General features: G+C 39.7%; 1 protein-coding gene across 2 annotated transcripts; it reads left to right on the top strand.

Annotated features, from left to right (window-relative positions):
• Nucleotides 1–39,111: 39,111 nt before the first annotated feature.
• LOC122565054 (mesoderm induction early response protein 2-like) lies at nt 39,112–129,437 on the top strand. 2 transcript variants are annotated; one of them, XM_087976015.1, is made up of 14 exons: nt 39,125–39,256; nt 41,494–41,537; nt 57,947–58,034; nt 64,843–64,964; nt 72,261–72,395; nt 76,701–76,824; nt 86,149–86,237; nt 87,204–87,276; nt 107,587–107,738; nt 108,753–108,834; nt 109,238–109,332; nt 114,266–114,393; nt 116,386–116,516; nt 118,537–129,437. In XM_087976015.1, exons 2-14 carry the CDS (start codon nt 41,499–41,501, stop codon nt 119,004–119,006), a joined length of 1,728 nt encoding a protein of 575 aa, XP_087832141.1. In that variant the 5' UTR covers nt 39,125–39,256; nt 41,494–41,498; the 3' UTR covers nt 119,007–129,437. The 2 variants fall into 2 exon arrangements, with proteins under 2 accessions (XP_087832142.1, XP_087832141.1); XM_087976016.1 differs by lacking the exon at nt 41,494–41,537 and having other exon boundaries at nt 39,112–39,256.
• The last annotated feature ends 14,742 nt before the right edge of the window (nt 129,438–144,179 follow it).

The raw sequence follows: 144,179 nt of genomic DNA, 5'->3' as shown, positions 1-144,179 counted from the left end.
TCTCGATGTCGGACCTGTAAGAATCAATAAGAAGTATGGTCTCTTTTCATTTGAAATTTCTAATTTGAAAGAAATGAAAGAGGTCCCTACCGGGCAATTCATATTTCCGAGCCAACTGGTCAAACGGCATCAATATGTCCATTTTGAACAAATCACCCAGGCAAGACACGCCCCTAGTGTGCATAGTTTAAACCCAGAGTCCATCATCCCTGGCTGAAAGCCCGGCATACCAACTATCGGTGCCAAAAATGAGGTTTTGGCAATATTGCCCTCACCCTGACACATTGCCCTCCATGCCTTGACAGTGTTGATGGCTACTGGGCTATGGCAATATTCCTTAACTGTTCTCAGTTTGTCTAAGAACAGTAGGCTAATAAGGGGGCATCTTGCCTGAAATGCTTTGATGTCCAACTAAAGTGAGTGAGGGTCCCAACTGTTCAGTCTTCGAAATATTTGCTTAATAAAAAGCAGAGGAAGCATTCGCAAAGGATACAACAGACAGGGCAGAATGTTTATTTTAATGAGGGCTATACAACCTAACCAAGAGATAGGAAGTACCTCCCATCTACGAAGGTCCTGCTTGATTCTGTTGAATAAATGGGCAAAATTGGCTTTAAATAGCCAATCAAAAATGCGAGTAATAAATATACCTAAGTAGAGAAAGCCCTCCTGCAACCATCTAAAGAGGAACCGAGATCCGCCCTCAGGGTCAGGCACTCTCAGGAGACCACCCATGGGTATGGCCTCTGACTTCGCAAAACTGATCTTATAACCTGAGAAGCCACCAAATAAATTGATGCATTGTATCAGATGTGGCACTGAGACTGCTGAGACTGCTGAGAAGACAAGAACATCATCCCGATACAGCACGATCTTATGTGACTTTGTCCCCACTTCTGGAGTGGTATATTGGGATCCCTGCGTATTGCCTCTGCCTGCAGTTCGATCACCAATGTGAAAAGCATTGTTGACTGTCCCTAGAAACATTAAAAATACTTAACTGTACACCATTGGTGAGGACCACAGCAAGAGGATCACTATCCAAAACCTCCACCTACCTGATGAAGCCAAAGGTTCAAAGTATGAAAAAGATATGGCCAATTGACCCTGTCAAATTCATTTTCCGCATCTAAGGAGATCACCAACCCCTGTAGCAATCACTGTTGACATACTTGGATCATGATAAGTAATCTCCTGACATTATCTGTCGATCTGCGACCTTTTATGAACACCTTCTAGTCCTCCTTAATGATGGAGGGCAGTACAGTTTCTCGCCTTAATGCCAGAATCTTAGATAAGATTTTGAAGTCAACATTCAGGAGTGAAATGGGCCTATAGGAAGCACAGACCTCTGCCTACCCTTTTCTAAGAATGAGAAAGAAGTTTGCCTGTCTTATAGATGGTGGGAGGAGACCACAACAATGTGAGTCGTTAAACATACTAAGCAGCAGATCTGACAAAATACTTATAAATTCCTTATAGAGCTCACTGGGGAGCCCATCAGGACCTGGTGCCTTTCCATTCTGGAGCTGCCTCATGCATCTCTTGCTCTGTCAATATTGCATTGAGGAGAGAATCTTGTTCAGGGGTCACTCCCAGAAGGTCCAAATTCTTTAAAAAAGACTCCATCCTAACCTGCCCACTCTCACAGCTTTCAGATTGGTATAATTCAGAGTAAAATTTCCGGAATGCTGCATTAATCCTTTTAGAATCGTAGGTTAAATTTCCAGTGTCCTCTCTGATTGAGGTAATGGCTTGGGGGTTGTGCTGGGCCACTCCTTTTCCTACCAAGGTACGCTAGGTACTTGCCTGGCTTACCCCCATGCTTAAACAGCCTTTGATTTGCAAATGTTAGCTCCCTCTTGGCAATCCATGTGAGGATGGAGTTCAGCGTAGACTGAAGTGCCGTGATCCTCTGCAGTTTAAGCAGCGAGGGCCTGTCAAAGTTAGTCTTTTCAGCTACTTTCAGATTCATCCCGAGTAAGTGTTGCTGCTCACCCATCTGCTGCTTCTTACTGGCTGAATAGGAAATAACCAAACCCCTTGCTTAGGCTTTAGCTGTTTCCCAAAGAATGGATGTGCTAGTGGCTGAGCCTGAATTAATATCTGAGAAAGCCCTGAACTCAGTAGAAAAGAATTCAATAAACTTGCTATCCTTGAGGAAGAAGGGGTCCAGTCTCCAGTGCTTTGAGCCTACCACAGTACCCTTACTCTTAACCATTAAATACACGGGACCGTGATCGGAAATAGTGGTATTGCCAATTGTACATGATGCCACCGAGCCCAGATGTGTTGCGGGGTCAGAAAAAGATCAATCCTGGTCACACTGTACTTTTAAGGCACATCTACTACGATATTTGCCTTGAGTTGAATTTCAATGCAACTCAGCACTTTGACTAACACGTTTCTGTCCTTTCAATTCTAGTTACTCCAAGATTAAGACTTAACAAAGATAAGGTTGCTTAATGTAAATATAACCCCATTATTTTTGAAGAGAGAGAGAGTGAGAATAGAGAATCACAGTTCTCAGTTTGATGTGGACGTGCCGGTGTTGGACTGGGGTGGACAAAGTTAAAAATCACATACCATCAGGTTATAGTCCAACAGATTTATTTGGAAGTACAAGCTTTCAGAGCACTGCTCCTTTGTTAGGTAACTAGTAGGGCAGAATCATAGGACACAAAATGTTTGGTGAAAGACTAAAGTGTCATAGAACTGATGTGGTGTATTGAACAAAGCTAGGTTGCTGTTAAGTCTTTAATCACTTGGAATAGGTGACATCAGTAATATGGAAAATATTAGAATTTACTTTAAAAGATGTAATGACTGAGAAGAGAATGGTAAAATTGGGCAGAGTGACTATGGATTCATAAAAGGGAAAGCATATTTGATGAACTTGGAGTTTTTTTGACTATGTTACTTGTCGCAAGAATAAAGGAGAACCAGTGGATATGATGTAATTGGATTTTCAGAAGGCTTTTGATGAGGAGAATAACACACTAGTATGGATTGAGAACTGATTAACAGACAGAAACTAGCAAATAGGAATAAATATATCATTCTCAGAATGGCATACTGTTACAAGTGGGGTATAGCAAGGATATGTACTGGATTCACACTGTTCACAATCTTTATAAATACTTGTTATGTGGAGACAAATTGTAATAATTCCACAATTGCTGATGCCACAAACCTGGGTGAGAATACAATTTGTGAAGAGGATATAAAAAAACTTTAAGGGGACTTGGACAGGATAAGTAAATGGGCATAAACGTGGTAGATGGAATATAGTGTGAAGAAGTATAATGTTATCCACTTTGGGGGGAAAAAAACAAAAGCAAGACAACATCTTTAATTGTGAGAGGTCAAGAAATGTTGGTGTCCAAAGGGATCTTGGCCTTCTTGTTCTAACCTGCAATCTTCTTCCTGACCTCTCCGCCCCACTCCACTCCGGCCTATCACCCTCACCTTGACCTCCTTCCACCTATCGCATTTCCAACGCCCCTCCCCCAAGTCCCTCCTCCCTACCTTTTATCTTAGCCTGATGGACACACTTTCCTCATTCCTGAAGAAGGGCTTATGCCCGAAATGTCGATTCTCCTGCTCCTTGGATGCTGCCTGACCTGCTGCGCTTTTCCAGCAACACATTTTCTGCTCTGATCTCCAGCATCTGCAGTCCTCACTTTCTCCTCCTTCTTGTTCATGAGTCATTAAAAGCCAGTTGTTAAGTATAGTTAGCTATTAGGAAGGCAAATAGTATGTTTGCCTATGTCACAAGGGGATTTGAGTACAGAATTAAAGATGTCTGCTGCAATTGTATACAGCCTTGGTAAGACCACACCTGAAGTGTTGAGCAAAAAAAACAAAGAACTGCTGGAAATCAGAAACAAAAGCAGAAATTGCTGGAAAGAACTCAGCAGGCCTGGCAGCATCTGTGGAGAGAAAACAGAGTGACTGAAGAAGGGTCACTTGACTCATAAAGTTAATTCTGATTTCTCTCCACAGATGATGCTAAAACTGCTGAGTTTTTTTTAGCAATTTCTGGTTTTGTTTCTGCAGTATTGTGAATTGTTTTAGTCTCTACATCTAAGGAAGGAAATGCTTGCTAAAGAGGGACTGCAATTGAGGTTTATCAGACTAAACTCTGAGATGGCACAATTGCCGGATGACGAGAAATTGAGGAGACTCAGGCTATATTTTCTGGAGATTTAAAGAAAGAGAGGTGGTCTCATTGAAACTTGCACAATTCTTACAAGGTAGAACAGGGTGAATGGTGAAGCTGGAACCAAAGACATAGGTAAGTAGATTTTCTGACTGGTAAGCAAAAAGTTTGAAACAGGGCTCAGAGCTATATTAATGTCTCTCTTCTCACATCATCCAGCACTTAATCCCTTCAATCCTCCTTGAACTCTTGTTGAAAGGTGTAGTGCTTTGGTGTATTAGTCACAAGAAGCATCATTTACATAATGGAACAGTCTCCATTTGCCTGGATAAGCACCTCTCCAACAACACTCAAGTAGCTTGACACCATCCAAGACAATGCATTTATTTGATTGGCATCACATCCACCACCATCAACATTCACTTCTTTCACCACCGATGCACAAAGCAGCAGTATGTACCATCCACAAGGTGCACTGCAACAGCTCACATTGGATCTTCCAACAGTACCTTTCTAACCTGTGACTTTTACTAGCCAGAAGGGCAGTAAATACAGAGAAACACCATCAGCTGCAAGTTCCCCTGCAAGCCAGACAACATTCTGACTTGGAAATATAATTCCCTCATTGACACTGGGTCAAAATTCTGCAACTTCCTTCCCAATAACATTGTAGGTGTTCCAATGCTCCGAGGACTGCAGCGGTTCAATTAGGCAGTTCACCACCACCGTCTCCAGTGCAATTAGGGATGGACAATGTGTGCTAGCCCAGCCGGCAACACATACATTCCCTTAAACATTTTTTTTTAAAATTAAGCACAATTTCCTTCCATGACAACATTAATAAACTGGATGGAATTTTACAACAATCATTTCATAGTCACCATTACTGAGACTAGTTTTTAATTCCAAATTTGATTGAGATTCCACCAGCTGCCGTAATAAGATTTGAACCCATGTCCCCAGAGCATTAGCTTACAGCCGAAGGGATATTCATTCAGTGATTTTACCACTGCAACATCATATCCCACAGTTGATGGAAGATAAAAGTCGGGTATATTTTATCAATGTTTGCTGTTAGCAAGTGACACTTTATTTAACAGGGCATATCAGCAAATCAAGTAAAGAGCAGGGGGGTTTCAAATTCAGGCAATTTACCCAGATTTGCAACTTAACTTGCACTAGAGAGTATATTACACACATAGGCTAACAGTCCTGGGGGTAGTTCTTGATTTTATACATAATTTAAGAATGGTGATTTTGAATCTGTATTTTACAGCCCTCTTGATTTTTACTGGAAATCTCATGTTTTGCACTATGGTACAAACGTAAGATTATTCAACTCTCCCCTCCCAAGAACTGCCATTGCAAGTCTTCTCCCTCCAAGTGTCAGAGCTACACAAGAGCTACATTTAGTATTGTTCATGCATCCTCTGAGTGATTTGTTTCATTGTCTTTCTGCCATTAATTTTCCCTTTGTTTGTTAAACCATGAAAGCTCACAATCCTATGGGAACCAGGTACCTTCTGACATCTCACTCAAACATGTATGAATCTAAGGTGTAAATCACAGCAGATAATTCAGCTCTCTGATCAACACTTGCCTGGCATTCACACCTTCCCAGAATAAATCACTGAGCAGCAAACTTTGAAAGCATGTTTCTCAAACTAGTTCACCTACTGAGGTGGTCAACTGAGATCAACTATCTCAAACCAGAGGGGAATTAAATCTTGACTTCTCTAGACTCCAGGTTGCAACTTCTTTATTAAAAGTAATCTTATCTGTGGAACTTTTCACATTTCAATGACTGGCATATATTACTGCACATAAGGATAGAACGCCAATCTGGAATGCTCATGTAGAAAAGCTAATGCATTGGTGCTTAGCAATTGAGCACTGTATTTTTAGGTATCATCAATTAATTTAATTCAAATTGGTTGACATTTATCTAAAAGTAGCAGAATGAGGAATTAAGTAGAAACTCATTACACTATCGTAAACAAATTGTGGAAATTCACTAATTCTGGAAAGAGTTCGCACTAATTTGTTTTGAAACATTGAAAACACCAATGATAATAAATCCAAAGTTGGATTTTAGCAGACTTAGACAAACTCTCCAACACTCTGTAGCCATAATCCAAGCTTTCAGGTAATGGTGGAAGGCAGTGCAGTTCATGTAATAATGTTTAAATGCACGTAAACAAGACTTTTATTAGAAGCAGGAGTTATGGACAATGCCAGACCACACAAAACATTCTTAAGCAGACAGCCCCAAACCATAACTTTGGAATTTTTGTTTCGGTAAGTGTGCGGTGAAAGTTACCCGGAGTAAGATAGCTAGGTTGACTACCAGGGTTTAAAACAGACAAAAATTTATTCTCAAAATTGCATAATGAAACACAAAGAACAGAATAAAGAATCCCTACAGAACTCAGCCTATCCAACTAGATTTAATTAAGCTGTTCTGAATATAAACAACAGTTCCAATAAGCAAAATCTGTTTAAAAATCCAGTATAAATTGAACACATGCTTACAGGTTGAAGTTGAAGGGCATAAAATAGAAAGAGAGTTCCCACACAGTTCTCTGTTGAATCCCTCACCAGATTGGACTGAACTAAACTGCTCTACTCAGCTCAGCTAGAGAGCTGCCCACTCCCCTTTCATTATACAGGTCACTTCTAAAACATGACCACTTTGGCCTGAAGTCTCATCTGTTTACATATAAACAAAATCCTTTTCATCTCTGTACTAAACCAGACTGATTGGAGCCTGGCCCAGTTTATTGCCCCTCTGAAAAAAATCAAGTACAGAGTGTCCTTGAGCCAAGGAACAGCTTTAAAAAAAAGGGACTAGCTTTGTGACACCTCCCTCCTTTAAAAATATTAACCATCAATACTAAAAGATGGCTTCATTTTTAATCCTTCAAAATCTGGTTAGTAGTCTCAACACACATATCCACTGTACTAACTATAAACATGCAAATATGCACAACCACATGTGAATTCAGGCCATGGTACACCCACCAGCAAACGCTTCTGTATCTCATTCAAGTCTAGATAACACATCGGCAATCATGGTTTTACGACCTGCCACATGTACAATTGTCAAATTGAATGGCTGCAACAGCAAGCTCCATCTAAACAGTCTGGCATTTTTGTCCTTACATTTTTCCACAAATGTCAATGGGTTATGATCAGTGTATGTACAATTGTCTCAGATGCACTGCTAGCAATATAAACACTGAAATATTGTAATGCCGACACCAGGCTTAAAGTCTCTTTCTCCACCGTTGAATATTTCTTTTGATAAGCGTTCAACTTCCTGCAAAAATACTCAATGGATCTTTCTATTCCCTCATCATCCTTCTGCAGGAGAACCACGCCACATCATTGGCATCGATAGCCATCTTGAAAGGCTTCATGTAATCCAGTGTGGTTAATACTGGGGCAGTGGGAGTGGTTAACACAGTTTTAAGACTGTCAAATGCCTTTTGACAGTCCGCTGTCCACTGGAACTTCTTGCCCTTTTTTAACAAATTAGTGAGCGGAGCAGCCAAACTGCTAAAGTTTGGCATAAACTTTCAGTAAATCACTCAATCCCAGAAACCGTAGTACTGCTTTTTCCATCGATGGTGTGAGAAATTCCCCAATTACTTTGATTTTTGCACCTTGTACAGCATTTGTCCATGTTCGATAACATGGCCCAGCAAGGTAACTTGGGTTTTGACAAATTCACTTTTAGCTAGGTTTGCCACCAAGCCTGCCTTCCTAAGTTGATTAATGCTGTAAATATTCCTTCCATGAGTGACTAAAAATATACACTACACAGTTGGGTAATCCAGCAATGATCTTATTGGTCAGTCTCTGAAATGCAGCTGGAGCATTTTTCATACCGAATGGCATGACTTTGAACTGATATAGTCCATTTGGCATTACGAAAGCTGAAATTGTCTTTGCTCTCTCTGACAGAGGTAGTTGCCAGTAGCCTCTGAGCAAATCCAACTTAGAAATGTAAGTTGCTTATATCACATTTTTGACACAGGCCTCCAACCATGGAATTGGGTATGCATCAGTCTTTGTAATGGTGTTGACTTTGCGATAGTCCATACATAACCGTTGGGTACCATCTGACTTTGGCACCATGATTATGGGTGAGCTCCGGTCACTGTAACTCACTTTAATTATGCCATCTTGGAGCATGCACTCTATCTCCTTCTGAACCTGTGCCAACTTTAGAGGGTTATGCCTATAAGGATGTTGCTTAATTAGAACAGCATCTCCTATTTCTACATCATGCACAATTAGGCTAGTACATCCAAGTTTATTTCCGCATATCTCCCCATGTGATAGTAATAACTCTTTCAGGTCATTTCAATTTTTTTGTGGAAGGTAACTCAATGAGTTATCCCAATTTTTGACAACTCCCTCATTGTCCAGTTTGATTTGAGGAATGTCCGATTCAGAATCCTCTGAACTTGGTTCTTCCTTCTGTGCTGTAATCATTAACACCTTCTCCTCTTGCTTTCCTTCCCTAACAAAATACCTTTTGAGCATATTCACATGACACACTCTGTGAGATCTGTTCCTGTCTGGAGTCCTTATCAAGTAGTTCACCTCACACAATTTCTTCTCAATTTGATAAGGTCCACTAAACCTTGCTTTTAAAGGCGGACTTGTCACTGGAAGCAACACTAGTACCTTATCCTTAATTGCAAAATTGTGAATTTGTAATTTCTTATTCGTTTCCTGTTTCATTGTATGCTGTTATACTTTTAAATGCTGTCTAGCCAACTCTCCAGCTCTATTTAAATTGTTCTGTAAAATTTGACACATCTTCCAAATGGGTGGCCTCTGAATTCTGACTTGTTAATTTCTCTTAATCAATTTTAACAGTCCTCTTACTTCATGCCCAAAAATTAATTCAAATTGATTGAATTTGATTCATTCAGTACATATCTGATCGCAAAAAGTACAAACGGAGCTCCCTTATCCCAATCACCTGGATAATACTGACCATGAGCCCTCAACATGGTCTTTAATATTTGATGCCATCTCTCTAGCACTCTTGCGATTCTGGATGGTATGCTATAGATTTCAATTGCTTCATTCCCAAGTTATCAATAACCTCCTTGAATAGTTTGGATGTGAAATTTGATCCTTGATCTGACTGGATCTCTGTTGGTAGTCCGTATCTAGTAAAACTTTTAAGTAATTCTTCTACAACCCTTTTAGCTATGATGTTACGTAATGGGATTGCCTCTGGAAATCTAGTCGACACATCTATTATTGTTAATAAATACTTATTTCCACTTTTTGTTTGAGGTAGGGAACCTACGTAATCAATCAAGACTCTTGTGAAAGGTTTTTCAAATGCTGGAATAGGTATTAAAGGTACAAGTTTTATTATTGCCTATGGTTTTCTGATTAGCTGATATGTATGACACGTCTGGCAAAATTCAATTACATCTTTGTGTAGTCCAGGCCAGTAAAACCGTCTTTGTATTTTAGCCTGTATTTTCCTCACCCCTAAATGACCTCTAAGTGGTCGCTCATGCGCCACTCGCACCACCTCCTTTCTATACCCTACTGGCAAAACAATTTGATGAATCTCTGCCCATTTCTCATCTGCTTGAATGTTTAATGGTTTCCATTTCCTCATTAACACATCATAAGCAATAACACTGGAATGCATTCACTTAATTTCTCAGTAATTGCCTTTCGATATAATTGTTTTAACTCCTCATCTTTCTGTTGTAATTCAATCAGCTTAGCAGAGCTAAACATACTTGCATGTTTACCTATTTGCTCCTTCTCTGTGCCACTTATCTGATCAAAAAAAGTTTCAGATAACACTATGTCAGCTTCCTTATCTGTGCCTTTTGATCTCTCCTGCTTCAGCTTGTGTCTCTGTAATCTCGTGATCGCACAATCTGGGAAAATTCCTGGATAAGCATCCTTCATTTCTTCAGCTGCCTGCGTCTCCACTAGCTTTTCAACTAGAGTAGGCAACACGCCTACCAGTGAATCAGCTATATAATTTGCAAGGACAAATTGTATTCCTGGAGCTGGGAGTTTGTCCACAAATTCTCAACTCTTCTCTGGACTCTCTAGCCTCACTTTAAATAATTGAGCACTTTTTGTCTCACCATGAATTCCTGTTACCAGTACATTTTCTGGCAACAGTCCCTCAGGAGTGCATATCTCCTCATCCTTCAGCATTATAGACTGAGAGGATCCTCTTTACCTGCTATTCCTGGCCTATGTGAATAAACTTTACCCTTGCATATACTTCCTCCTTAACCAACCTCTGATCATCTTGTACACTATGAGGCAGTTGTCTAACTTCCCTTGTGCTTTTTGTTACTAGTTTTGTTACTAGTCCAACGAAACTTCCAGGCTTGTCTGATTTTCCTACATCTGGTTTTGTCCAAGCCCATCAACATTGTGAATTTGGGTGGCCCACTTTATTACGATGAAAACAATGGAGCTTTTTAATTTCTTTGTCTCCCTTAAGGGTTTCTCTTTTACTCTGAGGTAAGTTGTCCTTATGACTTTCACTGAGGTTTACCTTTCCCTTTCAATGTCAGGATTTCTCTTTGCCCCATGGCCTGAAATTGATTCTAGAAGCCAAACTGAGTTTTATGGACCAGCTCATAATCATCAGCCACTTCAGCTGCTAAACTTGCTGTTTTAACTCTCCACATAAGTTTGCACTACTTCCTCACTAAGCCTACTCTCAGCCTTTGTCTCCATCCTTTTAAGCTGACTTTCCCTTTTAAGTGTCAGTTTTTGAAGTTCAAACACTCTCTTTTTCTCTCTGTTCTGCTTTTAATCGTAATTCAAACTGTTTCATTTCTGCTGCCTTTTTCTTATCTCTCACCCACAACTCAAGCTGCTTCATTTGCAATTGAGTTCTTGCCATCTCTATAGATTCTGAGGATTTCTCCAGCAAGTTTAAATGCTGAACTACTGCTGTAATTATCTCTCCTTTCCTCACAGAAGCAGATAGTTTCAATTCCAGCTTCTCTGCTAATTATTGCAACTTGGTCTTATTCACTTTTTGCAAAACTTCTAAAGTCACCACATCCACATCGAGAAAACTTTTGGTGACTGAAAGAGCCATTACTATCCCAAGCTTTGTCTACCCACCCAAACCAACACCTGGAACAAAGACACTAGCACCTACTACTCGCTGTTTAAAATCCCGCAAAGAGCCCCCAATATGTTATGGACTAGGCCAGACCAGTCAAAACATTCTTATACAGACAGCCCCAGACCACAACTTTGCAATTTGTTTTATTAACTATGCGGTGAAAGTTACCCAGAGTAAGATAGCTACGTTGACTACCGGGGTTTAAAACAGACAAAGATTTATTCACAAAATTACATAATGAAACGCAAAGAACAGAATAAAGAACCCCTACAGAACTCAACCTATCCAACTAGACTTAATCAAGCTGTTCTGAATATAAACAATAAGCAAACTCCCTTTAAAAACTTGTACAAGTGGAACACAAGCTTACAGGTTGAAGTTGAAGGGCAGAAAATAGAAAGAGAATTCCCACACAGCTCCCTGTTCAACCCCTCACCAGGTCAGACTGAACTAAACTGCTCAGCTCAGCTAGCGAGCTGACCGCTCCCCTTTCGTTATACAGGTCACTTCTAAAACATGACTACTTTGGCCTGAAGTCTCATCTGTTTACATATAAATAAAAAGCCTTTCAAAATCCTTTTCAACTTTGTACCAAACCAGATTGATCAGAGCCTGGTCTGATTTATTGCCTCTCTGAAAAATAATCAAGGACAGAGTTTCCTTGAGCCAAGGAACAGCTTTCTTTAAAAAAAGGGACTAGCTTTGTGACACAGGCAATACAAGATTTGCCCATCCCTTGGAAGCTACATCAGTGAATGAAGAACATAGTTGGTGATTAATTCATAAAATACTAAGTCCAGATTTTGGGGAAACATCCATGTTTTTGGAAGAAGATTCTTACTCTTTCTCATCAGTACGTGCTAATCTTCTGAACTGAAAATGAATGTTAATTCCAGCTCTTCTTAATATATATTGCTTCCTGTGCATTTGATTGAAAAGACTAATAATGTTACACAACATTACAATGTAAGGTTAATTATCTGCAAATTTTACGCTGCTAGTCTAAGAGCTTCATTGCACTGTTACATGGATGTTATCAACTCCACTATTCTTTCTTTACAATAACTTATTTATCGATGCACTTCATTCAGTCTAAGACCTCATGACCTTTTTTAATAGATACTCACAAGGGAATTAATTACCTATTATGTTTTGTGCAGCACTGCAATGATTATGGAATGAAAGATGTGTACCTAAGAATAATAATAATCATGAACATTTACAAGGCACAAGTCAAGTGTGTGATGGAATATTCTCCACTTTCCTGGATGAATGCAGTAGCAAGAAGCTTGATACCAAAAGACAGAAAATCAGGATTAATAGATTTTAGCTCTGTAAAGATGTAACTAGTGGAGATCCACAAGATTCCATTCTAAGGTATCATCTGTTTACTATCTATATTAATATCCTGGAGAGGGAGCAGAATGTAACGTATCCAAATTAAATGCAGTTCAAAAGAGATTCACGAGGCTAATTCATTGGATGAAGGGTTGAGTTATCAAGAATAGCAAAACATGTTGGGCCTTTATTCATTAGAAACAAATAAGATTCTGATGATGGGTCCTACCGAAACATTGACTCTCCTGCTCTTCTGATGCTGCTTGACCTGCTGTGCTTTCTTCAGCACCACATTTTATCCACTCTTATTTGCCAGTGTCTGCCGTCCTCATTGTCTTCAACTTAACAGGGTACACACTGAGAAGATTTTTCCACTCATGGGGAATCTCAGAACAGAGGACACAGTTACAGAATAAGAGGGACACATTAAATGAGATGTGAAGGAATTACTTCTCCCAGTGGGTAGTGAATTTCTAGAATTTTCTACCCCAGAGTGTTTTGGAGGCTAGATCACTGCAAGTATGGAAGAGGAGCTAGATTTTTGAAATATTGGAAAATTGAGAACTATGCTGAGCTGCATGAAAGAACAATTGAGGTCTGGGGCAAATCAACCATGATTAATTAAATGAAGGGACAGGCTTGAGGGGCTGAATGATCCACCTTCCTTTTTATTAAGGAGATGTGAGTGTCGTAGGCTGGCCAGCATTTATTGCTCATCCGTAGTTGTCATTTGGAAGGTGGAGATGAGCTGCCTTCTTGGAACTCTGCAGTCCGTCCATCATAGGTAAACCATAACACCCTGGAGAGGGAGATCCTGTTCATGCTTATATTTATTATATTTTTAAAACTCACACAAAACCACTATCACACTCATTGCTAGAACTTTCAGACCCAACTAATTAACAGAAACTGCTACAGCCCTGATCATTTTTATCTGGCAAAATTGTTTTAGTGCACATTTTTCATCAAAACTGAAACTGCCTCACATTGATGAAATCTGTGCAAAATAATTCTCATTTACGTTAGATTAGATTCCCTACAATATGGAAACAGGTCATTCAACCCAACAAACACACACCAACCCTCTGAAGAGTAACCACCCAGACTCATTCCCTTACCCTATATTTACCCCTGACTAATGCACCTAACACTACAGGCAATTTAGCATGGCCAATTCACCTGACCAGCACATCTTTGGATTGTGACATAAACTGGAGCACCCAGAGGAAACCCATGCAGAAACAGGGAGAATGTGCAAACTCCACACAAACAGTCACCCAAGGCTAGAATCAAACCCAGGTCCCTGGCATTGTGAGGCAACAGTGCTAACCACTGAGCCACCGTGCTGCCCTGAGCAGATGGTATAACATATCCATGAGGAAGATTCATACTACCATGACTTTGTTGTGACTGTAACATAAATGCAGCTGGTGCAAAATAAACTTTTGCAAAGGGCCATCTATCCTGTTGGTTCATTGTTAATGTTAAATTTAAATGATGAGCAGAGCTTCATTCTGCTTAGGCGGAGACCTTCTCATTATATAGTGGAATAAATCAATGTTATGAACTTCATACCACTCTAAGGACAAAATATCAGTTTCAGATCAATGCTTGTGGAATATCTGTCCCTTGTTTATATTCCTGTGAAATGTAAACCAATATGATACAACACATGGCTGAATCTTGTCTATTATCAAAGCAGAAGTGCAAATTAATCCTGAGAAAGAATGTTTCTTGTACCATCCAGCCACTTCTGTGGATTATATTTCAATCTCACTGCGTTAGCTTTGGTAACATACTTGTTTCTGAGTTCAAAGGTCATGGGACAATGTCCCACCCCAGCCACTTAAGTAAATAACACAATCTGACATCCAACGTTATGAGGAAAGAGATCTGTACTGGTGCAAGTGTTGCTTTTCAGGTGATGTGTTAACTTCATAGTCTCTCAGATATTGTATATTGCGCTATCAATTACTTGTGGTTGGGGTAAAGTGATGTCACTAATCTATCCTAATAAAGTTTTTTTATTCACTTGTGAGACATAGGCATCACTGACTGCTACATATTTATTGTCTGTCCCTAGTTACCGTTGAGAAGGTGGTGGTGAGCTACCTTCTTGAACTGCCTCAACAACTTCTCCTTCGAATCCTCCCACTTCCTTCAGATCAAACAGGTAGCCATGGGCACCCGTATAGGGATCACCTATGCCTGTCTCTTTGGATACATGGAACAGTCCATCTTCCATAGTTACACTGGCACCATCCCCACCTTTTCTTCCACTACAATGATAACTGTATCGGCGCCACCTCATGCTCCCATGAGCAGGTTGAAGAGTTCATCAACTTCACGAGCACCCTAACCTTAAGTTCATGTGGACCATCTTGGATACCTCCCTCCCCTTCCTGGACCTCTCTGCCTCCATCTCTGGCAACCAACGCAACATGGGCATCTACCTGAAACCCAACAAATCTTGGACTCCATCTCCTCCCACCCCCCCTACAGGAAAAACACTATCCCTTACTCCCAGTTCCTCTGCTTCCACCGTATCTGTTTCCAGGAGGAGCAATTCCACTCTAGGATATCCCAAATGGCCTCCTATTTCAAGGAACGCAATGTCCCCACCCACATGATCAACAATGCCCTCCAGTGCATCTCCTTAATTTCCCGCACCTTCGCCCTTGAACCCCACCCTTCCAATTTCAACAAGGATAGAATTCCCCTGTCCTCACCTTTCACCCAACTAATCTTGGATACTGCATATTCGTGTCCACCATTTCCGCCACCTATAATCAGACCCCACCACCAGAGATATATTTTCCTCCCCATCCCTATCTGCATTCCACAGAGACCATTCCCTCTGCGTCGCCCTCAGTAGGTCCACAACCCCCACCAACCCACCCTCCACTCTCGGCATCTTCCCTTGCTGCTACAAGAGGTGTAAAACCTGTGCCCACACCGCTCCCCTCACCTCTGTCCAAGGCCCCAAAGGATCCTTCCACATCCAGCAGAGATTTTCCTGCACATCCAAACACCTCATCTAAAATGTCCATTGCCTCCAATGTGATCTCCGCAACATTGGACAGGCAGGACGCCAACTTGCAGAACATTTCAGGGAACATCTCTGGGAAACATGCACCAAACAACTCCACCACCCTGTGGCCAACCACTTCAACTCCCCTCCTACTCCGCCAATGACATGCAAGTTCCGGGCCTCCTCCACTGCCAAATCCAAGCTACCCAACAACTGGAGGAAGAATGCCTTATCTTCCGCCTTAGGACCCTCCAACCACACGGTATCAATGTCTACTTCACCAGTAACCTTATCTCCCCTCCTCCCATCTCATCCCAGATTCAACCCTCCAACTTGGCACTGCCCTCTTGACCTGTTCTACCTGTCTATCTTCCTATCCGCTCCACCCTTCTTTCTGACCTATCACTATCACTCTCCACCTTCATCTACCTATCGCCTTCCCAGCTACCTTCCCCCCACCCCCACCCTCGTATTTGTCTCTCAGCCCCCTTCCCCTCCCCCCATCATTCCTGATGAAGGGTTTATGCCCGAAACACTGACTCTTCTGTTCCTTGGATGCTGCCTGACCTGCTGTGCCTTTCCAGCACCAAACAGATCTCCAGCATCTGCAGTCCTCACTTTCTGTCTTCTTGAACTGCCTGTAGTCCAAGTGCTGTAGATAGCAATGGTAATTAGCAATTAGCTAATTAGCAATGGTAGATGATTTCCTGAAGGATTAAGATAATTTACTAATCACCAAGAACAAGCTTGGCAGTGCCCAGATCCAAAATACTGGTGGCGCCTGTAGTATTATTAGAATGCATATTTAATGATATGATGCTCAAACCCTAACATCAACATTCATTTTATATCGAGATTCTGAGAAGACCTTTACCTTGCCTGCAATCCCAAGCCTTGTAGGTGTTCAAGCCAAGGATGAACTTATAGCTCAGCAAGATACGCTCTCTGTGGACCCTCTAACCTCAACCACCTTGAGGTCACTTGCCCATAACTCCAAAGCCAACAGGCTGCACCATAGGGCAGATTCCTTTTATCCTAAACTGTGGCACCTAGACATAGTGAGAGGGAAAGGAAAAAGAAAGTCTTATGAGGGCATAAAGGTGGCATGAATGAAAGTTCATTATAGATACATTATCATGTTTGTTAATACATGTTCATTTTCCATCGTCACCTGTAAGTGAACAGCATTTTAACTGAAACTACAATAATTAAGGTAAAGAGTCCAGCCAGTCTCTGCACTCCACAATTTCTCACCCTTTCTGAGCAATACCTGTACTTTGCACAATGCCCATACCAACATGGCACATTGTTAGGACTGAATGAGACTGCAGTGGATATTATGAAGACTTCCATTTTATTTTAACCTTAACTTTTATTAACCCACTCCTCAGTCCAAGTAACCAGCCAAACCTTCACATTCCTTCCTTCCTTCCTGTCTTTGTCAAACCCATTAGTTTTGATTTTCCTCATGTTCTCAACCAGCCTGTTTACTGAACTGATCATCTTCCACGTCACTCCCTGAGTCCCTGATAGCTTTGTTATGCCTAGGCACTGTAACTTCCCTGTTGAAGCCATGGTGATGGTGATCATTGATGAACTCCGTCTTGCTGAACCCCTTGCTCTATTTTTCCTATCCTTATGTTTTCAGTTGCCCTCGTCTCCACAATTATTTCTCCACCTGCACCCTGCTCCAATCCCCACAACAGATTTACCCAGTATCTTCATCACAGCAATGATAAATATCATTACATTTCAGTGAATGGACCCACTGGACTAACTATGGATCACTTCCTGACTGACTGATGAGTGACCAACCCCTGACTGATCTCTGTAGAGCTACCTAACTGATCTATCACTAATTACCAAGCTGATTGCACTCGCCCTGCAGGAATGGCCACACCTCACTCCCAAAATACAATAATGCTGACCCTCAGACAGGACAGCTTAAGTGTCCTTCAAGCCAACTGATTATCTAGGCTGAGATTGGATGGTATCCTTGAGTTGTGTAAGAATCTCCTGTCTGAAATACTCCCCATAGACTTGACTGGAGACTACTTCCCTTAGATTTTGAGACATGTGGTGTGTTTGCTGCACAAGCAGCTGGCTCATGCTGTAGGTGTGATATTAGCACAACACAGTGCTGTGCAGCAACATGTTCACCCTGTTGACTGATTACTACTGACAGTAATGACAAGCTGCCTGACTTCATGTCTGTGTTAAAAGGCAAGGCAAGACAGAAGGACTGTGAGCCTGTAAATTCTAAACAAAGCAGTAAAATCCAAAAAGACAAGGCAAGGAAGAGATACTGTGAGCATCCAAGTAGGTACAAGGTAAATGAGTGTCAAGAGAGGAAGCTAAGAGCCCTGAGGTACATTCTGCTCCAATATGTGAGATGGGTGCCAGTCCCTGCATGTAAAGTGGTCAGGCAGCAACGTTTCTATGCAAGGTGTCAGCGCACTCCATAGTGTAGAATTGAAGTGGAGGACTGGATTCTAATTGAGTTGAACATAAGTCATGATGATCTGATGGAGCTAGTGTATGTCATTTAGGGATTAGTGGAATTCCTCAGTCCTGCCTTTTAGGGTGGAATGATTCGTGTGATGCACAATCTGGTGCTTAACACTGTGGTAACAGAATGCTCAATACTCCTACTGCACCTGTACATAACAGGTAATATTATCAAGATTCAATGCTGCAAGCTTCCTTTTTGCAATGGCACCTGAGTAATGACTTTGTGAAGAAAGCATAAATTATAATTCTACTCACTTCATAATTGTTTAAAATTCATACTCTATATGCCTTTTATCAGTTGAAATTTAATATAGTTGCAAAGTTTGATATTAAAGGATGATTTCACTTGAAAGAAACTTTCAAAGAGAAAAATGTTTTAGCAGATTTCTCTTCTTAAAAATAGAGATTTGAAATTTGCACCTGGAGGGGACTGACTGTTATAAGTAGAGTATCAACAACTTAATTCAGAAAGAATATTCAAGCTTTTGTTCCAAAGGAGTAAGGTGACTAGGTAATAGATGCATATGAAAAATTTAAAATATGGATATAAAAATTAATGTGCTATGATGTGTTATTAGTTCATAGTTGAGACAATATTAGCCTAATGTGTACAACTGATAATACAAACAAGTAAATGCTGAAGCACATCTGAATGACATTTCTCCATCCATTAGCAGAAACATTAACCAATTGAAAGTAATGTTTGTATTAAAATAGCAGATTTACAAAAGTCATATGAAGATGCTTAGCATTTATCCATTAAAACTGCCAATAATTTTTATTGTCATTCTCAGTAAAAATGAGCAGTTGTTTGTTTCAGCTACAGAATGTTCTTCTGTTAATTACAGCCTTTAAATTATATTATTCCAGACATATAATTGTGTGTTGCAATTGAGAGTATAATTATTGGTTGGATACAGGTAATATTCAGGTACTGTAATTGTGAATACATATTGGACAATTGATGAGTCAGGCTATATTCAGCTAACCAGACCTTGCAGAACCAAAGAATTGTCGAACGTTTTGGAGATTGTAATTATTACTTATCTGGAGGTTCTGTATTATTGACGTTCCCATCCATGTTAGCTCATTTATGTGGAATGGGTTGAACAGCCAGGTAAATTTTTATCAACAAAAACTTCTGGAAATGCTTTGGTTGCTCCATTGAATCAAATCTTAAATATTACAACATGATAGCATTATCTAGAGAGATTCAATCTAGTATTGAAATTGTTAAACTGAATCAAATCTCAAACATTACAAATTTGATAGCATTCTCTAGAAAGATTCAACCTAGCAGTAAAGTTGTTAAACAACAGGTGTTACAAATATTCCAAATTTGTCATTCCATACAGTATAATTTAATTTCCAAAAACATATCTTATTTACAAGGCCTTCATATCACTCAGAACAGTATGTACATTGTGAGATGAATGGTATGTGACTTATGTACATTAATATCAGTTTTTCTCGTGTTTGGATTTCAAACTAGTGTCATGTGGGTGTTGGTCTATTATTGTGTCGGGGTTTAAAAACAAATTAGAGAGAGAGAGAGAGAGAGATGCTTTTAATTGTGGGCGGCACGGTGGCACAGTGGTTAGCACTGCTGCCTCACAGCGCCAGAGACCCGGGTTCAATTCCCGCCTCAGGCGACTGACTGCGGAGTTTGCACGTTCTCCCCGTGTCTGCGTGGGTTTCCTCCGGGTGCTCCGGTTTCCTCCCACCATCCAAAGATGTGCAGGGTCAGGTGAATTGGCCATACTAAAATGCCTGTAGTGTTAGGTAAGGGGTAAATGTAGGGGAATGGGTGGGTTTCGCTTCGGCGGGTCGGTGTGGACTTGTTGGGCCAAAGGGCCTGTTTCCACACTGTAATCTAATCTAATTGTCATTTCTACCATATATAGCTGATACAGTAAAAATGAGATAGCGGTCCGTTAGGACCGAGAGTATTATATGGACAGCACAAACTACACAGTTGTACACGGCCTAATATGTATAAGAAGTGCAAAATACATAAGTTACAGTGTAACAGAAGAATGATGGATAATAGACATTTTTCTAGCAGCAATACGAAAGAATTTCGGATGGGAAAGAGTCCAATTATACAGTGTTAAGGAGACTGATGGCTTGGGGGAAGAAACTATTGCACAGACTGGCCGTGAGAGACCGTATGTTCCAGTATCTTCTACCAGATGGCAGGAGGGAGAAGCGTTTGAGTGAGGGGTGTGTGGGGTCTCCCACAATGCTCTTAGCCTTTCGGATGCAGCATGTGGAGTACATGTCTGTAATGGTGTGAAGAGAGACACTGATGATCTTCTTAGCTGTCCTCACTATCCGTTATATGGTCTTACGATCTGAGACGAAACGAGCCAGTGGTGCTGCAGCTCAGGGTACTCTCAATGCACCCTCTATAGAATGTGGTGAGGATTGGGTGTGGGAGGTGGACTTTCCTCGGCCTGCACAGAGAGACTTTGCTGGGCTTTCTTGGCTATGGAGCTGGTACTGAGGGTCCAGGAGAGATCCTCTGCCAGGTGTACGCCAAGAAATTTGGTGCTTTCCTCAATTTTCACAGGGGAGCCGTCAATGTCCAGCAGAGAGTGGTCGCTCTGTACCCAACTGAAGTCAACAACCATCTCTTTTGTCTTGTGCATGTTCAGAGACAGATTGTTGGCTCTGCAGCAGTCCGTTAGCATCTCCTCTCTGTATGCTGACTCGTTGTCCCTAATGATGAGACCCACTATAGTCATATCATTAGTGAATTTGATGATGTGATTTGACATGTGCATTACTTCACAGTCGTGTGTCAGCAGAGTGAACAGCAGTGTAAGTCTTTCCAGATACATGACTTTAAAGTCAGTATGTGACAAACAAAGCAGGTGACTGCAGGGACCCTTGAAGTATGAATGGAAGGTTATTTATACTTTGGGGTTTTACAACTGGAGAGAGAAAACATGAAGCCTTTAGCTGTAACAGAGAAGGATGAGCAAGTTTTTTTCATTTAGGGTTCAGTTTGATGGAGATATGACTGGGATCAAAAACAAATATTGTTGCACCTAGATAAAGAGATTGTTCAGGGCAGTTAAGGAAATATGTTAATGCAGTGAAAGAGCTTGTGAACTTCTACATCAGCATGCTTGGTTAAAATGCTTCAGATCTTTCAAAGCTGAGAAAGTACAAGCTTTCAGTTGTGCATGTTTTCAAGGGAAAAGGCAACATGTCTCACAAGACAGGAACTGAAAAGAAGCAATTAAGATACACCTGAAGATTGTAAAATTTCTTTGATTTTGATTAACTGGCAAGAGGTGGTATCGGAATATAGATAGGATTTTGTGTAGCCATGAATTTCAAAATCTTTCAAGTTATCTTAGATATAATAATGTGGATTATTTGTGTGTGCGCGCAATTGTAAAACAAGCATGTTTTATTGTTCAAACCAACTCTGCAGCCTTATATGCATACTTTTCAGTGAAAGACCACCATGTTACGTTAAAAGAATGAAAGGTATGATCAACCAAAACAGATTTAATTCTCGGATCTGATTTGTCTAATAGCGATGTCGGGTGGGATCATAAAAATTGCATGATTTTATTAACATGCATGATGAAAATGTGGGATATGACATTTTGTAGTGGGTTAGTCAGAACAAATGGAAAATTTTAACCTTCAAAAAAAAGAGGTCAGTTAGTGTTGGGTGAGATAAAATGTTAAAAATCTTTTACTTAATCCATCCTGCCTCCAATCTGCCTACTTCCAGATTTAATGGAGGTGAGACGGGACAAACAGCCATCCTGTTTTCAGAAGGTGGATTGGGTAGACATTATAATGAGGCTGGTCATAAAAGCTCTTCATAGCATGCTTTCCTTTATTGGTCAGAGTATTGAGTACAGGAGTTGGGAGGTCATGTTGCAACTGTACAGGACATTGGTTAGGCCACTTTTGGAATATTGCATGCAATTCTGGTCTCCTTCCTATCGGAAAGATGTTGTGAAACTTGAAAGGGTTCAGTAAAGATTTACAAGGATGTTGCCAGGGTTGGAGGATCTGAGCTGCAGGGAGAGGCTGAACAGGCTGGGACTGTTTTCCCTGGAACATCAGAGGCTGAGGGGTGACCTTATAGAGATTTACAAAATTATGAGGGGCATAGATAGGATAAATAGACAAAGTCTTTTCCCTGGGGTCGGGGAGTCCAGAACTAGAGGGCATAGGTTTAGGGTGAGAGGGGAAAGATATAAAAGAGACCTAAGGGGCAACTTTTTCACGCAGAGGGTGGTGCGTGTATGGAATGAGCTGCCAGAGGATGTGGTGGAGGCTGGTACAATTACAAAATTTAAGAGGCATTTGGATGGGTATATGAATAGGAAGGGTTTGGAGGGATATGGGCTGGGTGCTGGCATGTGGGACTAGATTGGGTTGGGATATCTGGTAGACCTGGACGGGTTGGACCGAAGGGTCTGTTTCCATGCTGTACATCTCTATGACTCTATGACACTGCCTACAAGTGTCAAAAGGGGAAGAAAGATTTCCCTTTCCACTTACCACACCATATGAGTGATTTGAACTTTATCCTACACAACAAATTTCAGGTCAGGATCATAAAACAATCAAAATGTAAAATGATTGAGCTGAAAAATAACAATGTAAAGAGACCCTTGTAGGAGCGGTTTCTAGGCCCTTTAATAGTAACCACCTTGGAGGACATGGTCGATAGCAAGAAATAATCAGAGCTTTTGAGAAATACACTGGTGATTTGAATCTGGGTATAAATTGGATGAATCAGATTGGTGAATATAACTATAGCCTGGACGATGAGTTAATGGGGAGTCTTTTTAGGACATTTTCTTACAGCAGTACGTTCCAGAGCCAGAGAGTAGGCTATTCCTAGATCTGTTATTGTGCAAAGAGACAGGATTAATTAATTACCTCACATAGCAAAGGTACTCTAAGTAGCAGTCACCATAATATAGACCCTATACCATATTCAGGATGAGGGACCTGATATGTTGGCACTTGATCCAGTGCTTTCACACTGGTTGGAGCACTCACTCCTGAAGGTGCTTACTCCTACAGTTAGACATGCAAACAAATGCTGGCCAAAATAAATTTGTTGGGAAATAGTCACCCGATGTCTTGGTATGGTCGCAGAATAAGTGCACAGAAATATTTTCCTTTGGGAAAAATAATGCATTTCCACTTTTAAAGAATTGTTTAGAGTTAAATGATAGCATTGCAAAAGCAAAATACTTTACAAGACAGACTTTCTGTGGAATGAGTTCTGTTGTTAAAAAGAATGCATTGTTGATTTCTTCTGGGAAATAAACCTGTTTGGAGCTGTAGCAACTTCAGTTCAGCTCATGAGATACTGTAGATGTTACCTATATTTTTGTATGTCCTTGGAGTTTGGCTTTTCATAGCAATTGCATTGGGGCTAGCTAAACCTCTCGTTCATCAGCAACAACAGTTTATTGTCAGAATTTAAGTGATGTTTCAATGTGTGTGTGAATCATCTAAGAAATTAATAAAAAATTAACAACTGTGCAAAGACTCTCATTCAAGGATAAATAATTCCTCTCAATCTTTGTTATACAGTGAAAAACTACATTCATTAATCGCATGTTCTCAGCAGGGAGAAACCCTTAAGAGGGACGATGTGTCATATAAGCCTATTATTCTGTGGGACCAACTTTCCGCACTGTCTCTCAAGTGTAAATACAGATCGTGAACAATGGATCAATGAATTTTCCTAACATTTTCCTCAATGAACAAGCAGTAGAATTTGTTTAGTGAATCTCAAGATAAAATGTCTGTTTAAAGGGATCCAGCATAATACAACTGAAACTTTATTTAGCAGAAGGTCATTTTAAGTTGTATTTTTTTCAATTTCCTGAATCAACTAACCTATTCTCTCTTAGGCCATTTCCCCTTAAAACTACAAAGCCTAAAAATTGGTGAGTTTACATAATAGTAATTTTAAAAAAATAAAATTCTACAATATATCATTTGTTACGAATCTATTCTAGAATGGGCAGAAAGTTAGAAGCTGCTCCTAATTGAAGGTTACTGAAGCATCTGGAAGAGATAAGGAGAGAATACTACCATTTGGTAGTGAGAAAAAAAGGTCAGGTGTGTGAGCATTGGAGATGAGAACTGTTGGATTACAATAACTGGAAAAAGGGTTCTGGAATCTTGGAAAATTGGGGATGACGTGAGAATGGGATGGAAGCATTGGTGTAGAAGATTGTTTGTGTGTTTAATTACAACATTGACACTGGGTGGGGCGTTGTACAGTCTAGTGCAATATGCCTGTGCAGGTGGTGATTCTGGAAATTATAATATTGTGTTCAAAGCGCCTATTGAGGCTTGTGGCAGCAGGAATCACAGTGTAACCTGTGACAGAGACATAGCTTGGGGCAATTTAACGGGAGGCAAGTATAATTATGGGGAATATAAGTATAGTAGGAAAGTTTGACAGGCAAGTATGCAGGACAGAAGAGATAGATAGATAAAAATAGTGCTACAGGAAATAAGTGTGACCTTTACAAGAAATGTATGTGAGGCATGTAATGTTTCACATAAGAGTTAGGTAACTAATTATAATGGAATGTTAAAAGTCAGACATATTTTTAAGAAGAATCATATCAAGCTCAAAACATTAGCGCTGTTACTCCATTGACTGGCTGGGTTTCATCAGAATTTTCTGGTTTTATTTCAGTTTTTGATCATCCACAGTATTTTGTTTTTATATTTTCAAGAACTTTTATTGTTGACAGCTAGCTATCTCCATTAAATGTTTTAATGTTACATGTGTTTCAAAATCATGTACAGAAAGCAGCACATGCAAGCGAATTGTCAGATGCTATCCAAATTTTGCTATGCATTTCCATAGGTTTCAAAACTGATCAGTTCTTCTTTAAGAATTGCTTGGTTTGCACTGGCACATCTTCTATTTCCCTGTTGACTACATGCATCTTTAATTTCTAACTTGAGATCACACATTCCTTACATTCTTTTGTATGATGTCAGGACTGTTTTTGACATTAGTTTAAGATTCATATCTTGGTCATTCACACCCGACTGCTACAACTTTATTTGGTGTATTTAACACGAATTAATTGAATTCACATTCTCTGATTTTGGACTTTCCAATTTGCTTTTCTTTATGTGACATTTTCTTCAAAAACAATGAAAAGTCTAGAAGGTCATTCATGGTTCTTGTTATGGAGGCGAAAGTGAGGATTGCAGATGCTGGAGATCAGAGGCGAGAGTATGCTGCTGGAAAGAGACAACCGATCAGGCAACATCCAAGGAGCAGGAGAATCAGGAGCAGGAGATTCTCTTACTCCTCAGATGCTGCTTGACCTGCTGTGTCTTTCCAGCACCACGCTCTCGACAATGGTTCTTATTATGCATAGTTTCAGTTTACAAACCAGTGGTCTTTTGATAGGACTCTATAATAACAATAACAGCCTTGTTCAAAGTATATGTTTCATGTATAAAGTTGCTGTTACATGTCCCATAAGTAAATCAAACACAAGAAATGCTGCCATATAAACCAACAGTCTGTTAGGTGGAAACCATGTTGTTAAGGAAGTGTTGTATCTACAAATTATAAATGACATTTTACAGTAATAAGGTTAAGCAAGTCCTGAAGTTCAGGGGCATCTTCAAACAGATTTCTGTATGCAAAATCCTCATTCAATATTGCATTCTCCTCACCACCCTCCCATCCTCATCTAAAGTGGATTGTGGTGAAATATATTCACATAATACTTTAGGGGAGGCAATAACCTAGTGGTATTATCACTGCACAGTTAATCCAGAGACCTGCATAATGTTCTGGGACCTGAGTTTGAATCCTGCCATGACAGATGGTGGAATGTCAATTAAATAAGAATCTGGAATTAAGAGTCTCCTGATGACCATGAGTTCATTGTTGATTGTTGGGAAAACTCATCTGGTTCATTAACGTCCTTTAGAGAAGGACATGGTCTGGCTTACATGTGACTCCAAATCCACAGCAATGTGGTTGATTCTTAAATGCCCCTGCCGTCTGGGCAATTAGGGATGGGCAATAAGTGCTGACCCAGCCAGCAATGCCCACATTGTGCAAATGAATAAAGGGAAAAAAAAATCATGACATGTTTATTTCATTTTATTCACTTTAAAGTGCACTTTGTTCATGGGAAAATTTAATGGTTTTTTTATCCCTGTTTATCAAATGATGTCAACAATGAATATTTTTAGAAAATTGTATCAGTTAAATTTGCATTGCTGTCATATGGCTTGCAGCAATGGTAGCTTAATTGATATTGTATTTAAGTTCTAAAAATACCCATACTTGATGCTGGACAAAAATATCTTGTTCATGAACCTTGCCAATGTTGTTCCAGCAGAAAATTCATCTTGAATTGTATTTACGTAATGCTTTGTCAAAGGTATAATTTATATGAAGATAAATATCCATTCTGGGATCTAACACAATAGCCAGGAGTATATCTGGTTATCCTGGTGTAATGTTCATGGTATCTCTGTGTAACTAAATTCACCATAGTCCTACTGAATCATAGGCTGTTCCGTCTTTAGATAGTGACAACTGGTGGTGGTTTAACCTGAGGGTTACCACACCTCAGGCGAGGAGTGAGGTTAAGGAGGTGGTACCTTCATGGCAACCTCAGCTGGTATAGGAATTGAATCTGCACTGTTGGTGCTAATCTGCATTGCAAACCAACTGTCCAGCCAATTGAACTAACCATGCTGAATATCTCTGCGTAGAGAATAATTAATAATCTATATAAAGGCCAAAAGCTGTTGAAGTTAGATCATTCGTTGTCTCTTTGGACTTCTTGTACATCTAATGTTTTGTTTACCTAATTTTATTGTTTTATCCTTCTGCATAAAGCAAGTAGATTGCCTATATAAAAATGGTACAATGATTAAACAGCATCTGCAAGGCAACAGTAGTAATAGAGAAGACCTTGTCTCCAATTTAAGAATAGTTATTAAACTAACTTTGATGACCACTTTTGTAGGTGTGATGCAAGTGCTGAAGGATGCTCAAATATATACATCATGTATAGAAAGACTGGCAATTTCCACCAGTTCTACAATGCTGAACAAAATGGATACACTTGAGTAAGCTAAACAAGATAATTTTGGTTTCAGGACTTCATGTGACTGTGCAGATGAAGACACTTACAATGTGGTACTTGTAGGCCAACATGCCCCCTTTATTCTAGGCACTAGATCGATACCGAGATGTGTGAGAACACATGTAAACTATCCAAATTGGATTGGTTCGATTGATACCTGATTCATTGCTCTTTGTAGCACAGTACAAATTTTGTATGCCATCAAGGTTCTGTATAGTTACTGTCAGCTGATCAGGCAGTCTCCTGCCAATGGAGTAGGCCTGTCTCAGTCGGCAATCATCTTGCTATCACTTTCCTTTGTCTTTGTGGTATTTTTGTCTCATTAGTTTCTTCTCCAAGTCACATCTTTCCCAGTTGGGAGATCTTATACAGTATAGTGTTTTGTTACATCATCGCATCCTTATTTTATCAACCTAAATATTTGTCATCCCAGAGGTTTCTTGTGTCTGCACTTGGTGGTACGGGGATCCTCAAGGCCATGGCAACAAATCAACCCAATGATACAGTTAATCAGTGCATTTAATTAATTATCTCAGGACTCAGTAGCATAATCATTTATGAATTGACCCAGTAACACAGTTATTCACTGTGCAGATAGGCCCAGCATTCAGCATTACGTATCTGCTTACATATCAAAGCTCCACTGGAAATTTGATGAAGCCAATGGATTTATGGTCAGTTTTGCATAATCTTTACATTTGCTTAATCCAATAGCATCCTACACACTCAGCCTAAGGACAGGGAGATATTGGAATCTTTGGAATGTATTCAGTTTAACCAATCTTATAAGAACACAACATCTGAAAAATGTAAATAATATACTAGTATTATTTTGGGACTTTGGATTTAAAATAGACAGAGATGGTTTTTGGGCAGTTCTGTGAAGGCATTTTTCAAAGCAGGTCATAAAGTCATTTGAAACCATGACCTAAGTACATCAATTCCAAGAAAGAAGATGACTGCAGTTAAGTACTTGGAAGAATCTCTGTAATGTTGATGGATCAAGTGTTTATACTGTTGCATTTATAACAGAATAAACACATTAAGGCAATTAGTTTTGAATAACTTCTGAACTAAAAGTTAAAGGTTTTCGTTTAGAAGAACCTGCATTTAAGTTCAGAAGAGAACAGTTTTTCTTCCAGCTGAAGAACCAAGCTTTTCATTTCATTTCAGGGGAATTAGTCTAGTGTTTCTAGTATGCGAAGTTTCCAAGCCAGAATAGTTCAAATAGAAGTCATCAAGTGAAGAGATTTAGGCCATGAGAACTGTTTCAGGTTCATGCCAGCAGACTCAGAAATACCACGTAGAAAATGGTGTCAGGGATCACAGATAAAGTACCTGGAAAGCATCAGTTAACTACAGATTTAGAAATTTGAGACAGGATTAAGTCTCTGTGACAGATAGTGTTTGAAAAGTTTGAAACGTTGTTTTGGTTTTTGTGTCAAGATGCTACTGTCTTCTATTTTAATATATATCTAAAACTTAGCTTTATTTTCTGTTTTTGTGAAATGGGCATATGTTCTGTTGTTAAGGAACATCTGCAATCTCACGTGCTTATGTCTCACTGACTAATCACTGTGACAAACAACTGCAAAAAATAAATATATGATCGATAAAGGCATGTTCATTCTGGGATTTGACTTGTTCAGTATTACCAGCAGCTGAGATCATGAGATACATATGAATAAAGGGAGCCCCTGACTTACAAACGCCAAACTTGTGAACACTCAAACTTACGAACATGATCTCACTCAGGGATGTATTAATATTAATTTTGATGGTCTGGCATATGATCACTTCGTCATACCTATAAACGGCTACTTTATATTGTCCTGCAATGTATTCCAACCTGCATTCAATACACACAGACTCAAGAATGGAACCCATTTGCAGGTCAGGGACAGCATGCAATTTTTAGACAATACATTTTTAAATACATTATGCTGCTGAGAAAAAATGTGACTTTGAACCTGCTTGCTAAAGTGCTTCAACACTGGAGATTTTCTTGTGCGATTTCTGGGCTTATATTGAACTAATTGATCGGGATAGTTTGCAGCTATTAGTCTATTGTGCAAACAAGAATGGCAGAACATGAAGTAAATAGACTTTGGTCTTTATTTGTCTCGCAATTCCTATGTTCCTTTGAGACATATGTAATGTATTACAATTAGTTGCAGTACAGAGTTAAAAAGTCTGCCAGGATTCCCTCAACTAATCTCTATCCAGTGAGCCCTACTGGAAAATTATGTATATGAGTTTCAATTAAAGACAGGATTAGTTTCCACTGTAATTACCTATTAGTTGAAAATCTTGGCAATAATCATTGCACAGACTCCTGCATAAAGAAAAGTTACTTGCAGGAAGAAAGGTGAGGGATTTTCTTTCTAAATTTAATATGGCTAATTGAAGTTTGTTTCCAAAATACAATGCAGAGAATTCTAATGCAGGGGAGCTTATTTTTCAAGGAATGCACAAAGGCTATTGGTTTAACTGATCTTAAATTACTATCTTAAATTTAATTCTTTATTCAGCTATTTTAACCTACTCAAGTTTGTATTTCAGTCTGTTTCTCAGCTGAAATAATTTTTAAATCTGTAACAATAAGATAACACTGAAATACTTCACAATTATTATTTATTTAAAGTTGTTCAATGGAAATCAGGAATTAAAGATATGAATTTTAATTTGAGACATGATTTGAAAGAGGATGGGATGCACAAACTCAACAACTTCCATAGTTAAGTGTTACATGTTTGAATGTGTGTGAGAAACCCCCTTAAGCAAAGCGAAGTGTCAATTTCACTGCATTAATCATTAAATTAGACCAATATTAACATGGCTTTTGTAATGGAATTATATCTTCATGCATTTCATGGAACTCACCAGTGAAATCGTGGTGAGAACACAGTGGCTATTGCGTGAACTGAAAACATCATCGGGAAATATGACAGTAACTACAGAAACATCCCAGTTGATATTTTTGTCTGTATGAAGGATTTTGTTTCACAGTACTGTTGTAGGGAAATTTCTTTCACAACTTCAGGCGTTACTTTTGCAACTGTGGATATGTTTGTTCACTACTTTGGAGTTGTGGTCTATCAGATCAGCCTGCATGTTCCATATGCTGCCTGACTTTGCACTTCAAATGAGGGCTAAGGAAATTGAGCATCTGTAGCATTAGCAGTAGGAGCAGCACCAGCCTGAAACTAATAACTGCTTCATAAGAGGAGGGATCATACAATTGCTTGCAGGATGATATTCCCCAATGTAGAGTTTATAACCAGAGAATAAACTTCATCTGCAAGCTGAAATATTAGTGTCGCAGGAGACTCAGGATCTTATATAAAATGGTTACAGGCATTGGTGGTCGACTGGAAAAAAATTCTGCTTCTAATAGAGCTGTTGGCCACATTTCCAATGTCTGTCAAAGTCACCACAACTCTCAATTTCTTTATCTCTAGCACCTTCCTGGCTATGCTGGAGACATTTGCAGGATATTGCAGTAAATAATCCTAAAATAGTTTATTTGCCAGAGCAGACCATCATATTATCTTTGGTACTGATGTTATCAATCAGCTTTCACTTGGTCTTGATTCTGTATGGAATCCCTCTGTTGCAGAGTATCATCATCTGCTACAAATGGCAATTAAGATAACCCAGATCACCCAGGAGTCTTTATCAACCACAAAGGTTCATAACCCTGGAGCAGCCTTCTGATGATGTCATGGAGCTCTACTTCCATGAACATGTAGAGTACAGATTAGACAGAGTTTTTTTTAGATTCCCTACAGTGTGGAAACAGGCCCTTCAGCCCAACAAGTCCACACCGACCCTCCAAAGAGCAACCCACCCAGACCCGTTCCCCTGCATTCACTCCTGACTAATACACCTAATACTACGGGCACATCTTTGAACTGTGGGAGGAAACCAGAGCACTGGGAGGAAACCCACGCAGACATGGGGAGAACTCCACACAGACAGTTTCCCAAGGCAGGAATTGAACCCAGGTCCCTGGCGCTGTGAGGCAGTAGTGCTAACCACTGAGCCACCATGCCGCCCCAAATCTAAGCTAGACTATTCTACACTAGTTGTGAATTTTAGGAAATCTTAAGAGCACCTAGATATGTCTACATGAAAAAGATAGATTAGTCCTTAGCTAATATAGTTATGATCATAATCATACAATCCCTACAGAGTGGAAACAGGCCATTCGGCCCAACAAGTCCACACCAACCCTCCATAGTGTATCCCACCCATTCACCTACCACTCTACATTTCCCATGAGTAATGCAATATTAAATCAGAGGTAGATATATCTATGATTACCATATAGAGCAGTACTTACTAATAATATAAAATAAAGTGTTACTTTGAAATCAAAGTCTGAAGATAGTTCTTGACTTTACCTTCTCCATGTCCAGCTTGTTTTGAACCCAAATTCATAGTGTGGCATCAAATTGAATGATAAATGTTGGTGATAGTGATAGGATATGCTGAAAGAAAATTGTGGAAACACTGAAGAACGAGACACAGACCTGAGATCATCTGGAAAAAAGAATCAAAACATTTTTTTCTTTGAAATTGTTGATACAGCTTTCAGAGCAGCTGGCTGCCAAAAAAGGCACACAGGTAAACAGTTACTGTGAAGGGAACATCTCTAAACAGAAAACTCTGCAGAATAAACCATCATCACTCAATAAGTCTCAAAAGTCTTTGAGTCAACAATAGGAGAAAATAACTTTTAAAAGAAAGTAGTGAAAATGATAAAAACTTCTAAATCTGCATTGCATACCTGGGAAACAAGGTTTACTCCTGTACACCCACAGCAGATTCAATCAGTTTGATAAAATGTCTTAGTTTTCACCTGAAAAACTAGGAGGAGCATAGTTAAGATATATAACAGTGAGTTGAAAAATATCTGAATGATTTACTTGATGATAAAATTAACAACAGCAAGTTAAGGTAGTGATTCAGTAAAAGGATATTGTTTTTTATTGTAGGTACTGGTTTAAGGAAAATCTAATGAAAAATGGGGAAAAAAGAATTGGGAATAAGAACAAGCTTTTGCAATTTGAAGTATCAGAGCTAACAGTATAAATGAGTGAATGAAATCTTTATTATTTCAACAAGTTATGGAACAAGTTCAGCTATTCAGCAATTACTGTTAATTTTTCTTCAATGAAAATGCCGCAAATTGGATAAAAGAAACAAGTGTAAATCTTATCACATTTTGTTGAAGGTAGGAACAAAATACCCAGATGTGGCAAAAAAAGGCTCAAATGACATCATGGCAGCCCTCTTTGATACAGTCAAAAAATCATTGAATCTTATCGCGTGAAACAATTTTTAAGAAGTTCTACCTCTGGATCTTTGGGAAATCCTTCAGCCAACTTGAAAAATGAATTTATCTTTCATTTATCTCTCTGAAAGTGTTGTAACTGAGAAGGGAATTAGATGGAAAACAGCATTTAGAATAGCAGAAGCTTTACAGCTTTTACCACAAGATGTGGTTGTGATACAGTGGCAATCAAATGGGCTGCTTCACTGTGGATGTTGTTAAGATTCCTGAGTGCTGGTGGAGTTATATTCATCCAGATAACTTGGGAGTATTCCAAAACACTGCTGACTTGAACCTTGTAGATGGTGGAGAGGTATTGAAATGACAGGAGGTGAATTACTTCCTTCAGAATTCTTAGTCTCTGATGTGGCCTTGTAGCCACATTATTTATAAGCTAGTTCAGTTCAGAATCTGGTCAGTAGTAACTTCCAGGATGTTGACAGTAGGAGATTCAGTAATGATACCACTAATGAATGCCTAGATGGTTAGGTTCTGTCTTGTTTGAGATGGTCATTGCCTGGCACTTGTGAGTTGCAAAGTGAATCGACACATATAAATTCTGGATGTTGCCTAGATCTTAGGCTGTAGGTGCTGGAGATTCAGAGTCAAAATGTATGCTGGAAAAGCACAGCAGGTCATGCAGCATCCAAGGAGCAGGGAGAGTCGGCATTTTGGCCATAAGCCCTTCATCAGGACATTCCTGAAGAAGGGCTTATGCCTGAAACATTGACTTTCCTGCTCCTCAGATGCTGCCTGACCTACTATGTTTTTCCAGTGCCACACTTTTCAACTCTGTTGTCTAGAATTTCCTGCATAAGGACACAGGATGCATTTAGCAATTGAGGAGTTGTGAATGGTGGTGAATGTTGTGCCATGATCAGCAAAAACCTCAGGTTTGATGTTATGATGGTCATTGACAAAGCAGCTGAAGATGGCTGGGCTTAGGGTGTTATCCTGAGGAACTCCTGCAGTGCTATCTTGGAACCACAACAAACTTCCTTTGTGGATGTAAGTTTGCTTGCTGAGTTGGAATTTTCATTTTCAGATGTTTGACCATGATACTAGGTAACATCATCCGTGAGCCTCCGGTAAAGCACTGGTTTTATGACCTGCTTTCTATTTATGTGCTTAGGTTTCCTTGGGTTGGTGATGTCATTTCCTTCAGTGATATCACTTCCTGTTCTTTTTCTCTGTGGTTGATACATGGGGTCCAAGTCAATGTGTTTGTTGATAGAGGTCCAGTTGGATAACCGGGGTCCAACCAGAACTCTATCAACAAACAAATCAACTTGCACCCTATTTACCATCCTCTGAGAAAAGGAACAAGAAATGACATCACCACAGGAAATAACATCACCTACCCAAGGAAACCTAAACATGTAAAGAGAAAGTGGGTCATAACATCAGTGCTTCACTGGTAGCTCACTGATGATGTTACCTAGTATGGTGGCAAAACGTCTGAAAACGAACCTTCCAGCTCAGCGAGTAAACTTACATTCAGAACCTCAACCTGAGCTACAAATCTTCTCAAAACTCATGAACTTGCTTCGTGCAATTGGAGAGTTTTCCCTTTGATTCCCATTGAACTTAATTTTGTTAGTGATCTTTGATGCCATTCTTGGTCGAATGTTGTCTTAATGGTAAGGGTAGTCACTCTCACCTCATCTCTGGAATTAAGCCTTTTGTTGGTATTTGGGCCAAGGATGTAATAATGTCAGAAGCTGAGTGGCTCTGCTGGAACCCAATTTGAGTGTCAGGTTATTGCTGAGCAAGTACTAATAGCACTATCTGTTTTGTTACGAAACATAGGAAGTTCATCAGTATATGTCTGAGAGACATCTCATGGTATTATCTCTGTATCATAGCAGTAAAATACTTCTTGGGAGACAAACATACACCATAGTAGCAGTGGTGGCTATCTGTAAAAGACTCCACTATCTCGATGTAGATATTTGGAAAACTATTTGAAAGCTAGCTTTGGGACCATGAGAAATAGGAGTGGAGATAAGGTCATTCGGCCCATCGAGTCCGCTCCGATTCAATGGCTGATGGACATTTCAATGCCACTTAGCCGCACTCTCCCCACATCTCTTAATTCCTTGACAATAGAGAATTCAGTCAAAGACAGAATTCCTCATTAGAAACACTGTTATAGGTGTTTAAATGCTGTAGGCATTTATAATCAAGAAAACAGAGCTAATTTATTTTTGGTGAGAACATGTTTTCAACATGGAGAAATTTTTAAAAATTGCCTGAATTAAAACAAATAAAAAAAGCAGACATTTACTCATGAACTGAGACATAAGGCTAGTGCATTCTAGTACAGAAAGCTGGAAGGCAAGAATGCTTTGTTCCTGACATTTGATATTGAAGTAACAATTTCTCAAACACAGTAACATAGTCTTTGCTGTGACAAAAAGATTTGTTTTAATTTGCACTAACATAAAATCAGGGATGCACAGCTTAAGATGCATAGTGCGATGTTAAGGTGAAAACGTGAATAGTATGGATAATTATGGAATTATGAATTATGATTATAGATTAGGAATTCAGTGGCACCCTTACTGAATTACAACTGTTGATATAATGTATCCAGCTCTAATTTGCAGACCATATGTTAGATGATCCCAAAAAAGAGCTCCACTAACCTTTCCTTTAATTGGCAAAGAGGGGCTTTGCAAAATTAACACATCCAGTCTTTCCATGGATTGTCATAAAGATCCAGAAAATATCTGGATTGGTTTTGATGAGTAGCACTAAGTAACTTCAGAACTCACAGACTCTGCACCATATCATACAAATGACAACTCCATGAGGCTATTGACCAGTTTATTAGATAATGTCACAAAGAAGGACACATGCATGATTTTTAAAAGAAGAACTATTAGAGAGGCTCTTTGAGATACTCATCACTCTTACATTGATCAAAGCCTTTAGGAAGGATCTTTTGGGCAAGAAGGCGGCCCACACCATTGATGCATTACTTGAGAATGGACATAAGTGCAAAGCCATAGTGGTATATTAATAACAATTACATGCTTTAGGTGCATAAACATTATTGTTATGATTAGCAAAGCTCATCAAATCAACAAAGTATGTAATAGATAGATATTTGCACCAATGCACAAAGCTGTCCAGTTTTCTTGATATCTGTAAAGCACAAGGCACCAAAGGACATTAGCACACAAAAACAGATAATTTAATTCCATAGCTCGAGCTAGATCACTGAACAAAACATAGGTGATCAACAAGACTGTACATCACCACAACACTGGCAAAAAAAAGTACTAAGAAGGTTACCCAGGCAAAGGTTACATTTCAGAAGATGAGCAGGTTTTCCATTTTGTTAATGTCATACATCATGTCACTGGTAAAAGGTGATTAGAAGCTTATACAAGATGTCCTGAAAAAGCAGAATAATACACACTTAAAGAAACTGTTGCGGTCAATTGATAGCTGGGGGTCCAGAAATACTGTTTATTAGAATGCCATCCAAAGGTACAGCAAATATTCAAAAAGACTAATGGAATTCTGGCTTTTATATCTAGATGACTAGAATATAGTGGGTGGCACAGTGGTTAGCATTGCAGCTTCACAGCGCCAGGGACCTGGGTTTGATTCCAGCCTCAGGTGACTCTGTGTAGAGTTTGCACATTCTCCCCATGTCTGCGTAGGTTTCTTCCAGGTGCTCCAGTTTTCTCCCACAATCCAAAGATGTGCAGGTTAGGTGAATTGCACATGGTATGGTGTTAGGTGCATTAGTGAAAAAATAGAGAAAAAAGCGAATGAATCTCGGGTGGGTTACTCTTTGGAGGGTTGGTGCGGACTTGCTGAGCCGAATGGCCCGTTTCCACACTGTAGGGATTCTAAGTTCTAAGAAAACAAGAGGGTAGAAGTTATGTCACATTCATACAAAGTCTTGGTTCTATCGCAACTGGAAAAGTTTGAGCAGTTGTAGGCACCATACCTTGGAAAGGGTATGCTGTGTATATTATAAAATGTTAGAAAGGCAAACTTTCCCTTCCATGTTCTTAATCTGTCTGCAGCCTGCAGTCTCACCATGCCTCTCCATGGTCATCCAGCCAGGTGGGACAGCTCTCAACTGGATCCATTCCCAACAAATTTTACATTGAACAGTGGCTTCTTTCTGGTGTCCTTGAAAGATCTATCCTTGAGCACATCCTATTTACACTGAAGGTGTAAACCTTCAGTGATATCATCCAAAACCACAACAGTAGTCTTGACATGTACTCTATCAACACCCAGGCCTTCCTTACTACCAAATCTAATGACTCCTCCACTGTTGGTAAATTGTCCAACCCTTAAACTGGCATCCAGTACTGGATTGGCCAAAAGTCTCTCCAATTAATTATTGGGAAGACTGAAGCCATTGTTGCTGCTTTTCTGTCCAAACTGCACTTCCAAGATATCAAATCCTCAGCTGGTGACAGGCTGAAAAGGATGTATGTTTGCAACTTTGGTATCACATTTAACCTTGAGATAAGCTTCTGACCACGTGTTTGTGCCACAATTAAAAAAGCCAACTTCTACCTCTACAACATCACCCAAATTCAACCCAACTCAATTTATCTACTGTTGAAATCTTCATTATTTTTGTTAACTCACAACTTCTCAAGTACTTTATGGGCTGATGTCCTACAATCTATCCTGTGAACTAGAGGTCATCAAAAACCATTTCCTGTGAATTAATTTGCACCATGTTCTGTTTGCCTGGCGCCCCTATATTCTGCTGACCTGTATTGGTTCCCAGAGAAGAAATATTCAGATTTTGAAAAGCTCATCTTTGTCTTCAAATTCCCCAATGGCCTCAACTCTCCCTAATTCTGCAACTTCTGCCAGCTCATCGACTTCTGGCCCCTTGAACATCCCTGATTTTAATTGCTCAATCATTGATGACTTTGACTTAGTTCTGGAATTTCCTCCTTCGCTCACTTTCTTCTTTTTAGACATTCCTGAAGTCTAACCTTTTGGCTAAGTTTCTAATTATCTGAACCAATGGGCAGCACTTAATAAGGGCAATAGGAGTCTCAGCTGTCAGCTAGTGAGCTAGCGAGAGCCTCACTCATCTATGTTAGAAAAGACCCACTCCATTAATTTCCCATCAGGCAGACCCTCCCTCCATTAAAGAAGACAAGAACTGAGGGTTCCTTCCTTTCCTGAGTTGCTGGCCAGAAGTTGGCAGTTGTACTTAGAAATGGGGCCACAGGCTGCTGCAGGCAATATATCTATAGAGGTTGAGAATTGGCAAGTGATCCCAGTCCAAAGGCAAGGTGAGGGCAGGATGGGGATCATGGGTGCGAGGAAGGCATGGAAGGCAGGAATTGGGTCTGCAGGAAGAGCAGAGAAGGGTGGCTGTCAGCAGCGTTCTCTTTCACACCACCTTCTCTGTACTGAATCAGACACTGAGTGGCTTTGAAGAGAGGAACCCCCAAGTAAACACATCAGTATTTGATTTTCATGCTTCCAACACAAAATACCTCTGTCTGGAGCTGGTTAAATACCAATGTAATCTCCTCTCTAAAAGACAACATATCCAACAAGGCACAAGAGTGACTGCCTCCCTGGATCTTTATGTATCATCTCTGGAATGGCACATGATCCAATAACGTTCTAGTTCAAATGTCGGAGTGCGACCAACTAAGCCATGTTGACTCCAACAGCAAGTTGGAGCAAAAAAAAGATAATTGTACATTTTTCATAATCTCGCGGTTCAAAGAGGGCTTTACAGTCAAAAATTAAGAACGGCTGGAATGTCGATACTGGTGCAGCGTAAGAAAGTGAATCCTATTGAGGCTCTGATGACCTGGTTGAGAGGGAAAGAGCAAAACAGCAAAAACAAAAAAAGTGAGGGGGAAAGAGAGATACAAGAGAGAAATAAGAGAGGGGTGGAAGAAAGACGAAAGAGAGAGAGAAGGAAAGAGGGAAGCAGGAGGAATGAGAGGGGGAGGCAAAAGCGCACAGAGGAAAGAGAGAGTTCGGAATGAACAGATGGAGCTGGAAAGAGAGGAGGAAAGGGAGGGAGAGGAGGAAAGGGAAAGAGAGAGGGAGAGGAGGGAAGGGAAGGGAAGAAAGAGAGAAAGGGGAAGAGGAGAGAAGAGGAAACAGTGTTAGAGGAGAAAAGAGAAATTAGGAGGATGAAAGAGAGACAGAGGAAGAAAGAAAGAAAGCTATTATCCATAAAGCATGGAGAAATATGGGTCCTGCTACCTAGTTGGGTCCCTTTAAACGTAATAAAGGCAACTGTAGCGCCCCAGTGACACCGCTCCCCCTGGACCCGCAGTCACAGCGCTGCACTCCCACTGACCGCCAGTAGCGGCGCTGCCGCAGCACAAGCCGAGTGTACATCCGGGACCCGGCGCTCGGATTTCCCAGGCAGAGACAGAAACAATATGGCGGAGGTGAGGCGGCGCAAGAGCTGGTTTTACCCTGATGTGATTTAATGACTGCGCCGCGTTATTACAGGCTCCCGAGCGGCCGGCTCTTGAGGTATAGATCGAGGGAGCGGCGCTTGAGCCGCCGGGGTTGTTGAAATCGGAGTCGGCGGGTGCAGGCATTAACGGCGAGTGATTTTTATTTTGTTTTTGGGAGTAAGGGGGGAGCGGTCGGTTGGGTGATGGTGATGGTGGTAGTGGGTTGGGTGGAGGTGGTGTAGTGTGTTGGGGGCGGGCGGGGAGTGGGGGGCGGGGATCGCCTGTCCCGGCCCCGGCTTCACTGAGAACCTGACAGCTCCCGGAGCGCACTGCGCCTGCGCGCCTCGCCGACTCTGTTTGTAAACTTACTGCCACATTGCCCCAGAGGAGCTCACAAAAAACACATCTACAGGAATGAGCCTTCAGGCTTTCCATTCAACCTGCTGCATACCTGCATTCCATTTCATTATATACGTGCATCGATATGCATCTGCGTGCAGACAGCAAATGCAAAGGCACACACTCAGTACCTTCATCCCAATGGGCAAAAACAAGGACTGCAGATGCTGGAAACCAGAGTCTAGTTTAGAGTGGTGCTGGAAAAGCACAGCAGGTCAGGCAGCATCCGAGGAGCAGGAAAATCGAGCAAAAGCCCTTCAGGAATAGAGGCAGGGAGCCTCCAAGGTGGAGAGATAATCCCAGTGCACATCCTTTAAAAAGCTGACAGTTTCTTGCTGGGGGGGGGGGGATCTTTCACCTGGTTTCTGATCAAATCTTGGACGTGCATGCGGTATTGTTATGAGCGCGCCGTTGTGCGTGTGTTGCAGAGTGTGATCCAATATACGCTCTTGTTTATATGGCAATCCTATTGCTTTGCAAAGGTGAGATTTCACCCTCTCTGAGTGTGTGTGTGGGTGCGCGCGCGCGTGCAAAATCCGCTTGCTGCCGGAGAATTGCTTCAGTTTCCGAAATCGACCTGTGCAACCTGGTCATCAGCTCGTTCCCCTCCAGAAAGGGACTGTGCTGCACGGCCTGAAGTACCACTCAGTGATGCGTTGGCGGAACTTGAAGTGTTGGAGTTGTCTTGTGTTGAATATTCGGACTTCGGAACCTTTTTTTTAAAATAAAATAAAAGCCCAGGCAGAAACTTGCCCGGTTGTGGTCGGGCGTGTTTTTGATGCTTTTATTCCTGCCGCTACCGTGTAGTTTAACTTCTGCAGTTGACGGCAATGCTGGCTGGAGACCAGAGTCTTGTGCCACTGTGTAATACAGGACATTATTCCATCACAATTGTGTGTTGCTCAACTGTGCCCAGTGGTGGGCTCAATGACGTAATGTGAGCAAGATGGAAATGCGAGTTTAACTGAACGGAGGAGTGCGTCAAACAGCTGAAATTCAAGTAGAACGGAAGATTGTTGCACAGTTTGAAAAACTCCGTTTTAAACAGACCCAGGAGCGTTGGAGCTGGGAGCCTCAGCAGAAGCTGGAGATGCGGCAAGCAGTGCAGGAGCACATGGGAGCCCAGTGTTAAAAGGTGAAATAATTCTGCATTGCAAAGTAAGAATGGGAATTATCCTCAATTGATTTAATTCGCAAAACCGTAACAACCCCACGTAGTTTCAGTTTATTATTTCCCAAGGGGCTAAGTGTAATCCATATTTTCAGTGACACGATTCTTTCTTCCAGGTCACCATGGAATGTTGCCTATAAGCCAACCATAGTGGGTAAAAAGAAACAAAATGCAGCGTGGCGGCATTGTCCTGTTAATACACTCTTTAGTCGATAATTAAGTATTCTTTTCAGAATTACAAATTGCGTGCTCTACAGTGCGAGCGATCCTTGAATGATGGAGGCTGTTTTTTATGGAAAACTTGAAACAAATTATCATAAATAAGGAGTGTGTGCACGTTCTTGCTGAAGATGTTTTAGCTGGTATATCAAATGTTAGCGACATATTTGATGTTCGTTTTCTCTTCCTTCCTGTAATGTATGTGCAAATGCAATCCAGTGGGTGATTCAACATCTGCTGATGTTCAAAAAAGAACTGAAGTCCCCAGTGTGCATATAGGTCTTTGGGAAATACAGAATAGATTCAAAATGAAAGGAACTGCAATCAACATGATCGCTATCACACATCAAATACAAGAAAAATGCCAATAATACTCTGGAGGTTGGCTTCGATGTTTGATGAGGACGACAGATCTTGATTGCAGAAACTACAACCCAACTTTGGATGTCTGGAAAAGGTTGAGCTGGTTTCTTCAGCAACTGCAGGACTGTGTGATTGAGTGATTATGTCCAGATGATACCCTTTCCAACCCATTTAATGTCTTCAGAAGATCAAACCTGGTTGTATTCTTATACTGAACTCCTTTGGTCTCTACAGCTTTGATGACTGTCCTACAAGATTGGAGAAAAGTTACATGTCAGGTATGGAGCATCTGAAAAACTTTTCAATTTGAGCCAAGTACTTGATTTGGCCAAGGTTCTTTGTAAACCTTTATGAACTTCATGACTATGTGATACATTCTTTTGGGGTGCCAATCAAGATGGTGTTCAGTACTACGCATAGATTGAGGAACTTTTGAAATGGCACAAGAGTAATCATTATCAACAATGTGAACACTTAATCTATGACTACAGCAAAACCTCTGCATGCACATTAGGAAGCCCATGCTTCTCAAACTAGATTAGGCCTTTATTCTGAATGACTCTGTCTTGATCAGCCAGTTGTCTTGATCACCTACACAAGATAGGGAATTGAACCTGTCTTGAGATCATATCTCTTTTTGCCTGGTCGGTTGGTACTGTAGCAGGACTGAATGTTAGACTCCTATTCCACATATGGTTGAGTCAAGATGACATTGCGATACTGAATACCTTTGGATCTGATACTCCAGCTTTTTAAGAATGTTAGTAATTCAGGGATGGAGGTACATTTGAAGAGCTGGCAACTGTACTTAAACACATACCCAGTTGTACTAGTGTTTCATACTCACAATAGTAGCAGTCGTAAAGAATTATAGTTTTACCACAAAATCTACAGAAAGAAAGTGTTGTGAAAACCTGAACCCAATGTATAATAATTGAAAGTGATTCTGGGAGGTTTTCTGTTTAGCACTATTGTTATTGATTTATGAAGTGTTTTCACATACAGAAGGACTTTTTCCTGATTGGGAAACTGAAAAGGGTGAGCCGAGGGCAACCTTGTTTAACTTTAAGCATCAAACTTTTTAAATTTTTTTTTCACGGGATGTGGATGTTGATGGCAAGGCCAGCATTTGTTCTCCTTCTAATTGCCTTTGAACTGACCATCTTGTTAGACCATTTCAGAGTTCAGTTAAAAATCACATTGCTGTGGATCTGGAATCACACGTAGGCCAGACGATATAAGAATAACAAATTTACTTCCCTAAATGACATTAGTGAACCAGATGGGTTTTTATGACAATCCATGATAGTCTCAGTAATGGTGATCACAAGAACTAGCTTTGCATTCTACACTTAATTAATTGTCTTTCCGTTCCACCAACTGCCCTTGTGGAATCTTCATTTCCTTCTACCAAGTAAAACCACTGTGCTGTCATGTTCAGGTGTCATCTCGATTAGTTTTGTGGAGCAGATAGGAAGTTGGCATTACCAGTTGTGCAGTGTTTATTTTTGTGGGATATGGACATCACTTGGCTAGGCTAACATTTATTGCTCATCTTTAATTGCACTGGAGAAGACAATTAACTTGAGAAGTAATTAAGAGGACAGCTGCATTAGGCAGGATATCCAGATTCAAAAAACTGTCAGACTTTTCTAGCATATTCTATATGGTAACCAGAAATATATCAAGCGTTCATGTTCTTCCTCTGCCGACTTCATGAATATGTGATACATTCTTCTGGGGTGCCAATCAAAATGGTGTTCAGTACTACACATAGACTGAGCAACTTTTGAAATGGCGCAAGAGTAATCATTATCAACAACAATGTGAGCACTTAATTAATGACTACAGCGAAACCTCTGCATATTCATTAGGAAGTCCATGCTTCTCAAACTAGATTAGGCCTTGATTGTGAATGACTCGTCTTGATCAATCAGTTACTAAACACCCACACAAAATAGAGAGTTGAACCTATGATCTTGAGATCATATCTCTTTATTAATTTTTTTGCCTGGTCAGTTGGTACTGTAGCAGGACTGAATGTTAGACCCTTATTCCACATGTGGTTGAGTCCAAGATGACAATGCGGTACTGAACACCATTGGATCTGACATTCTAACTGTTTAAGAATTTATTAGTAATTCGGGGTGGAGGTACATTTGAAGAGGAGTTAGAAGTTCTCTGTTTTACATAACATCCTTCTGCAAAACCACCGAAGAGATCATGATATTGTGCAAGTTTGCTTCCATTCATGCCTGTAAAACAGTGGTTTCATTGGAAAAAATAATTTATTGGTTGAGGAAAAAAGGAACAGATGTAGGCCAGTTGGCCCCTCAATTCTGCTCCCCTCTTCAGTATGATCAGGGTTGATCATCCTATTCAGTACTCCATTCTTGCTTTCACCACACACCCTCTGAACCCTTTATTTCTAAGAACTGTATTTTTCTCCTTTAGTCATAGATATGTACAGCACTTGGATAGAGAACTGGTTCAAAGGTAGAAGACAAGGTGTTGGTGGTGGAGGATTGTTTTTTAGACTGGAGGATTGTTTTTTAGATTGGAGGCCTGCGACTAGTGGTGTGCACAAGAATTGGTGCTCGGTCCACTGCTTTTCATCATTTATATAAACGATTTGGATTGAACTTGGGAGGCATAGGTTTGAGATGACACCAAAATTGGAGCTGTAGTGGACAGTGAAGAATGCTACCTGAGAGTACAACGGAATCTTGATCAGATGGGCCGGTGGGCTGAGGAGTGGCAGATGGAGTTTAATTTAGATAAATGTGAGGTCCTGCATTTTGGAAAGGCAAATCAGGGCTGGACTTTGACACTTAATGGTAAGGTCCTGGGGAGTGTTATTGAACAAGGACTCCTTGGAGTGCCGATTCATAGTTTCTTGAATGTGGAGTCTCAAGAAAATAGGATAGTGAAGATGTTTGGTATGTTTTGCTTTATGGGTCAGAGCACTGAGTGTTGGGGTTGGGAGGTCATGTTGTGGCTGTACAGGACATTGGTTAGGCCACTTTTGGAATATTGCATGCAGTTCTGGTCTCCTTCCTGTTGGAAGGATGTTGTGAAACTTGAAAGAGTTCAGAAAAGATTTACAATGCTGTTGCCAGGGTTTGTGGTTTTGAGCTGTAGGAAGAGGCGGAATAGGCTGGGGCTGTTTTCCCTGGAGCGTCAGAAGCTGAGGGTTGACCTTGTCGAGGTTTATAAAATCATGAGGGGCATAGATAGGGTAAATAGAAGAGGTCTTTTCCCTGGATTGGGGGAGTTCAGAACTAGAGGGCATAGGTTTAGAGTGAGGGGAAAGATTTGAAAGAGACTTAAGAGGCAACATTTTCATACAAAGGGTGGTGCATGTGTGGAATGAGCTGCCAAAGGAAGTGGTGGAGGCTGGTACAATTATAGCAATTGAAAGGTATCTGGATGGGTGCATGAATAGGAAGGGTTTAGAGGGATAAGGCCCAAGTGCTGGCAAATGGGACTAGATTAATTTAGGATATCTGGTCAGTATGGATGAGTTGGACCGAAGTTGAAACTTTATTGCTGGAACAGCACAGCAGGTCAGGCAGCATCCAGGGAACAGGAGTTGGACCGAAGGATCTGTTTCCTCCTCCTTGAAAGCTTATAATGTTTTGGTCTCAACTACTTTTTGTGGCAAGGAATTCTACAGGCTCACTACTCTAGATGAAGAAACCTCTCCTCAATTCAGTCCTAAATGGCGTACTCCCTATCCTTAGTCTGTGACCCCTGGTTCTGGACTCCCAATCATTAAGAACGTCCTTCTTGCGCTCACTCTGCCTAGTCCTTTTGAAGGTTTCTACGAGACTCCCCATCATTCCTCTAAACTAAATCCAGTCAGCCCTGCCATTCCAGAAATCAGTCTGATAAACCTCTGCTGCACTCCCTCCATAGCCAAAACATCCATCCTCAGATAATACCAAACCTGGCTCACCAAGGCTCTGTACAACTGCAACAAGATGTCTGTGTACCTGTACTCAAGTCCTCTTACTGTGTTGGCCAATATACCATTTACCACTTTCACCCCCTGCTGACCTACATGCTTACTTTCAGCAACTAGTGTGGAAGGGCACCTGGGTCTCTCAGCACCTTCCAGGTTTCCAATCTGCTAGATCCATCAGAAACACCTCAAATTGAGATAATAAATCTGTACAATCTTGCTGCTTCATCCACCCTGTTGTTTTCTTTTTTAACTTTCTGAATTATTGTTGCAAGTCTGTCTCCTGTTTTTGTCAATGATTGATCGCGCTTTATAAAGGAATGCTCTTGAAAGAGAAAAGTGAATGAAAATGACAAGTTAGCTAACAGAAATTTTCACTTTTCTTTTTCTGTTGGATTCATCCAGGTGAGCGGTCAAATCTAAATGTTTTATTTCTGTTTTATCTGATCACTGTTCTATCAGAACTCTATTGGGGTACTCATCAAGCTGGGTAGAAGAGAGGACCTTTTAAACTGTCAGTGCTACTATATCAGCCTCACGTGTGCTTTTAAGTTTTCTCCTCAACACTACCAGGCTTTTTGCCTAAGTATGTCTACCTCTGGTGGCATTCGTTGCTCTTCAAGTAGTGGTCTTTTGTGAGTTTTGGCAATTACTTACCCTATGTTTTCCATTTAATTGTGCAAAATTAATTTCTGAAGATTTCTGAAGTAATATATTCTATGCTGTTACTTTAACATCTCCTTAGACATTGTTGCTTATTTGTGTAAAATCAGTGCTTGCAGTTAAATAAATGTGCAAATAATATGGTATTTATCATTAGTTTTGCGCACTACCCCACCATCCAGACTATTAACCAACATATTTCTACCTCAATGAATTTATTTAATGAGTAAGAATTCACTGCTCAAGAGTCAAACATATGATTAATGAAAAATGACATACTTTGATTTGGCACAAGCAAATTTATTTGAAATCAATTTCTGTCTTTAACATGGTATGTTGAATCTAATTTTTGTAATGCACTATTTTATTTCTAAACCCTCAATTTATTGTGTATCCACTAAATGTTCTCTTAAAATGTTAATTTGGTTTTGGTTCTGAGGTTAGGTTGTCAGTGGGGTCTGCTGGGTGGATGAGCTATCTGACCATAACATTTGATACAGGAACCCATTCAAGTTCAGGGAGCAAAAAGGAATGTAGTGGTAGTCAGCAATTGAGATGTTGAGACTACTATTCTCTGCAGTAAAGGACTACTGCCCGTTGCCACGAATTGTGAGAGAGAGGATCCAGTTGGTGTGGTCCATATCTGTAGCAATGATACAGACAGAACAATGAACGAGGTCCTGTGTAGTCAGTACAAGGAGCTAGGCACCAAATGACAAAGCAAACTGAAGGCCACTGTGCAAACTGCTATGGGCCAAGAGATTAGATAAATGAATGCATACCTCATACAGGTGCAGTAAAAGTTGGTTCAATTTGTGGGCACTTTCAGTAGTATGAGGAAAAAATGCTGATTCATTGGAACAATCTATATCTGACCTATGTTGTGGCCAGGACTCTAGTGAGCCACGTAACTAGGGAAGTCGGGAGGATTTTTTAATCTATGTACTGGGGGCAAGTCATCACATTTGGGGAAGGTGTGGTAAATCAAAGATAACAGACCAGACATGGTATTGTATGTTAAATGATAGACAGTGATGGGAAGCGATAGAGAGTACAAAAGTAAGTCAACAGTTAAGGTTAGTGGTTACAAAAGTACTAAAGAACAAAACTAAAGATTGTATATGGATATGGATACGCATTGCATTCAAAACAATATTGATGAACTGATAGTGAATTACAAATAAGTACGATATGGAGCCATTATGGACTCGTGGCTGATGATTGGAGCCTGGATATTGCTAGGTTTGATAATTAGAAGGCCGGAAAGATAGGAAGAAATGGAGGGTGTCTCAGATACCATATATCCTTAAATAAAAGTCTATCTCCTGTAAAAGTCAACCCCCTCTTTTTGGCCAGAAAATCTGGAATTTTCCATATCTCTCGTGTAAAAGTTGACTCTAGCTCTTCACATAATTCACACCGATGTTAGGCTTCGGATTTTTTAAGTTCATTATTGAGTGAGCGCTATAGTTAATGTAATTAGCATTCACTTTTTGTATGTCTGTTCCGCTTGACTCTGGGATTCCATTCTGCTGGCCGTCCTGCTCAGTTCTGGGACTCCGGTTTTCCAGCAGTTCCTCTGCAGTCCAGTATTCTAGTCTGCTGGCTTTTCTACTCTGTTTTGGAATTCAGTTCGCTGACCTTCTGGCTCTAGTCTGGGATTCCGGTCTAGCCCTCAGTTGAACTGATGATGTCATTGTCGCTCCAAGGTACATTGTTTTATATGAAAGAGAGAATAACAAGAAAAAAAAGCAAAGGTGGACTAAATAATTATTCATTTTATTTTCTATTCTCTCTATCCAGTAATTACTGTAATCCATTGTGTCTCTTTCTTTATTCCTTAAGAGATCAACTGGGCTGCTAATGATACAGCATGAACTTTGACGGTCATGAATTTCAACCCCTCAAAAGTAATATCCATGTAATAGTCAACCCTATAAATTTAATCTTAAAACATAGTCTAAAATCCGACTCTAACATGAGTATATACATGATTAATGATGGTGTTCATGCAGTAGACAGGGACAACCTGGGTTCAGGAAATCAGGGGTAGACACAGTTTGGGTGGAGGTGATATAAAGACAAGAAGTCACTTGTGAGAGTGGTATACAAACCTCCTAACAGTAATCATATGGCAGAAAGGAGAATAAAGGATGTAATAATAGGACCCTGTCAGAAAGGTATGGCAATAATCATGGATGATTCTAACCAATGTTCCAGTCTGAAAAAAGTTCGATGCAAAGGTAGGCTAAATATGAAGTTCAGAGAACGCTATTACGATGATTTTTTTGACAGTACATCTGAAGCAGACTAGAGAGCAAACTGTACTAGACCTGATATTATGCATTGTGATAGACTTAATTAATGAACTAAAGAGATGTCCTTAAGTAGCAGTGATCAAATTATGATTGAATTTTACATTCAGTTTGAGGGAGAGGAGTGGGTCCAAGGCTAGTATTTTAGGCTTAAACAAGGGCAGTTATGAAGCATAAAATTAGAGCTCACTAAAGTGAGCTGGAAAATTATTTTAGGGGATAGGAAGGAAAAATAGCGATTCAGTGGCAGATATTTAAAAGAATATGGCAGAATACACAGGATAGATATTTTTAATGAGAAACAAGAATTCCAAGGGAGGATCGCCATCCATGATTTACTGAATGAGAGTTAAAGATTAGACAAGGATTTTCTTTCTTCTAAATTTGATACTAAGATGGATGGTAGGTTAAAAGATTGGTTAGACTAGAGAAGAAAACAATGAATGACAAAGACTAATAGGGAAATCAGTGTTGAGAGAAAGCTGTCTAGAATTAGAAAACATATAGTTAGTATTTCTATGCATAATTGAAAAAGAAAAGCGTTAACAAAGTGAATGCTAGTCTTATAAGCCTGGGCAATCAATGGAAGATGGAGATTCTTCAGGTGATTTGAACACTTTGCATTAGTCTTCACTACAAGGGATACAAGTAACATCTTGGAAATGGCAGTAAATCAGGAAATAGGCAGAAACTTGAAAATTATGGTATTCAGAGAATTGGAACTGAGCCAGTTGTTACACCTATAGATTGACAAGGCCCTGAGTCCTGATGTATTAATCCTAAGGTCTTAAAATAAGAGTCTAGTGGGAGGGTTGATTTTAATTGATTTTAATTTTCTAAATTCTCAAGATTTAGATTGGCAAGTAGTAAATGTAACTCTTCTATTCACAGGAAGCTACAGGCTAGTCAGTTTAACCTTGGATGTAGAGAAAATATTACAAGCTGTTATTAAATATGTTATAGCAAGACACTTAGAAATAAATGAAATAATGCGGCAGAATTAACATATCCTTTCTGTGAAAGGAAGATCGTGTTTTTTATCAACTTGCTGGCATTATTTGAAGAAATTGCATGTGTTGTGGATAAAGGGGCACTGCTGGAAGGCATTTGATAAAGTTCCACATCAAAGGCTTTTGCAGAAAATAACTGCTAGTTATGGTATAGTTATAAATAACTTGAGTATTACTGAAAGCTTTTTATGACTGAAAACTTCCTGAAGAAGGGCTCATGCCCGAAACGTCGATTCTCCTGCTCCTTGGATGCTGCCTGACCTGCTGCGCTTTTCTAGCAACACATTTTCAGCTCTGATCTCCAGCATCTGCAGTCCTCACTTTCTCCTGAAAGCTTTTTATGTTGCACTTAGAGGACAATTTGCGTGAAATATCAATGTAGAATATCAATCGGTCTTCTTGGCAACTAATTAGCACTTTCCTCTCTCTACAATATAAATGTTTTTTCCTCTATCTTGATATTTTTTGCAAATTATTTTATTGAGTGCAAGTTAAAGACCTTCAACGAAATGTATCTTTTTCCAGCAGTACTCAAAAACCGATGGTGTAGGGGTAGCATATAGGCATGCATAGAAGATTTGTTTCTTGTTAGCAAACCAGAGAGGAGGCGTCAATTGGTCTTGTTTTGATTGACAAGATGTAACAAATGCTCTGCCTTCGGGACCAGTGCTGGTGCCTCAACCTCCAACTTTTTAAAACGTATACAATTGATTTAGATGAAGGTATGAATGGTTGCTAAGTTTGACAGAAGGTAAGTTTGTGGGCGGCACGTTGGCACAATGGTTAGCACTGCTGCTTCACAGCACCAGAGACCCGGGTTCAATTCCCGCCTCAGGTGACTGACTGTATGGAGTTTGCACATTCTCCCCGTGACTGCGTGGGTTTCCTCCGGGTGCTCAGATTTCCTCCCACAGACCAAAAAATGTGCAGGTTAGGTGAATTGGCCATGCTAAATTGCCCCTAGTGTTAGGTGAAGGGATAAATGTAGTGGAATGGGTCTGGGTAGGTTGCGCTTTGGCGGGTCGGTGTGGACTTGTTGGGCCGAAGGGCCTGTTTCCACACTGTAAGTAACCTAATCTAAGTTGTGAAGAAGACCGAAAAATGCTACAAAAGAGAAATAGATCAGTTAAGTGAGTGGGCAAAGATCTAGTAGACTTTGTGTAATGTGGGAAAATGTAAAATTGTCCATTTTGACAGCAAGAATTTTTTTTAAAATTATTTAAATAGTGAAACATTACGGAGTTCCAAAACTCAGAATGGTCTCTATTTCCTTGTGCATTAATCGCAGAAGGTTAACATGCAGGTGTGGCAAGTAAGTAGAATGTCATCATTTATTGTGGGTGGAATTGAATACAAAAGTGGAGATATTAAACTTCAGTTATTCAAAACATTAGTGTGATCACATTTGACTACTGTGTACAGTTTTCTCTTACTTGAGGAAGAATATAAGTGCTTTTTTTTGAAGCAGTGTAGTGAAGGTTTATTAGACTAATACCTGTAATGAGTGTGTTATTCTGAGGTTAAACAGACTATTGAAAATATTTATAGTATGTTATTGGAAACTTGAATTTTAAATTGTAGGCAAATGGTGTTTGGTTTTAGTTCTGTGGGGGTGACCTTTTTAAAATAAGTCAGAAAGTAATTTTTGAACTGTGAGTTCGAGAAAGCATGCAACTTAAGCTAAATGACGAGATAAACGATCTGGAAGTTAATTGATGAAAATTTTGCAGATTTAAAATTTATGATCTATAGAAAGGCAGACCAGCTTTTAATTGAGCAGGGCAGTTTCTTACCAGCAGAAGGGATGTTTAATTTGTAGTAATCTAGGCTTTTGAAACTTCTTCCCAGCTTTGAAACTTTTATTACTTTAAGTGGATAAGACTTTTCTTGAAGTTCTGCTAAGAAAAGTCAGTGAGGTAACCCATGCCTTTGTATTTTGGGGAGAGTTAGTAACTGGGAGAATCTTATCTGGTGAATGCTGAGAAAGACGATGAAAGGGAATGCTTGCAATGTTGTCAATTCCATAAATTTAAAAGCTAAGATAGGAATAATAATTCAGTAAGATTGAGTGCTGTCAAAAAGGTTGAAATTTATTTTTTGCAGTTTATGTTAAGATCTTTCAAAATTGCCTTGGGATTTTTTTGTAATAAACTTGTGATTTTGTTTTGTTAAAAGTACATTGATGGCCTGTGTGAATGTGTCAGTGACAGACTGCCATGGTAGCCAAACTGCAAAAATAAAACTTGTGCTCTATTAAGCCAGCTTTCACTCTGAGATCTGATATGTCCAAAAAAAGTACAAGGTAACTTGATTGAACCATATAAACTTCTGAGAGGTCTTGACAGGGGGTGCATTTGGAAAGGATGTTTCCTTGTGTGAGAATAAGGCACTAGGGATTGCTCCTAAAAATATGCAGTTGCCCATTTAATATGGAGATGAAAAGAAATTTCTTTCTCACAGAAGGTCACAAAGTCACACAGCATGGAAACAGACCCTTCATTCCAACTTGTCTCAGCTGACCAGACATCCCAATTTAACCAACTTCCATCTTCCAGCATTTGGCCCATATCTGTCTAAACCTATTCATGCACCCATCAGTTGCCTTTTAAATGTTGTAATTGTACCAGCTTCCACTACTTCCTCCAGCAGCTCATTCCATATACTCATTACACTCTGCGTGAAAAAGTTATCTGTTGAGTCATTTTTAAATCTTTCCCCTGTCACCTTAAACCTATGCTGTCTAGTTTTGGACTCGCCCACGATCAGAAAAAGACCTTGGCTATTCACCCTATCCATGCTCCTCATGATTTTATAAACCTCAAGCTTTGGACGTTCCGGAGAAAAGATCCCAGCCTATTCAGCCTCTCCCAATAACTCAAACTCTCCAATCCCAGCTACGTCCTTGTATATCTTTAGTGCATCCTGTCAAGTTTGACAACATCCTTCCTATAGAAGGGCTACCAGGAATGCACACAGTATTCTAAAAGTGGCCTCATCCATATCCTGTACAGATACAACATAAAATCCCAACTCCTATGATCAATGTTCTGACAATTGAAGACGAGCATGCCAAATGCCTTAATCACCTTGTCTACCTATGACTCCATTTTCAAGGAAATATGCACTTGCACCCCTTGGTCTCTGATCTGCAGCATTCCCCAGGGCCCTACTATGAATTGTATAAGCCCTGCCCTGCTTTGCCTAACCAAAATGCAATACCTCACATTTAGCTAAATTAAACTCCCATCTGCAATTCCTTAGCCCATTGGCTCATTTGATCAAGTGAAAATAGAGTTTTTGCAGAGTTCGATAGATTCTTGATTAGCAAGGGGTTAAAAGATTATCAACAGAAGATGGGAATGTGGTATCATCAGATAAATGTGGTCTTTGTGAAAGTGGGGCAAGCTTGAAGGATTGACTGGCTTTTTCTTGCTCCTGATGTGTATGTTCATGTGTTTAGTTTACTTTGAGATGTAGTTCTTTAAGCTATCACGTCCTAATATATATTCACAGGCGTAGATGAAGAGAAACAATTTCCAGCAGTTGGGGGTTCTAGAACTGGGGAGCTTGTCTGAGAATTAGGGCCAGACTGTTCAGGAGAGATGATAGGAAATAGTGTATGTACAAAAGATGGTAAATGTTTTGAACTATCTTCCACAATCAGCATTGGATGCAGATCGGTTGTTAATTTTAAATCTGAGAAAGATAAAATTTTGTTCAGCAAAGATATTAAGAAATATAGGCCAAAGACAGGTATATGGAGTTAGGCCACAAATCAGCAATGATCAAACGGCTAAATGACCTGTTCCTATGTTAAACTGTTGTAGCATGTTATCTGAAGATGGAGTATTTGATAGGCACATCAAAATAAGCGGTCAAATTTCTCAGTCAACCTTGGACTGTTTTGTAAAAGATTTTTTTAAATGCTTTACTTTCTGTCAAATAATCTAAACAAAAGTTTGAGCCACCAGACCTTATGCTGTCAGTAAAGGTTAGTAGGGAACCTTTACCATGCCCAAATACAGTAATGCAATTTGAAATCAGAATCTGGAGAGGAAGGCACGTTTTAGGGAAATAAAGGAATTCATTTAAACAGAGGCATTGTTTGGATGTGGGTGATCGTAGCATGTTACTGTTCATTGTTCAACCTTTGTTAACCTGAGAAATTGTGGTGAGCCCCCTTAAGCCATTGCTGTTCTCGTGCCTCCTTAACAGCATTAGATAGAGAAATCCAGGATTCTGACTCAGTCGCAATAAAGGAATGGATGTTTATTGCTCAGTAAGATGGTATGTGATTTGGAGGGCAACTTATATATTGTTTAATATTTGGAATGATAATTGTGGAATTAGCAATGCTAATTTAATTATGAATGAATTTTAATAGTGTCATATAATAAGACATGGTGTATATGAGTTCCTTTTATTTTACATCTTATTTGATTATTGTAAAACATTTCTTGTGATGAATTTGAAGTGTATTTGTAATCCTGAAGTTGGTTTATGAAAACTTTTTATCAAACCCAGGCAACTCTATGCCCCAGTATCTTTGGACAGATTACTGCAATGGCTCCTTTCAGTGAATGTATTCAAAGCATGATTTTTTTAATTGAAATATTTTCCATGTAAACCATCTTCCTTCATTGTGCAAGAATCAAAATAGCACTTTGATTAAAGTCATGATTAAAAGATATGATACTGTGGTTAGATTCTTTGGCACAGAGGAATGTAACTAATACCCAACATCATGGTGCATAATTTGTAAAGCTAGCATCAAATTGCTATATAATCCTGGAATCCTACAGCACAGAAGACGGTAACTTAGCCCCGTTTTGTAGGTGCTAGCTCTTTCTCTGTAGTCATGCAATTTTTCATTTTGCTGTATATATTCTATTATTGCTTTTGAAGTTACTATTAAACAAAAGTGAGTAAAAATTGTATCAACTTCGGATGTAGCAGCCTTTGTACACTGGGAAACAGGCAATGTTTCTAATAGGTTTCTGTGTTGAGCATATAAAGCAGTATTGGTTTGATTTAGAAACTCTTGAACATGGTGATGTGTTGCCATGTGTCAAATACCTAACTGATGATATGACAAAAGCTCATCGTTTGCCAGTCATTCTCTACTTGAGTGGTCCTTGACCAGCTCAGCTGTGTTCCGAACAAATCTCGGCAGGAACCAATTTTCAGAATGAGAGTGGTGTTCCCAATTGTCTAATGACAAACCACGGAACTGCAAACTGCAGATGATGTGCATCATAGGATCTCTTTGCTTAGTGTCAGTGGATGCCTTTTCAACCACAGAAAACTGGTTATTTGAGATCTATGTGGAACAATTACTTTGCAAAGGTAGAACAGTGTTTGAACTTAACGCTGCTGGACAGCAATGGGGTAAGTACTTCTCGTTATAGTTTTCTTCCCTCTAATTTGCTATTTATGTAATGGTATTTCATTGCCTGCTGATAGCTATAGAAAGAAAGCTCCAAATTCACAGCATGCATCACACTGCAACATTTGAATTTCATTTTGTGTAATATCTGCATATAAGTTATTTTAACCTAGGTGAAATGAATTGAGTTATTGTCGAGTGACATAGGTAAATCCATCACTTTTGAAACCAGGTATGCGTTGTCAGGCAATGTGTTCAGATACGTTTCTAACAGGTTTAGGTTGAACTCATTTGTTCAAGATGTATGTAGTGCTGACTTATTAAGATTGTTGGTTCCATGTGGCCCTGCGGATGTGAAGGGAATGTTAAACTTTGCTTTAACTCTTTTCAGCATTGTAAAATAAAACCCGAGCAAACTCAAACTTCTCATTTATTTTTGCAATAGTTGATTTCTCTTGACATTTTAAACTTCGTATTTACAATTACTTTTGCAATGTACAGTGAACAAATGTATGCTGTAATATTGGGAGATTGAAAAAGGTCTTAAAAAGTAGGCCAGTGGCATGGCTTACTGCGTGACTCTTTACCAATTAATGCTATTTGATTTTAAAAATTATGGCTATTTTAAATAACTGGTTGTGGTAGTGATATTGGTCTGCAATCTCGTTTTGAGCATAAACTGCCACATAACCAACCAAAGACCTGTAACACTGAAGTATACTGACCCTTGGTCAAATGCAGCATTAAGTAGCAAATTATTTCCGCCTTTTTAAGATAAATGGAGCTTGCCACAAGTGGCAGCTAACAGTCCTCTTGTTAGAAATGTTGTGCTGTGGAACCAATAATCAAATGTGTTTTTTTTAAATCTCCTTAATTCCAAATTTTACAGCTGAAACATTTTGTTTACCTGTGTGCAAATGCATTGCGTCTGGATAACAATGCCTACTTCCATTTATTTAGCACCTTTTTAATATAGTCAAATATACGAAGATGTTTTGCAGGACATTGAACTGCATGAGGTATTAGAAATATGACCAAAAACTTAGAGAGAGATTTTAAAAATGATACAGAGGCAAAGGGATTTAGGGAAGGAGTTTCAGTGCTTTGGGCCTGTGCAGCTACACATTGAAGAACCATTAAAATTAAGGATGTGTAAGTGACTAAATTTAGAGGAATAAAGAGATCTCTGAGAATAATGGGGATGGGGAAGGACAAGACCTTGGAAGGATCTTGTCAGGCCTAGGCTGAATGCCCTAGTCCTCCTCCTAACCCCAATGTTTTCTATGGTAGTGTTAAAAAAGGACTCTCAAATTTCATCATTTGATTTTCATTGGCTAGAACCTTTTATGGACTGTAATGGATTTTTTTAAAAAGAAAAAGAATTACTTAGTCGCCACTGTAACCACCTGAACAGGTTGAGGCAAGCTTCATAAAACCATCAATAAGTAAGGCTGTCTAAACTAAGATTAACATCATCAAAATGACTTTCACCTCTCAATTGGGTTGAAAGTTGCCTACAGGTTATCTAGCTTAGAAAAGAATGAAACCAGACACTGGGTTACGCAAAAGAACTGTATTTCAGACAATTAGTTTAGGGCAAAGGGGAAGAAAACTAATTTGCACCATCAGAATTTGGAAGGCTTGCACTATCTCCTCTTGGCCTTGGAAACCAAGGCCTGGTGATAAACCAAATTGGAGAAATCACCATGCACTGAGAACTCAAGGCAATCTACACATTTTTGCTACTCTTAACGCAAGATGTCAATTAAGCAACTCTAGATTCAGGTTAAAGCCTTAACACTTAAGACTCTACAAGCTTTTCTTCAAAGCTACTTTATTCTAGACTTTGCGTATTAGACAATCTTCCCACTTTAAAATTTACATCCATTTTTGTGTGTGTGTGTGTGTGTCTTTTTTTGTGGGCTGGTAAATAATAAAATTCCTACTACTACTGCATTTTATTTGCAGTGTTATCTCAGCTGCACACTAAAAAGAATTTTAAACCTTTTTGTTGCAGCCAGTCGAAGGGTATTAAAAGAGCAAAACTGATTTATCCTTCCTCACCTGGTTGTAACAACTTGTAAATGATGATGACAATTTTAAAATTAGTCATTGTCCAATTAGTCACTGAGCACAAGGATAATTAATAAATGAAACTTGGTGTGAATTAGGAAATGGGGCGGTAGAGATTTGGATTAGTTCAAGTTTAAGATTGGAAGATAGGAGGCTAGTAAGAGATATGTAGGAGTAGTCAAGCCTAAAGGCAGCAAAGGAATGGATGAGGATTTCAGCAGTAGATGAACAAACTCAGGTAGTATTATAGACTTGGACATAAGTAGTTTTGATGGTATGTTTATGTCTTTGGAAGTTCATCTTGAGACCAAGTCTGACATAAAGGTTGTGAATGGTCTGGATTACCTTCACACGGTTGTACGGTCAGTTTTCTAATTGAAGTGTGTTCTCCCCATGTTGAAGCACATTTCCTTCTTCACTTCTCATTGTTGGGCTGCCTAGCTGATTCAATTTCATTGTATGTGGCTGTTAAGGTTACTCTTAAATAAGCTCTCTTCGTGAGTGCTGATATAAACAACAACCTACATGTAATATGTTGAAGTTTTGAGATATAAACTGGATGTTAGCCGGATTTTCTGGTGGTAATGAGAATGAAACTGCCAGCATTCACCGTCATTCCTCCATCAACGGTGACAGTAGCTTTGGAAATATCACAGAAATCTATAAATTACTATCAATAGTTTTGCATTTCTCTGAAGGCTATTGAAGCACAATTAGTGGGAAATCTTATGAATTAGCAAAACTTCCAGTCTAACTGTTAATCTTGAAGCAATTGACGCAATTACAGCTTGTTGAGGTATAACTGGGTTTTTAATCGCATACTGTTAAATACTTTTTCTAGCCTTCAGGAACTAAGTTTGTTTATAGAATGTCAAATTTCTTTGAATAATTTTGTATTGATGTAGAATTAGTTATCATTAGTTTAACAAATATTCTAAAATAATCACATTCAGTTGTTTTGTCATCTGGAATTTAAGATTAGATATTGAGGATGTCAAATGCCTTTCTCTTGCTGTTTGGGACAGTGTTTCAATGTGATTAGCTGCTTACCTCCTTGATAACATCAGTGCTGCTGCATCCCAATTCATCCGTTCATCCTGGTGTAAGGCTTAAACTGCCATCATGAAAGAGGAAAATCGTACCACAGATGGCGAGATCTTTGTGGGAAGCAGCCCATGTCCTTATTTCAATGCTAATGATAAAATCGAGGCTAAAATTTTTCTAAATGAAATTTTATTTTGGACACAGCTAATCATTTTTAAAATCTTGTTTTTAGGCCTCTGTTGGTAGACAGAGTCCACGTGTGGTGTTATATCGAACACAGGATCTATGTTCCTTCGAAAACAGGCTTCAGTCTGGAGGAGGTACAGTATGTTAATATTTTAAGATTAGTTGTGACTTAATAGGGATTGTTGGAACTTAGTTTGTTTAAAAAATACAGCCATTATATTTTAGTTAATGCTTTTCAAAATATGAAAATCACTATATTGCTGACTTAAGAGCTGCGTGAATGGAATCTTCTTTCTACCTGCCACAATGCTCTGGTGATGTCAGTTCTGCAGAATGTGTCCATTATAATTAGTCATTTTGATCACATAGAACTAGAGTATTATTGAAAAAAGTTACATTTCATTGAAACTTTTTTTGTCTTGTTGGGATTTTATTTGTTTTCTGCTTTATTGATATTCTTGCAAATTGTCCTGATGTGTGCAAGGCAAAATACTTCAACAAAATGAGTTCTTTTGGCAAGGTGCAAGAGTATTATTATGAAATTATAATTTCTTAAAATCATTAAGATGCTTTTGCAGCAGAGCCAAAATGTCCAAAATTTTAGTCAAAATAGCCAGATTTGATCTAAATTCTGTAGAAATCTGTGACCCGTCCTGTTGCTATCTGTGATGGTGTTCACCAGTGTTGTATTACAAACCTAATTCCATATCTGCAGCTATCATGATCAACTAAACTTCCTGATTTATTCCTCTCAACTTCAGCTAGAGAGACCTAGAAATAAGGAGACGGGGTCCATTGGATCTAAACTGCCTCCGCCAAAAGGAAGAAAGCTAGCCAGCAGTTTTACCCTCCTCCTGATATTGAAATCTAGGCATCATTTTTAGCCAGTTTGTAATTTTCCTGGATATTATGAGGATCCCATTGAAAATCATTAGTAAATGTTCCCCCACCAAAAGGGATTAGGAGTTAGACTCAGAGTATTTTGATAACAGGACAATGAATGAGATGATTTACATTTTAAGCGCATGCAAATTTATTATGATGAAAAAGCATACAGTTTGGTGGTTTTAGAAAAAAACTTAAATTCCACAAAATAAAAGCTGGCTCTTATTGTATAAGAAATTCCAAGCTATAAAATGTGTTTGTTACTTGATATAAATTTTGAAAAGAATGCAAGGAGTCCATTAAATAGTAGAATAAGGTTATCTTACCAACCCTGAGATGCAAGAGCAGAAATAGGCCATTCAGCCTATCAAACCTATTCTAGTGCCATTCAATGACATTATGGCTGATTTGATCATCATCAGCTGCACTTCCCAGTTTTTCTTCCCATAGCTCTTGATTCCCTTACTGCTTAAAACCTTGTCCCAGCCTTCAATAGCCTTCCCTAGTCAAGATTCACAACCTCTGAGCAGAAATTCCTCCTCATCTCTGTCTGAAATGTTTGACCTGTTATTCTGAGATTATGCTATCTGGTCCTAGGCTTTCCTACAAGGGCAAAAAACTTGATGTTGACTAGGCAATTCAGCAGTGCAGAAAGAGTTTGTGTGTTAACGGAAACAATAGAGAAGTAGAGTTAAGTGTTGAGGACTACACCTGTGAAAGCTACTGCCTTGGACTGATTGTGCCTTAAAGTTCCTTGTAAATAAGGAAAAGCAGTGATCTGTCAGGGTGATGGAATGTAAGAAAAAGAAGCCATTGTGGTAGATATATGGTCTAAAATAGGTGAGAATAGAGCTACCAAAGGACAGTCATAATTTGGGACTTTGAGGAAAGACTGTGAATGGAGAATGGAATAGTCTATTGCATGAAGTGCTGAAATAGATTGAAGAAGATAAAGAAGCATAGTAACTATTCTCACAAGTGAAAATATGTTCTTAGCTTTGGTCAAAGTCGTCCTAGTATAAGGCGAATGTCTTGTTCTTTGTTCTAGAATGCGGTAGGCACATCTCTACCTGTAACTCCTCAAGGCAGCAACTAGTGAATTATGACATTTTATAGTTCTGTCAGGGTCACCATCATATCCTTCAGAGAAAATTGTGGTTAGCCTGATAATTATGGGAGTAAGATGGTAATAGGAATTACAGTAAAGAATAGTACTGAGGGGCATATGAACATATGTATTTGGAGCTGAAGTAGGCTATTTGAACTCTTGAGCCTGCTCTACCATTCAGTAAGATTATGGCTAATTTGTGTTTGAAATTCCACATTGCCACCCATGCCCAGCAATCTTAAATTCTTGAGGAGAAAGTGAGGACTGCAGATGCTGGAGATCAGAGCTGAAAATGTGTTGCTAGAAAAGCGCAGCAGGTCAGGCAGCATCCAGGGAACAGGAGAATCGACGTTTCGGGCATAAGCCCTTCTTCAGGAATCTTGAATTCTTGTTAGGCAAGAAAATAAGTCTACCTCCTCCTTAGAAGTATGAAATGACACTGCTTTCTGCCCCTTCTCAGGCAGAGTTTCAAAGTCACACAACCTTCTGAAGAAAAAAAATTCTCATCTCTGCCCTAAAAGGGCAACCATCACTTTTTAAGCTGTGCTCCCTAGTTTAGATTAGATTAGATTCCCTACATTGTCGAAACAGGCCGTTTGGCCCAACAAGTCCACACCGATGTTCCGAAGAGTAACCCACCCAGACCCATTTCTCTCTGACTAATGCACCTACCTGGATAAATAATTTGGATGTGAGCACAAGAGGTGTAGTTCGTAAGATTGCAGATGACACCAAAATTGGGATTTATAGCGGACAGCTAAGAAGGTTACTTCAGATTACAACTTGATCTTGATCAGATGGGTCAATGGGCTGAGAAGTGGCAGATGGAGTTTAATTTAGGTCAATGCAAGGTGCTGCATTTTGGGAAAGCAAATCTGAGCAGGACTTATACACTTAAATAGTAAGGTCCTCAGGAGTGTTACTGAACAAAGAGACCTTGGAGTGCAAGTTCATAGTTCATTGAAAGTGGAGTCACTGTTAGGTAGAATAGTGAAGGCGGCATTTGGTATGCTTCCCTTTATTGGTCAGAGTATTGAGTACAGGAATTGGGAGGTCATGTTGCGGCTATATAGGATATTGGTTTGTCCACTGTTGGAATATCACGTGCAGTTCTGGTCACCTTCTTATCGCAAGGATGTTCTGAAACTTGAAAGAGTTCACAAAAGACTTACAAGGATGTTGCCAGGGTTGGAGGATTTGAGCTATAGTGAGAGGTTGGATAGGCTGGGGCTGTTTTCCCAGAGGCTGAGGGGTGACCTTATAGAGGTTTATAAAATCATGAGGGGAATGGACTGGATAAATAGATAAAGTCTCTTCCCTGGGGTGGTGGAGTCCAAAGCGAGAGGGCACAGTGATTGGGTGAGAGGGGAAAGCTTTAAAAGGGACCTAGGGGTCAACTTTTTCACACAGAGGGTGGTACGTGTATGGGTTGAGCCGCTAGAGGAAGTGGTGGAGGCTAGTACAATTGCAACATTTGAAAGGCATTTGGATGGGTATATGAATAGGAGGGGTTTGGAGGGATATGGGCCAGGTGCTGGCAGATGGGACTAGATTGGGTTGGGATATCTGGTCAGCATGGATGAGTTGGACCAAAGGGTCTGTTTCCATGCAGTACATCTCTATGACTATGACTCTATAAAACCCACGCAGATACAGGGAGAATGTGCAAACTCCACACAGACCGTTGCCCAAGGCTGGAATCTAACCCAGGTCCCTGGCGCTGTGAGGCAGCAGTGGTAATCACTGAACCACTGAGCCACTAATTCTACATCTCAATCTACTCCTCTGAACTACCTCCATGCATTTACATCCTCTCTTTCCAGGCCGAGGGTGATTGCTGCTGAACTGCAGTCCAGCTCTGTTGTGACTGGGTGAATGGTTTCTGATGGTGGGCAATCTGAGACTTTGTGTTTAGGGGATCCCTGATGAAGACCTTGGTCAGAGGTGCCATATGGGAGGAAAGTGCCATTCAGAAGGCTGGAAGCAGTCTTAGCAGGGGAGAGGCCACTCAAACATTGTGTTGATCAGGTCAAATAGGGTATTGCAGTACTGTAAGCAACATTAATATGAATTTCTGATGCTCAATTATATTTCCAATCCTAATAACCTTGATGTTAAAGCACCACTAAAAGGGACAAATTCAGATTCAGACTCTCTGTAGTGAAGACAAGCAAAGCATTTGTTCATTTCATCTACTGTTTCCTTATTATCTACTATTAGCTTCCCATTCTTGAGTATGCTGAAATATCCCGTTAAATATCTGCTGCTGCTTCTGTATTGATCCATCTCCCAGCATGGTATCCCAGTTTATTTCAGCTTTCATGTCCAAGTAATTATCCTTATTTGAGATAAAATACCAATTAGCAAGTTTTGAGAAGATTTGTAGCTCAGGTTGAGGTTCTGGATGTACGTTTGCTCGCTGAGCTGGAATGTTTGTTTTCAGATGTTTCATCACCACACTAGGTAACATCTTCAGTGAGCGTCTGGGTGAAGCTTCATCTGGAGGCTCACTGAAGATGTTACCTCGTCTGGTGACAAAATGTCTGAAAACAAACTTTCCAGCTCAGTGAGTAAATCTACATCCATAAAATGCCAATTTTAGACCCACTCTTCTCCCTTTCATGTTGATTACAAAATTTGGCCATAATATAGTTGCTGTGAATAGGGGTACCTTTACTCATAGCTGGTATTAATCCTGGTACTACATAATACCAATACTATAATCTGCTTTCTGCTTGGTTCCACTGCAGATTGTGAAATTACCTCAAAATCATTCCATGAATGTCTTACGCAGGCTACCAATGCTAATTTGATTTTTCCAGTTTCCATACAGATTAAAATCTTATAGGTTATTGGTATCCCTTTATCACAAGCACCCAAAATTTTTTCTTGTAAACTCTGTCCTATATCATGGTTCCATTTCCTGTAAACCACTCCCACTGGTGGCTTCTTTCATCTACTATTCCTCAGCTTCACCCAAAGTCAGTCTTCATCCTGATATCAAGACTGAGTCATCTCTTACTATTGCACCAGTGCCATCCTTGGTAACAGTGGTAGCCCTCCACCTTTTTATATAGCTTCCTATTCTTCATGCATATCATACACCCCTCAATGTTCAGGACCCAATTCATTATGTCATGCAGCCATGTCTTAATAATGGCTGTTTGATCATATTTATTTGCGTTATCGATTTGTTTCCTCTGTTACAAACGCTATGCATGTTCAGATAAAGAGCCTTTAGTTTTATCCTTTTGTTATCTTTAATAAAATGAAATCTTGACTGTTGGCGTATTCTTAGATTTAGTTTCCTTCTCTTCATGATTTCATCTGACTTTTCATCTCCCATATTACTATTTTGACTTTTGACTTCCTACTTTGACTTTATCTCTTGATTTGCTACATCTACCTAAACTTGATCTCTCACCCCAGTGTTTAGTTTAAAGCCTGCATGTTTGAATTTATTCGCAATTTTTCACAGGATTACGTAGTATAAATAGCACAGACACAGGCAATTTAGCCAAACCAGCTGATTTAAAAAAAATTAATTCATGGGATGAGGCTAGCTGGCTAGCCTAGCATTTATTTGCCCTTTCCGCAATGCCCAGAGGGCAGTCAAGATAGGATAGGAGGCTTGAGTGCAGCATAAAAAGGGGTGGCAATGGCTTATGGTATTATCGCTGGACTATTAATCCAGGGACACAGGAAATGTTCTGGGGACTCTGGTTTAAATCCTTGCCTAGCAGATGGTGGAATTTCAATTCAATTTAAGAATAATCTGGATTGTTGGAAAAACTCATCTGAGTCATTTTGGGAAGGAAACTGCCATCCTTAACTGGTCTGGCCTGCATGTGACTCCAGTCCCAAAGCAATGTAGGTCAACTACATTGCTTTGGGACTGGAGTCACATGCAGGCCAGACCAGTTAAGGATGGCAGTTTCCTTCCCTAAAGTGACTCAGATGAGTTTTTCCAACAATCCAGATTATTCTTAAATTGAATTGAAATTCCACCACCTGCCAGGCAAGGATTTAAACCAGAGTCCCCAGAACATTTCCTGTGTCCCTGGATTAATAGTCCAGCGATAATACCATAAGCCATTGCCACCCCTTTTTATGCTGCACTCAAGCCTCCTATCTTATGTCACCTCAATCCATCATTATAACCCTCTATTTCTTCCATCCTCATCTGTTTACCTAGCTTCCCTGAAATGCATTGACACTACTCCCTCCAATCACTTTCTATGTTGGTAACTTGCATGTTCTCAGCATTTTTTAGGTGATTTCTTTGAAATCCCTGTTGGACTTTTTAGGGACTGTTTTGTATTGTAATCCTGTTATGCTCTCTCCCACATGAGGAGTCATATGCTGTAATTGTAAAAACTTCCCATAATCTTAAAGATGTATATCTATTGGAGTCATCCCTCAGCTTCCTTTCTTCAAATGAGAAGAGACCAAACCTATGAATTTTTTTTAAGATATTATTATGATCCCAGCTAATGACAATACTGGACAAGTCAGATGAAATCTGGCTTGATATATCTTATTTTTGCTGATGTGACCGTCAGTCACTGAAGCAGTCAAATGAGGCTGCAAAGTTTATTAAGTGTTTTGCATAAAAGACTAAAACAAGCTATAGAATAAAGTTTAGAAAACTCCAGCAAAATAACATTTTCACACTAGTTTACAACACCATCCATTTCACTATCCATTGAGATTCAAGTTCAGCAAAATTGCCTCTCCATATCAAATCTTTAAGTTCTCCTTTAATAATTCTCCAAGTTTCTTTCTTGTGGATAGCAGAGACATTCTACATGAGTACCCATAAAATTGAGAGCTTAGGTTACTGCTCCAAGTCCATTAGTTCTAACTCATATTGCCTTGTTTATTTTTTTTCTTTCTATTATTGTGTGCAAGAGAATGTGTAATTGTTAAATTTGATTTTTGACTTTTAGCTGGCTCAATGGGCTCAGCGGATCACAGATTCAATTTGGCCGATATCCTGTCTCACAATTACCCATCTCAGGAAGAAGAGGAAACGCCTGAGGCCGATAAATCATTTGAGGATCTGGAAAGGGTAAACTCATCTTAGGAATTTTCAATTTTTTAAGTTTGAATGCCATATAGTTATGTTATACATCTGATTTTGGTTGATAACTAGATATTTGTTAATGTCACCTGTATAGCATGTAAAAGTTTGTGAGAAGATTTGTAGCTCGGGTGGTCGTTGTTGTGGTTCTGTTCGCCGAGCTGGGAATTTGTGTTGCAGACGTTTCGTCCCCTGTCTAGGTGACATCCTCAGTGCTTGGGAGCCTCCTGTGAAGCGCTTCGGTGATGTTACCTCCGGCATTTATAGTGGTTTGAATTTGCCGCTTCCAGTTGTCAGTTCCAGCTGTCCGTGCAGTGGTTGGTATATTGGGTCCAGATCGATGTGCTTATTGATTGAATCTGTGGATGAGTGCCATGCCTCTAGGAATTCCCTGGCTGTTCTCTGTTTGGCTTGTACTATAATAGTAGTGTTGTCCCAGTCGAATTCATGTTGCTTGTCATCTGCGTGTGTGGCTACTAAGGATAGCTGGTCGTGTCGTTTCGTGGCTAGTTGGTGTTCATGAATGCGGATCGTTAGCTGTCTTCCTGTTTGTCCTATGTAGTGTTTTGTGCAGTCCTTGCATGGGATTTTGTACACTACATTGGTTTTGCTCATGCTGGGTATCGGGTCCTTCGTTCTGGTGAGTTGTTGTCTGAGAGTGGCTGTTGGTTTGTGTGCTGTTATGAGTCCTAGTGGTCGCAGTAGTCTGGCTGTCAGTTTGGAAATGCTCTTGATGTATGGTAGTGTGGCTAGTCCTTTGGGTTGTGGCATGTCCTCATTCCGTTGTCTTTCTCTTAGGCATCTGTTGATGAAATTGCGCGGGTGTCTGTTTTTGGTGAATATATTGTATAGGTGTTTTTCTTCCTCTTTTTGCAGTTCTGGTGTACTGCAGTGTGTTGTGGCCCTTTTGAATAGTGTCTTGATGCAACTTTTTTTGTGTGTGTTGGGGTGGTTGCTTTCGTAGTTCAGGACTTGGTCTGTGTGTGTGGCTTTCCTGTATACCTTTGTGGTGAATTCCCCATTCGGTGTTCTCTGTACCATCACGTCTAGGAATGGGAGTTGGGGTTGTCCTTTTCTTCCTCTCTCGTGAATCGGATTTCCTGTGAGTGTGGTGTTGATGATCCGGTGTGTGTTCTCTATTTCTGTGTTTTTAATGATTACAAAGGTGTCATCCACATATCTGACCCAGAGTTTGGGTTGAATTTGCAATAAGACTGTTTGTTCTAATCTTTGCATTACCGCTTCTGCTATGAGTCCAGAGATGGGTGAGCCCATGGGTGTGCCATTGACTTGTTCATATATTTGGTTGTTGAATGTGAAGTGTGTTGTGAGGCACACGTCCAATAGTTTGAGTATGCCGTCTTTGTTGATAGGTTCAACGTCCTGTTGTCTGTTCTGTATGAGCAGCAGTGTGGTGTAAAATTCCAAGCAGTGGAATGTGGTGAAACGGTTAAAAATTATGTCCCAATACATGTGTGAATCTAACCGGAATGGAGGTGTTGCTTAGTCCCGTGTGAATCTTATTACACACCTCCCCGTGTGAATCTTATTATCTGTATGTAACCAGAATGGAATGTGTTTTTTAGCCTTGCTCTGCTGTTCACATGAATGTTTATATCTGGAAAAGAGTATATCAGCTGGAAAAGTCTCCAGTTCGGTGAGTCTGCTCCGGGGTTACGTTTAACCGCCGAGCGTGGGTTGTTGGCAACCGCTCTACGAGAACTGACGGCTCCCAGTTCCGGTAACATGTAGAGTGAGTATAAGCCAGACCCGTTGTGGCGACGCTGCGGGGAATAAAATGCCCATATTCTAGCAGACTCGCCTCTTGGTCGTTTGTTCTGTGTCAGACTACTCTCCTACGAACCTGACCTTGAGAATTTTTTTAAAACATTTGGCGTAGTCGGCAGGATCAATCGCAATTGAGGAGAGATTTTGATACAGAACAATGTTTTGGAAAAAGACTAAGAAACCAGAAGAACAAACTGTGGAGGTCCCGACCGTCCCGGGATGGCATGGATGTGGGCATGTACGTGGCAGTTTGTTTGAGAGAGGATCCCAGTCCTGCCGAAGAACCCCTTGCCTGGGGTACAGCGGAGGATGTGGGCATGTCCAAAAAGCTGAAGCGGAGTTAACAGAATTGAAATGGACGGAACTGAATTGAACACAATTGAATTGAACTGAACAGACCTGAACTGAGCTGAATTGAACTACACTGAATTGACTGAACTGAAATTAACTAAAACGAATTGAACTTAATTAAGCATAATGTAACACATGTATTGGGCCAAGCAGTGGAATGTGGTGTAAAATTCCAAGCAGTGGAATGTGGTGAAACGGTTAAAAATTATGTCCCAATACATGTGTGAATCTAACCGGAATGGAGGTGTTGCTTAGTCCCGTGTGAATCTTATTACACACCTCCCCGTGTGAATCTTATTATCTGTATGTAACCAGAATGGAATGTGTTTTTTAGCCTTGCTCTGCTGTTCACATGAATGTTTATATCTGGAAAAGAGTATATCAGCTGGAAAAGTCTCCAGTTCGGTGAGTCTGCTCCGGGGTTACGTTTAACCACCGAGCGTGGGTTGTTGGCAACCGCTCTACGAGAACTGACGGCTCCCAGTTCCGGTAACATGTAGAGTGAGTATAAGCCAGACCCGTTGTGGCGACGCTGTGGGGAATAAAATGCCCATATTCTAGCAGACTCGCCTCTTGGTCGTTTGTTCTGTGTCAGACTACTCTCCTACGAACCTGACCTTGAGAATTTTTTTAAAACAAGCAGGTTGGCTATTGTTTCTCTGGCTAGGGTTTTGTCGATAGAGGTGAACAGTGCCGTTACATCGAATAAGACCATAGTTTCTTCCTTGTCTATGTGTATATTTCTGATGATATCCAAGAATATATGTGTTGATTGTATAGAGTGTCTGAATCAGCTGATCAGGTGTTTCAGTTTCTGCTGTAGTTCTTTAGCCAGTTTGTGTGATGGTGTCCCTGGTAGTGATACTATGGATCTGAGTGGGATGTCTGGTTTGTGCACTTTAGGTAGTCTATAGAATCTGGGGGTGGTGTTGCATCAAGACACTATTCAAAAGGGCCACAACACACTGCAGTATACCAGAACTGCAAAAAGAGGAAGAAGAACACCTATACAATGTATTCGCCAAAAATGGATCCCCGCGCAATTTCATCAACAGATGCCTAATGGAAAGACCACGGAATGAGGACATGCCGCAACCCAAAGGACTAGCCACATTACCATACATCAAGAGCATTTCCGAACTGACAGCCAGACTACTGCGACCACTAGGACTCATAACAGCACACAAACCAACAGCCACTCTCAGACAACAACGAAGGACCCGATACCCAGCATGAGCAAAACCAATGTAGTGTACAAACTCCCACGCAAGGACTGCACAAAACACTACATAGGACAAACAGGAAGACCGCTAACGATCCACATCCATGAACGATCCATATCCACATCCAGCTAGCCACGAAACAACACGACCAGCTATCCTTAGTAGCCACACACGCAGATGACAAGCAACATGAATTCGACTGGGATAACACTACTATTATAGGACAAGCCAAACAGAGAACAGCCAGGGAATTCCTAGAAGCATGGCACTCATCCACAGATTCAATCAATAAGCACATCGAACTGGACCCAATATAACGACCACTGCAACGGACAGTTGGAACTGACAACTGGAAGCGGCAAATTCAAACCACTATAAATGCCGGAGGAAACATCACAGATGCGCTTCACAGGAGGCTCGCAAGCATTGAGGATATCACGTGGCCAGGGGATGAAACGTCTGCAACGTATAGCATGTAAAATTGCTGTAATGTTTTGCCATTGTTTCTGCTTTTCTGCCACTTACCCAACTCCAAGCAAAGCAAATCACTTGTATATGACTATGTGCTGTAACTGCAAGATGTATTTAGCAAAAATAAATGAACTGCAGAATTTGTTGAACCTTAAATCAAATGTATTTGTTTTGCTAATTGGTGGTCCATAGAAGAACTCCCCAGATGTTCAGCACTTCAGTCGTTAATCTAATTGTTAGCAGACATCTATGGTATACTCTGAATTATTGTCTCTTTGCACTAAAAGAGATCCATCCAATTTTTTTTATTCATTCGTGGGCTGTGGGCTTGATTGGCAACGCTAGTATTTATTGCTGTAGAGATATTGGTGAATGGTTTGCCAGTCCATTTCAGGTAGCAATTAAGAATCATCCGCATTGCAGCGAGGCTGGAGTCATGTGTAGGCGAGACCAGATACAATTTAGGCAGATTTAGTTCTGTAAAGTTTAGTAGTGAACCCAGTGGGTATATATGATACTCCAGTGGGTTTATGATCGCCATTACTGAAATCAGCTTTATAATTCTGATTTTTTTTTGTGCCTCTAATACAAATCCAAAGATTTCACGATAGCCTAGTATTCATCATTGAAAAGGTTATCAAACTGGCGACTTAAGATTTTTAAAAACATTTATCTCTTAATTGTGTCTGTCTGTGAGAGAGTCAGGGTCTATGTTCAGAGGAGATTGGACTTAGATAGTAGGTATCAATTGGATTGACTTGCAGTTTGCCTGTGTTCTGCTAAAGTTACATTGTGAATAACAGTTCCAACTAAACTGATCCCACACCCAGATTCCCTGCACCAATATGTTTTCATTGCATTAATTTCATCTTTCACTAACAATGCCACATCACCATATTTTTTTCACACCTAAGATTGAATTCTTTTGCATGTTCAGTTGTAGCATGGTCGTCAGCTGTCACATATCCACAATCAGAATCAGATTATCATGTTTACGATTATTTGCATTGTTAATTCATTTAACTGATCCCTAATGTTCTGTGCACTCAGATATACTACCTTCAGACTTATATTATTGACATTTTTGCACATTTTGTTTGTTGCTAGTTCTTGTTTCCTCTGTCTTCCTGTTTTGCTTTCTACTTTTCTATCTTGGCTTTCCATTGCACTCTTGTCTCCCCAGTTAGGTTCCCCTTCCCCTGCCAGTCTGGTTTAAAATCTCTCCCACAGTACTAGCACATGCACTTGTAGGATATTAGTCCTGGTCCTGTTGGAGTGCAAACTGTCCAACCTTTGCAGGCCCCAGTTGCCAAAACTGGTCTCAAAGCCTCAAGAATGTACATCCTTCACTCTTCCACCATCCCTCCAACTACTGACTGAACTAATCTATTCTCCTGCCCCTGTCCTCACAAGCATGTGAGGGCACTGGATGTAATCTATGACTGCAATCATTTGAGGTCGAGTATTTTAATTTACTTCCTAGCACTCAATATTCTGCCCCCAAATCTTATTTATATCGTTACCGATCTGGATCACGAGCTCTGGTTGTTCTCTCATCCCTTCAGAAGGTCCTGCAATCATGCAATGGCATTCTGACCCTGGTACCAGGAATGCCATCCAACCCTGGTGTCACTTTGTCAGAACATCTGCCTGTACCCCTTATGATATAAGCCCTTCTTAATATTATGCTTCCATGTCTTTTCTTCTCCTGTGCTGCTGGGCTGTTCCTGGTGTCACAGTTTTGGCTCTTGTTGCATTCCACTGAGAAACTACCCCTTTCAACATTGAGAAATCGGAGATGGCACGAAGGGATTTATCGGATATTATCTTTTCCAATGAGAGTCTGGTGTTAGATTCAGGTGACCTTTATCTTGGTACAACTTTATTACAGCTTCAGATTTTCTTCACAGTAAGGCACACAAAAGCTTCAGATTGTCTTAGCTTATGCAGTTTTTAATTCCGAGCACAAGCCTCCACCCTTCTGACAACAATAGGTCAGTGGCACTGGATTATCTCTGTAATTGGCTGTAGGTATAGCATCTTACACAGTTCAAGCTTGCTCATCACTGAAATGATGTCCAGGTTCTCATGATGTTTCCCAGACCTTCCTATCTTTCTTCTTGAGGCTTTTCACTTTGGATACTGTATTCAAGTAACCTCTGCCAGCTGCACTGTGTTAACTGACAATTAATTAGATACTTGAATATAAAAGAATACTGATTTTTTTATCAGTTCCAACAATGTTATGTGGTTACACCTAATGTTAGAATTCTTTACATAACAAGTTGTGTGTTACTTTGTCCATTCAATCCATATTCCAGTGTCTGCTAATTTCTGTATTCATTCCTCCTCATAATAACAGGGACTGTTTTTGCTGTCTGAAACTGGTTTGAATCCTTTCCTCTAATGCTTTTGGTGATTTTATTTTTGTATGTAAGTGGATCAATAGCTACTTCGGAATCTACATCTGTGGTTATCTAAAGGATCTTAACTAATACCTACTCTTAATATTGTAACAGATTGATTAAATAATTCAAGAGAAACAAATAATTAGTGCGAAATATTCTTATCTATATTAGCCATTGCAGCTGCACATTCTCACTCATTTAAGTAACCTTGAGCCTTACAGAGCTGCTGCTGTTCTACTTGCAGAGACTATATCAAGTAAATATTTTTCCATATGCTGTCACTACTGTCAGCCATGTTCTGCTGCATTAGCCATGGGCAGACATTGGCCATTTTGTGCCGTTCAGTCATGGGCACCCCTAATGCAGGATTCCTGCATTGTCTACCTGGTGCTTTTTCTTTGTTTGGCAGTAGTCCACTCCTTTTGTACCTGTGCACTCTTTAGCTGTGGTGTGCCAGTCAACTATGTAGATCTCAGCCTTGCGTATTCTCTACAATTATGTTAGCTGCCGCTCCAGACCCGAAACACCAATTTTCCGTAGTTGCAACTGCAGACAGTTCATGTACATGTGGCCAGTCTGGACACTGCAAGTGTCCCTGACTTCCCGAATTGCACAGGAGAAACATTCCACTAGGTCCAGCTGCCTTACCGTGACCTAACCATGAATTACCCATTTTATGTTTATTTTCTCTAGTTTAAAAAATATTCAATATATACTAAGGACCTTACCTTATTCCTTGTACTCAAATACCCTAAAGACCAATTTTTAACTTCTCAATACAAGTTAATTAAGATGGTGACACAACAAAGTGGGATTGAGTTAAAAATTAGTTAACAAAAAAAAAATGAATTAAGCTTGGGCGATTTCAGCAAAATTGTCTCATGGAGACTAGTAATATGATTTCATCTAGTCTTGCCTTTTATAACTTCATTGCTTTGTTGCGACATGTTGTCTTAACAGTTGTAGTATTGCATATTTGTGTTCAAAGGAATTACAAAAAAAAAGCCAAGATTCATGTATGCTAATCTTAATTACATTTACAGGAAAGTGATGTGCCTTTCGAAGAACTTCTAGCACTTTATGGTTATGAAGCATCCGATCCAATCTCCGAGCATGAAAGTGAGGGCAGCTCACCCAGTGAGCTTGCTGATAACTTGCCAGAAATGACTCTGGATAAGGTAATCATTTATACCACTTATGTTGTTTTGAACTTTTAAAAGCATTCAGCTAATTAATGCCAATATCTGCCTACGTTTTTATAAGAAGCAAGTGAATCTTGGTTGGTCCTACTCATAAAGATCAAAGGGAAATGTCAACCTTTATGTGAAATTTATTATGCAACCATGATGGAAATAATGTTTTTTGGACTGCTGAAAAATCTGAATGACTGATCAGAATGTGTCTGTCTTTGTTCTGTGAGTACGCTTAAAATTAAAGTTTCATTATAATCAGAATTCTTGCATATGGGGAGTCATTAACAAATCCCACACTTGATTAATGTGCAATGGTTTTTGCTGGTGAAGTTTAGACTGTCGCCGAAATCCACAGCTTTATTAAAGGAAGCTCTTAGCTTCTCTGCCATTTTCTCTGTCTAACAATTTTACTGTTTTGCCAAAACCTTTGCTATTGTCACCATGATTTCTTCATAGACCTGCAATGAGAATGCAAAATCTTACTTGACGACTTGCAACATTTTCTACTCTTTAAGAAGCACCAGCTGAAATATTTCTTAGAGTCTGCATAAAAGAATGGAATGATGGATAGTCATTTCTTAGAGACCCTATTAAAGGAAATTACAAACCAATTTGAAAATTTAATATACAATTAAACTGGTTAAAAATAGATAAAAAGCAGAGTTGCTGAATGGGGAAACGGTGCAAAGTGAGCATAACAGCAGATACATCAATTTTGATAGTCTAAACTTGAAACTTGATTTTTCTTCTTTTGGGTGCTCTAACAGCAGTTCTTTTTTTAATCAACACCCTGAAACCATAGATGCTTCATGTCTTGTCTTGTAGTCAGTTTGAACCTCTGTCTTTTAATCTAACGACTAACATGCAATAAACCATTTGCTATTTGTTGTGACTGAGCTGACACTTGCTTTCTTGTAGTTTGACCACAGCAATCTTTTGTCCTATATAATTGAAGGATCAGTATGAAAGATTGTCAATTTATTGTGCAATTGGTATCGAGCTTAGCAAATTCCATGAAATTGAACTAAACAGTGAAAACCTTTCAAATTGTGTACCAGTTACAAAAGGTGCTCCTTTCACATAATCAAGGAAAAATATATGTTAGTTTCTTTTCGTCATTAGTTACAATGACTGATTAAAATACATGATAACTTTTGTATTTGTTCATGGAATGTGAGAATCACTGCTGAGACCATTATTTGTTGTCCGTCCTTAATTACTTTCGATTTATCATTGTGACATGTACCGAGATACAGTGAAAAGTAATTTAGAAGGTTATGTTGAACTGCCTTCTTTAACCACTGCAGTTCATATTGTAAAAGTCCTCCCAGAATGTTGTTACAGAGAGTGCTTGACGGTTTTGATTCAGAGGCGTTGAAAGAATTTCAATGTATTTTCAAGTTAGGGTTTTGTATGACATTGGGACTTTGGACATGCTGGTGTTTCCCATTCACGTGTTGCCCTTGTCTTCGTTATTATTAAATGTTGGTTCTGGAGGTGCGCGTGAAGAAGTCTTAGTGAGTTGCTACAATGCGTCTTTTTGATGATGTGCATTGCAGTGATTGTGTACCAATGGTTGAAAGAATGAAATGTTTTAAGATGGTGGATTGACCATCAAATGCACTGCTTTGTTCTCCTTGATGTTAAATTTTGTATGTGTTGGAGCAGTACTTTAAGACACTCCTGATTTATGCCTTTAAACAAGTGGAAAGGCTTATAGAGTCATAGAGTCATGGAGATGTACAGCATGCAAACAGACCCTTCGGTCCATGCTGACCAGATATCCCAACCCAATCTAGTCCCACCTGCTAGCACCTGGCCCATATCCCTCCAAACCCCTCCTATTCATATACCCATCTTTTAAATGTTGCAATTGTATCAGCCTCCACCACTTCCTCTGGCAGCTCATTCCATACACATACCCACCTCTGCATGAAAAAGTTGCCTCTTTTATATCTTTCCCCTCTCACCCTAAACCTATCTTTTGTGGGCGGCACGGTGGCACAGTGGTTAGCACTGCTGCCTCGCAGCGCTAGAGACCTGGGTTCAATTCCCGACTCAGGCGACTGACTGTGTGAAGTTTGCACGTTCTCCCCGTGTCTGCGTGGGTTTCCTCCGGGTGCTCCGGTTTCCTCCCACAGTCCAAAGATGTGCAGGGTCAGGTGAATTGGCCATGCTAAATTGCCCGTAGTGTTAGGTAAGGGGTAAATGTAGGGGTATGGGTGGGTTTCGCTTCGGCGGGTCGGTGTGGACTTGTTGGGCCGAAGGGCCTGTTTCCACACTGTAATGTAATCTAATCTAATCTAATCTAATCTAATCTATGCCCTCTAGTTCTGGGCTCCCCCACCCTAGGGAAAAGACTTTCTCTATTTACCCTATCCATGCCCCTATGTTTTAGTAAACCTCTATAAGGTCATCCTTCAGCCTCCGACGCTCCAGGAAAAACAGTCCTAGCTATTCAACCTCTCCTTATAGCTTAAATCCTCCAACCCTGGCAACATCCTTGTAAATCGTTTCTGAACCCTTTCACGTTTGACAACATCTTACCAATAGGAAGAAGACTAGAACTGCACACAGTATTCCAACAGTGGCCTAATCAATGTCCTGTACAGCAGCAACATGACCTCCCAACTCCTGTACTCAATACTCTGACCAATAAAGGAAAGCATACCAAATGCCACTTTCACTATCCTGTTTACCTTCAAGGAGCTATGAACCCGCACTCCAAGGTCTCTTTGTTCAGCAACGCTTCTAAGGACCTTACATTTAAGTGTGTAAGTCCTGCTCAGATTTGCTTTCCCAAAATGCTGCACCTCACAGTTATCTAAATTACATTCCATCTGCTGCTACTGAGCCCATTGGCCCATCTGATCAAGATCCCGTTGTGATCTGAGATAACCTTCTTCGCTGTCCACTACACCTCCAATTTTGGTGTCCTCAGCAAACTTACTAACTATACCTCTTATGCTCACATCCAAATCTTTTATATAAATGATCAAAAGTAGTGGACCCAGCGGTACTCCACTGGTCACAGGCCTCCAGTCTGGAAAAAAAACCCTCCATCACCACCCACTGTCTTCTACCTTTTGAGCCAGTTCTGTATCCAAATGGCGAGTTCTCCCTGTATTCCGTGAGATCTAACCTTGCTAACTAGTCTCCAATGGGGAACCTTGTGGAATGCCTTACTGAAGTCCATATAGATTATGTGCACCGTTCTGCCCTCATCAATCCTCTTTGTTACTTCTTCAAAAAAACTCATTCAAGTTTGTGAGATATGATTTCCCACACACAAAGCAATGTTGACTATCCCTAATCAGTCCTTTGCCTTTCCAAATATATGTACATCCTGTCCCTCAGGATTCCCTCCAACAACTTGCCCACCACCGAGGTCAGGCTCACCGGTCTATAGTTCCCTGGCTTGTCTTTACCGCCCTTCTTAAACAGTGGCACCACGTTTGCCAATCTCCAGTCTCCCGGCACCTCCTCTGTGACTATCGATGATACAAATATCTCAGCAAGAGGCCCAGCAATCACTTCTCTAGCTTCCCACAGAGTTCTAGGGTACACCTGATCAGGTCCTGGGGATTTATTCACCTTTAACCATTTCAAGACATCCAGCACTTCCTCCTCTGTAATATGGACATTTTTTTTAAGATGTCACCATCTATTTCCCTACAGTCTATATCTTCCATGTCCTTTTCTACAGTAAATACTGATGCAAAATACTTGTTTAGTATCTCCCCCATTTTCTGCAGCTTCACACAAAGGCCGCCTTGCTGATCTTTGAGGAGCCCTATTCTCTCCCTAGTTACCCTTTTATGTCCTTAATGTATTTGTAAAGTCCCTTTGGATTCTCCTTAACTCAGCTTTAGCAAAGCTATCTCATGTCCCTTTTTTGCCCTCCCTGATTTCTCTTTTAAGAATACTCCTACTGCCTTTTTACTCTTCTAAGGATTCACTCGATCTATCCTGTCTTTTTCTTCCTTCTTTTTCTTAACCAAAACCTCAAATTCTTTAGTCATTTGCTTGGGAGTCACGAGATATGTCATTTAACACAGAATATGCTGTCTTTGATATGTTCTTTTAATTGCAGTATTTGAGAGTCAGGAATTTGATGATAGTAATGCCATTGAGTGTCAAGTAAAGTGGTTGGACTTTTATTAGAGATGCCCATTTCCTGCTCCGAATGTTGCTTACATGTTATCAACCAAAGTTGTCTAGGTCCTGCTGCAAATCTGCAGAAATATGAATAAATAAGCATATGTGATGAACCCTGCCTTTTATTGACAGGAGCAAATAGCTAAAGATCTTCTTTCTGGAGAAGAAGAGGAAGAGACCCAGTCTTCAGCAGATGATTTAACTCCGTCTGTCACTTCCCATGAGGCATCTGATCTTTTTCCCCACCCTCTGAGATGTAAGTTCAAAAACATGATGGTTTACAAGGTTCTTATGTATGTGGAAAGCTAAATAAGCCATTTTCAAGCATTTATATAGAATAACCGTATACACATTCCTTTGTTGCATCTATTATTTCTAAATTATACCATGGTTTTTGCACCTACTTTTGTTATGATTCCAGCTAACTGTAATACTGAAGCTGACTGTGTTTCTAAAGTGAAACCCTGATTTGATCGACTTCAAATCCTACTTTTGCAATTTAGTCATCATGCTGGTCAGCCATTCAGCATACTCACAAGAGGGTATCAATGTATTTTTAACATAAGAGCATAAAAGTCTATTGGACACACAGAGGAGAAAAAAAATATAAACTAGTTCACACTTGTTTAATGATATTATATCACTCAGGACTACTTTTCAACCCCAACTTGTTTGAACAGTGCTAAAGTAACAGAATCATTCCTGACATAGACCTGTTTGCTCTGTCAGAAACCCGAACACTGCCTAACCTCTGGATGGTTCTCTTTATTGATAACAAACTTGTTTCTTTCTCTGTCACCATGTGGCACAAGAAACCTCATTGATAGGCAATAGCCCAATTGTTTTTCTTCGACTGTGGGTTTTTCTAAAGCATTTAACTACTGATTTTCAGGATTCCAGGAGAAAATGAGGACTGTGTTCAGGATTCTTAAAAGCTTCATCTTAAATGCATGTAAACAAATTACCAGACAGCCTGGTGGCTCTCTGAGAACTCAAAAATTAAACAAAGTCCTTCTCTTAACCCATGCAATATAGCTTAATGCCCACACTTAAAGTTTTATATGACTTTGTTGACATTAGATTCTAATTTTCTACAAAATAATAATTTATCATGAACTATCACCACATTTTCTGCCTGGAAATCCATTCTATATGTTCAGCAGTTTGCTTAAAAGGATATTCCAAATCAGTTTTAGCATTGTACTGGTTTGAACTTGTTTTAATCATAACTTTCGCTTTACTGTTATCTTCCTCTTGAGAATGAATAAAGTATGATCTAATACAGTTTGCACAGGAAGGTGAAAAAAGATAGAACAATTCATTGTTCAAATATTTTATGAAAATCTCCTTGAAATCTGCTTTATTCAATGTTGATTATATTTCACATATGATGTTTGGCTGTTACAACACAAGAACCACCAGGATGACATTTCAGATAGGGAAGACCAATGATTCATAATCACTCACCCATTCCAATTTTTCTTCCTTTCTAATGAAATGTTTCATTAAATCCTTTTCATATCTCAGGAGTGAAATCCCATTTTAAAAAATTCCGTCCAACAACCTATACAAGTATTTAGTTCCAAATGTTGATTTTCCATTTGTTAAAGAAAATATAGTTTGAATTTATGCAGCTTGGTTCTAAAATCTATGAAAAGGTAGACAACCAGGGCAATTTTTAACTTTTAAGTCCCTTAATTCAGAACAAAATGTTAAATTTCAACTACCATAGCGTTCAGAGGAAGAGAAATTACAGTTTGTAATTTCATAATTCAGCTCAGTAAGTTTTAGTATTATAGCCTTTTATTAGACTAACTGTGAGAGCATTCGTTATCTGCTCTGAAGTAAGAGCCCAAGCATGGCCAATGTATTCCAAAAGTGATCTTAAACCATTTACAATTTCAATAATCATTTTCAACTCTTGCTGTATTATGAATTTAAGAGAATTAACTTTAATGTTAGTCCAGTGATGTGATTGTTCTATGGTTGCAACACCACTAAATCTGAATTTCTAATAGGTACAATAATCTCAGTACAGGAACTGGTAAAATGTGTGATTGGGTAACTCTCGGTAACCAGCTTCTCTCTTAATTTGGTGGGATCTAGTTCTGCTACTCCTTCCAAATACTTAACATTGAATTATTTTCAGCCCTTTCTGACTTGCATCCATGAGGTTGTACAGTCTTGTCACTTTTTATTTTTAAAACTAAAGATGAAAATCAAACAGGGACTTGACAAGGTCAGCAAAGTGTGGAACAGTTACATGAATAAAACTGGTCAACTATTTGTATATGATTGATCTTGTGATCGTGAAGAGTGTTTGTAGGAAACAGACAAACTCTGAGGAGAGAAAAATAGAAAATTAGAGGAAAAATAAGTGACTGGAGTGGGAAAGAAAAATTGCTAGAATATATGTGACCCTGTAAGTTATGGGTTTTCAAATGATTTCAAATTTTTAGAGACATAATGTTATGAGGGTGTAAGGGGTACTATATATTTAAGAGAGTTGAAGGACTTAGCAAACACACAGAGTGCTGGAGAATTTACAATGTAACATTTGGCGCAGCAGCTAGCAGTACATGGGTTGCTATGAGACAAAAAACAAATTCAAATTTGGCCAGTTTAAATTATGCCCCAAGATACTAAACTCCAGTCAAGTTTGAATTTGATATTTTAACAATGTTAAAGCGAATGAAACGATACGATGTTTTGGGTTATAAGACCAGGGAAAATTGAACAGTTGGAGTACAAGTGCCAAAGGACCAACAGATATAGGCTACAGTAAGAACTGTCAGAGGGTATGTGTCTGGAGAAGGAGTTTGCACAGAGAAAAAGATTGACACCGACCTGGAGAGCACATTTACAGAGGCAGATACCAAGAGAAGATTCGACAGTTGGCTGGTTTTGAAATTTGAATTTTTCTGTAAATCTTAATCAGGGATCTTATCAGACCAGCATTGTAGGGGGACGGTAAAAGATAGGTTTAGCTGATTGAGTTGTAAATAGTTGTTAATTATTCTCTATTAGACTTAAAAATTAACAACTTTTGTTTTACTCTTAGATAGTGACTTTTGGGTTAATTCTTTGCCTCTCAAATTTTAAAAGATTACAGCACGGGTTAAATCATTCCTGTGTTGCAGGTTTAAATTAGCAGGTGCGTTTACCCTGTGTCGTAACAATTTTAAAAAATTACATTCAACAGCCCCCACTTTGTATATAGATCAGCTTGGTCTATCTGGCCATAAACCTCGTTTATTTCTTTCTTCAGAAATGCATGTAAGCAGGTTACTTGACGTCTGTATGTTACTTTTGTTTCCCCTCTGTTGTCGGCTAAATTAGTTCTTTTGAGCTCCACTTCAAAATGAATTTGAAGTCCTGAGGTTATATTAATTTGAGTTATCTCATTTGCAGGTAATTAACATTTTAGGACTCTTAATTAAATAAATTTTCACCTCCTGTATCTGGCGGAGTTCCATTAAAGAAATGTGACTGACTGGGAACATCATAATTGTATTTATTCATGAATTCTTTATACCCCAGTCTTTTACATTGTTGAAATTGCAGATGTTTTCTTGGAAAAGTGACCTAGCAAGATGCTTCTTTCAGGAAACATCAATTCAGAAGGGTCAGTGATATTTGAGCTAGAAACCAGAAACTATGATTGTTGTATTTAAAACAAAATTGCCCAGTAAAAATCGCTGCTTTCCCACACGCTTGGCCAAAGCAATGCTATTTTCATAAAATACGCTTCATATGCAGGACAAGTGCATGTTAGGTGGGCTTCAGATTGTTGCACCGTCCTGTGGAACCATCGAGGGCCGAAGGGCCTGTACTGCGCTGTAATGTTGTATGTTACTTAACGTGTATATTTACATGACAAACTTGTACCACTGTTCAGAGCAAAAATTTGCAGTATTTCTCTTCTCAAAATTTCAAAGCTTTGAATTCTGACATGAACCTGTGAGAAGCATCACATCTTTGTGCAACTTTGAAGTTTTTGTCTCTATGTGGTGAGGAGTTCTTGCCAACTTAATTTGCATGATGGTAAGGAACTTTGAAAAAGAAAATTCATGTCTGATTTCCACTCCAAACAGTTAGATTGTGCTAGTTATCTACCATTTTGTTCCTGTTGAAGCTGTTTCACACTGGTTTGGGATTGTTTTTGTATGCTGCTTTGGAGTGGTTCTTAACAGTCAAGCTGATCACAACAAGGCCTCTCTGCATACATAGTCCCTGTTTTGTGGTGCTGAATTCTGGTGTTCTTGCCTAACCTTAGCAGATGGCCAAGAAGGAATAAAATACATCCAATAATTAAACACATCTATACTCTACTTTTGAGACTGTAGAGGAAAGATTAAGTATAAATCCACAGTTGGTATGCGATCCTTTTAGTTATTCATGAACAATGCAATTAATCACATACATTTGGAAGACTAAAACTGTTGGCTCTTTCAGTTAGAAACATATGTGTCAATAGTTATTGCTTTAAAAAAAAACTTGCATTTATATAGCACTTTGTTTAATCTTAGCATGCCCTAATCACAGTCAACGAAGTACTTAAGAAATGCAGTTGTTGTCATAAATACACATTAAAATCCAGTTTGTACTATGTCCTTTGTAGGATGATAGTTTACCAGGTAATTTGTTTAATGCTGTTTGTGAAGAGCTAAATGTTACCTAGATTCATTGGTTAGCCTAACAAAGAAGAAATAAAGGGAGTTTTGAGGAGAAAACCCTAAAAACTATTGTTACACAAATAGAAGCTTTTCCTCAGCTTCTGTAATACTGACATGCCATTTTATCCTTGTCATCACACACCCACCCCATATTGTCACCAGGAGCTGTACAACTGGATAGGGATGCAGGCTGTGGGACAACAACCAAGACTCGAGCAGTCTTGGTTCTAGAATTTAAGCCACCAACTACTCAGATAATGCAGATAGACAGAAACTATTATATGTGAAGCCTCTCATTTTATTCTGCCAATCTTTACCAGAGGAATTGTGACCTGTTGGTGATGCTGTTGTGGCGCTTTGAAGTTGAGATTAGCTATCTCTGCAGATACAAAGCCAACATTCTTTTTGGTGGAGGAATGCGAATGGTCGGTGAGGAGCTGGGCATTGTGATAAGTGGTCATAGAAGAAGAAAGAATAGGTGACCACTTATCCGTACCTACAAAGTTGTTCAAAGGAATGTTCCTCTAATTAATCTGGATTATGTTCAAGCCCAGATTCTGTAAGTCAAATACGCAGTTGATGGTGGCAATTGCATGCTAATGAGTATGATTGTCCACTTAGGAAATTCTCTGTCACTGGTCATTCCTGAAGAAGGGCCTGTGCCCGAAATGTCGAATCTCCTGTTCCCTGGATGCTGCCTGACCTGCTGTGCTGTTCCAGCAATAAAGTTTCAACATTGGTTCTGTGGATCCTTGTGTGGTTGTTGGGACTACTCCTAGAGCTGCAACTCTGATCACACATTTGCCAAACTGTTTCTGGGAGGTAGAAGTGGTGCATGGCCTATGACCTTGAGATCATTGGCACTCCTTTCCCCGGTTCCTTTTCCGAACTTTTTCTTCCTGAAGAATGTTCCCAAAGAATTGTCTCCCTTCAAACAGGAGCTTCCTCTGAACGAGGATCTCCGATGAGTTGACATCTATGTTACATTTCTTGATGGAAATCTTCAGGGAGACCTTGAAATACTTGCTTTGTTCTCTCGTTTGAGTGCCTTCATTCCTTGAGTTGGACAAAGATGATTTGCTTTGGTAGTCAGAACTCAGGCATCTTGAGCATGTGCCTGGCCCAATGGAGTTGAGTTCGGGTGATTATGGCCTTGATTCTGGTGCTGTTAGCTGCTTCAAAGTTGCTGATGTTAGTACATCTGTCCTCCCAGCTGATGTAGAGAATCAGTTTCAAACAGTGTTGATGATACTTCTGAGGTGGTGTGTATATATAGTCCAAGTTTCAGAGCCTTATAGAAGAAGCTTGATAGCCTTATACACAAGGATCTTGGTATCCGCGCAGATGTCACGGTCATCGAAGTCATTCTTCCTTAGGTGTCTGAAGGCTTTGCTTCCCAATTGGATGTGATGTTGAATCTTCACATCGTTGTCACCCTTAATGAGTGGTAACGTCCCAGGTAAGATGATCTTAACGGAGGGATTGACTAGAACTTGACCTGGGATCAGTTGATAAAGAATTTGAATCTTCTTGAGGTTGAGGGTGAGACCAGCTCTTCTGAGAGAGTTTAGGTGACATTGTCATCAATATGCTAAAGCTTCACAAGTGAGGCCAGTGTCATTTTCTTCAGGAATTTCAACTGATTGAGGGTGAAATGTTTTCAGTCCATCCTGTGGATAATGTCCACACCACTGGAAGCTTGTTCTTTACAAGATAAAGAATAGTGGCAATCAAGATGGTTTAAAGGGTGGGAATGATGACACATGCCTCCTTGACAACTATCCTGACCTGAAGTGTGTTCTCATATTACTGTCAGTGAGGACTATCGCCAGCATTTTGCCATGGAGGACATTGATGAATTTTATCGGACAGCCAGCCTTTGGGGTCTTTCATAGCACTTCCTGATGGATAGAGTCAAAAGCCTTCGTCAAATCAATGAAGGCCAGGTGGAGTGGTTGGTGTTGTTCGTGGCATTTCTTTTGGAGTTACCAAACTGAAAATCATGTTCCATGGTTTTGTCAGAAGCCCACACTGGCTATCAGGAAGGATTTCCTCAGAGACTGGGAAAAGATACCTCACAAGGCTTTGAGTAATGATCTTACCAGTGATGGAGAGTAGGAAAATCCTTCAGTAGACCCCATGGGCCAGATTGTCTCCTTTCCTGAAGGCGATGGTGATGGTAGCATCTCTGAGATTGACAGAAATTTCTTTTTGTCCCAGATTTTCAGGAACAGTTCATGGATCTACTCCAAGTCTGAAAATCTTAACTGGAATCCCAACTTACTCTGTGGATGTTCTATTTTTCATGTGTCTTAATGGTGTCTTCAACTTCTACCACACTAGCTGGGAGTTCAAAATCATCTTTGGTGGGGAGTTGGGATATTTCAAGAAACATGTCCTTGTGTATGATTGTTTTGCGGTTTAGGAGAACTTTGAAGTGTTCTTTCCATTGATGTTTTCTCTATCTCTTAAAATGGTTCCATTCTTGCTCTGCACCGGTTTGAGGCCAAGAGTGTTGGTCCATGATAGAACTGAAGAAACTATGAGGCCGTTGAGCTTGTCAGTAAGGAGTTGCAGCTCCTTCGCTTTCTCAGTCCATCATTGGTTCTTGATTTCTGTAGTTCTTTGTAACTCCAACTTTGCTTGAAGTTTTTGAGAGGATTTGTAGCTAAAATTCTAGATAAGGTTGTTGACTTGCTCACTGAGCTGGAAGGTAACATCATCAGTGCGTCTCCGGTGAAGTGTTGGTGTTCTGACCCGTTTGTTATTTATTTGTCCTGGTTTGCTGAGGTAGGTGGGGTATTATTTCGACTGGGACAACACATGCATCCTTGGACAAGCCAAACAAAGACACACACACGAGAATTACTAGAAGCATGGCATTCTAACTGGAACGCTATCAACAAACACGTCGAGTTAGACCCCATCTACTACCCCCTGAGAAAAGGAAGTGACTTCACCACAGGAAATGATATTACTAACCCAAAGAAACCCAAACATATAAATAGAAAGCAGGAATTTTCAGCATTGTTTCGCATGAGACCCATTGAAGCTGTTATCTAGTAAGGTAACGAAACGTCTGGAAATGAACCTCCAAGCTCAGCAAGCAAACCTACATTATCGAGGACACCAGAATAGATGGGGACAAGATTATGATTTCCTTCGACGTGACTGCATTGCTTACCTCCATAGACATCTCACTCGCCAAGGAAACATTAGCCTCGCTACTAAACAGACCAGTGATGCAGACACCCTACAACACCAACACCATCAGCAAGGACAGCACCCTCAAAACTACTGGATCTGTGCCTCACAACCCACTCATCTTTAACAGCCAGATATACAGACAAATCAACGGAACACCTGTGGGATCGCCAATATCGGGATTAATAGCGGAAGCTGTAATACAAAGACTAGAACGGACTGCCCTTCCCACTATCGAGCCTAAAGTTTGGATCAGCTATGTGGATGATTTGCCATTACCAAATGTGCTCAACTGGAAGAAACCCATCAACTCCTGGACAACATCCACACCGGCTTAAAATACACCAAGGAAAAAGAGAACAACAACAGACTTTCCTTCCTGGATGTAATGGTCAAACGAAAGGCCAACAGTGAGCTCCAGACCAGCATATACAGGAAGGCCACCCGTACAGTTCAAGTATTCAACGACAACAGCAACCACCCCAACACACACAAATGGAGCAGTGAGCTGTAACACACTGCAGCACTCCGGAGCGTCGATTCTCTGGCTCCTGGGATGCTGCCTAACCTGCTGTGCTTTCCCAGCAACACACACTCAACTCTGTGACATCAAGGGTTGGAACGTAGACATTCATGACTATTGCCTGCTGGTTTTTGGCATGTTGTAGGCAGAGTCATGAGGCTATCATTGATGCCAACAGGGACCTCCAAGACTCAGTTGACAAAGTTGTTCTTTGATAGCACATCCAATTCTGTGTCCTGATTTTTCCTCTCCGAGAAGGTGTAACCACCTCCTCCTCCTACTCCTATTATTACTACTATTACTTGTGTTAATGGGTTCAAAATTATAATGTCCTCTGATGAAGAAGTTTGTCCTAAGTTTCCTACTGGATTTATTGGTAACTACCAATCTTATATTTGTGGCCTCCAGCCCTGTTCCAACTTGCAAATGGAAACATTTTTCTGACGTCTACTTTTCAAACCCAAAATTTTGAAGACCTCCATCAGGTCACACATCAGTCTTCTGATTTCCAGAAAAGAGATTATTTTCCCTGATGTACATTATCTCTGTTCTAGCATAATTATAGCAAATCTGGTTTTTTACCTTCTCCAGTGCCTCAAAACTTGCTGCTGTACTGTAGATGTCAAACTATTAACAGGACTCCAACTGATGAAGTTGCAATGTCCACTGACCAACTGGTTGGCATGTGGAAGGGAAACAGAGTAGCATCTTGTAGACTTTACAAATGTCAGTTCATTCATTTGAGAATTAACTGCTGAAGGCCCACAAGCTTGCAAAACTGCTCCTGAAACTTCTAGCCACATTGTGTTTGTGTGTCTTTTGTCTGAAATCATATCTTAAATCAACTCAAAAATTTTCATCTTGGATCAGTGTTTCAGTTTTTCAAAAAATATATCTTGATCATTGATGGGTTCAGATTCTATTTAGAATATGCTGAGAATTAGCATTGTTGAGACATTTAATTTGGTGACTTGAAAAAATGATAAGCTACTTTTTGTGAAAATGAGCTCCAAAATACTGTTCATTTTATTGATACAAATGCATAATTTTTTTCTTAATGTTGCACTTTTTGGTCAGAATAATTAACACAATAATTACATGACAATTACTGAAATGCAATAAAAATATGATTTCTTTGATTAATTGTAATTAAATTATAAACTTATTTTGTTTCCAGCTAATTCTATTGAGGATGATAAGGAACTGTCATTATCAGATGAGGATTCTGAAGAAGATGATTCCATTTTATCTAATGACTGTAAAAAGGTACAGTTTATATTTTCATTCCTTCACTATTGAAAACTAGTTATTGCGTAGGTCCAGGTAAGTTACTATCAGCTGGGGACATCTGTCACAACATAACTTTTGAGCGTTGAATTATGCTTTCTCTTCAAAACAACTTTAGCCATTTTTCTTTTTAGTTTTATTAGTTAATTTTTGTTTTGTTCCCACTCTTGCTGTCTGTTAACACTGCCAATCTCTAGTTCTAGCACTGAGTCACTGTTATATAGTGTGGAGTGGAAACTATCTAATCTTTAGAACCGGGCTGTGCCAGAAGGTGCATCACAATTGATGTGAGTGATTCTGAGCTGAGATGATTAGCTAACTTACCTATTCTTCATTGCTGTCTAATAATATCTACTGAAAAAAAGCACAGATTATTGAATGATGAAATTATTGATGCTGATTGTGATGTCTTCTCTGGAATATTCATCTGATAGCTTATCAAAACTGATCCAGCTCACATGTATAATGGTTAATTGAAATATTGTAGGGTTCTCTTTGCTTACTACTGAACTGTACCGGATAGCGAATCAACAAGGACATTTTGACGGTGGAAGATGAGTCTGAGATATGTTTTATTACCTAAAATAGCTTGTTCAATTTATTGTTTAATGTTTGGGAAAGCAGTGACTATAATGTACACTGGTTATTTAACAGTTAAGCTTTACAGTTAATTTTGAATCCTATAATCAACTGCTGTTTCTCAAAAAAAAAATTTCACCCTGTTGTCAAATCACTCCATGGTCTTGCTGTTGCACCTCTCACCCTTGAGTGGTTTCAACATATCACTGTATATATTGTTGTGCCAAAGTAGAAGCTTATCCCTTGGTGAAGACTGAATGATATAATCAGCTTTGGTCAAAAGTTGTTGCAATTTGGTTGAGACTTGAGAATATATTTCACACCTTAAAGAAGAAAGTACTAAAAGTATATTTTGGTTTATTTCAGGAGATTATGGTTGGGCCTCAGTATCAAGCCCCTATTCCACCATTTATTGGCCGATATAGACAAAATGAGAAAGGTAAGAATAGGAGAAAGAATATAATTTCTTCTTCATTGGTGTTTCCTTTTTCTTAGTCCTCTGGACTTAATGATTGATTCTTCTTTCATATACAGCACTGTTTGAAATATATGCATTTGCATGACCCATAACATAGTTAAAATTTTATCAATTACCATAAAGTTTTAACAAATATATAAATACTTGTATACATTTCTAAACTGTATGCTTCATTTTGTACAATACAACATTCTAGGATAGTAATGAATACCTTTGTACAGTTTGATATTTTAATGTTAATAAGTAATGTGCAGTTTATTGAAAGGCATTTACTCCTGTACTATTGTAGCAGGGCCAAAAGGCTTCAATACTTGGCACTTGCCTTTCTGATATGAATTCAAGCATTAATCAAAATTTATTTTGATTCAATGTAGAGATACTGACCGCTCCTTTTACCATTATCAACTTCCCTAACTGGTAGTTCATGCTAAGTTCAGTAATGCAGAAACTTGACATTTATCTATGTGAAGAGCTGTGTTTTCTTTCCCATGACAGTGCTGTTGCCAACAATGGACTTTGAAAGTGGCAACCATCTTGTCACGGCCTTGTCCCATAGTCTCTAGCCATCTGTAGATGATACTTACCTAGCTGATTGAATTCATATTCCAGTCCTTCACAAATTGTTACAAAGTTCAACTTCCTGCTCTAAGTCCTGTGCTTTTTTTGCAATTTGATTCTTCCCACTCTCCCCTTGTGCCTTATACCTTGCTATTGATATCAAAAGTCTCCTACCTTTTTCTCCAGATGTCTCCACACTCTGCTCATTCTACCTCAATCATCTCCATTACATTTACTGTCATTGCTGGTAATCTGACACAGTTCTGCAGTTGTTCTCTATCTCAAATTGAAACCTAAGTACAGAATTTTGGTCCAAAGCAGTAAAATAAAGAAAACAAAGTTTACAGTCCTTCTTTGTAAAAAGTAGAAAAACAAAGAAACTCAATTAATACTTCAACACCACAGTCCATAAATGCCTAGCCATGCTGGGCTCGCACTCATTGTCTCATTTTTAATTTTCTAATTTTTAGAACTGGGCTGCCGGAAGGTGCATCACAATTGATTTGATTAACTCTGAGCAAAGGTGATCAGTCAGCTTACCTGTTCTTGATGTGGAGGTGCCAGTGTTGGACTGAGGTGGACAAGGTCAGAGGTCACATGACACCAGGTTATAGTGCAACAGGTTTATTTGAAATCACAAACCTTCAGAGCGGTGTCCCTTCATCAGGTGACTTGGTGAAGGAGCAGTGCCCTGAAAGCTTAGGATTTCAAATAAACCTTTTAGACCATAACCTGGCGTTGTGTGGCTTCTGACCTTCTCTATACTTGATTGCTGTCTAGTTATTGTCTACTTGAAAAAAGCACAGCACAGATTATTGAAAGAAGAGATTATTCGCATTGATTGTGATGCATCCTCTGGGTACTCACTTGATAACCTGTCAAAACTGACTGATCAGGTTCACATGTATAATCCTATATTCTCACTTTCAAAAGTCTTTCAAAGTATTGTTCAGCCAATCTTTTGATCACTTCATTTAGTTCAATATACTTGTTCTTCCTTTTCATTCCATATTTTTTCTGCTTCACACTGTAGAGTATTCTGAAAGCCTTTTTCAGTGTGTAAGATTTTTTCCATAAGCATACTTTTGTGAATGACTAAATTTGACTGTTTAGAATTGCTACACCGTCTAGTTTAATGGGTAAATTATTACTTTTCTGCTGAGAATATCTGGTATAGATGTGTGAGTAAAAATAAAACAAAAAATTGATTCAGTATCCAATGATGTATGTCAGTTTTGTGGATCTAGTGCTTTACAAGTTAGTTCAGGTGACCATTCATATAGTTGAATGAGCTAGAGGTTTAACCTCGACCATTATTTTAAAATGGAATGCAATTTATTTACATCTGTACCTTTTTATAAACTGAAATACTGCTCAGTTGAGCTAGTAATAAGATCAAAGAAGCCAAAGCACACATGTTAATCCATTGAGCATACTTTTTTTTAATAACCATTAAGTTTAATTTGCCTGAGTTTAATTATTGTAATACCAATAAATGCCAGTTAGTGGTGGCGATAAGCTTATGGATCCCACTATTGTCATTATTTGATATCATGCATTGGTGTTGATTCTAGCTATTATACTCATCTTATTTTGTGTATACCTATCTGGCTACAGCACTGCAAAAAAACACTTACGTAAATTACATTAATGAACATTAGTGCATTATTCAAAATAAGTTGGCATTTGTGGCTGCTTATAACCACTTGCAACACAATAACAACTTCTATTAATGTAACAGTTTTGATCTAATCAGCTGTCTCAAGCCACTTCACAGGGCCATTCTAAAACAAAGTGTGATACTGTGGCACATAAGTTGTTTGAGCAGATGACTTATCTTGGTCAAAGCATGTCTTAAAGGAAATAAAAACGTAAGCTAAGGTGGCAGAAAGTTGTATGGACAAAATTCCAGAGATTAAGGTATGGCTATCAGTAGTAGAGCAATTAAAATCAGGGATGCTGAAGAATCTAGAATTAGAGGAATACAGATACCTCTGGGTTTTATTTGGAGGGTGGATTTAGGTTTCAAATGATTGAGAGCTGTGGAAAAAAATGAAACATCCAGATTTCATCGCAAACTTGAAAATGACTTCTCTGAACATCATGATTTTGTGCTGGATTAAATTAGTCTGTTCTGAGAGACTTGGCTTCTCTCTCCATCCTGTTGCTCTTTTCTTATAATTAAAGACACTTTGACTATCTGGCTCTTTCCCTGTGGCAGCTGTGACTGAGACACTTCGGTTCCCTGCTAAATGTGTGACTAGCCACAGTTTATACTGTTTTTAAAGTTTCAGCTTAATTCTGTTCCTGGTCAGAAACTCACTGTCGTCAAAGTACAATACTTCCCAGAGCACCTTTGGATATTTTACCCCCAAATAGTCTTCTGTCTTCATTCGCAACATTTCTCTCCAAACGTGAACAACAGTCATTGGTGCTTCATATTCACTCCATCCTACATAAACTTTGTACCACTAAGGGACCCCTATCTCTCAGTCAGAGCTCCCTCCTATTATTTTTCTTGAATTTAATTTAATTTATTGTCACATGTACCGAGGCACAGTGAAAAGCTTTGTCTTGCGAGCAATAGAGGCCGATCACATAGTTAAATAGCGTAGACAGTTAAATAATAGGTAAACAGCAAAAACAAAAACGCTAGTACGGGTGAATGTTAACAGTTTGTCAGTCCATTCAGTATTCTAACAACAGTAGGGTAGAAACTGTTTTGAAACTGTCTGGTGCGTATGTTCAGGCTTCTGTACCTTCTCCCCAATGGTAGAGGTTGTAGAAAAATATTGCCAGGCTGGGATGGGTCTTTGAGAATGCTGGAGGCCTTTACTTGACAGTGGGCCTGGTAGATGGATTCTACAGATGGGAGGTTGGCCTTTGTGATTGTCTGGGCTGAGTTCACCACTCTCTGTAATTGTCTCCGATCTTGAATGGTACAGTTGCCATACATCCAGACAGAATGCTCTCGATAGTATACCTATAAAAGTTGGCAAGGGTATTCTCCATCATGCTAAATTTTCTCAGCTGCCTGAGGAAGAAGAGACATTGTTGGGCCTTTGTAACCAGTGCATCCACATGAAGAGTCCAAGAAAGCTTGTTGTGGATGACCACTCCCAGGAACTTGACGCTCTCCACTCTTTCCACCTCTGTGCTGTTAATGTGTAGGGGGGGCATGAGTAACATCCCGCAGAAAGTCAATGATGAGTTCCTTGGTTTTGCTGGCATTGAGAGCTAGGTTGTTCTCAGTGTACGATTCTTCCAGGTCTTTCATCTCCTCTCTGTAGTCTGTTTCATCACCATCTGAGATTCGAATAGGGAGAGAGTGCAGTTGAACACGTGGCTGCAAGGATGGTGTAGGAGGGAGGGCTTCAGGTATTTGGACAATTGGACTGCATTCTGGGGAAGGTAGGACCTGTACAAGCAGGACGGGTTGCACCTGAACCAGAAGGGCACCAATATCCTGGGGGGTAGGTTTGCTAGCTATCTTCGGGGGGGTTTAAACTAATTTGGCAGGGGGATGGGATCCGGACTTGTAGTCCAGCAAGTAGGCTAGCTGTTTGTCAGGATGTCCAAGTGTGTGGGGAGGCTGTGAAGAAGGTAGCACTGACAGGGAATACTTGCGGACACAGAGATGGGTTCAAGTGCGTATACTTCAACGCAACGAGTATCAGACATAAGGTCGGTGAACTTAAGGCGTGGATCGGTACCTGGGACTACGATGTTGTGGCCATCACGGAAACATGGATAGAAGAGGGACAGGAATGGTTGTTGGAGGTTCCTGGTTACAGATGTTTCAGTAGGATTAGGGAGGGTGGTAAAAAAGGAGGGGGGGGTGGCGTTGCTAATTAGAAATGGTATAACAGCTGCAGAAAGGCAGTTCGAGGGGGATCTGCCTTTAGAGGTAGTATGGGCTGAAGTCAGAAATAGGAAAGGTGCAGTCACCTTGTTGGGTGTTTACTATAGGCCCCCCAATAGCAGCAGAGATGTGGAGAAACAGATTGGGAAACAGATTTTGGAAAGGTGCAGAAGCCACAGGGTAGTAGTCATGGGCGATTTCAACTTCCCAAATATTGATTGGAAGCTCTTTAGATCAAGTAGATTGGATGGGGCGGTGTTTGTGCAGTGTGTCCAGGAAGCTTTTCTAACACAGTATGTAGATTGTCCGACCAGAGGGGAGGCCATTTTGGATTTGGTACTCGGAAATGAACCGGGACAAGTGATGGGCTTGTTAGTGGGTGAACATTTTGGTGATGCTGACCACAATTCTGTGACTTTCACCTTGGTTATGGAGAGAGATAGGTGTGTGCAACAGGGTAGGTTTTACAATTGGGGGAAGGGTAATTACGATGCTATAAGACAGGATCTGAGGAGCATAAGTTGGGAGCATAGGCTGTTGGGGAAGGATGTCGTGGAAATGTGGAACTTTTTCAAGGAACAGATACAACGTGTCCTTGATATGTATGTACCGGTCAGGCAGGAAAGAAATGGTCGTGTGAGGGAACCTTGGTTGACGAGGGAGGTTGAATGTCTTGTAAAGAGGAAGAAGGAGGCTTACATAAGGTTGAGGAAACAGGGTTCAGACAGAGCAGTGGAGGGATACAGGATAGCCAGAAGGGACCTGAAGAAAGGGATTAGGAGAGCCAAGAGAGGGCATGAAAAATCTCTGGCGGATAGGATCAAGGATAACCCAAAGGCATTTTATGCGTATGTGAGAAACATGAGAATGACGAGAACGAGGGTAGGTCCAATCAAGGACAGTAGTGGGAGACTGTGTATTGAGTCGGAAGAGATGGGAGAGGTCTTGACTGAGTACTTTTCTTCAGTATTTACGAATGAGAGGAACCGTATTGTTGAAGAGGAGAGTGTGAAACGGACTGGTAAGCTAGAGGAGATACATGTTAGGAAGGAAGATGTGTTGGACATTTTGAACAACTTGAGGATAGACAAGTCCCCCGGGCCTGATGGGATATATCCTAGGATTATGTGGGAAGCAAGAGAGGAAATTGCAGTACTGTTGGCAATGATCTTTTCATCTTCACTGTCAACGGGGGTGGTACCAGGGGACTGGAGAGTGGCGAATGTTGTGCCCCTGTTCAAAAAAGGGAATAGGGATAACCCCGGGAATTACAGGCCAGTTAGTCTTACTTCGGTGGTAGGTAAGGTAATGGAAAGGGTACTGAGGGATAGGATTTATGAGTATCTGGAAAGGCACTGCTTGATTAGGGACAGCCAACACGGATTTGTGAAGGGTAGGTCTTGCCTTACAAGTCTGATTGAATTCTTTGAGGAGGTGACCAAGCATGTGGATGAGGGTAGAGCAGTGGATGTAGTATACATGGATTTTAGTAAGGCATTTGATAAGGTTCCCAATGGTAGGCTTATGCGGAAAGTCAGGAGGCATGGGATAGAGGGGAATTTGGCCAATTGGATAGAAAACTGGCTAACCGGTCGAAGTCAGAGAGTGGTGGTAGATGGTAAATATTCAGCCTGGAGCCCAGTTACAAGTGGAGTTCCGCAGGGATCAGTTCTGGGTCCTCTGCTGTTCGTAATTTTTATTAAGGACTTGGATGAGGGAGTCAAAGGGTGGGTCAGTAAATTTGCAGATGATACGAAGATTTGGTGGAGTTGTGGATAGTGAGGAGGGCTCTTGTCGGCTGCAAAGGGACTTGGATATGATGCAGAGCTGGGCTGAGGAGTGGCAGATGGAGTTCAACCCTGCCAAGTGTGAGGTTGTCCATTTTGGAAAGACAAATAAGAATGCAGAATACAGGGTTAACGGTAGGGTTCTTAGTGAGGTGGAGGAACAGAGGGATCTTGGGGTTTATGTTCATAGGTCTTTGAAAGTTGCCACTCAGGTGGATAGAGCTTGTAAGAAGGCCTATGGTGTATTAGCGTTCATTAGCAGAGGGATTGAATTCAAGAGTCGTGAAGTGATGTTGCAACTGTACAGGACTTTGGTAAGGCCACATTTGGAGTACTGTGTGCAGTTCTGGTCGCCTCACTTTAGGAAAGATGTGGAAGCTTTGGAGAGGGTGCAAAGAAGATTTACCAGGATGTTGCCTGGAATGGAGAATAGGTCGTACGAGGATAGGTTGAGAGTGCTAGGCCTTTTCTCATTGGAACGGCGAAGGATGAGGGGTGACTTGATAGAGGTTTATAAGATGATCAGAGGAATAGATAGAGTAGACAGTCAGAAACTTTTTCCCCGGGTACAACAGAGTGTTACAAGGGGACATAAATTTAAGGTGAAGGGTGGAAGGTATAGGGGAGATGTCAGGGGTGGGTTCTTTACCCAGAGAGTGGTGGGGGCATGGAATGCGCTGCCTGTGGGAGTGGTAGAGTCAGAATCTTTGGTGACCTTTAAGCGACAATTGGATAGGTACATGGATGGGTGCTTAAGCTAGGACAAATGTTCGGCACAACATCGTGGGCCGAAGGGCCTGTTCTGTGCTGCTGTATTGTTCTATGTTCTATGTTCGACCAACTATGGTGGTGTCATGAGCGAACTTGTAAACATCTTTAGTCTGGTTACAGGGGAACCTCGGTTATCCAAATACCAATTATCTGAAAATTGGATTATCTGAAGGAGATTTTGAGGTCCCGATTGAAACATTACATCAATCACTGTTTCCAGCAGTGATTGTGTCTTTTGTTTACAGTGATTAAACAGGCACTGTCTCCAAATGACTGATCTCCTGCACTCTATCCCTCCCCACACTTTCCCTGGAGTTCTACAGAGGGGTGCACCCTAACCCCACCCCACCCCAGGAATAATTTCTCCAACATTCACCTGTACAGGGCAAACATGGAACCTGTCAAAAATTTACAGTAAAAAGTTATGTGTGTATCTGTGTGTGTCTGTGCGCTATTTGGAGACTTACCCCACAAAAGCAGCAGCAGTCTTGTTGTTGGTATGCAGTCCAGATGCCCCGGAGAAGGGCCGGGGTTGGACCGGTTGGGGTTCAGGGTTGGACCAGAGTGGGGTTGGGGGCAGGATCGGACAGGGTTGGGGGCGGGGTCTCGCACGCTTTGTGCTGGGGGGCAGGGGAGGTGTTGGGGGCGGGGTCTCGCGTGCTGTGCGCTGCTGCAGTCTCCTAAATAGGAAGCAGACTTTAAAACTCCGAGCCCCAGAGGAAAGGCATTTAATCGATTTTTGGAATAATTGATTATCCAGACGAAGTAGTGCCCATCCATCATGTTCGGATAATCAAGTTTCCACTGGATTTGGTGACACAATCATGGGTATACAGCGAGCACAGTAAGGGGTTGTGTACGTACCCCCGGGGGACTCCAGTGTTGAGTGTTAGTGAGGCTGAAATATGGTCCCCAATCTTCACTGATTATGGCCTGTGGGTCAGGAAACTTTTCAACCCATGATCCCACCCACCTAGAAGGGCAAGGACAGTAGGCACTTTGGAATACTACCTCTTGCAAGGAGCTCTTCTTTATTAAAATTCAGATAATCCAATGAGCTATCACTACTGCTTCCCTCCCTTCACATTGATTCAGTGAAGCCCCGGCCACCCCAGTCCCAAACTCACTTCATTCTTTATATAGTTTTCCTCAGTGACTGCTCATATCTTAGTGGTTCAGACCTTTCTGCCCATTTTCCCCAGAACTCCTGAGACTCCTTGCACAGCTAATTAGCTATATAGTTTCAGCCTTTTACCAATCAGCTGACTGCTGCTTTGCCTGAATATCCCTAGATCCCAGATCCTATCTCTTTGGCTTTCCTTTCCAGCTGAGTTGATTTACTTCTGATACCAACTCCTTTTTCCTTTGGCCAGACTGTAGTCCAGCCACACTGTTGTCAACAATTGCTTACCTTGCAGCTGCTCACTCTCTTTTCCTAAGACTCCATTTCACACAGCAGCACTCCAGCGATGAATCACTGACACAATTCCAGCTCTCTGGCTGCTGAGCGCAGAATCCCACTGCTCGTGGCTGTCCTTTTCACCAACCATGTGAAGCAAGCTAACGGCACTTTAGCAGCATGTAATCATCTTTTCTGACTGTTTCTCACAAACTGACTGACCCATGAACTGATTTGAGAAACCCTTGTTCCTAAATAAATCAAATGAAAAACCTTGGATTGCTTTGAGCTTAAATGTTGCAATCTCAACAAACTGACTGCCCCACCGTACTAATGGATGAAAAGAAATGCATTTTATTTTTTAAAACGTATTTTATCGCATAACTGATATTAAAGATTTTCACTTTTCAAGTACTCTGACCTTTGAAGTTGGCGTAACTATCTGTTCTTCTAATCCAAGTCTCTTGAATATTCTCAATGTTAATTGTTCCATTTATGATAGGTACACATTCAGCTGCCCAGGACCTATTTCCCTCCCTAAATCTCTCAAATGTCCTTCTCTGCTTTAAGTTGCTCCTTTAAAACCTACCTCTTTGACCATGTATTGTTCCATCAGCCCCAATGTCACTTATATTGCTATGTCAAATTTTGCTTTCTATTGGTCATGTGAAACCTTTTTGCTTTCTTGCTATGTTAAAGGAGGTTTGAATTACAATTTGTTGGTGTTGGTGGTGCTGGAGGAAATTACAGAGATGGGAAGGGGTGAAACTATAACAGAAAATTGAAAACCAGGCTGATAATTATAATATTGGTTTGTTGCTTGATTGTGGTAAGCCAGTGAATGTAGAAGTGATGGGTTTTTTTTGTTCCCCTTTTTAACTTTTGTTTATTTCACATGATTGCTTTTAGACAATTACTTTCCACTCTGTAACAATTTGGGTTTCACTGAAACTGATTCTTAAATTTAGCAGAATTCCTGTATTTCTTTTTGTAAGATATGGTACTACTACTAACTGAAATGCAGAAAATCGCAGTCTTAACCACATTCTTTATTTCTTGGTGCGTGACGTCATGCTGAACTAAGTGTAAACTATGATTTAGAGGTTGTCTGTCAATTTCTATAAAGTCAGTAGATTGTACATTGCTCCTCTTCCTTTTATCCACTGGGTGGTAGCAATTAGTCACTTTTCTTTCCAAAATGTAAATTATACAGCAGGAAAATACCTTCAATGTCGAAAAAATATTTTAATCAACCTCTTCAGAGATGTTATTACACAACTCTGGTGCAAGTAGGACTTGAACCTGGGTCTCCTGCCTCAGAGGCAGGGACACTACTATAATTTTTCTAGTAATGAGCAATAGTTTATCCAGAAGAGGCTCCAGAGAGAAATGTCATTAAGCTGAATTTAACAACCGGGTTCAAGAAATTAGACTAAAAAAGTTGTGTCCAGAGCCCATATTGTTGGCAGCATAGACTTGGTATTTTTACTGCAGATGGCCTTCTCATTGACTGCCTGAGGGCCTGCTGTCCAATTTGAATACAGCAGGTGGATTGTCTGTGCTGCCAGCCTCATCCTACGACTGTCTACTGTGGAGCCGCACAGAGCCGCCAGGAGAGATAAATCTTGGTGGTATCTTGGCCACAACTCTTGTTAGAGACAAGTGCAAATTAAAACGGAGAATGGCTGATTGGGACAGGCCTACTGTTTGCAGGCAGACTGTTCCAGGGGTGTATCATAGGGACCATGAGGGCTGCTTTACTTTCTCAGGCCTCTTCTGTGTTACAAAAACGTCCTGACTGATGGTCCCCGCAGTTTGACCGAGAGAAGCTACTTCCCTGAAGCTACTGGCCTCCCAATGTGGCGGGAATGGGGTCTGCCTGCTGTTGGCAATTTATCATAAAATGGTCTTTACCTGATCTCTAAGTTATGGAAATTGCCTGTCTTCTTCCCTCTGTGATGCAACCGTTTGATTGACTGAGCAGCCCATCTCCAAGAAATTCCGTGACTGCAGTGTGAGGGCAGGAAACTGCCTGATACAACATCCCACTGTTTTACCCACTCTCTACCTCTGCCAACCCCAACTTCTGGCCCAACAACCAGGTTCCAGTAAAACTCAGCCTGGTGTCTTCACTATCAAGTATAGTGTACAGTATCTTCTAATACTCTGCTACATTTTTAGCTTTGCTGGTGTCCTGCACAGTGGGTGCTGGAAACCATTTCCTAATGTTCTCAATAAAACAAAAACAATTTCTGGAAGCTCACCCAAATCAGCTAGTCATCACAGATAAGAGAGAAACAATTTTTTTTTAAATTCACTTGTGGGATTTGACATTACTGGCTGGCTAGCATGCACTGTTCATTCCTAGCTGCCCTGAGGAGGTGGCGGTGAGTAGCCTCTTGAATCTCCTGTAATCTATTTGCTGTTGGTAGACCCACAATGCCATTAGGGAGGGAATTCCAGCATTTTGACCCAGAAACAATAAAGGAATGGAGATATATTTCCAAATTAGAATGTTGAGTAGCTCGGAGGGAAACTTGTAGATGGTGGTGTTCCCATGTGTCTTCTGCCCTTGTCCTTCTAGATGGAAGTGGTTGTGGGTTTGGAAGGTGCTACAGATCTTTGGTGAATTTCTGCAGTGCACCTTATATATGGTACACACTGCTGCTACTCAGCATTGGTAGTGGAGGGAGTCGATGTGATGCCAATAAAGTGATCTGTTTTGTCCTGGATTGTGTTAAGCATCTTGAGTGTTGTTGGTGTTGCACTCCATCTAGGCCGTTGGGGAGTATTCCATCACATTCCTGATTGTGACTTGTAGATGGCATTGCAGAGCCAGGAGATAAATTACGGTTTGCGATATTGCTAGTCTGTGACCCATTGTTAAAGCTACCTTATTTATATGATGATTCCAGTTGAATTTCTGGTCAATGGTAATCCCCAGAATGGTGATATTGGGCATTCAGTGATGGTAACACTTTTAAATGTCAAGGGATGGTGGTTAAATTGTCTGTTATTGGGAATGGTTGTTGCCAGGCAATTGTATGGCATAATTGTTGCTTTTCACCAGGATATTTTCTTGGTCTTGTTGCATTTGGACATGTGTTGTTTCAGTATCTGAGGAGTCACGAGTGGTGCTGAATATTCTACAGTCCATGTCTTCATTGCTGACCTTATGGGAATGTCATTAAAGGAGCAACTGAAGGTGGATAGACCTAGGGCACCAGAGGTGTAACATGTCTGAATTGGTTGATTAGAGAAATATACCCTGAGAAACTCCTGCAGAGATGTCCAGGAGCTGAGATAACTGACTTCTAACGACCATCTTCCTTTTTGCCAGGTGTGACTGCAACCAGCGTTGAGGTTCCCCCCTAATTCCTATTTATTCCAGCTTTTCAAGGGCTCCTTGCTGACACACGTGCTCAAATGTGACCTTAATGTCCAAGGCTATCACCTCTGGAAATTGTATCTTTTGCCCATGTCTGTACCAAAGATGTAATGAGGACAGGAGCTGAGTGGCCATGGCAAAACCTAAACTGGGCTTTAGTAAGCTGATTGTTGTTAAGTAGGAGCTTCTTGTTGCATTGTTGATAACTCTTTCCGTCACTTTACTGATGATCGAGAGTAAACGGATGGCACAGTTAGATTTCACCAACTTTTTGTGTATAGGTCTTACCTGGACAATTTTCCACATTGTTAGTAGATTGCACTTTCAAAGCATTACTGGAGCAGCTACTCGAGGGGTGGTAAGTTCTGGAACGCAAGTCTTCAATATGGTTGCAGGAATGTTGTCAGGGCCCATAACCTTTTGCAGTGTCCCATGCCTTCAGCTGTTTTCTTTACATCAAATGGAATGAATCCAATTACAGTCGTTGAAGATTGGCATTTGTGATGCTGGGGACCACTGGATGAGGCTGAAATAGATAATCCATTTGATACTTTGGGCTGAAGATTGTTGTAAATGTTTCAGCCTTCTCTCCAAGATAACTGGGACAGATAAGCTAATTTCTAAAAGTGCACAGGTGGTTTAACTAATAATGCATTCCAAGTAAGAAGCCAACCATCTCCCATCTCTAAGATGTGATGTCTAAGTTATCGGTAGTTAAAAACATTGATATAGGATTATTATTAACTCACATTGATATCTGCTCTAAACCTGAATTTATAATGAAGGTTTTACTAAATGTAATTTGCTTGAAATGAAATGGGTACTTAATTTACCCACTGAACAAGTGAAACCTCCCATATCTTTCTCCAGTTAACAACAGTGAAAGTCTTAACTGGCTTGTTGACTTCCATTTTATAGATTTCTAAATAAGTTGCAGTTAAAAACACATTTTCATGCTTTACGCTAAAATAACCAGCATGAAGTGTACTGCAACTGTTCATACTACCGTATGAACTCGTGTATACGTTGATCTTGTGTATAATTCAAATCTTGTTTTTTCCATATATCTCATATATAAATCAACCCTACTATATCGCATTAAATCACATTCATTCATTCATACCGGTAACTATTCATCGCTCTTTGTTTACTACATCACATCTCTATTCATTCATTCATAACTCTACTTACCACACTTGGTGTACTACAGCATGTTTTGATTCATTCATTCATTCATTCAGATTGGTAGTAAGTCTATCGGTACTTATCACACTTTGTTCACTATACATCCAAAAGTTAATATTGTTTGAAAAGTGCAGCATGAATTTCAGCCTCTCAAAAGTTGTGCCTGTGTATTAGTCGACCCCCTAATTTCAGCTTTAAAAAACCATCTTCAAAATTCGACCTATACAGGCAACATGCTAATTTTAGTTGAAAGTGATCACTCATTTTATTCAATCATTCATCTTTTGCCTTAGCTCTGGGGAAATGGCAAATTGTGAGAAAAAAAAAGATGTGGGAAAAGTTGCTTTATTTTCATTCTTTTGATCATTTTCAAAAAGCTACACAAAATTAAGTGAATTCCCCATTTTATGACTGCATTAAGGCCTGTAAGTTCTACTGCTGCTGCTGAATGTTGTGTAAAACCCACCAGTTGAATGCCAGGCAGTTGATTAGTGCTCTTTAGAAATAGATTATCCTTCCTCACTTGTGAAGTATAAATGTTCCCTGTAGAGAATCATCAAGTGTGCTTTTGTTTTGTTGATCTGCTCATACAATATCAGGGCATAAGTAGACCATTAGGCCACTCAAACCTGGTACTTTATTCAACAAGGTCATGACTGATCTGCTTGTGGTTCAAATTCCACATTCCCAAACTATACTCTGTATCCTTTGATAATGTTGTTTAACAAGAACCTATCCACTTCCATCTTAAAAATACTAAATTTATGGTAACAACTGGTCTTTTCAAAGCAATATTTTTCCATGGTGCAGTTGTAAAATCATCATATTCAACAATAAAGCGAGGTCACAACAAACAAAATCTGACCCCACCACCACCACCTTCTGAGTCAAGGATCATCTGGATATTGTTCATGTTAGTTCCTGGATGTACTGAATTTGTAGAATGTTTCTTTCAAATGTTTCACTAAATTAACAATCCGTTTTTACTGGAGAATTATGTATACAGTTGTTTCTGCTATAATGCAGTACTTCCATTCTCATGCGACTACGAGTTATAAGAAAATCGAGTAATAGTAGCACCATTTAAAGTAATTAGGCTGGAATCACGGTATAACCAATACACACTTTGAAAGTTCGCACTTTAGAAAAAATGTTCCCAATTCGTTAATCGTGTTATAGCGAATTCACATTAACTGAACACACATTATAGCAGGATGACCTGTACTGCTGGAATTAAAGCACGTCAGATACTCACTCAGTTGCTTGTCTCCATTGCTTGCTGCATGACTCATACTTAACTGGAGAAGCGTTAGTGCCCTGAGCTTTGTTGGAAACAGTGGGCCAAATCTTTCAGTCCCCTGCTCAATGGAAATCATATGTACAACTGAAGGTGTAATTTGGGACTCTGGAAGCCCTGACCCATGGACCTGTATGGATATTTCCCAGGAAGTTTAAACTACCAATGAGCAGTTCCTGGGTATACACCCTGAAGGCCTTTGACTCTGAGTTAAAATTGGACACTGCACAATTCCACGGTACTTATCTTGTATAGTTGCTCAGGATTAGGTTATTAAAAGAAATAGCGACTCATATAGTGAACATGCTGTTAGCAATCTTCCAAGAATCCTTAAATTTTAGAAAAGTCCCAGAGGTTTGGAAAACTGTCAATGTAACTCCCTCGTTCAAAAGAGAGGGGAGATGAAAAATGGATAACTTTACGCCAGTTAGCTTAACATCTGACATGGACAATGTTAGAGTTTATTGTAAAGGATGTATTGCATTCAGAAATACACAATATAATCACGGAGTCAGCATGGCTTCATGAAGGAAAAATCTTGAAGGCAAATTATTTTTAGAAATCCTTGAGGAGGTATCAAGGAGGATAGGCAAATGTGAACTAGTAAATGGAATGTATCTAGAGTTTCAAAAGACATCCAATACCTTACCACACAAGGGTATTTAAGAAAATAAGAACCACTGGTATTAAGAATAGTAAATTAGTATGGATGAGTACTGGCACACCAGTAGAAGACAATTTGGATAAAAGGAACATTTTTAGTTTGGCAACGTGTAACTAGTGGAGTGCCACAGGCATCAGTGCTGGAGCCACAGTTAATATGTCAGTGACTTACATGAAGGAAATGAATGCCAAAAGACAAAAAGAAGTGTGAAGGCAAATAGTGAGAATGATGCAAATAGTCTACAGAGTTATGCGATTGGGCAAAAGCTTGGCAAATCGAATATAATATAAAATGTGAGGTTATGCACTTTGGTTTGATGAAGAGAAGAACAGAATATTATTTAAATAGAAATTGCAAAAATCTGCAGCACAGAGGGCTTCGGGTTTCCTCATGCCTGAATCACACAGATTCAGCATTCACGCTCAACAGGTAGTAGGAAAGGCAAATGGGCCTTTCGGGAAGTCTTGCTAAAAATATACAAGGTATAGTCAGACCACGCCTAGAATGCTGTGAACAGTTTTGGTCCCCTTATCTAAAGAAAGGTTATATTGGTACTGGGAGGCATTCCAGAGAAGGTTTACTCGGTTAATTCCAGGTATGGAGTAATTTTACTTATGAGGAGAGGTTGAGCAACTTGGACTTGTATTCATTGAAATCTAGAAGAATGAGGTGGAGTCCTTATTGAAATATATATGCTTCTAGGAGGGGCTTGACAAGAGTAAGTGCACAGAAACTGTTTGCACTGCTGGAGGAGTCTAGAACCAGAGAGCATCATTTCAGAGAAAGCCCTTTTAAGACAGATGAGGGGGAATTTCTTGTCTGAGGCTGATAATCGGCCTTTAGCATTCTTTATCATAGAAGGCTGAAGAGGTTGGGTTATTAAGAATACTCGAGGCTGAAACAGGTACATTCTTTGTCAGTCGGGGAATCCAGGATCATGGGGAAATAGTAGAAAAGTGTAGTTGAGGATTTTCAGATCAGCTATGATTTCATTGAATGGCAGAGCAGACTTAGTGGGTTGAATGGCCTACTTCTGTTCCTATATCTTATGCTATTAGGGCAACTTAAGCTAATATCTGGATTACACAGTCAACCCTCTAATCACCTCCCCTCCCTCACCTCCAACTTCCATTCTGACGTAGCCCAATTAAACCACCACACAGGCCTGACTATGGCTTGCAGCCTGTACTGATCACTCACCCACTAACCTACATTGGTAAAAACAATGACTGCAGATGCTGGAAACCAGATTTTGGATTAGTGGTGCTGGAAGAGCACAGCAGTTCAGGCAGCATCCGAGGAGCAGCAAAATCAACGTTTCGGGCAAAATCCCTTCATCAGGAATAAAGGCAGAGAGCCTAAAGCGTGGAGAGATAAGCTAGAGGAGGATGGGGATGGGGAGAAAGTAGCATGGAGTACAATAGGTGAGTGGGGGAGGGGATGAAGGTGATAGGTCAGGGAGGAGGGTGGAGTAGATAGGTGGACAAGAAGATAGACAGGTAGGACAAGTCATGGGTACAGTGCTGAGCTGGAAGTTTGGAACTGGGGTGAGGTGGAAGGGAAATGAGGTAACTGGTGAAGTCCACATTGATGCCCTGGGGTTGAAGTGTTCCGAGGCGGAAGATGAGGCGTTCTTCCTCCAGGCGTCTGGTGGTGAGGGAGCAGCGGTGAAGGAGGCCCAGGACCTCCATGTCCTCGGCAGAGTGGAGGGGGAGTTGAAATGTTGGGCCACAGGGCGGTGTGGTTGATTGGTGCGGGTGTCCCGGAGATGTTCCCTAAAGCACTCTGCTAGGAGGCGTCCAGTCTCCCCAATGTAGAGGAGACCGCATCGGGAGCAACGGATGCAATAAATGATATTAGTGGATGTGCAGGTAAAACTTTGGATGTGGAAGGCTCCTTTAGGGCCTTGGATGGAGGTGAGGGAGGAGGTGTGGGCGCAGGTTTTGCAGTTCCTGCGGTGACAGGGGAAGGTGCCAGGATGGGAGGGTGGGTTATAGGGGGGCGTGGACCTGACCAGGTAGTCACGAAGGGAACGGTCTTTTCGGAAGGCGGAAAGGGGAGGGGAGGGAAATATATCCCTGATGGTGGGGTCTTTTTGGAGGTGGCGGAAGTGTCGGCGGATGATTTGGTTTATGCGAAGGTTGGTAGGGTGGAAGGTGAGCACTAGGGGCGTTCTGTCCTTGTTACGGTTGGAGGGGTGGGGTCTGAGGGCGGAAGGGCGGGATGTGGATGAGATGCGTTGGAGAGCATCTTTAACCACGTGGGAAGGGAAATTGCGGTCTCTAAAGAAGGAGGCCATCTGGTGTGTTCTGTGGTGGAACTGGTCCTCCTGGGAGCAGATACGGTGGAGGCGGAGGAATTGGGAATACGGGATGGCATTTTTGCAGGAGGTAGGGTGGGAAGAGGTGTAATCCAGGTAGCTGTGGGAGTCGGTGGGTTTGTAAAAAATGTCGGTGTCAAGTCTGTCGTCATTAATGGAGATGGAGAGGTCCAGGAAGGGGAGGGAGGTGTCAGAGATGGTCCAGGTAAATTTAAGGTCAGGGTGGAATGTGTTGGTGAAGTACCACTAATCCACTAACCTACATATTCTATTCTACCCACTTTGCCATTATTCAACATAATGGCAGTTTATGCTGTAAAAAGGGGGGACTTCTTGTCTTCCTTAAGCACTGGAATGTTCTCATAAGATCCTGCATGGGCTGCTATGCATTTGGGGAACCTTTCAATTCAATGGCAATCTGTTCAAGATTGTCATTGCTTCGACAATACCCGAACATAATTCCAGTTGTGAACCCTGCAGAGTCAAGACTCTTGAATTAACTGAAGTGGGTTGGAGCAAGAAATCTTACCAGTCAGGTTTTTCTGTGACAGGGAATCTTGAGACATGTTCCATTTGTTCAACTTACTCCTATAACCACAGAGTTGCTCAAATTCAAAGTAGACACATCACATTGAGGTAACCAGAGCATTTAGAACATAGAACAGTACAGCACAGAACAGGCCCTTCAGCCCACGATGTTGTGCCAACCACTGATCCTCATGTATGAACCCTCAAATTTCTGTGACCATGTGCATGTCGAGGAGTCTCTTAACTGTCCCCAATGACCCTGCCTCCACAACTGCTGCTGGCAATGCATTCCATGCTCTCACAACTCTCTGTGTAAAGAACCCGCCTCTGACATCCCCTCTATACTTTCCTCCAACCAGCTTAAAACTATGACCCCTCGTGTTAGTCATTTCTGCCCTGGGAAATAGTCTCTGGCTATCGACTCTATCTATGCCTCTCATTATCTTGTATACCTCAATTAGGTCCCCTCTTCTCCTCCTTTTCTCCAATGAAAAAAGTCTGAGCTCCGTCAACCTCTCCTCATAAGATAAGCCCTCCAGTCAAGGCAGCATCCTGGTAAACCTCCTCTGACCCTGCTCCAAAGCATCCACATTTTTCTTTTAATAGGGCGACCAGAACTGGACGCAGTATTCCAAGTGTGGTCTAACCAAAGTTTTATAGAGCTGCAACAAGATCTCACGACTCTTAAACTCAATACCCCTGTTAATGAAAGCCAAAACACCATATGCTTTCTTAACAACCCTGTCCACTTGGGTGGCCATTTTAAGGGATCTATGTACCTGCACCCTAAGATCCCTCTGTTCCTCCACACTACCAAGAATCCTATCCTTAATCCTGTACTCAGCTTTCAAATTCGACCTTCCAAAATGCATCACCTCACATTTATCCAGGTTGAACTCCATCTGCCTACTCTCAGCCCATCTCTGCATCCTGTCAATGTCCCGCTGCAGCCTACAACAGCCATCTATACTGTCAATGACACCTCCAACCTTTGTGTCATCTGCAAACTTGCTGACCCATCCTTCAATCCCCTCATCCAAGTCATTAATAAAAATTACAAACAATAGAAGCCCAAGGACAGAGCCCTGTGGAACACCACTCACCACAGACTTCCAGGCAGAATATTTTCCTTCTACTACCACTCACTTGTCTTCTGTTGGCCAACCAATTCTGTATCCAGACAGCTATGTTCCCCTGAATCCCATTCCTCCTGACCTTCTGAATGAGCCTACCATGGGGAACCTTAGAGCCTGAATGAAGAGGGAAACCAGCTAAATGAATCATGAATCGGTCAGACTGAAGGATTGTGGAAATAAATGGCAAAGCAAGTATTAATTAGCGGAATTAGTTTGGATCTCAACATTGGTGTAGAAAAGAAGGGAAAGAAAGTAGGTTGAGAAGGAAAGAGTGAAAAGAGACAAGAAATGTCAGTTCTTTTTTAAAATTGCACATCTTACAGTTGCTTACACATAAAGAAATGAGACTCCATATTTCATTTTCAGTGCCAGACATGTTGATTGATACTAATGAACATTCACACCTTAAGCAGTTGAAATTATGAGACTTAACATTTTGTGGGGAGTTTATTTCATACCCACCATGCATATGCATCAACTTCCTGACATTTAATGTCTATCAGTGGTAGGGTGAGCAGTGCCATGTCAACAGCAGCATTTGGATTTTGACATTGGCATTTTTTCTTTGCCTGACGTTGTGCCATGTATGCGTAAATAATAGAGACACTATTAGCCTCACTTTTATGTCGACATGTAATCCAGCCTGTATAATCCAAACCATTAATTGGTTTCTAAAGCATTATACAATTGCAGCACATGGTGGTTTTTTTTTTAATTTTAGCATTGGACCATCTAATTTAGTGTCTCTTTATGGATGAGGTATTAAGTAGAAGTTTTTTATCTGTCTGTTTGAGTGTACATAAACAATCTCGTGACATATATCGAAGAAACATGGTGGATTCCTTCCAGTATTTTGCCCAATATTTATTATTAAACCAAGGTCACTTAAAATGATTGACTGGTTATTTGTCACATTGGGGCCTGCTATGCTAGAAAGTATTGCTGAAAACATGGTGGAAGAAAATTCATTTGGGACTTTCTAAAAACAGTTGGACAGTTGTTTGAGGAGGAAGAAATTTCAGGCAATGGGGAAAAGACCAGTGATTAGAATGGCTTGGAATCAACAGGCTGAATAGCCTCCTTCTGAACTATAACTTTCCTATGATTCTATGAAGTCAGCAACCTTGTTTGCCTGCAACAGTGGTACACTACCTGTAAAGTACTTTGAAATTTATTGAAGATATGAAAAGCATTTTAAATCTGCATGTCCTCTCTGTTAAGTCTTTATTTTAAATTATCAACATCTGATGCATTTTATTTAATGATGTGCTTGCTGCTCTTCAGTTAGACTACTGATAATGTTGATTCAGTATTGAAAGATTCTTATGTTCTGTATTTTGATTGTCTTTACCTCTGCTATTTTTCCATACTTCTAGTTTATGATAACGAGGATCAGTTGCTTTGGGATCCCTATGTTCTTCCAGAAAGACAAGTTGAAGAGTTTCTATATAAAGCAGTAAAGAGAGCAAGAGATGACAAAACGAATGAGAGCTTACCTGAAGGAATACTCATTAAGGATAGCGAACAGGTGACAAGTTAATCTGTACAAATTAATTTCAGTGGAAGTCTGAATTTACTTCACCTAATACTTTTGCATGAACAATCGATAGGTTTTATGCAGATCTAATAATTTAAAATCAACTTATGATTGCTGATTACACTACCAAATGAATCTCACAATACATTTCATGTTGTGACCAATTCAGAGGTAATACATTGCCAGAAAGTTCTTATTTACCGTTGGACATGCTCTTATGTTCCATTTGATGTGTGAGGAGGAAAGACTGCAAAACAACTCATCCGTAGCTTAGCAACACAGTTTTCAAAATCTATGTATAAGAGAAGGACATGGGAGTGTCATGGATAAAGTTAGCACTCTTAAAAGGACATTTTCATTCAAGTGATCATTTCATCTGTGACCATTAAGCTTCCACTAAATTCAAACTGTTGACAGGATAAGAAGGTATTTGTTCAAACTAGCACCAGGTACATTTTTGACAAGTATCATCAAGAAGTTGTTCAACCAGAATGATTGATACACGAAATATACAACTGGATATAATGCTACATCAAAATTGACAGTGCACAGAGTCACTCTGATCTTTCTAGATATTAATTGATATTTTTAAAAATTAGCTGGCCTTTCTCATCCTTATTTACTTTGAGTATACATTGATTTTTAACAAGAAGCTGAAAATCCTGGTAATTTGCCAAAAAAAAAAAGTTTCTGGAAACACAGTTGGTCAGGTCTTTGTGTGGAGGAAACAGACATGATCCTGTTTCAATATGAAGCCGTTACTATCTGAGAGAACAATTATTTATATTAAAGTGAACACCTGAATTGCCAGCTGTTCCTGGTTTCTCTGTTCTTGTTGCAGATTCTGTGTATCCTCATTTTCTAGGTTTCTTTTTGTTTTGAAATTTTTAAACAGCTTAATGTTTTAAGACACTAGTTTCAATGATAATTTAGTTTGCACTTTTTTTATCTATAGAGCATAAGATTTCAATTTCTTTATTTTACAATCCCTGTTTAAATCCATAGGCCTTGTACGAACTTGTAAAATGTAACTTCAATGCAGAGGAAGCCCTGAGAAGACTAAGGTTTAATGTCAAAGTCGTGCAAGGTAGGGAACCTCTTTTTAAATATCTTTCTACCTCTATTCAACAAGTTATTTAATTTAGGGTGAGGCCTCCTCTCTCTCCTCAGTGCATCTCATGTGACCCAATCTCTTTTGTGATAACTGTTTTAGAGATTTGAGGATGGATTTACTTATACTCACCTTCCGCTGTTTCTTGCATTCTTTAATTATAATGAAAAGACTTTTTGAAATTTCCTTTTATTCATTTCTAACTTGATGTAGTCTAACAAGATGTGAGGAAGTAAGTTGTTTGTGTTGCAAATTATTACTCTGCTACTAATTGTGATATAAGCTAACATTTGGAGCCTAGAAATTGTTTTATCGTTGTCCGAAAGTATCACATCACTCTGTATTGTAGTGATACCATGCCATTGTTTTGCACTTGCAGATGAACTGTGTGCCTGGAGTGAAGAGGAATGCAGAAATTTTGAACATGGACTTCGGGTTCATGGCAAAAATTTCCATCTCATACAAGCAAATAAGGTAAAATGATATAAAGGCACAACGTAGCTGAAGCTGGAAATCTGAATTTAAAAACAAAAAAGGCGGTAGTTCTGTCAGCTGCTGTGATGAGAAGTAGAGTTAATTTTTTTCATCTGTCAAGGCACTTCAAACTGAAAAACTAACTCACTTCTCTTTACAGATACAGTCTGACTTGTTAACTATTTCTGTTGAGTATTTTTTGGCTTTAGTATGGCTAAAATAGAATGTCTTTTTCAATTAAATCCATAAATAGGAAATATGTTTTGTACTGCCTAACTTCCCAGGGTGTTGTACATAGGGAATCAAAACCAAATTTAGTCTTCAGGTAAAGCTTAGATAAGTAGTGGGGAATAATCAAACTAAGGAGTGCCGATGTAATGTACTCCTTTATGTAAAGTCATGTAATACATTATAATGTGAACACAAGCAGTTAATAGCGAAAGAGTAGTCAGGATACAGCAGTTGATGCAAGAGTTTTATTGTATTAACCTGCTACATTGCTTTTCCAGCCACTAAGCTTTACACATGTTGGCATTATTTCAAGTTTTTCTTTTGAACTCTTGTCTGTTTGTCATTTGAGCTTTGCACAATCACAGATCCACCACTTGACAGGAAAAATGATTTGGCTTCCAGCTAATGTGTTGCAGCAACTTGGCTATTCGTGGAAATTCTGCAATGTGGGGATTGATATTGTCGGAAATTACCTGTTCATGTTTAGCTAATGAATACAGAGATGAAAAAATTGAGATCTTGGTCTTTTTCAACTTTGTTGCAGTTTTATTGATCAGTTCAAATGTTAAGTATGCTTATTTGTTACTTTTGAATGAGTGAAGCGCCCAGAGCATCATTTTGTATTTGATTAGACCATAAGCTACAGGAGTGGAAATTTAAGCCTTTCAGCCCATCCAGTCTTCTCCAGCATTCAATCATGGCTAATAGGTTTCTCAACCTCATTCTTACACTTTCTCCCCATAACCTTTGATCCCCTTGATATTCAAGAACCTATCTTTCTCATTCTTAAATATATGCAATGACATGGCCTCCACAGCCCCTGTGGCATTAAATCCATAGATTCACCACTCTCTGGCTGAAGACTTTTCTCCTTATCCCTTCTAAAACGTCTTCCCTTTATTCTAAGGCTGTGCCCTTGGCTCCTAGTCTCTCCCACCAATGGAAACATTTTCCCAACATCTACTCTGTCGAGGCCATTGAGTATTCTGTATATTTAAATTAGATCCCCCCCATATCCTTGTAAACTCCCATCGAGTTTAGACTGAGTCCTCAAACATTCCTCGTATGTTAAGCTTTTCATTCCTGGGACCATTCTCATGAACCTTCTCAAAACACACTGCAGGGACAGTGCATCCTTCTTGAGAAATGGGACCCAAAACCGCGCACAGTACACCAAATGTGATCTGACCAGAGCCTTGTATAGCCTCCGAAGTACATCTCAGCTTTTATATTCAAATCCTTTCAAAATAAATGCCATTATTGCATTTGCCTTCGTAACTATTGACCCAATCTGCAAGTTTTCCTTGAGACAATTCTGTACTAGAACTTTCAAGTCTCTTTGCATGTCAGACTTCTGAATTTTCTCCCCATTTAGAAAATAGTCCATGCTTCTATTCTTCCCACTGAAGTGCATGGCCTTGCACTTTGTCATGTTGTATTCCATTTGCAGTTTCTTTACCCACTCTTCTAACCTGTCCAAATCCTTCTGCAGCCTCCCCACCTCCTCAGTGCTGCCTGTCCCTCTACCTATCCTGGTATCATCTGCAAACGTAGCCCAATGCTCTCAGTTCCTTCATCTAGATTGTTAATGTATAAGGGGAAAGGCTGTGGTCCCAAAATTGAGCCTTGCAGAATGCCACTTGTCACAGGCTGCCACCCTGAGAAGGACCCTTTTATTCCCATCTTTGCTTTTGCCAGACAGCCAAGCTTCTATCCATAATAGCACCTTGCCTCTAATATCATGGGCCCTTATCTTACTCTGTTGCTTCCTACACGGCACCTTGTCAAAGGCCTTCTTGAAATCCAGGTAGATAACATCTATTTGGCTGGCCTTGGTCTAACCTGCTTGTTACTTCCTCAAAAGAATTCTAGCAGATTTGTCAGGCATGACCTATCCTTGATGAAACCATGCTGACTTTGCCCTATTTAGCCATACACTTCTAAGTATTCGGAAATGTCATCCTTCAGAATAGATTCCAGGGTCTTACCCATGACCAAGGTTAAGCTAGATTGTAGCTTTTGGTGTTGTTAATTTGGCTCTGGACTTTAAAGATCAAAGTTAGGGCTCTTGTGGTACAGAGATAATGTCCCAGAAGACCTGGGTTCAACATCCCCTGCTTCAGAGGTTTGGAATAACATCACTGAAAAGGTTGATTAGATAATATAAAATCTCAGGCTCTGCTGCAGTAGTCATGTCCCTCCATCTGAACGAAAGACCCAGGTTTGAGTCCAACTTGCTCCAGAGCTTTGGCATCATATTTCTGAACGCATTGATTAGGAAAATCTAAAGATCTGTGTTACATAAAGACAGTGATTTTGTGCTGTGAAGCAATGTAATAATTCCCTCAATCATTTGACTTTGTTCAGATATGTAAACACTCCGTTGTGAAATAACACTATTAGCATGTTGCAGAATTGGATATGTTATTAGTTGTCAAGGAGCTGACTGAAATAAGGAGATCAGAAATAAGAGCTGGAATGGACTTGACCGTCCTTCCCGCCTGCTCCATCATTCACTGAGGTCATGGTTGATCAGGTCTAAGCCTCATCTCTACTTCCAGGCCTTTTCCCTTACAACAAATACACAGCTTTTTGAAAAGTAGGAGAGTCCACCTCCACTTTGTGTCAGTTCAATGACATAGCCTCCATAGTCTCTGAAATATAAATATCTAAAGGTTCATGAACATTTGAAAGAAGATAACCCATTTATCTTCAATTGATGACTCCTTACTTAAATTATGGCTCCTGGTTGTAGACTCCCTTACTATTACCAATCCTCTTAGAATTGCATCTCATTGTTCTAAATTGCAATAATTATAGGACCAACCATTCTCATATCACCTCCTATCCCATGTGTTGATTTAGTGAACAATTTTTGAACTGCCTTCAATGCAATTACATGCCTCCTAAATAGAGACAGAAAATGACTGTCATAGTCTAGGTGTGATCAAAATAATACCTACTATAGTTCAAGCAGGACTTCCAGTTTTTATACTGTGTCTCATGCAAAATAAAGACCACATCCTTCAATTTGCCTTCCTGGCTTTTTAATTGTATCTGCAAGCTTTTATCTCATCCACAAGGGCACCCAGATCCCTTCGTATCTAGCATTCTGTAGTCTGTTTAATTATAGGTAGTGTAAGTAAATAACATAACAACACTATTTGCAGGATGCACATGACGCAACCTCTCAGCAATACTGTCCAGATGGGCAGTAGAAAATGAATAACTTATACTAAGAAGTTAGTTTAAAAATAAGAAGAACTTTACACAATCATAAAATTGTATTAGAAAATTAGTCAAAGGGAAAATAAATCTTCTTGCAGAGACTGAGAACACAGCTGAGGTACCGAATGAATGCTGTCTTCACTAGTGGAGGGGATGGTGCTAATATAGCAGTGAAGGAGAAGTATTAGGAGTCTTATAAAGTGGTAAACGAGGTATACATAAAAGGCTGGTAGTCTGGAAGTGTATGAAAGGGGCAGTGACAGTATGGATGCAAAATAAGTTTAGGGATAGAAGCAAAGAGAAGTGGTGAGTTTTATTTTATTTTATTTTATTTTACCTTGATGTTACTTAGATATTGAGATCATTGCCCTTTTAAATATTTATTAATTACCTGATCTTGATATGAATTTGAGTTTTCAAATGACATGAAACCCATGTTTGTAATAAACAGAGCAGAATTGTTGCACATGAGGACACTTCAAGATCAGGGCAGACACCTGCCTCATGAAATTTAAATCCACAGAGTGTGAAGTGATAAATTTTGATTTGAAGAATTGCGAGAACCAATACAAAACTAATTGTTGTAAACCGTTTTATAGAGGGTATAGGAACAGAGAACTGTGTTTCATGTACACATACTTCTGAGGTTGGTTGGGTAAGTTCAAAAGACTTTTATGAAAGGTATGTAGACCTTACAAACTGTATGCAATAATGCAGTTATGATAAACCTTTACAAAACATTAGTTAGCTGTCAACTGAACAACACTGTTGAAATGTGTGTCAGGGCTTTAGAAAAATTTCAAGAGAGATTTACCAAAGTATGTCAGAAAATTAAGAGATTTAATAATGTTTAAAATTTCAAATGGCTTTGGTAGAGAAACTCTTTCCAGTATTAGATGGCTCAGTAGCCATGTTTCTGCCAATTTCCCATTGCTGTTCACAGTTCATTTGTTCCTTTTAAGAATATTGTGAGTCAACAATTGTGCAAATCTTAAAGGAAAATCTTCCTGGGCATTACCTGTTCATTCTCAGCATGGTATGTTTGGCAAGGTACTGCATCAGAGTGGCATACATCTGAACAATTTATAAGAAATGTTGGTCATAAACTGAGGGCACAGATTTAAGGTGATTAGCAAGAGAACAGTTTGAGACAAGGAAATTCTTTTTGCATAGCAAGTAAGTGTGGTCTGAAATTGACTATCTGAAAAAGATTGTAACAATTGCTTCAGCAGTAACGTTCAAAAGCAGTTTGGATATATAATTGAGGAAAATTGTTTCCAGGTATGATAGATCCAATAATAGAAACATTAGTTCTAAGTTCTTTGTTCAATATTACTAATTACAAAATGTGTACTTAATAAGTTGATGTATTAAACTAAATCCTATTGATAATTGATGCCAATTTAAAATTGTCAGTACAGTGAGTGAATCATAATTTTACTTCACAATATCCAGCATTCTTGAATCTTTCCAGGTAAGAACGCGTTCCGTTGGTGAGTGCGTTGCATATTATTACATGTGGAAGAAATCCGAGCGTTATGACTATTTTGCTCAGCAAACAAAATTTGGGAAGAAGAAGTACAGTCTTCACCCAGGTGTCCTGTAAGTATTGTTTTAGATGTTTAATCTATGGGATTTTCGTTTGTGGTAAGATCAACATGTCTATTATTTGATAATGTGTGGATGTCAGGAGATTTAATTCTTATTTTTCTGAACTCAGTGTTTTCATCTTGTTTATATGCATTTTTTTCTTCTCTCTTCAGTGACCATAGAAAATAAATTTGGGGCTGTTACTGGAATGAGTGTTTGCATTATAGACTTTTTCTTTGCACCAAAGCTGTTAGTTGAGGACAATACTGAACTTCATGAAATTGAAACTCTTTAGAGGATTTCATGATTCGTGGTAATTGGTAGAGGGTGGATTTCAACCTCAGATGTTACTTATGTAAAACTTCACCACCTACTTTTTGACTGAAAATTTAGACTTGACTTTTGTACCAGATCTTACAGTATTACGTAAGTTCTACTGAAGGTTCCTGATGTAAAAGTAATGAATTTACATTTGTGTCAAATGCCAGAAATTCCATAATGTTTGGCACTGATCCCAGTGATTTGATTTTAGGCACTAGGTTAGATGAGCTTGGACTGTTGGGAAAAGGAGAGTGATACCATGCAGACTAAATGTGAATTGAGTTGTCAGTCTTAGTATGAAATGAGGAATAACTCAAGGTCATTAGTGTAGGATTAAGCTATGTGCCTGAATGACAGACACCTAACTGGAATCTAATACTGGAATTTAATAAAATAACCACGCGTAACTTTTTTATCAGAGATCTGAGAGAAAGAAAGCTTTTGTTTAACAGGTCTTCTACAGTTACGAATTTTCCAGTAGAGATTTTTGTACAGTATTTAAAGTATTTATGAAGTAAATAACAAACATTGCAATAATAATGTTTGTTTGTCTTTTGGAAGCTATTCGCTATACTGTAATTCAGATCTGTAATTTCCAGTATTGACTGTGGTACTTATGTACACTGTATTAATTTCCTGTGATCCAGAATGATTAGAATGCTTATGGAAGACCTGATTTGCATTTTGTTTTTAACCAAGGAGATATAATGGTGTGCTATTGGAAGCCACTCTCTTATTAGAGAGCCATCCTGCCAACTGAGCTAAACCGACCCCCTTTGGGTTGCTATTGTGGTGTGTTAACAGCATAAAATATAATAAAGTAAAAATAGCAGTATTTGCAGATTGTTTACTGGGCTAGACCTGTCACCAAATTTAAAATGTTTCCAGGAAAAATTGATAATGCACAATGTATATATTGTACAGTATACAATAAACTGCTAATACACAGTCATAACTATAACAGTACAACGCTCAAAGAAGAGTGTCTACATGGGTTTTTATACACCAACCTACCTTGCTCTTCCCCACCAGGTAAAGGGCTCACACTCATCCATCCACCCACAGGTACACATAAGTATCCACACACAGACACGTGCAGCAACTGTGCGTGTGTGGATTTGTGGATCTACTGTCATATTTTGTCATGGCTGAATTTTGAAGGGAACACTTGTATAACTTTTTCCAAAAGGAAGATAAACTAATGAGTGACAGTAAGACCCCAAAGTTGCATGAGCACCTGCCATGCGAGCCAAATGAATGGAAGACGACATGTCTATAAGTTGTTCATGATCATTGTATATATGTCTCCTTGCTACACTTTGGCTCATTAATTGTGCTATCACGTGGCCTCATTTTAATGTATGTAAACTGTTAGAACTATTAAAGGCTGTATTTTTATGATTTGTATCATTTTAAAACTTACAAGTAAAGGGCAGATTTTCCTCTTTTAGTGGATAAAATTACTTGTTAGAGTGGAAAACAAGGTGAGACTGAGAGAGGAATATCTGGCTTTTGGTTTATTTGAGGTCATATTGAAAAGCAATGAAATTAACATTTACAAATTATGACATAATCTCCACATTTATTTATCATCTTGCATAAATTTTGTCTTTTCAGTTCCTTTCTGGATTGAAAGTTTGTTTTATTTAAGTAATACTAACTTTTTTTTTCTAATTTTGTAAGAGACTACATGGACCAGGAGTTGGATAGCATTGAGGGTGAGAGTTGCAGCCGAACCCCAAATTCTCCACCCATCTCCTCCACTACGAGCAGACTGGACCCAGAACAAGATCCACTACTCATCCAGAACTCAGGTGATAATTTCTCTGTGCCCAGAGATCTTATAAGTATTTGTAGGTAAAGTTCATTATCCTGAAACTTTGGAGTACTTCAGAAAGAACCTACATTTTTTTAACTGTGTTGTCAGTTCATTCTGGTCTTTGTTTCTTTTTTGCCTCTGGTTTAAGTATAATTGCAGCAATTTCCTTCTTCCAACTCTGCTGTCGCAATCTATGACCTGCTGTTCATATGCAAACTTCTGATCAATATCTTGTAACGCAGTTAAATTGATCACTTAATCTAATGCACTTCATATGTGCCTTAGATTGAGTCTCTGAGGTGGATTAGTACTTGTGATATTCCTGCCAAAACATTGGCTGGGGACTGAGGTTATTTTATTATTGCATCATGTTTTTTGTTTCTCAGTTGGGTAGACATCCCAGATTTAAATTTAGACCTGTTATGTATTTTTTCCAAATGTCTTTGTGGCCTTTACGTTAGTTGTACCTCAAGGAAAGTTCTTTCTAATTTAATTCTATGCGTATAGATCACAAGGTAAGCATAGGAGTAAATCATGTGGCCTGTTGTATATACAAATTAAAAGTAGAAGTGGGCTACTTGGTCCTTCAAGCCCACTCTACCATTCAATAACATCATAGTTGATCTGCCTGCTTCACGTTCCCATCTACATCCATTAACCTTTCACACCATCGCTTATCAATAATCTATCCACCTCTGCTTAAAAATATTCAAAGGTTCTGCATTTGTTAACTTCAGGAAGAAATTTCCAAAGGCACTCAACCCTCTTAGAAAGGATTACTCCTTATTACTGTCTTAAATTTGTTTTTAAATAGTGACCCATACAACTAGTTTCTCCCACAAGAGGAAACATCTTGTCCACATCCATCGTGTTGAACCTGCTCCACCGTTCATGGTTGATCTTGACCTTCGCCTTCACGTCCTCATCACTCTTCCTTGATTCCCTGAGAAACTAACAGTCTGTTAATCCCAATCTTAAGTGTAATTAACACTGGAGGATTCAGAGTTTTCTGGAGAATCCAAAGATTCACAACCATTTTGAGTGAAACACTTTCTGCTCATCTCCATCCTAAATGATTGACCCCTTATGCTTAGATTCTGATGCTGTGTTCGAGATTTCCCAGCCTGCAGGACTAAGCTTGGTGCCCTGTCCAGCGTCTTCAGAAACATACATGTTAATTCTTCCAAACTGCAGGAAATGCAGGATCACTTTACTCAGCCTCTTAGCCATCCTGGAGACCAATCTGATCAACCTTTGGTCTACTGCTGCAATGCAAATATATCATCTTACATATGGAAATCCAAACTACGCACAAAGCCTTGTGCAATTGGAGCAATGCTTCTTTATTTCTGTACGACAGTTCTCGTGCAGTGAAGGCCAACATGTCATTTGCCTTCCTAATTTGCTTGCTGTACCTGCATACTAACTTTATTTTTCTTGTATGAGCACAATACAGTTTGTTTGAACATCAACATTTAGAACCTTGACAGTTTTTAAAGAAATATTCTGCTTTTATATTCTTACACCAAAGTGAATAAGTTCACAATTTCCCTCATTATACTCTATCTGCCATCTTATTGACTACCCATTTAACCTCTCTATATCTCTTTGCCTTCTCTCTGTGTCCTGCTCACAACTTAGGTTTTCAACTGGCTTATCAACAAATTTAGATATGTGATTGTCACTTTGCCTATGCTCTTTATATAGATTATAAATACTGACCTTTGAAGCACTCCATTAATTCCATCCTGCAAATATCTAGTGTTTGCTCAATAAACTAAACTTCTATTCATGCTGATACATTATTCACAAATTCATGAGCCCTTATCTTGCCTATTAACCTTCTGTGTGGCACTTTATCAAATGCCTTTTGGAAATTCAGATATATTACAACTTGTGGTTTCCCTTTGAGAATAAGTTCATCTGTGTTGATAATGAGATACTCATATGTCAAATTATTGAATTGATTTGTTTTTGGTACTTATTCCTTACTACCCCGCCACATTTTGTTACAGAACAGCAAGATGTCGAAATTGCAGTTTGCACCATGAGTGGTAACAGCCAGATGTTTGAGTACTGCAATTCTCCAGTGAACCGATCCGAAACTAGTTGTTCGCTGGAGCCCATCTGTGACCAAGGAAGAGTTACACCCACTCATGACTGTGATACTGTTACCTTAAGTCAAGCAGAATCGGGGTTTTTCCAGCTGGAACTGGATCAAGTCATTTTGGATAGACCAGCATTGGAGATGTCCACAAAAAAATTGAAGATGGATTTCTCTCTGCCGAAAACATTCAATCCCGGACTGTCTGATAACCCTGACAGTGTGGATTTTGAAAACCACACTTCACACATTGCTCAGGCAAAAATGTCTGTTGCTGTGACGGATTTTGGAAGCATTGATGTTGGAGATGTGAACAGCTTGCTCAGTGCTCATACATTGCACCACCCTGCAACTATTCATTCGGAATCGTTATCTCAGTGAGAGCTAGGTGTCTCGCAGAATATTTTATTTATATTTTACTTTAAAAGTTACTGGAAATCTAATTTTTGACATGACATCAGTGATGTCTTATATTTATTTACAGTGTGTATTTGTTTCTTGAGAGGAAAGAACCATTTATTTTTGGGCCCAGATACATGAATAAGATCTGACCCTGTTTGGATGGTACATGGAGAGGAGATTTTCCTCACACTTTATAGAGCAACCTTTTTCACCTATTCAGTTTTGTATCGTCTTGTCTGTGAAATTGGATTCATGATGATATCACCTGCAAGTCTCATTCATGACATTTATTCTAGTCATAGACATGATCATTTTTTTAATTGTGCGCAATGTTTAAAATCCAACTCCAGTCATTTCCTGCATCTCTAAGAAGCTAATCAGTGTTCTTTTTGGACAAGGGTGTGTGTGCATTTTGTGTGTGACTGATTTCTAATTGTATCTTTGATTAAACCAAACCATCTTAATGGTGAAGGAAGCTACTTTCATGGCTAAGAAAGAGAAACACGGAAAAGCTAAGTTTATATTAGGTTTGGGAAAAAATGAACTATTCAGTTTTAATGAAATCCTGTTTCATATCAGCTGTTTGTCTGTCCCCTTTTTGGATCCAGCAACTAGAGCTGAGCCAACCTTGAACTATTTTGAACTGATACAAAATAATGATCTGGGTGCCAGGTGAGAGCACATATTATCCAATCACTAGAACAAGGCTAGTACTAGGGATTGCTGAAACTGGGTCCCAGGGACTCCTTATACCAAAATGTGTAGCTGTGGCTGTGTTGAATTAATGCCACAAGATGATGGTTTGTGGTAAATATTTTGCTGTACATCTAGTGTTAATAAAAGGGTACTGCGTGGACCAGAAAGGATTTGTATTTCCATGAACTTAAGGATTGTAGAAATTTGGCATTTCTTTTATGTGAATGCTTTGCACCCAAGTGAAGACTCCATTCTTTCCCCACAGCCACCCTCCCCTTCCAAATCCCCCAAATAAAAGTAGAATCTCTTTCAATAGTTGACATTCACCAGCTTCTTTCTAGAAGCAATTTAGAAGCTAAGTATACATGCCATGGTCCAGTTGGGATTCGTTCACTGCTTTATCCATCCTGCTGCAGCCCAATTACCTGGTCATTAAATGCTTAGAATGGTTTCAGTTTTGGAAACATGTTTGGTTTGCCACAGATTCTAAGCCTAAATACTGTGGGACTAGAATACTCGTAGTTAAAATCTACATTCCTCACTGGGAAACATTGATTAACCCAATATGTTTTGTGATTGAAATTCTTTTCCATCAAATAAAGTTGAAAGAGGTTTCTGCACTATCCTTTGTTAAGCACTGCCGTGTAGGGAAGCGATTTTCAATGTGCTACAGTTCAATTGCAACCTACATAGGTAGTGATGCAACAACTTTTTGAGTTTTGGGCGGTTGCTGTACCTTTGCCTCTAGGATTTTTAATAATGTAACATTTAATAAAACAAAATTTTAATGATCTTGCACTGAAAAGATTCTGTGCACTCAAACATTGCTAGTTTTCACTCATACTATATCAGTGTTACTTTAAAAACAAGCCTGTATGTTCATTAATCAAGTTTGCCAACTCTTTTGGCAAGACTGCTGCAGACTATTGCACAAAGGATAATGCATTTAAAGCCATTTGAGTTATATTTTAATTTAAATATTGCTGAAAATCTTAGTTGACATAAAATCACTTGGCCAGGCTAAAAATCACTTGGCACATCCAGCCAAGCTAAAGACTTGCCACCTTAAACTATTGCACACTCAGTCTTATTTATGTTGATCCCACGGCCCCACTTAATGTTAAAATAACTAGCAGTATGTTGTTATTTGCTGTTCAATATTTTTAAATAACCCTTAAGAGTCACTTTGTAATTCATTTTGCATACAACTCAGTAAGACCCAGTCAGTTGTCAAAATAAGAATTTCTCTCAAGTTGCAGAACACTTGACGTTTGTGGTAGTTTACTTACCAGAAAATGTTTTTCTAATTCAAATTAGTATTTTCTTTTAAATGCTCGTACATCCCTGAATGTTTAGAGCTATTCATTATTCAGGCTAACTTAGTTTGAATGTCACTAGGCTTTATTCTTTTGTCACAGTCATATGCTGGCAATCTGAGGGCTATAACAATAAATGCATGCAGTAGAGCTTAAATCCTTGAATGAAAAAAAAGTAGGTAAGTTTCCTTTTTGTTTAATGATGCCAACCTTTGGCTGAGTAATAGCAATGTGTTCAGTCAGCACTCAAACTTTATTTTATATCTAAAGCTCATAACTGTAAGCTTCATTATGATATTGAGGCAGTTGTGTTGTCAAAAGCACCATATTCCTTTCAAAACATTAAACCTTTCAGGCGAATGCAAAATGTCCCATTGAAATTATTCCAAAATCAGCAATTGAGTTTTCCCAATGTCCTGGCCAGTATTTGTCACTAAATAAATTATCAGTCAATTATTACTCTTTGGAAGTAACAATGCTATGATTTATTGGGGGAAAATATGAAATTTCCATTGTCTGACCTACTAGTGATAGGTTCTGCTTAGTTCATCTCCCTTCCTGAGTAAAGATGAAGAGTGTGTTTGGAGTTGCATCAAACACCAAAGTTCACTGCCATTAAGTTGTGATTCACTTTAAATTGTAATTAAATATTTAAATAGTTCAAGTTGTACAGTCTCATTTGCAATATTATGTACAATTTTGTTACTCCCCCATCCAAAACAAGAACCATTTTAATTCTTAAAATTTAGATTTTGCAATGAAGTAAAAATTGTATATTTGTGCTGCTAGTTAACAGCAGGCTCTTTTGTTTTAATTTTTATTTGAATCAGCTATTAATTGAAATTCTCGTCTAACACTGAGGAGGCACAGATCTGCATGAAACCCTCTATCATGTCTATGGCAGAGTACTTGACAAATCTTCTGCATTTTTATCATTATTTTTCTTATTGTGTTCCAGGGAGCACAATGTAATTCCAGGATAATTGTTCCCACACAAACTATGCATTCTGCCATTAAAGGCAAACATTTATAGCTCCGAGCACAATAAAAGTCGATCTGATGAGACAAAATTAGAGAGAATGAATTTGTTATGTAAGAGAAATTCATATTGTGAACTCTGTGTGAACAAGTATTAAAAGTCTTTTTAACAAGTATTCTGAATTTCCCTTGTGAGTCCCACTATGTTTATTGGGAAGCGGTCCATTAATTTCTAGGAGCATAAATTTAACTAAACCAAAGTTCTGCTGTTAGAGAAGTACATCAATAAAATCCTCTTGCAGGAATGAAAAAAAGAGATTGACCATAATGATAACAAGTTTTGTAGGAAAATTCTTTAAATGTTAAGTTGTGCTGCAGTTTAATATGTCTGTTATGGTCACTTCTGTGGGCAATGTAATCATAGATGCCTGTATAAAATACAAAGAGTATAGAATTGGAATGTTCTCAGGGTCATTCTTTTTTGGTGTATTGGGCAAGTTTTCTGTAATTGTTAGAAATGTCCATATTCTAACAACCACTTATTTCAAATGGTAGTCTAATGAATTCAAACTTGCGTTGTTACTACATAGATGAGTTGTGACATCTGTGAAAATATGGTGTGGGAATAAGGATGAGGCAAACCAAAAATTCTGAACAATGTTGATATATAAACATGCATAATGTTCACCAATGTCCAAACTTACCACTCACTGGCATATTACAACTTTAAAAGTGCCCCAGGGCCAGTAGGGGGCAGCTTGTGTTTCATGTTTGTTATGGAGTCTCTGTCCTATTGAGCAGCATTTGCTGTTGGAATGAAACTTGATATTTTCTGAATGGCCTGATTCCTTTGTGACTTTTTATTTCTCTCCTGTGCCAGCATCTGAATAATGTTCTTATATGTATAAACTTGAGCTTCTTAAAGGATGGATGTGATCTATCACTGACATTTATGGAAAAAAAAGAGGCTTGGTTTATGGTGTACTGTCTTTGTACTTTATCACTTGCAAAGCATGCCTGTTGTCTCTTTGGAATGCAATTCTTCTTTTTAGCCAGATTCTGCCGGATCTCTACTCCCCTGGGTTTGAGTATTCAGCAGCAAATCACAGGGAGATGCAGTATTGAAATGTGCAATGTCATTTTCAGGTCATTAATTACATAGAAAAGCAGACTATTATTGTTGATCTTTTGCAATTGTTTGTAAGTTTGGGAATGTAATGTTTCTAGCTGCCAAAGTATTGGAATTTTCTTTCCCATCCAAGAAGAGCCACTGGGCACACAAACCATTCTTCTGATTAATACTGCTGACTGGGAAAAATCATTAATAAATAGGCCCCTCTTGCACACTTTTCTAATTCACATAATATTTAAAACTGACTGATCTGACTTTGTTGCAAACTCTCCGTGTTCATTATTTTCAGAGCTGCTTTAAAATTGATGGAATTGAAAGTTTGGTGCAGCTCTAAGGAAAGTGATTGTATTAAAGACTTTTGTCAATCAAGTCTGTACTGATTGTTCCTGTTGATAGGTTTTATATATCTTACCATTTAACCTTTGCATTATTTACTCATGCACTCTATGTACACATTTTTTAAATTTTTTTTTCCCACTGTTGCTTTGCTGTTTCCTCTTATTTTCTATTTGTGCCATGGACTCTCCATCTGCATCTCTTTAACCCTGTCATATGGTTACGATGAAAATGTCTGGTCCCCCAAAGATTTTACGTTCTTTTAAAATAAATCTTGTAGCAAGATAACCAAATGGCAAATATTATTTTTGTCCAACTTAATTTATTTTTTTGGAGGTTGTGGAGTGAGAGACAAATAATTAAGAGCCAGGAGTGAACGTGTTTGCATCTTAATTGCATTGGACCTATCAGTAAAGCATTTTCATTTATTGTGGCGCTGTAATCAAAATCACATCATGAAGTCCATAAATATTAACAAATCTCATTAACCTTTGAAGAGACAATGGTCAACTCCACAAGGCCAGCTGAGACGTTGAACCATTTAGTTCAGAACTATTCAGGGGAGAAAAATTGGCCAGAGTTGTAAAATATAAAAAGGTTAATACTATTGAATTAGAGCAGCTTAATAGTCTGCAATCTTTGCCAAGTTTGTATTTCTGAAACTGACAGTGGGTATTTACAGTTTCCACAAACTTCAAATAGTCTATGTAAAAAGAAAAATCAACACATTTTTAATAAAGCTGTAGGTGTTCATGCAATGGTTAGAAGCAGCAATAAGTCACAGCCCATGGTGTATTATATTGAGAGAAAATGGAAACTTTATTCTTGTTCTGTGTAGTATAGCCTGAACTAATAACAGATGTATTTTTGTGAGAATATTCTACAGGGAGGTAGACTTCCAATGCAATATAATCATTTAATATTGTGACATTGAAACAATTTCTAATGGCAGAATAACTGGGTATTTGGTTTGTTGCTGCATCATATCTGTCTTGTTCTATTATACGGCACCTGATCCTCCTTGTCATTGATAGACTGAATTATAAGATTAGAAATTAACATTGTATTTGTGCATTTTCAGTATTTTAATTCGTGCAAGCCATTAATTATTTGTGAATGACATTTAATCCCTTCACTGGTCTGATGAATATTAATAAACATAACACCAGCCTAAGTATATCTTGTTCAAACCAAAATTAATTTTAAGCCTGTGAAAAGATCAGTGTTTTCTAAATTTCAGTCTGTGCATTTGTATCAGTCAGACTTCAATGGATTCACTAGAAATTGTGCATCAATTTCGTAGCCAAAAGCAAGGATTTTCATACTGTTACAATGGGCATTATGAACAGCAACCTATTAGCTTAGTTGATCTTACCCTCAGGTGTTGAATCCCAGTGGCTGATGATCCAACTCCCCATACCTATTTTGGTTAGGATCTCAGAGGAGAATCAGCCAGGGAGGGAACTAGGAATTTGGAGTCAGGTGTACAGTTCAGGGTGTTAGAAGGGGATTCACTTCAGAAAAATAAGGTTTTGGCTGATATTTTCCTTTTCAAAGCATCTTGGCTGTTCTTGTACTGTAGCCAGGAACACATCGAGAAGTCATGTATGTTGCAAAGCATGTGGTGCATTGTAAAATTGTGCATTTACTCTATATTTGTACTAATTGAAACAAAAGTACTGTTTTATGGAAGAAACTAATAAGTGTGTGTTTTAAAAGAGGAAAAAAGAACTGTCCTGCTGCTACTACTGTATCATCCTCTGTTATTTTATCTTGATGTGCAATCCCTTTACTATCTCTCCTTAATACTTCATTATTGGTTGTCAGGAAAAATACTGCCTTCACAAGATGAGCACAAACTGAACCCAAAATTTACTCAATCTTGTGATTTTTGTTTTGGTTTTATAAAGAAAAGCTGAATTCATAAGTTCTGACAATTTTTCAATTGTACTTTTGGTTTATATATACATGTATAGCAATTTTCAATGTTTTTAAATTTCAGATGTTGGAATCAGTCTTTGGTATTTGGTCCAACTCAGTATAAAAAGACCAAGGCTTGAAAAGGAGTTTTTGGGGAAGCCTACATTTGAGATAATCTGTAACAAAACCTACTCTGTTCATGTGCTACTTGCCATATCCTCCGTGTGATTTAGTTTTCCTTTTGTACCACTCTCCGTATGCATATAAGACAAAGCGCATATATCATTCAAAAACTAAGATTGTTGTCCAGTTTAAAAATTGATCTGCATCTCCCGATAACATACCAAATTGATCCAATGAGTAACCAAACAGATTAGGAGGATGCTATGTACTCATCTGATAACAAGTAGGGAAGCAATTAAAGTGAAGTGCCCCTGGGTTAGGTTGCCAAAATCAGTAAGGGTTTCTGCTTCTGATTTCTATGTGATCCTTATTACAAGTGCAGAGGTTGAGTGAGGAAATGGGACTAAACCTCACGTGACCAATACCTTGCTTATCTAAGTTTACACCTTGTGACTTGGGTGAAGTATTCAGTAGGCAGTTGGCAACTGTGAAATTACCTACCAATGATTCAAGACTTCTCTCTAGAGATGGAGGAAATACGGTACAGCAGATTGCTAATTTTGGATTTTTTAAAAGTAAAATGTGCATTTTTCAGAGACGTTTAAACTATGTGTATATTTTTAAAACAACATTCATTGCTTATTGTTACTAGTTATGTTCTTGAAAGGAATCAAATTTTATAAATATGTGGAAGTTTTCTTTTGGATATTTTAAAGAACAAAATTTGTACATTAAGGAGGACTAGTGATATGTATGCATTCCTTACTGATAACTTATGCTCCGGGTAAAATGTGACTGGCTTAAATGTGTTTGATCTACAATGACTATATTTTTACGTTTAAAGTTGAAACAACACAACTGCCATTTGTGCAGATTTGTCTTGACTAATCTAAATATGCCTTTTTATATATTAGCTGGACTGGAGAAAGTGTAAATGGATTAGACACTGCTTTCATGCATGTTACATGTATGTGGCTTCACTATGAGATAGTATAAGGACCCAGTATTTGGACAGCTAGTTGCACATTCATAAGTTGCAACATTCCTTGTATGTGACTGCCCTCTATTACTCTCGGACTGTGGCTTTGCCTACAGCTCAGCACTAAAAGTCTGAAATGTATAAGAAATTCCTGTTGTAAAGAAGAAAAATAGTGGTAAAATATTTTTGATGTTACTTTGTAAATATAAGTTATAAGGCTCATGCTGTAATGTTAAAACTCCTGTAGTTTGTATGTTGTAGATTTCCCGGACTGCCTAGGTTGCCAGAAAGAAGCACTCTGCTGCAATCTGGGAAGCAACCACTAGATGGTGAAATATATTTATTTTTGTGGTCATTTAGCTGGTGAAGTCTACACTACACTTTATAAGGTTGTAATGGATAACAACATTCTGTGCCTGTAAAAGTTTCTATTCAGGACATTTAAAGAACTATCAAGGACATTCATCCTTTGCAGATCTGCCCAGGCTGATTTCCAGAAATGAGTTTTATATTGCACAGTATTTTATACTTCCACTAAGAGTACTTTGTTCATCAGCCGTCATCAAACCAAGAGAAAAGTCTCTCTGTTACATATGTATTTTATCACTATCCATTTTACTCCCATTTCTCTGATTTGTGTAAATAGGTGGAGTAACATACATTCCTCATTATAACATTTCAGTTCTCTCAAATTTGACATTTTCAGTACTACTTATTGAGGAATTTGCTGCATTATATAATTTATGATTACATTTGAACCATGTCCTTTAAAAAGACTTTTCTTAAATTTTATTTTATTAGATTTTATTCCAAATTGAGCTATAAGTGAGCCCATTTGTTCAGAGTGTTTCTCTTTAAATAATGCACATTTCACTGTGATGTAATTATAATTTTATTGTAGTGTTTAATACATTGTGAACTATTTTGAAAATAAGATGATTACAATGTAGTTAATGTTTTGCACAGTTATCAGTTGACCCAACATATTTAGATTACTGTGTTACATATTAATGCCCTTTTGAAACCTTCAAAATAGTTAGAAATGTTGAGAATTCTGTTTAAATGCAGAAATATATGTCATTGTAAATTGTTAATTCCAGCCTGCACAGGTCTGTAATAATGTGCCTACAATGTTGCGCTCAGAGTCCAAGAAATGAAAGCCCAGTACAGTGATGAAAGCAGGCACTTTACAAGTATCTTATATCTTCATTATTGCCTTATAGTGAATTTTATCTTATGATTTTGACACTTGAGTGCTGTCCATTGTTGTGAAAGATTCTCAGTCCATTGCCAATGTGAATGGAGTTCTATGAAAATGCAAATCGTGTCATTATACTATCTATAACTAGAAATATTTGAAATTTATTAACTTATTGGAAATAATTGCAGTGTTGGTTGTGTGAGACCATTTGTTTTTCAAATGTAGCTACTTTTAAAACAGTGGTATCTTTGCAAAGATTAGAGTAGGAACTTTGCTTTCATAGAGGACATAGCTGATCTAAATATCAAATTGTGTGCATGAATTGGGGGGAAGAAAGAGAACACTGTCATTTGAAAGAAGCTAACATAGCCAGGTTTCATCAGTTCATGAATATGTCATGCTCACCTGTTTGTTCATTGCAAATAACACGTTGTTTTTGAATGAACAGCACAGATGATGGAGGAGTGTGTGTGTGGCTTCTTGAACATGGATAGATCAAAGAAAAATCTGAAAAAGATTTGTCTAATATCTGAAATGATTTTGAATAAAAGTGGTAAATATGAAGATAATGCAAGAAATGTTTCATCAATGAGTATTTGTGTACATTTGGAATGGAGAGATTGCAAGCTGTGAAATCTTTACTCACATGAAATAATGCATTTTGAAATTGTCATTAGTGGCATTTGTTTTCAGTAATTGCTGAACTTAATCACTGCTACCCTTCAAATGAAAATCGAGGGTACGAGAATGAAAGTCATCTTTGTATGCCATCTAATAGCTGATTGTAAGTGGCAGAAGTCTGGATGAATGTAGTTAGGAGGGAGGTTAAAGAGAATTGTTCTTGTACGAACCTAACAGAGTGCAAAACAACTGGTACTTCAGTTGTGAGAAAATATTTCAGAAACTCGGTGGCACCTATGGTGGTCATTTGTTTCAGAAGTAAAACTTCTCAGTTGAGTTATGGTGATTCTCCATTTTCAAAGATTTCTGTATTTTTTTAACCTGTTTATTTTAATCTGTCAATTGTCAAAGTAACACAAAGTTGAATGAAAACCTGTTGGAGGTAAAAGTTATGCTGAAAACAACTGAGATGTTGCTGTTAACTTAGACTTCTGAAAAAGTGCATTATGTGAAATACTTCTTCCCACTGAAGTTTCCAAAAGCTGCTTCAAATTCGAGAATTTACTATACATATTCATACAAAGTAATAAATGCGTTGTAACATTTTAATGTTTCAACACGGCCAGCCACAGCAATTTCTTCTATTTCTTTTGCCAAGTTTTTTCTATCTGGCTATTTTGTGCATGTACTGTAATTGCATCCTTGACTTTCACATGTAGGTTGCAGAAGGCTAACTACACAGTAACTGAATACAGTACACTGAACACAGTACATCCTGTGTGTGAAATTGATGTGGGTCACAACCTGTTGATGCGAAATAACAGCACATGATCAGTCTGATTTGATACTTAACTCAGTACCTCAGTAATCTTGGTTCATTATCCAGTTTCTCTACAGTTTTCCTTTATAGGAAGGAGTATTTATATCTAAAATTTCTTAATGTACTTTTGAAATTGTTCTTTATTCAGTTGAAATAATTGAAAGTAATGTAGACTTCCCTCTCAAACCGTGACCAGTTTAGTATTGTTTGTCTGCTGTGAAAAGCCTATGTTTGTCATTTTGTACTATACAATAAAATCTTGATAAATAAAATAACTTTGCTAGCTTGTTTGACCTGGTGATATATCACTTTGCGTAGATTTACCTCCTTTCCATTCCTTATCTCTCTTTTTTGAAACAAAAAGTATAAGCCATTGAAAAGAACTTGGAGAAGAAAAACGTAGTTAACTATCAGCACAACTGCAATATATAACATATAATTGAAGCAATGAACTCCCAAGACCATCTGTTTTTGTTAAACTGTTATTATCTGTTACGTGTTTTTTTTTGAAAACCTGTAGCACAATCTTGCAATACTAAGGTTATCTCCCCCTTTTGACCTCCCATTTTAGTTGCTTTCTGTCTTGCCTGATCAACATCTTGGTTTCAAGTTACTTCTTACCTCCCAGTTGATGTACCTTTTAATCCCATTTTCTAAATTTATAATTCAGTGTGTCAGGCTTCCAACCCCACCAATCAAATGTTTACTTAAATCACATAATTCCTATATTATAGATATTTATACAATGTTTCTGCTCCAAAACCATTCTTCTATCACGTCTGTATTGGTCTCTCTAACAATGTGGATATGGCAACACATTTATTCCCACTCTATTACCCAGGAGCTTGTAACACATGAATACTGGGTGAGAAAGCTTTATTTCCGTAAGAATGGCAAAGTTAGCACATCAATGAAGCCTCAGAAGGAAATGCATACAAGAGCACTAAACAAGTGCAAGAATTGTTACATTTTTAAAAAAATTACGGCTGTTAAGTCCTGAAGTGTTAACGTTTTCTCCGTGAATATTATCCAAGTTGCTAAATATTTTCAGCATTTTCAATTTTTATTGCTAAATTAACTGAACAATGAAACACTGCTGTAGGAGACTCGGATACAGCACTAAGTATTTTGCTTTAAAATAAAACATTTTTAAATGAGGATGACAACGATGCTTTACGAAAAAGGTCACAAAACATTTCTATTTTTTTCATTGTCTTCTGAGTCTACTGCCAATTATTTAGTACTAACAAACTTAGAATTACACATTCCAAATTAATGCAAAATTAATCCAAATATTCTCATATGTACAGAATTGAAACACAAAGGACAGGTACTTTGGCAAGGGGATAATGTTACTTTCTGTTTAATTGCTGATACAATTCTGACAACAGAAATTGGAAACGTGTACAGTAGGATTCTTGTGGTGCAGTGCTATTGTCTCAAATCCAGTTGTAAAGGGGTGTCATACCATGAATGAATATGTTGATTAAAAATATGTGGAAACCTGTAAATGTTTGATGCTTACTAGAGTTCTTGCTGAATTACAGAGAGGTTCTGACTTCAAGGGTTGTGCACAATATTTCCCTAGATATTAGTGCAGTGGTAGATATGCCTGTTTGACCAAAGCATAGCTCAAGCAATGAGCAGAGGATATAATTTTCAAGCTGCTGGATTTGCGAGCTGATAGACGTAGGCAAAAGGGCTGAGGTGTCAAGGGAGAGAAGGACTTTGTGGAGAAGAACATATCCATCCGCAGCATCAAGGGAACTGTGTGTCAGATGTCCACGTTCCTGTAGGAAGGCCTCTACTGAAATCTGCAGCCAAGTGCAACCTCAGAACAGGGCAAAGACCCTATTGCCAGTGGCTGTTAAGGTGACCATGCCCATGACCTTTTATGTGTCCGGCTCCTTCCAGTCTGGAGCAGGCGACAGTTTTCTATCCAGTGTTGCAAAATGGAGGTGATTGACCCTCGCTCAGAGGGCGTTGACTATGATTCATTCTCTCGTGCCAGATAACAGCAAGCAAAGTGATACACAGCCTCAGTGCACCTCAGACAAAAGTAAATCCACTCCTTCAAATCCACTCAGGCAGTAGTTTTTTATTAAAATGCCAGACATGAACCTAAATACTATAGCTGATTTAACCAAGTAACTCAAAATGCCTTTTTGCAATGTTGGCAATGTTTAGCTGATGAGAATTGGGGAACTTAGAAGAAAGAGGTGATGTTATTGAAACATACAAGAGACTTGACAGGGTGAGTGTGTAAATGTTGTTTCCCCTCATGGGACAGTCTAGCAGCAGAGGGCATAACCTCAGAATAAGGGTTTATTGCTCCAGTTTCCTCACACAGTCCAAAGATGTGCAGGTCAGGTGAATTGGCCATGCTAAATTGCCCATCGTGTTAGGTGCATTAGTCAGAGGGAAGTTGGTTACTCTTTGAAGGATTGGTGTGGATTTGTTGAGCTGGAAGGCCTGCTTCCACACTGTAGGGAATCTAATCTAAAGGAGTCACACATTTAAGACAGATGAGGCATTTCTTCTTGAATTGGAAGGGTTTAGAGGGATATGGGCCAAATGCTGGAAAATGGAATTAGATTAATTTAGAATATCTGGTGGGCATGGACAAGTTGGATCAAAGGTTTTGTTTCAGTGCTATATATCTCCTCAGGCTGTCAGACTCTGAGGGTATTGAATCTGTGGAATTCTTTACCACAGAGGACTATTGAGGTTGGGTCATCAAGTGTAGTGAACGCTCAGATTTTTAATCCGTGAGGAAATCAAGGTTTATGGGGGAAAGGCAGCAAAGTGAAGTTAAGGAATGATGGCTCAGCCATGAAGAAAGTTGATACCTGAAACGTTGACTTCTCCACCACCTGAGGCGAAAGTGAGTACTGCAGATGCTGGAGATTAGAGCCGAGATTACGGTGGTGCTGGGAAAGCACAGCAGGTCAGGCAGCATCCGAGGAGCAGTAATATCGACGTTGATTTTACTGCTCCTCTGATGCTGCCTGATCTGCTGTGCTTTTCCAGCAGTGTTCTCCACCTCCTGGTGCTGCCTGGCTTGCTGTTTTCTTCTATCCTCCTGTTTTGTCTACTTATGATCTCATTGAATAGCAGAGCAGACTCAGTGAGTGAGTGGTCTACTTCTACTCCATATTATTTTAAATAAAAACAAAATGCTCAAGAAACTCAGCAAATCTGGCAGCTTTGAAATATGGTGAGATAGCCAGAACCAAAAAAAACTGCAAATGCTGAACACCTGAAATAAAATCCTAAACACACTGCAACCGGGGCAAAAATGGGACAAGTTAATATTTCAGATGTCAATGTTCAGAACTAGAATGTGAATTTTATTTTATTAACCTATATTTCTAATCAGCCTGTTCAGAAATGTTATTACACATCTCTGGAGACGTTAACCCAAATAGAGGGCCCAATGTGCAAGTTTTTGTAAGGGTGAGGAAAATGTGAGAAATTTACAGTATAAAATAATTTAGTGAAGAAATGGAGATGGCTAAATGGCAAATAATCTGAAACAAATGGAGCCAAGATGAGAGAAATTGGACACATCAAAAACACAAATTAGGCTTAGGTTTTGTGAATGGTTGGGGCAGGTGTAGATGGAGAGGCGTAGTGTGAAACCCTGACAAAGCGGGGAATGTTTAAGTAAGCCAGGATTCTGGGGGTGAGGAAAGATAAAAATCAGCCACGTGGTACAAACTACTCAATCAGTGCTGTATAAATGAACAACCTCATCATGGGCATTAGTGTACCCTGCTGCCTGGTATTCCTGCTTCATAATACACCATGTTCTGCTGTATTACGTTTCGGAAATGTGAATTTGCTATGGCACAATTGACGAACTGGGGACACTGTTTCTAAAGCGCAAACTTTTAAAGCAGGTATTGGTTATAACATGATTCCAGCCCCATTAATTTGAATGATGCTTCCCATTAGGCGATTTTCTTATAACACTGAATGCATTAGAATGGAACTACCGCGTTATAGCAGAACCGGCTGGTAGGCTGAATATTAATAATGTGACAAACATCAATATGAAACATGAATAGTTGAGGTGAATGAACAACGCTATATTATTCCCTTCACCAGGGGACCAATTGTAGTCTCAGCAGGAGTTCTAGCGCAATCCAAAATGCTGAAGAGTAAATAGATATGTATTACTGTTTCATAAGTAAAATATTTGTGCTCCAATAATGTAAAATGGCTGCAGATAATTAAATGGGCAATGTTAAAAAGTGCAGATCTGAGGAGCTATACTTGAAATTACAAGGCACTCTGTGCATTTCCTATTTTAATTTTCAGATACATTCGCAATTATATTTTGGGGATACCAATCTGATTGAAAAGTCTGAGTTTTACCAAGAATCAGTGAAGTGTCATTTTCAGGAGTTACTTGGAGGCTTTCTCTCTCTGAGCTCCAGTGATTATCTCCTGCTATTCTCTGCTGCTCACCTCATTATGTATGCACCATACCTCTGGGCTGCTGCTTTCTCAATGTCCTGAGCACACCAGCAGCAGAAGTATTTCCACTGTCGGGATATTCTGGGATTTCTGCTGCCAGTGCTATATTTATAGTATATATCTTTGGACCAGGCCAATCCAGGCCACCTTTCATGGTACACATAGTGGGAGTGAAAGGTAATGAAATGTTTCTGAGGGCACAGAGATGGCACAAGAGATGCTTCATTATAAGTAAAATCACAATCGTAAATACATTGCCCCTTTGCATCATTTCCTGTCCGAACGACAGTCATAGCAGCTACTGTTACAAGAAGGAAACTACACAGCTTCCCCATTCTTAGCACCATTCCATGTTAGAGCCTTGACTGAAGGAGTGCTTTTCTTTCACTAGCACCCAGGATAGTGTTACATTGTCATTCTTCCACATGGGAGCATCATGTATTAAAAAGCATTCAAACAATTGAAAATAGTTGTTTTTCCTGTTCAATAAAAGTTAAGAAAAAACAAGTGAGGAAAAAGAAAGCTGTATTTGCTTCTGAGATTGAACGGGGGGCTACTCCCCTTTAGCAGCAACAAATTTGCAGTCAAGGCATGATCACTTGATCCAATTCGTACCTATTGGAAGTGGGTGTCAATGAATTCCTTTGTGGTTGATTGCGTCGGACTCCACTCCACACTGTCATGCTAAGGGTGATGTACCTCCTGCTCAATGTCATGTCTTGCAGCTTTCCCAGCATCCATCACATCCCCTTGTTTACCTGCTTCAGTTATGTAGAGTACAGGATGCTAGGATTATGTAACACCCACTATCTTGGGTATGTTGCCAGGTCCTGTCAGATCGATCAAGTATCGGGACCTCACTTTCAGCAGGCCTATCATCTGCTCCATGATGATCCTATTGGAAGAATGGTCTGTATTGTATCAGCAATCTGCCTCAGTCTCGATGTTTTGTAACAAAGTCATCAACCATGGTTGCAGAGGTTAGCTCTTGTCTCTGACTGGCCTTGAAAGCATCTGATCCTTGAAACACAGCAGGATCAAGGGAGTTCTCAAGAACATAGACATGTTGGCAGCTTCCAGTATACCTGATTTAAGCATCTAAGGGGGTATACTGATAATCCCAAATGACTTGTCCATTGACACAACTGAACACTTCTGTTTATGAAGTCAGTCATGTTATGATATGCCATTGTCAATAACCTCCTGGGGAGGCCAGCTATGTTGACAAATGCCTCCTGCCTGGGCTGCGGCACAGACCTTACCATGGAGAAACCAGATGAAGCACGCGATCTGTCACAAATTGTATCCATAACGACCTTGATTCATCTGTGAGTTGAGGATTGAGAGATTCCACGCCAGTCCCCAGTGGATTCTTGGAATCAGCCAGCTGCACATAAATTTAGCGCAGTTGTCACCTTGACGACCAGTTGGCTGGATGGCCCATAAACCCATTCAGTTTGTAATCCCTGCTCCAGCAGACGATACAGTTCTGTGTCCTTGGCCCAAGTACTGTCAGTCTGCAGTGACCATGTACCTCATCCATCCAGAGGAAATGGTATTAAGGATGGTGAACTCTGGGCATTCTGTGCCTCCTGCACATCCTAAGAGGACCTTTAGCTGTGATCTCTTCATGTGAAGGTTTTTCAACAGCTACTTGAGGTTGTGCAGGCTGTTCCAGGGTCTGCTGGCACATTTTTTTATGTTCCTCCTCAGCATCTCTGCACCTTTTGTTGCACTGTGGCCACAGTGACAATAAACCCTGCTGCAGCTGCATCTATTGGATGTGATTCCAATTAACCTGTGTGTTGAATATCAGAAACACAACAGGTCCTCTAGTGATGTGAGCAGTCAGCAATGGCACGACACACACATTACCATAGTCCTCAATACAGTGACTTCAATTAGGAGAACTATGGCATGTCTGCACATGGACCTTTGACATAATGGACCTAATTCGCTTGCTTAGTAAAAATCTATTGACTTCTGGCTTTAAAAGATTCAATGACTCAGTCTCCATCATCTGAGAGAAAAAAATCCTTGTCTCTCTGTTGAAAGGTGACCCTAAATTTAAAAAGAAGACTTTCCACTAGTTCTGCACTCACCCACAAGGGAAAACATCCCTTTTCATATTCACCTTGTCAAGACCATTCATGGTTGTGTTAACTTCAATCAAATCGCCTCTCACTTTTCTGAACTCTAATGAAAACAAGCCAGGTCTGTCCAATATTTCTTCATAAGTCAAGATGGACTGCAACAATTCACCAAGGCTTCTCTGAGACCAACTTGCAAACCTGTGACCTGTACCAGATAGAAGGTCAAGAGCAGTGAATGCAAGGGAGCAACACCAACTCGGGAGTTCCCTCCAAGGCCAATAAGTGCTGGTGCAGCCAGTGACACCTACATTCTATGAAAGGATTTTCTTTTAAATAAACAACAACGGACAATTTCTTAACTGTCAGTGTGAAAATCTTGGAAATCTTCCTGCCAATCCTGCACCATGCCGACTAGAGTGCTTCAAGAAGGCAGTTCAAACTACCATCTCAAATCCAACGAGGATGGGCCATAAATGATGGCCTCACCAGTGACACTCTCATCCCATAAATTTTTTTTTTAGAGATCCAAGCATGACAATGGACCTGTTTTCTTCCCCATAATCAGCCTGCTCTGGCACTGGGTTTACCCTCTACTATATTTCCAGTGAAATGCATGGTGAGTTCATTTTAGCATCCGCTCCCGTCTCTGACATCCATCACCAACTAGTAGGATTGCCATTATCTTCTCATCAGAGACAGTCACCCGCAAATATCCCAACTCCTTTTCTTGGTTGTAACAAAAATAAAAGTAACCTGCTGCAGATGCTGGAAAATATAATTGACATTTTTTTTCTTTATTCTTCCATGAATTTCGGCATCACTGATAAAGCCATCATTGTTATCCGTCTCTAATTTCTCCTTGAACTGGATGGCTTGCTAGGCATTACAAAGGACAGTTATAAATCAACAACTTTGCTCTGTGTCTGGAGTCAGATGTAGACCAGACCAGGCCAGGTTGGAACGGCAGATTTCCTTCCCTAATGGCATTAGTGAACCAAATGAGCTTTTAAAACAATTGATAGTGATTTCATGGTACCATGACTGAGACCAGCTTTATGTTCTAGCTTTATTAATTAAATTGAAATTCATTTTAAGCAGTTAAAATGTCAACTTCTTTTCACCAAGTAATTAGATTCTCTACAGTGTAGAAACAGGCCCTTTGGGCCAACAAGTCCACACTAACCCTCCGAAGGGAAATCCGCCCAGACCATTCCCTCTGAATGATGCACCTAACACTATGGGCAATTTAGAATGGCCAATTTACCTAACCTGCACATCTTTGGATTGTGGGAGGAAACCCACGCAGACACAGGGAGAATGTGTAAACTCCACACAGACAGTTGCCCAGGGCTGGAATTGGACCTGGGATGCTGGTGCTGTGAGGCAGCAGTGCTAGCCACTGTGCCACCCGGCTGAGCAGGAGAGTTTCGCTCAGTTGGCTGGATACCTGGGTTGCAATGCTGAGTGATGTTAAAAATGTGATCTCGATTCCCATGCCAGTTATGGTCACCATGAGTGTCTCACCTTCTCAAGGTGTAGTACCCCTTAGGTTAAACTCACCACCAGTTGTGTCTCTCTAGTGCAAATACAATCCAATGGATTTGTGGTGCCTTTACCTTTGCTACCATGCAATCAAGGTCAGCTGTACCACTTCAATCCATTTTTACTCTTTGGCTCATGAATGTGTATTTGTGGTTACAACATTCAATGCTTGGTTCCTGTACAAATGAACAAAGTTTTCTTTAGAAACTGAGTCACTTCAAAATGACCTTCGTCCACGTTATTTAGTGGAAATCAAGCCATTGTTATGACTGAATACATGTTTCAAGAGCTTTTTGTTCTGAATCATCTGTGTTCTCCAATTAATTTCCAATTGCAATTTGACTTTAACCATGCAATGTGGTGACTTATTCAGCTCCCTCTCTCACTACTAAAATTTTGGAACTTACTAAAGAAACAATAGATTTAATTGTCCCTGGAAAACAATGCTATTACATTGCTGTGCAACAACGTGAATATCAACTAAAAAAATAGAATATCTTTCTGTGTGATGTAACAATCTTAAAAATAAAAAAAATGCAAGCAGCCTGAAATGGTACATGCAAGGATGCCTGACTCAGATAAAGGATTACTTAAACCAACTGTTAAATAATATGCTTGCACATTGTGCTAATTAAAATGTTTAACTCGGAATTGCAAGAGGTCTGAATCAGCTAACTACCCTACGTGAAACATCTCCTGGAACAAACATTGTAGTACATCATTTTCCTGTCAAAAGCTTGTTGCAAGGTTTGAATTCAAACTGTTGTGCACAATTAACAATGGTTTCATCCTCATGTTAAAATCCCTCCTCAGTCAAAAAGACTCCCTCCCCCCAATTTCTGTAACTATCTCCAGCCATGTTGTATTCCCTCAACTCTTAACCTTTTATACATACTCCCACTTTAATCACCTTACTAACTATACCTTCACCCTAAGCTCTGGAAGTTGCTCTCTCAACCTTAATGCTGATCTCTAGCTGTTCCCTTTTAGATGTCCCTTAAAATCCATATGATTGAGCCAGTTACAAGATGGCGGCAGAGTAGGACACTCCAGCTGGAGTTTGTCTGCTCCGCCCACTCTTTTTCTTCCTCTTAGTGCTTTTTTTTATTTCTTCTTCTCCTTTTATTCTCTTTGAGTACTAGTCTCTGGGAACAATTCCTGTACTCCGGTGACGACCCCCATCCTGGCGCAGGGGCCTCCTTGTGTGGTGCAGTGACCTCTCTGCCAGGCACAGTGACCTCCCAGTGTGGCATGGTAACCTCCTGAACAGACACGGTGGCCTCCCAGTATGGCGTGGTGACTTCCCACCCTGGCGTGGCACCCTTCCACCCTGGCACAGCGGCCTCCCAGTTTGGGGTGGTGAACGCCCGGTCTGGTGCAGTGGCCTTTCAGTGTGGCGTGTCATTGGTGCAGTGTGCAGCCAGGGTCCAATGCGGACTGGAAGCTTGGTGCCAGCATGGTTGTGTTGTATTCAATATTTATTTCAGTAATCCTGGATATTTTATTTCTCTATTGCCTGAGATCTTGTCACTAAAGAAGCTATGCCTAGGTACTTTTGTATCTAAGACAGTGCTGTATTTGGTGACATATAAACTTTTCTCTTTAGCCATTGAGTATATGTGACAATAAATGCTATTCTATTCGATTCTTTTAATCACCCAGCCTAACACGTCCTCCTTAAGATTGGTGCAAATCTTTGCTAATATCGTACCTGGAAAGCACCCTTATTTTATTTTAAAAGGACTCAGACTTGCATTTATGTCGCACTTAATGTCTCAAAGTGTTTTACAGACAATGCAATGCTTTCACAGTGTAGTCATTGTTGTAATGAAGGCTGCAAGGCAGCCAATTTGTGCAGCAGGTGTTGATTAAGAGATAAATATTGGCCAAGACATAAGATAACTCATGGCAGGCTCTTCACATTGTTTAGGAAGACTTACTGGATTAACTGTGAAACAGACACTTAACTGGGCAGCAGTGGGACTTCCCCAGAATCCAGAATCTTTTGTAGAAGTTCCATACGCTGAATAGTGGTGGCCAATCAGTAGTTGGTAGAGCTCTCACTGCTCAGCAGCACTAGAGGGGGCTGTGGTGTTACCAATAGTTACCAATGGTCTTGGGCACTGTGGGAGGCAAATCGCAGACGATGGGGCTCTCAAGATAACTACAATCCACCCTTTCCCAATGCAGGGTCCCTGTGTCAGGCTTGACAATGACAATGAGCATACACTGTGCCCCATCTTCCCAGAAGCCCCAGGGTTTACTTCTCCAGTGATTCCTATGTGTCAAATCCACTGCCCATTTTAATTTTTTCTTCATTCAATTTGTTCAGCAATAGGTTATAACATTACCGTGGGAGCAGGTAGGACTTGAATCTAGGTCTCCTCACTCAGAGATAGGACATTACTACTATACTATGATAGCCCTTCCTGCCCATCATTGGCTAACTGCATACAGGCTTCAATTGGTAGGGGGACTTTAACAGGCTTCATTGCATAACTGTGGTCTTCTCTACATCGGGGAGACCAAATGCAAACCTAGGGAATGGTTCGCCGAGCAACTCAGTCGGGCTGGCAGGAGCCGACCGGACCTCCCAGTCACCGTCCATTTTAATTCCCCTTCCCACTCCATTTCCGACATGACCATCCTTGGCCTCCTCCATTGCCACAACGAACAAAACCGCAAATTGGAGGAACAACACCTTATCTTCTGCCTGGGCAGCCTACAGTCCACAGGACTCAACATTGAGTTCTCCAATTTCAAATAACCTCCCTTCCTTTACCCCAACTCGCTTCCAAGGCCCTCCCCCTCCCTTCCACTTCTCCCTGCCACCAACTGGATCCATTCCTCCCACTGACCAACCAGGTCGTACCATCTACCTGTCTTCACCCACCCCCACTCCACCACCATGCCCCCACCACCCTCTTTATCCATAGTTCCCCTTAACCCCCCGAAGAAGGGTTACACCTGAAACGTCGATTTCTCCACCTCCTGATGCTGCCTGGCTTGCTGTGTTCTTCCAGCCTCCTGTCTGTCTTCATTGGGTAAGTGGCAGGAAGGCAGCATGGGCCCACCTCCTTTATGGCCACCTGATTAAATATTCATTCCCTCCAGCCACATTCACTATGTGAGAAGTGCACTAATTCACCCTGAGTCTGTTTAACCAACTCCAAGATTTATCATTGCGTGATACACAACATAAACTTAGTAAAGCAGAAACTTACAATGAGTTTGTTTGGGATCTTAGCTTGTTAAAAAAATGTCTTTAGTAAGTAGTTAGAGGCAGGAAGGACTCACTATTTCATCACACAAATATATTATTGTTCTGATTGCAGTTGATGATCTACACATAGATACCACAGTGTGTAATATCCTGAGGTTTATATTTGAAATTACTGTGAAAATAATTCAAAATATGAATTAGAGAGGAGAATATGTATCATTCACATAAACAATTTAAATAATGTTTTCTGGTCCCTGAATTTGAGCTCAATAACTTTTAAATTGCTTTCTTCGTTTTGTCTCCCGTTGAATATTCCGAATCCACACCAGGCAATGAAGCTTTTGAATAAATCAGAAAGATTAACTTTTATGTGACAAAAGGGAAAGAGTTTGTGGACATTCATTTCTAATTAGCAGGTACTCACTTGTGTGAAGTAAACATAATGAAAAAAAAGTTGAATGTAATCATTTTTACCATATGTATTGACTAATTCTGTGACTAATTTACCTTGTAGGTAAATGTGACACGTCGTTTCTCAAACCATGTGTCATTTACATGTAACTATTTTCTGTTCTGGTTTTGCATTGGATCTCAAACTGAAGCATTGACCAGACTTTAAAATGTGTCCCACTCTCCATTACCAGTACCATTGGAGTGAACTGATTTTCCAATAACAATTAGATTGTCATATATGTAGATTGCTGGATGAGTCCCAGGATTCAGTCCCAGTCACACAAGCACTGCAGCCAAATGAGTGCTTTGTGAGGGAAGAATGAAACTTTGTAACCTTTACTTGAAACATTCCAATCAAGAGCTCCTATTGGTGGCTAAAACAGATCTAACTAGTCTAATTCTGGGAAGAACTTTGATATAAATGAGAGATTTGTACCCAGCTGCTTTGTTTTCCATAGGATAGTGGTCTAAGACAGAAATGGAGCAAATGTTTGATTCTTTTTGGAAAAGAATACATCTACCCCTTTTTTCTTGAAAACAATGCATAGTCCCTCAGCTTAGAGTCATAGAGATGTACAGCATGGAAACAGACCCTTTGGTCCAACTCGTCCATGCCAACCAGATCTCCCAACTCAATCTAGTCCCACCTGCCAGCACCCGGCCCATATCCCTCCAAACCCTTCCTATTCATATACCCATCCAAATGCCACTTAAATGTTGCAATTGTACCAACCTCCACCACATCCTCTGGCAGCTCATTCCATACATGTACCACATTCTGCGTGAAAAAGTTGCCCCTTAGGTCTCTTTTATATCTTTCCCCTCTCACCCTAAACCTATGCCCCCTAGTTCTGGACTCCCCGACCCCAGGGAAAAGACTTTGTCTATTCATCCTATCCATGCCCCTCATAATTTTGTAAACCTCTATAAGGTCACCCCTCAGCTTCCGACGCTCCAGGGAAAACAGCCCCAGCCTGTTCAGCCTCTCCTTGTAGCTCAGATCCTCCAACCCTGGCAACATCCTTGTAAATCTTTTCTGAACCCTTTCAAGTTTCACAACATTTTTCCAATAGGAAGAAGACCCCAAAATTGCATGCAATATTCCAACAGCGGCCTAACCAATGTCCTGCACAGCCGCAACATGACCTCCCAACTCCTGTACTCAATACTCTGACCAATAAAGGAAAGCAAACCAAACACCTTCTTCACTATCCTATCTACCTGCGATTCCACTTTCAAGGAGCTATGAACCTGCACTCCAAGGTCTCTTTGTTCAGCAACACTCCCTAGGACCTTACCATTAAGTGTATAAGTCCTGCTAAGATTTGCTTTCCCAAAATGCAGCACATTGCATTTATCTAAATTAAACTCCATCTGCCAGCTCTCAGCCCATTGGCCCATCTGGTCCAGATCCTGTTATAATCTGAGATAACCCTCTTTGCTGTCCACTACACATCCAATTTTGGTGTCATCTGCAAACTTATTAACTGTACCTCTTATGCTCGCATCCAAATCATTTATGTAAATGACAAAAACTGGAGGGCCCAGCACCGACCCTTGTGGCACTCCATTGGTCACAGGCCTCCAGTCTGAAAAACAACCCTCCACCACCACCCTCTGTCTTCTACTTTTGAGCCAGTTCTGTATCCAAATGGCGAGTTCTCCCTGTATTCCATGAGATCTAACCTTGCTAATCAGTCTCCCATGGGGAACCTTGTCGAACGCCTTACTGAAATCCATATAGATCACTTCTACTGCTCTGCCCTCATCAATCTTCTTTGTTACTTCTTCAAAAAACTCAATCAAGTTTGTGAGACATGATTTCCCACGCACAAAGCCATGTTGACTATCCCGAATCAGTCCTTGCCTTTCCAAATACATGTACATCCTGTCCCTCAGGATTCCCTCCAACAACTTGCCCACCACTGAGGTCAGGCGCACCAGTCTATAGTTCCCTGGCTTGTCTTTACCGCCCTTCTTAAGCAGTAGCACCACATTTGCCAACCTCCAGTCTTCTGGCACCTTACCTGTGACTATCGATGATACAAATATCTCAGCAAGAGGCTCAGCAATCACTTCTCTGGCTTCCCACAGAGTTCTCGGGTACACCTGATCAGGTCCTGGGGATTTATTCATCTTTAACCATTTCAAGACATCCAGCACTTCCTCCTCTGTAATCTGGACATTTTGCAAGATGTCACCATCTGTTTCCCTACAGTCTATATCTTCCATATCCTTTTACACAGTAAATACTGATGCAAAATATTCATTTAGTATCTCCCCCCATTTTCTGTGGCTCCACAGAAAGGCCGCCTTGCTGATCTTTGAGGAGCCATATTCTCTCCCGAGTTACCCTTTTGTCCTTAATATATTTGTAATTTTTTCCATTGAGTGAAGTCAGTTTTGGTTCATCTGTGTGTTAAATTCTCTGAGATTGACTTTCACAGAATCGTACAAGAATCAGAGAATCCTGACCGTGAGGAAGCAGCCATTTGGCCCATAGAATCCATACCAATTGTCTGAAGAGCATCCCCCACCCAGACTTACTCCATTGCATTAACCCTGTAACATTGGATAACAAACATCCCACTTTCTTCTGGCTTCTCCCATGGTATGTTCCATATCCATTAAATATTCCTCTTAGCTCTGGCAGGAAAGCTATTTGCCAATTACAAAGGCAACTGAGCCTGGCTTATTTCTTCATCAACAGCGCATGTGTTTCACATTGTGTCTGCATCGCACCAGAGTCACCAAGGTGAATAATCAAAGGGAAGAGTTTCTTTAGTAAAACTAACAAGCCTAGGAGTCTTCGATCAGTTACACTGGAGAACTCAAGCCATAGGCACTGCAAACTGCTGTCCAAAGTATTACTTCAATTAGAAAATGCTATCACAAGTGAATGCCAAGTTCTTAGAAGGTACTCTACCTGTCTTCCACTTCACTAAGCTTTGGCTGCACTGCCCTGCTACCAGCTTTCACCATGGCATGGGAGTAGTTAATGCCACTCCAATGCAGCTGCATTGTCCATTTCTACTGAAGATCCAGAACAGAAGTCACATCATTAACACCGGCAGCAGGAGCAACGCCAGCAGCCACCTTCTCCCTCACTGCATGTCATTCCACAGGACAGAGGGGTGGGCATCTGGAAGGAGGTGAAGCCCCGAAAGCAGGATTTACAGGCAGATGGTTAGCACCATTAAGAAGACTAATGGCTCGGGAGTTTCAGGACTTTCGCAG

Source organism: Chiloscyllium plagiosum, unplaced genomic scaffold (genome assembly GCF_037043375.1).
Source record: "Chiloscyllium plagiosum isolate Xiang-an unplaced genomic scaffold, Cpla_swu_hap1 HiC_scaffold_28, whole genome shotgun sequence".
Taxonomy (NCBI): domain Eukaryota; kingdom Metazoa; phylum Chordata; class Chondrichthyes; order Orectolobiformes; family Hemiscylliidae; genus Chiloscyllium; species Chiloscyllium plagiosum.
Note: the sequence above shows the minus strand (reverse complement) of the source record. Positions and strands in the feature narration are given on the sequence as shown.

Bases quoted from the DNA above. Each gene is read 5' to 3' on its own strand.
- LOC122565054 (XM_087976015.1), top strand. From the start codon at position 41,499: ATGACTGTCCTACAAGATTGGAGAAAAGTTACATGTCAG. The intron at 64,965-72,260 runs GTAAACTCATCT...TTACATTTACAG, and splicing joins CATTTGAGGATCTGGAAAGG to GAAAGTGATGTGCCTTTCGA. The intron at 86,238-87,203 runs GTACAGTTTATA...GGTTTATTTCAG, and splicing joins TATCTAATGACTGTAAAAAG to GAGATTATGGTTGGGCCTCA.